This window comes from Lupinus angustifolius, chromosome LG04, assembly GCF_001865875.1.
Source record: "Lupinus angustifolius cultivar Tanjil chromosome LG04, LupAngTanjil_v1.0, whole genome shotgun sequence".
Taxonomy (NCBI): domain Eukaryota; kingdom Viridiplantae; phylum Streptophyta; class Magnoliopsida; order Fabales; family Fabaceae; genus Lupinus; species Lupinus angustifolius.
The window spans coordinates 21950353-22087616 of NC_032012.1; the positions used below are offsets into that span (position 1 = coordinate 21950353).

General features: G+C 33.7%; 13 protein-coding genes, 2 long non-coding RNA genes and 1 other non-coding gene across 28 annotated transcripts; 6 read left to right on the forward strand and 10 right to left on the reverse strand.

Moving 5' to 3' along the window:
- On the reverse strand, positions 7865 to 8271 carry LOC109344721. Its single transcript, XM_019583473.1, has one exon. The coding sequence runs from the start codon at positions 8269 to 8271 to the stop codon at positions 7870 to 7872; it is 402 nt and encodes a 133-aa protein (XP_019439018.1). The 3' UTR covers positions 7865 to 7869.
- On the reverse strand, positions 9079 to 10767 carry LOC109344722 (enolase-like). The gene is made up of 2 exons (XM_019583474.1): positions 10639 to 10767; positions 9079 to 9315 (listed from the first exon to the last, which is right to left on the reverse strand). Exons 1-2 carry the CDS (start codon positions 10765 to 10767, stop codon positions 9079 to 9081), a joined length of 366 nt encoding a protein of 121 aa, XP_019439019.1.
- Positions 11648 to 20341, forward strand: LOC109346225 (probable Xaa-Pro aminopeptidase 3). Of its 4 annotated transcripts, none has more exons than XM_019585659.1 (14): positions 11648 to 11765; positions 12052 to 12141; positions 12730 to 12993; positions 13357 to 13449; positions 13674 to 13880; positions 14043 to 14146; positions 14540 to 14606; positions 14682 to 14789; positions 16290 to 16382; positions 17302 to 17392; positions 17584 to 17654; positions 18391 to 18446; positions 19692 to 19752; positions 20224 to 20341. In XM_019585659.1, exons 1-14 carry the CDS (start codon positions 11706 to 11708, stop codon positions 20314 to 20316), a joined length of 1458 nt encoding a protein of 485 aa, XP_019441204.1. In that variant the 5' UTR covers positions 11648 to 11705; the 3' UTR covers positions 20317 to 20341. The 4 variants fall into 4 exon arrangements, with proteins under 4 accessions (XP_019441204.1, XP_019441206.1, XP_019441205.1 ...); XM_019585661.1 differs by having other exon boundaries at positions 12064 to 12141; XM_019585660.1 differs by having other exon boundaries at positions 11648 to 11759.
- On the reverse strand, positions 34993 to 35640 carry LOC109344723. The gene has a single exon (XM_019583475.1). It carries the CDS (start codon positions 35638 to 35640, stop codon positions 34993 to 34995), a length of 648 nt encoding a protein of 215 aa, XP_019439020.1.
- Positions 45341 to 46135, forward strand: LOC109346229. The gene has a single exon (XM_019585667.1). The coding sequence runs from the start codon at positions 45408 to 45410 to the stop codon at positions 45897 to 45899; it is 492 nt and encodes a 163-aa protein (XP_019441212.1). The 5' UTR covers positions 45341 to 45407; the 3' UTR covers positions 45900 to 46135.
- On the reverse strand, positions 47921 to 53473 carry LOC109346228 (DUF724 domain-containing protein 3-like). Of its 2 annotated transcripts, none has more exons than XM_019585665.1 (3): positions 52796 to 53473; positions 51087 to 51635; positions 47921 to 48263 (listed from the first exon to the last, which is right to left on the reverse strand). In XM_019585665.1, the coding sequence occupies exons 1-3, from the start codon at positions 53285 to 53287 to the stop codon at positions 48249 to 48251; spliced, it is 1056 nt and encodes a 351-aa protein (XP_019441210.1). In that variant the 5' UTR covers positions 53288 to 53473; the 3' UTR covers positions 47921 to 48248. The 2 variants fall into 2 exon arrangements, with proteins under 2 accessions (XP_019441210.1, XP_019441209.1); XM_019585664.1 differs by lacking the exon at positions 47921 to 48263 and adding an exon at positions 50265 to 50607 and having other exon boundaries at positions 52796 to 53472.
- On the reverse strand, positions 56347 to 58930 carry LOC109346227 (putative pentatricopeptide repeat-containing protein At1g56570). The gene is made up of 2 exons (XM_019585663.1): positions 58149 to 58930; positions 56347 to 57778 (listed from the first exon to the last, which is right to left on the reverse strand). Exons 1-2 carry the CDS (start codon positions 58773 to 58775, stop codon positions 56555 to 56557), a joined length of 1851 nt encoding a protein of 616 aa, XP_019441208.1. The 5' UTR covers positions 58776 to 58930; the 3' UTR covers positions 56347 to 56554.
- LOC109346230 (ABC transporter I family member 20) lies at positions 82924 to 86396 on the forward strand. The gene is made up of 7 exons (XM_019585668.1): positions 82924 to 83242; positions 83331 to 83464; positions 84142 to 84261; positions 85367 to 85462; positions 85598 to 85750; positions 85832 to 85909; positions 86107 to 86396. Exons 1-7 carry the CDS (start codon positions 83071 to 83073, stop codon positions 86311 to 86313), a joined length of 960 nt encoding a protein of 319 aa, XP_019441213.1. The 5' UTR covers positions 82924 to 83070; the 3' UTR covers positions 86314 to 86396.
- LOC109346231 (pyrrolidone-carboxylate peptidase-like) lies at positions 89058 to 91912 on the forward strand. Of its 3 annotated transcripts, none has more exons than XM_019585669.1 (5): positions 89058 to 89193; positions 89725 to 90060; positions 90801 to 90905; positions 91019 to 91066; positions 91444 to 91912. In XM_019585669.1, the coding sequence occupies exons 2-5, from the start codon at positions 89785 to 89787 to the stop codon at positions 91681 to 91683; spliced, it is 669 nt and encodes a 222-aa protein (XP_019441214.1). In that variant the 5' UTR covers positions 89058 to 89193; positions 89725 to 89784; the 3' UTR covers positions 91684 to 91912. The 3 variants fall into 3 exon arrangements, with proteins under 3 accessions (XP_019441214.1, XP_019441215.1, XP_019441216.1); XM_019585670.1 differs by having other exon boundaries at positions 89067 to 89197; positions 89729 to 90060; XM_019585671.1 differs by lacking the exon at positions 89058 to 89193 and adding an exon at positions 89281 to 89299.
- On the reverse strand, positions 100787 to 104877 carry LOC109346232 (shaggy-related protein kinase alpha). Its single transcript, XM_019585672.1, has 13 exons — positions 104702 to 104877; positions 104062 to 104246; positions 103847 to 103939; positions 103270 to 103329; positions 102884 to 103156; positions 102735 to 102809; positions 102492 to 102548; positions 102245 to 102385; positions 102122 to 102172; positions 101743 to 101838; positions 101533 to 101616; positions 101295 to 101397; positions 100787 to 101190 (listed from the first exon to the last, which is right to left on the reverse strand). Exons 2-13 carry the CDS (start codon positions 104176 to 104178, stop codon positions 101108 to 101110), a joined length of 1233 nt encoding a protein of 410 aa, XP_019441217.1. The 5' UTR covers positions 104179 to 104246; positions 104702 to 104877; the 3' UTR covers positions 100787 to 101107.
- TRNAI-UAU lies at positions 107719 to 107792 on the reverse strand. The gene has a single exon. It is a non-coding gene; the product is annotated as a tRNA-Ile (tRNA).
- On the reverse strand, positions 109134 to 113013 carry LOC109346233 (probable receptor-like protein kinase At5g18500). Of its 2 annotated transcripts, none has more exons than XM_019585673.1 (8): positions 112856 to 113013; positions 111812 to 112502; positions 111613 to 111717; positions 111303 to 111425; positions 111040 to 111210; positions 110778 to 110907; positions 109996 to 110208; positions 109134 to 109561 (listed from the first exon to the last, which is right to left on the reverse strand). In XM_019585673.1, the coding sequence occupies exons 2-8, from the start codon at positions 112477 to 112479 to the stop codon at positions 109448 to 109450; spliced, it is 1524 nt and encodes a 507-aa protein (XP_019441218.1). In that variant the 5' UTR covers positions 112480 to 112502; positions 112856 to 113013; the 3' UTR covers positions 109134 to 109447. The 2 variants fall into 2 exon arrangements, with proteins under 2 accessions (XP_019441218.1, XP_019441219.1); XM_019585674.1 differs by lacking the exon at positions 112856 to 113013 and having other exon boundaries at positions 109134 to 109428; positions 109464 to 109561; positions 111812 to 112503.
- LOC109346235 lies at positions 112532 to 112990 on the forward strand. Its single transcript, XR_002107495.1, has 2 exons — positions 112532 to 112644; positions 112759 to 112990. It is a non-coding gene; the product is annotated as an uncharacterized LOC109346235 (long non-coding RNA).
- Positions 123457 to 123915, reverse strand: LOC109346237. The gene is made up of 2 exons (XR_002107496.1): positions 123802 to 123915; positions 123457 to 123628 (listed from the first exon to the last, which is right to left on the reverse strand). It is a non-coding gene; the product is annotated as an uncharacterized LOC109346237 (long non-coding RNA).
- On the forward strand, positions 123527 to 126245 carry LOC109346236 (proteoglycan 4-like). 4 transcript variants are annotated; one of them, XM_019585678.1, is made up of 5 exons: positions 123527 to 123637; positions 123811 to 124906; positions 124946 to 125196; positions 125644 to 125866; positions 125956 to 126245. In XM_019585678.1, exons 1-5 carry the CDS (start codon positions 123577 to 123579, stop codon positions 126137 to 126139), a joined length of 1815 nt encoding a protein of 604 aa, XP_019441223.1. In that variant the 5' UTR covers positions 123527 to 123576; the 3' UTR covers positions 126140 to 126245. The 4 variants fall into 4 exon arrangements, with proteins under 4 accessions (XP_019441223.1, XP_019441222.1, XP_019441221.1 ...); XM_019585677.1 differs by having other exon boundaries at positions 123811 to 124663; positions 124700 to 125196; XM_019585676.1 differs by having other exon boundaries at positions 123811 to 124551; positions 124588 to 125196.
- Positions 127381 to 132181, reverse strand: LOC109346238 (myosin-11-like). 3 transcript variants are annotated; one of them, XR_002107497.1, is made up of 7 exons: positions 131954 to 132181; positions 130923 to 131270; positions 130628 to 130735; positions 128648 to 129109; positions 128431 to 128532; positions 127623 to 128008; positions 127381 to 127488 (listed from the first exon to the last, which is right to left on the reverse strand). XR_002107497.1 is itself a non-coding variant. In XM_019585680.1 (6 exons), the coding sequence occupies exons 2-6, from the start codon at positions 131133 to 131135 to the stop codon at positions 127841 to 127843; spliced, it is 1053 nt and encodes a 350-aa protein (XP_019441225.1). In that variant the 5' UTR covers positions 131136 to 131270; positions 131954 to 132181; the 3' UTR covers positions 127615 to 127840. The 3 variants fall into 3 exon arrangements, 2 of the variants coding, with proteins under 2 accessions (XP_019441225.1, XP_019441226.1); XM_019585680.1 differs by lacking the exon at positions 127381 to 127488 and having other exon boundaries at positions 127615 to 128008; XM_019585681.1 differs by lacking the exons at positions 127381 to 127488; positions 131954 to 132181 and adding an exon at positions 131389 to 131505 and having other exon boundaries at positions 127615 to 128008.

The following is a 137264-nucleotide window of genomic DNA, read 5'->3' on the forward strand; positions in this document are numbered from 1 at the left end:
TGTAATATTAAAATTCAGAGCGAAAAATGTCAAAAAACTTTGATGAGGTGAAAAAGTACAATTATTCTTAGATTAATGGTAAACATTAAATTATATAGATAGATTAATGTAAAGAAATAATTTGAATGTGAAAAATGATTTCAATTTTATCTAATGTTCAATGACTATTACTTTTTAACATAACAAAACATAGATGTTGTAAACACTCAATTTTAGTGGGGTAGCGACATGAACCAATCACTAATTAATATTAAATTATCATTAGCATATAATATATATAATATATAAAAAGTAGGAAGAAAAATATGTGAGGAGGAGGTGACATGTGACATGAAGGAAAAAATGTAAGGAGAAAGAGACATGTGGCATGAGGGAAAGAAAAAGTGACATGTGACATGATGAAGTTTTTTTTATTATATTATTAATAGAATACAACACATTATTTGCTTACAGATAGATGAAAACTAAAAAATGGAGAAATGGTTAAAAGACATATTTTATATCTATTAACAATAACATCACCGTAAGTAATTAAAAGAAATTTGCCTAAGATTCCATAATCTTAGTCCAAGACTCCAAGCTACTCATGTAAGATTGAGCCTCACCAAAAAGTTATTTAAAACATTAATGCACCATAATGATGAAAATTTGGTTGATATCATTAGTTGGTAGAATACTGAATAGACAAATACATGGAAAATAACATAAAAATATAAGGATGTGAGTATTTGACATTTTATCTTTTAGATATAATAATATAACATTTTTATTCTTGAATGCAAGTGTAAAAATAACTCATTTCTCTAGTACTCCATAACATCTAATTGGCCCAAACAATTCTTATATGCTTAATAGCCCAAACAATTACAATTGGCCCTTACCCATTATGGCCACTTTGTTGTGTTAGATTCATAACCGTAAGTCACTGACACCACTATAGGGTACAACTTCAATCACCTAATAATAATATCATCAACCTTAACCTACAGATGAATCTAATGCGCGTGGGGATCGATGGCCCATTACCAAAGTTTAGAAATATGCACTTTTGTTGCCATAACAAGGGGTGGCATATCAGTACAATTACTTTAATTACCTTCACCAAACAGATCGACCCAATTGTTGGCGATGGAATCAAAGCAACTGGGGCCTAACTTGAGGTTAACCTCAACCCTTTGTGCTGTGTGTGGGGGCATCAAACTTTGGATAAGTATTCGCTGATTAATAAAAGAATGCTAATTAGTGCTTTTAACTTGTTCTTAAGTCTTCATTTGGTTGGGATAATTTTGAGTAGAAAGAAAATGAGACTACAGAATAAGAATAGAGTTTTCATCTCTCTTGTTTAGTTGAAGAAAATAGGAGATAAGAGAGAGGAAATTATTGTGGATCCCACTGCAATTTTCTTTTTCTCACATTAGGAGAGAGAAAAAAGAGTTTAAATTTAGTAAATGATAATTTTGTGATAATTTTCAAAAAATTATAATACCACATAAAATTGAAAAAATACTTAATTTTACATATGTTTCTAAAAATTGTATTTAATGTATAGCTATTGTTTTAATTTTAAATTTCAAAATGACTTTAAAATGTGTATTTATTAATTTTAGCAATAAAATTATTTTTAAATTATAATTTAGTGCTAAAGTTAATACAACAAGGGTATTATAATCTATATAACAAATATCACTTTTCTTTCTGTTCTCTTTCTCTTCTACCAAACAACTATCAAAATCTATTATCTTTCTCATCATTTTATCTCTTCTCTTACTCTTTTTTCTTATCTTCTCTCTTTCTATTTTCTTCCATCAACCAAATAAAGGTAAGAGTTTTGGAAGAGATACAATAAAATGAAAAATGTCTAGTTTGATTCCATTAGAGGTTTGTAATATAAAACTGAAGTAATTCCCAATTAATGGATTACTAGCGTTTTATACTATCTCCATCATTTCAAACAAACAAAAAATAATTTAAAAAATAGTTTTTGCTAATTTATTTCAATTATAAATATTGAGAAATATTTTACTCAATAAATTGAAAAGTAACGAGTTATGAAACTTAATTTTTGAAGGCCTCAAAATGGTTAGCTGACAACCAATTTTGCTCCTAATTAATGAGCTAGAATACAGTACTAAGAAACCGAACTCAATGGTTGTAATTTGTAAAATTATTCACTTTCTAGCTATTAAAAAACTATCATTTACTTTCTACTTTCTAGCCCATAATCTCCCGGAATTTACGCAAGAAAACTGTAGGGTTGAGACCTGAGAGCAGCTCAAACACCATTTCTTTCTATATTCAAATTAAATCCAAACTGGCAGCGCCAATTATTTGAACCCTGCTTCATTTCAAAGATACTCAAAATTTCCATTACAATATAACAAATGTGTAAGAAACAAAATCCCCAAGGGGGAGAACTACTTACTACATAGATAAAAAAAAATATGGCAGCAAAGTTCACCTGCATAAGTGATAGTACTAGTGATTTGGATTCATTTAAATTGGGTATATGTTTTGCAAATTGAGTTTCAAAAAGTAATAAAAAGAAAAGAAAGACTTTAAAAAATTATAAAATATATTTGTAATATAAAATACATTTGTGACATTGAATATGAAAACTCAGTCACAAACTCCCTTACATTAGATAGTGCAACCACAAAACAAGAAGAAGAAACAGAGCATAGAAACGAGAGCCACAGATTCGAATGCCGTTACGACTCTCCAGACCAACTCATCTACAATAGAGACACTCATGAGGCCAGACCACCTTAACAACCTCCGAGGAGACCACCTCGGCGTTATGTACGATGCCACCATCTCCGGCCACCTCATCACCGATGACCCGCCGGAGAGTTCCAACGTCAACCACCGGAATGTTGATGCCAATAGATTACACTCTCTTTCAACTTTGAGATTAAACAAAGTACCTTTCTCTTGTGCCGTCTAGAAATTGCAAGAGGGTGGAAGTAAGAGTGGGGATATTTATTTCTCTCTTAGATACCCTTTACCCTACTCTATATGTACATAATGCAGTCATAAATTTAATATTTATGTGGCCACTTTACCATGATATTAGGATATAGTTGATTTGTATATTAAGATATGAATTATATAAAGTGTGAATAAAGATATGTTTTCTCAAATTATGTTTTGCATTAATAAAAATATGTTATATAAATTAAAAGATTAAATATTTATTATTTTTATGTTTGAATATTATTGGTGCATGGTTGGACACTATATGTTTGTTGAATCCTAAAATCATGGGCTTATACAACATGTGGACTTCAAATTTTTGGATGAAGTCAAGGTTTTGAGAGCAGAGAGATATGTTAGTTGTGATTAATTAAAAAAATATTTATTATTAAAATTTTAATTTAAATATATTTTTTTAATTAATGAAAAATACTTCAGACTTCGAGTTGTTGGCAGAGACCAACTGTGCTATAGACTACAGACATATACTATAAATAAATCCAAAATGTTTAGGGAAAGAAGTGGTGTCCACTTCCATCGGCGGTAGAGACTATAAGTAAAATTTCAAAATATTTATTTACAGCTGTTAACCATTAATAATCTGGGAGGTTTTATAGTATAGTCTAGGTTACTCTAACTTTTGTGCACACTCAGGGTGTGATATGTTGCCATGTTACGCTTTGTGGAAGGATCAATTGACGCTGTCATTGACGATCCCCTTCCGGTGTATAGTGCTTTTTGTTTCCAAAACATGCCATGTGTTCTGGGACAGTGACTTTGTGGAGACATCCAACCAACCAAATCAAAACATAAAAGAATATGCAGAATCTGCTTTTTGGATTTTATTTGGGAGGGAAAATTTAAATTTTAAACATGTTTGACTGCACAAGAATCAATAATGCTTTCAAATTAATAACAAAAAATAATGCTTTCAAATTACATCATTCTACAACAAGACGTTGATTTAATGATATAAAGTTTTAATGTATCTTCAAAGTCAATGATTCAAATTCTGAAAATGATACTTGTTGGATAGTACACTTACTAATCCTGAATGAGATTATTTCCTTAACCAATGACTAAGAAGATGAAGAATATCCTTGGTATTATCAAAAAAAATTCATTATCCTAATTTTTGTGGATTAATTTAATCACTCCATTCTATATCTCTCAAATTCATCAATACATTTGGAATAATATGAAATAATTAAAATGTATATTTGATATTTGTTGAACATTCATAAATCTAATTGATTAATTTAATCACTCCATTCTATATCTTTCAAATTTATCAAAACATTTGGAATAATATGAAATAATTAAAATGTATATTTGATATTTGTTGAACATTCATAGATCTAATTGATAAATATTTTTCGCTATTTATTTTAAAATAAAAAATTGTTGCCATTAATTAAGTTGAATTTCACGAAATGTGTGAGTGTAATTTCTGAGTCGTTTAAAAAATGAAACTAATTTGACGTTGTTTTTGAGCTAATTAACTTGTAAGTTTTAACTTGGTGTAATTCTCACTTTTTGAAAAAAAAATGTTGTTTTTTCTCATATCAGGATTAGCTGATTGCATAAGCCCTTATCCATTGCTATGGTCATTGAGTCTCAAAATTGGGCTTTAATTATACCTGCATTTGAATATTATTTATAGATGCGCCTTATGAGTTGTTCTTTGTTTATCAAACCCCTATTTTGATGCCCCATGTTGTGCATCTTCTCCATTGTCACCATGTCCTCCTCCACCTTCAAAGAATTGCAAGAAATTTGCATGGTTTATGGCACCCAATTTTGATGGAAGATGCAGTGTTGATTGGAAGGTAACAAATGATCAGTTTGATGCGGTTCAATACTAACACCAAATTGATGGATATGATAATTCAATATCACACTTTATACTGACTTTGTTTTGCTAACAATGGCCTTTTAATGGAATCCATGTTATGTCTGTGAGTTGTTTTTTCTGAAGCGTAAAGGAGGAAAGGGAAAAATGCTAGTGCTGTGAAATATGTAGCATAATTCTAAAGTCTCCCATTTTCTACTATTTCATCCTAAACTCAATGTGCAAGTAATCCCTTTCAGATTTTGCAGGAAGACTTAATCTTGTGTGAAGATTCTGATAGCTTGGGTAACAAGCAAGGAAATTGATAGCTTCAATTACAAGCAAGTACTAGAATTTGAAGTTTTACATTTATTAACTTGTATAGCATAGGCTTGACTGATAGAGTAATAGAGATACTATGTAACTTGGGTATGTAATTACCTTAACGCATTCGGTAGTTAGTTAGCGTTAGTCTTCATTGAAAATATTGTATATTTATAGGACAAGATCCATGTATACCAATCAATAAGATGAATAAATTGATACATATATATATATAAGAGCAGTAAAAAAACTTTGTTTTGTCTTCCATCTTCTTCCTCACTTAAATTCTAAATCTTTGATACTCAATCTTCTTCAATCTCAAACAATTATCATCATTTTCTTAGCCATGGCAAATTAGACCTATGATAATTTCAATAGCAATCCTTCTTATCCCTACTTTTTGCATTGGAGTGAAAATTATATGCTAATTGTTGTCTCACATCTCTTAAATGGCAAGAATTATCATTCTTAGTCAAGAGTTATGAAGCTTGAATTACAATTGAATAACAAGTTAAGATTTATTGATCACATTTTAGCTCAATGGTTCTTTATATAGGTCTCTATATGCACAATGGTTGTAGTAGTTGCGCCAAATATGCTAAGGTAGTTGCAAACCAAATTTATAGAGTGTCTTTGCTACTCTATAACTCAAGCCTATGCTACACAAGCCAAGAGATGCAGAACTTCAAATTCCCTTGCTTGCTACTCAAGTTTTCAATTCCTTTGCTTGCTACTCAAGCTATCAATGACTTCATACAAGATTAACATGGAGCAGCAATGGCTGCCTTAATAACTGCACATGAAGAAAATCTGAGATGTGAAATGGACTTTCAATTTGTAATCTTGTGCTCAGGCTTTGCCCTCCATGTGAAGGAGACGGAATTTTTGGTAATAAGCATGGTAATGACAGTGAGATAGACAACCAAGAAAGCAAGGAACTTGTTTCCGAGTAAGACTTCTCTCCATTACCGGAGAAGACAATTATATTTTATAATGTATTTTTAAGGTCAAAATTATAACTGTAAATTAAAGATCATAAATATTATTATATTTTAGTTTTTAGCACATTTTCTCATAACTATCCTCTAGTGGAGAGGAGTTTGTTCCTTGTTTCCCTATAGGATGGAAGTTGTTCCATGATCAGTTACGGTGCTACATGCACACTCTGAATTTTTTGAAAAAATGTGTACACTCTTAACAACATTACAAATCTAAAATATTTACCTTTTTCTTTGTAAATAACATGACATCTTTTATGGAGTTGTGCTAAATAATTTTATACTATTGTGGATATGTAAGTTATCGTTTCCCTAATTTTAATATGACAAAATTAATTGAATTTGTAAAGTTTTATCCACGTGTTTTTTCTCAATTAATTTGGTGATTCTTGATAACCAACCCGATTGTTACATCATTGGAATGTGTATTAATATTGAATTTGTTTCTTTAAAATGAATCAATAATTTTTTAGATAAGTTGTTTGAAAGTGAAAGACACATTGTATATCCATTAGCTTATTTTTTTTTTGAAGTTAAAAATGATTTTACTTATTATCACAACAACGATAAAAAGAATCATTTTAACTATGAAAGTTATAAAAAATAGGTTGTGTAATCGAATGAGAAATACATGAAGGAAAGATGGTCTAGTCACTTATATTGAGTAAGAAGTGTTCAATAACATTGATAACAAGTTAATAATTTAATGATTGAAAATATGAAGTCACATATAGATCAATTATGAAATACATAACTTATTTGATTGATATATTTAAATTTTGTGATTTTTATATTAATGTTTCATCATTTTATATAATAATATTTATTATTTTAATTTTTAATCTATGGTACACTCTGTATTCAAATCCTAGATATGTAACTGTCCATGATCACCGGACATGATTGTGGTCAAATAAAGTTTCATGTTTTGGATCTTATTTAAAATGAAAATGTTTTTGTAATACTTCATTTGGCACTTGATGAACCACCTATGTCTGTTTTATAGCTATGTTTGCACTCATGATATAATAAGCCCCGATGATAAACACTAATTGATTATTATATGTGATGTTTTACTTCTCCACATGCCTAGCTTGCTATTACCCCACGACATTTTAAAGTAAGTTTCACGAAAGAAATTAGGATTACAAACATTTGTGATTACTTTTTCAAAATATTGCGAAAACATAAAATAAAATGAATATTGTGATAATTTTTTATATTTTGATTAAGATATGAAAAACCTTATTTATAGTACATGAACATGTAACAAACTTACCTAACTAATTAGCTAATAAACTAATAAATACATTTTGTAAAAAAATTTAACATGTGTTAAATGTGTCATGATAGTTTTGTTCTCCAATAGCCCCTCAGCTGAAGGGTAAATGTTAATGACTCCAGCTTGACAATTTGATTTGATAACAATGTGATGAATAAGAATCTCAATCTTGATATGATTGAATTTTCTTAACCATTTATTATTTTCCTTGGTCATAAATTTTGACCATATTCTCATGGTTTTTCTATGGTTTTACATTATCGTAGGATTCTTTGAGTATGCAAAAGAACCCAAGAAAATGCATATCTTCTTATTGTTCTTTGGATAAGATTGATTGTGTGATGATGAGAGTGTGTATGGTTGTTGTTGTTGTTGATGTTGATATTGTTGTTGTTGATCTTCTTGTTGTTGTTATTGTTGATCTTGTTGTTGTTGATGGTGTTTGTGATTTTTTCGATGACTTATCTTCTATCATACATAGGATTCAGAACCCGAGGAATGAGTTGTTCTTGAACATTGGTAGAAGGGGTCACTAAAACCGAATCACCACCAGAAAGATTTGAAATTTGTGGGGAATTAATGAGTTGAATGAAAGGGCGGCTTTCAAAAGATATATTTGAAAACACAGAATCTTCTTCAACTTTCTGCAAGAAATTATTCACTTGACCCCTCAACAACGCTTCACCTGATCCTGGTGTTTTATTCATTCGGCTTCCCCTTTGTTTGGTCACTGAAGACAGTGGTGTCTCCAGATTCCCACCATTGGCAAGATCCACTATTGGTGAATCATTAGTTATATCAATCAATGCACGCCCATTGCTTATTTCCTCTGACATTGAATGAGTCTTTTCAGCTTCAATCATTCTTGAATGGTTGACGATGATTCATTGTTGAATCTTGGAAGAGAAAGATGACAACTTTAGAAAATGCGTAGCAGTGACCAAAGCCTTCAGGATGAAGGCTCTGATACTATATTGTGAAAATATTGTAAAAACATAAAATGAATATTATGATGATTTTTCATACTTTGATCAAAACATGAAAAGCCTTACTTATAGTACATGAATAGGTAACAAACTTATATAACTAACTAGCTAACAAACTAATAAACACATGTTGTAAAATAATTCAACATATGTTGAATGTGTAAAATGTGTCATGATAGTTTTATTCTCAAATATTGGAAAACAGAGCTACCATGAAAACAAGACAACAACAATAATCGTTAATCGATTAACCGTATAGTTAATCAATTAACAAAGTAAGTGTTAATTGATTAATACTATAGTTAATCAATTAACCGGTTAGAAAATCAAGTGAGACATTGGTTGAATAATTATAATAATTGACACGTTTTACGTGTTTTACACATTTAACACATGTTGAAATTGTTTTATAACATATGTTTATTAGTTTGTTACGAGAATTACTTAGAGTTTGCTTTCCATTTAGTTACTTTTCTATTTTTACAAGGCAATATGCTTCAATATATATAGCACTTATAGCCTTCTTTGTAATTTAATTAATTTTGATAAATCAATGTGAATGAGTTGTATTTTCTTTTCGTAATATGGTATAAGAGTCTTCGCCCTAAAGACTTTGGTCACACTATCACACATTCTCTATAATAATTATTATATTTCTTGAATTAAGAATTCACATTTTTGTTCTCACTTTTTGGTAAATGGTTGTTTCTTGTCTATTCTTGGTAGAAGATTGATACCTAAAGATTTTTGCGAAATCAAGTCATATGTTTTGTCCTTGTTATCATAAAATCCAGAAGCAGTAACATCCATTCCGATTACAACTTTTCCAGTATAACCAGCTTTTGCAATTGTGGTCTTCAGAAGCTCAAGGCTCTCTTTGTTTTCCTGGATATTAGGACAAATGCCATCAACAACAATAGTCTATAGAATGCCATGCTAGATTCAAGTCATCATACAGGAAGGAGACTCAATTTCAAATATTGTTAAATGCTACATTGAATATGACGATGGAGAAGAAAGAAGAGATAAATGCAAGAATGTGAAAAGGTATATTCCAAATCCAAGCTATTAGTATCATCCAAGATTGTGATCATGCTTCGAAGATTATTATAACCCATTTTCAAGGCCCTGTTTGTAAATGGATGATTAAAATGCTGTCAAGAAAATGTATAAAATTCAAGCCAAGAAAGTGAATATTATGATCATGAGTAACTGGGAAGCTTCAACAATGTAAAACCATGAGAATATGGTTAAGATTTATGACTAGGAAATAAATCAAGTGATTGGGAAAATTCAATCATATCAAGATGAAGATTCGAATCCATCACATTGTTATCAAATCAAATTATCAAGCTGAAGTCATGAACATTTACCCTCCAGCTTGAGAGAGGCTATTGGAAAATAGAGCTACCATGAAAACAAGACAACAACAATAACTATTAATTAATTAACTATATAATTAATCGATTAACTGATTAGAAAATCAAGTGAGATATTGGTTGAACAATTCTGATAATTGACACGTTTTACACATTTAACACATGTTGAATTTGTTTTACAATATGTATTTATTAGTTTGTTAGAAGAATTACTTAGAGTTTGTTTTCCATTTAGTTACTTTTCTATTTTTACAAGACAATGTGTTTCAATATATATAGCATTTATAACCTTCTTTCTAATTCAATTAATTTTGATAAATCAAATGAGAATTAGTTATATTTTCATTTCGTAACAATTACAAAAATATTTTCAACTCTTTTAAGGGAAATTATAGTTTAAAGGGTTATTTGTTATTTGTCCACATTATTCGATTAGATATATGTTTTTTATAGAAAAATGTTAATATGTTAGTATTATGTGGTGAATGGGATTTGAACTCCTAATTTCCTTATCACTCTACTTATTAGTATATTAATATTTTGTGGCATGTGAGAGATATATGTATTTTGATGAATGATCCTTTATTTTGAAACTTAAATTCAGTAACGCTTACCATCAAGCTAGTGGTGTAAGCTCCACTAGATCTTCAGGGTCAAATGTTTGATTTTTGAGAATAACATTTATTGAGAAAGGCAATCAAAAACCTGGTAAAAGTAACACCTCATCAGTAAAAACAACTCCCACATGCTATCCTATGTTCTGGGAAGGAATTAAAAGAGGTGAGGAATTCAAAACTAAACATAAGAAAAGGTCATGTTGAGAGAAGACATTCATGACCAGTAGTAGTAGCTAGGTGATCATCACCACATCTAATTGCTTCTCTATATGCATACCAAAAGTGATGTAAGTTGCTGCTGAACCAGCCATCAACACAAATTGGAGGGCTATATTGGCCAAGTACATGCCATAGTAGAGGGCCCATGGTTCACCCATCAAAGTAGTGCAGGAGACAAGGTTACAAACAAAAGCCTTCAGGACAGAACCATCCTCAAAATCAAATTATATCAGATACAAAAACGGAATTAAAATATAAAAAGATCTTCATCAAATTCATTCATTATAATTTCCAGTGAATGGAACTGTTATTATATGACACCTAGAAAAACTACACGGCCATTCTAGACAACAATAACAACAATTGAACCTTTTAAGTAGGTGGAGTCTGCTACATGAGCAGATTGACTTCATCCCTGATGCTTGATGGATCTAAGACCTAGGAGATGAGGTGCAAGTTGAATTTAGTGTTCCAAAATACACCATTTTATAATAAATGAATGGTATGGGTGCAAAAGTATTAATTATATGGGAAATATATACAAATTTTCTAATGGTGTGCATGCATAGTGGCTGCCATTAAAATGATTTATTACAAAATCATGTTTTTAGTAACAAAATATCAATGTATAAGTATTTTCTAATTATTTCACAATTATTTTTTCTCTTTATCATTACTTTTATCACACATACCCAAACTAACTAAGTCTATTTTACTATCTTTTCCCCAAAAATATTCTTATAATCCTATCCTTTTTACTATGTGATGAAATTTATTCTTTTGTTTGATATCTTATTTCACAGCATTACAGTGTTGCAACAGTGCCCTTAAACTAATATTGATGTTATATAAGGAAGTACCAAACAGAGGCACGACAAATAATGTGAAGTAATATCTGGTGTCCCATAAAGTGTGTCATTCTATATACTACTGTTTATAATTGGTTGAAAAAATATATTTAAATTAAAATTTTAATAATTAATTATTCCTTACTAGATATTTAAATTAAAAAAATTTACATATGGAGGATACATAAATACGGTAGTTTGAGTATTAAACCCTTAAACCTCTTACGTAGGTTCCCGAGCGCTCAAAAATGCAAGGTGTTGTAAGAAAACTAATGAGGTCAATCTCAATCTCGCGCACACAAACACAAGTATGTCTTCCTTCATCATCCATTTCTTCTACCTTGTACCTCGTACTATTACTCTATTCATACCATTTCAAACTATATATATCTACTAGTGCTACTGCACCCAATTTTACATTCATTTCTTCCAATTTAGTTTCATTCACAAATTTCAACACCTTCTCTTCAATCATTGCAATTTCTGCTTTCACTGTTTCATTTTTTAATGATTTAATATTCTATTAATTTTTTATTTGTTTGCCTAAATAAATTGAATTAGATGATTATTCATTTGGTACCTGGCATTTGCAAGTTTCGGTCGCAGGTTCTAGGTTTTCGTTCTTATTGCACTGACAAGGTTTTTGTTGATATTGGGCAACCAACCCCTGCATCTCATCCTCAGGTTCTATTGCTTAACATTTTCTCATTGGAATCCTACTATTGGTCCATATATGCCATTTTTCAACTCGGTCCTTATAGATCAACAAAATTTAAATTCAGTTGCTATGTGTAAAATTATTTTTAATTTGCTCCTCGGTGTTTATTGTTGTTATAACTTACAACACCGATTGTTAGAGTCACGGTGCAGGGAGGAAATTGAAAATGATTGTCACATATAAGACTAAAGTGAAAAAGATTACGTTGTATTGGGCCGAAAAAAGTATCCATTTGGTCCTTACATGTAACAATCATTTTCAATTTGGTTCCTATACTTTAACTCCAAGAAACTGAGTTATAACAAATTGAAAGCCACCTACTGGGACCAAATTGAAAACATGGGGGTGAATCGAAGTGCACATGGGGGTGAATCGAAGTATTTTTTACCTACTGGGCTACTGGGACCAAGTTGAAAACATGTGCAACATATAAGGACCAAATATATACTTTAACAAAGAAAAATACTTGTCATCCTTGCACTCAATGCTAGAATACTTAGTTGTTAATACTGATAATGAGTATTCTTTTTATGTCATGTTTCATTGCATTGTAGCTACTAAAAGATGGGGAGATTACACCAGGAATATCTAGTGAGGAATACATCTTAAGAAGAAAAAAGTTGTTGGAACTTCTTCCTGACAAGAGTTTGGCCATCATTGCTGCTGCCCCAGTAAAAATGATGACAGATGTTGTGCCTTATACGTTCCGTCAAGATGCTGATTATTCGTATATCACAGGCTGCCAACAAGCCGGTGGTGTAGCCGTTTTAGGACATGACTGTGGTTTATGCATGTTCATGCCGGAAGCTGACCCTTATGTGCGTTTACAGTTATACTTCTTAAGTTCTTATAAATAGATTTATCTTTTTTAGTTTTTGCTGGAATATGTTATGCCATGGCTATCTATGTTTTGAATTTTATTTTTATCATAACATGTAAATTGTTTACCTATGTATTAAAAGATCTTGTTATTTGTTCATTAAGTTGATATGTGATCTTTAATTTGACTACCAATGGGTCACCTTTTGAAATCTATATCATATTTCAATTTTTTATCATGTTAGATTCAAATTCCACAGCCCAAGAATTTTGTTGTCACATGTGATATTTCCTCTGGCTTCTTCTACTGTAATAGGACAAGGAAGCAACTAATTTCAAGCTAACATAATTTTAAAATCTAGGATGTGACTTGGCAAGGGCCCACAGCGGGAGTTGATGCAGCATTAGATGCATTCAAGGCTGACAAGGCATATCCATTGAGTAAATTGCATGAGGTGAATTGCAACGATGTATTATTATTATTTTACTTTTTATAGAAACTATGTAGCCATCGATTTTGTCCTATAAACCTGAAAATTCACCATAGATAAGCTTGCTGGCAGCTAGAAAATGTTGCTGCAGCTTTGAAGTCTATAAAATTTATCTTACTCTCCTTAGTCAAACAGTTCTTTTTCGATATTATAATGTTTTTATTTAACATTTTTAATTACTGATTCAGATCCTTCCAGATATGATAAGTGGCTCTTCAAAGTTGTTCCACAATATTCAGACTGCAACTCCAGCTTATATGAAATTGGAAGCCTTCCAAAAGCAAGCTAGCTGTAACAATGTAAGGGATATATCTGTCTATACCCATCAGCTGCGATGGATAAAGTCACCAGCAGAGCTCAAGCTGATGAAGGAGTCTGCGTCAATTGCTTGTCAGGTACTCGCATCTCTATTGCACAGATAACTATCTGATGACTAGAGTTCCAGAACTCCAAGGGAGGCTGTTATATATGCACAATTGGTAAACTATTAGTTGGTCCTGAATAAAAATTGCAAAACTATAGGCACTCAATAATTTGAACATATCTTGTCTTGATAGGGTCTTTTGTTGACAATGATGCATTCAAAGACTTACCCTTTTGAAGGTATGCTAGCTGCAAAGATTGAATATGAATGCAAAATGAGAGGTGCCCAGCGAATGGGGTAGGCATTTCTTTATTGAATGATTTGTTCTCTTAAAAATATTTTCAGGTGTGACTACTTTGTGTATTTTTAGGACAATTTAAGAAATTTCACAAGATTAATAGTCATTAATAGAAGAAAATAAAGTATCTCCTGGTATAGGAGATAAGTTATCTCCTACAACCACTAAAATCATGACATGTGTCAAATTTAATCATTTTCTATAAAAATATTTCTAAAACTGAACAAAATAGTACACATGTCATACTTTTATTGGCGGGAGGAAATAAGTTATCTCCTAGTAGGAGGAGATACTTTATTCTCTTAATTAATAGAAAGCTAATGTTGTATAGGCATCAATTTTGTCCATTACTACATTATTAATGATATGCTTTCTTTTTCCTCATGTATCAGATTCAATCCCGTGGTTGGTGGTGGGAATAATGCAAGCATTATACATTATTCTAGGAATGATCAGAAAGTAAATTTACTTACCAAATTTCACCATGTAGTGCGTGTAATTTTATATTTTTAATCTTCATCAAATGTTTGGCAGATTAAACATGGAGATCTTGTTCTGATGGACATTGGATGTGAGTTACATGGTTATGTTAGTGATCTTACTCGTACCTGGCCACCTTGTGGTAGCTTTTCTTCTGCCCAGGTTAGCATGGCTGAATTCTTTTTAGCAATTCTATCTTGGTATTGCAGGAGATCTTAATACAGATTTGTTTCCATTTCAAATTAGGCGGTACATTTACATTTCGGTGTGTGTGTGGGGGATTATTGTGCTCATAAAGTTTGTTTGTTTGTAAGGAACAATAATGCAGCAAGAATAGTTTCTTAACAAACTAGAAAAGACAACACTATAAATACTGTCAAGTAATAATTGTTTGATTTAACTGTATGGAATTTCTTACAATGAAGGGAAGATAAACATATGGCAGAAAAGGGAAAAAAGTAGAAGAACTTCTAGAAGAGAGAGCAGAGGTTAGAGAGAGGAGAATGATTCCACAAATTCCACACTCTCTCATACGCACACAACGTGCCTAATATTCCCTTCAGCCACACACGAAATCATTCAGTTGGGAATTGGTTATTTTTTTTCCAATTGCTTCTCCTCAATTTCTGAGTGCCAATGTCATGTGCCATGTGTTCAGTTGTAATGTTGTATTGACTAATTTGTCCCTCTCTTTAATTCCTGTTGGCTTCATTACATTGTTCAATTATATTTCTTGATTTTTCTCGCATATGTTATACAGCTAGTGTTTTTTTGGGTCGACCGCTACATTCTGCCATCCACAATTGACTACATAGATTTGCAAACTTGCCTCTAGACTCTAGTTTTTAAGATTGAGGATAAATGTGTTAACATCCACTGAGGCGTACTTTAGGAAGAAAAGACAGCAAGAATTAGATGCACGTGAGAATGAGGGAAATAGAAGTGGGATCAGTTTGAGCCTTGGGGCAGTGAGAATTAGGAAGGCAAAGAGCAGAGGTCTCGAAGAGTGTGCTTTGTCTCTGTCATTTCCTTTTCAGTTTGAGTGTTTGTCTTTGGTATTTTATGTAAATCCTTATCTAATAAATATAAAAATAACCCTTATCTATTACTTATACCAGCAGCAGAAGAAGGAACTCGGTGAGAATTTTTTAATTAGTGTTCTATTGCCACTTTCCTATCAGTATACTTGTCTGGAACTTGAATAAGCAACAAGAAGGCTGGCCAATTTAGACAGAGCTCCATGATAAAAGGCAGAAGATGACATGCTAAGTGCTGGTCATTATAGTCAAACGGAAGTTTTTTTGTATACACAAATATATTGAAATGGGAAGACATGACTCTCAACAACTTGTTCATTGACTGACATTCTCAATTTGGGATAGATTCTCCCCTTCTCCTGATCCCTTTCTTTAGGGACCCAATGGGCCTAAAACTTGCATCTACTCACCATAGGGGACAGTAATATGAATGGGATCTTTTTTCGCTTATGCTAAACTGTAACATAAAAATGCTTAAGACTACTTTCTGCAATTACTCTATCCTGTGAAATCTGACATAAAAACTGTTCATTTTGCAAATGCCTTTGTTCTTTTTTAGTTACCCTTAAAACAACTTAACTTTTCCTGATAAATATTGATTGTCACTGCTTCTTATATATTTTAGGAAGAGCTTTATGAGCTTATATTGGAAACCAGTAAGCAATGTATAGAGCTTTGTAAGCCTGGTACCAGTATTCGACAAATACACAATCATTCGGTATTTCCTTTTCTTTTCTTTTTCCCCAATTATCAGCCACCGTGTTTGTCTGCTATTATATTGCTCTTTTATTTGCAGTTCATGGATTGAGAGGAAAACATGCCCATATATCTTTGTATTTCGCAATCTCAAAACTTTCTAAATGATCTGCTTAGGAATAAGTAGTAATTTATCAAGCAAGTTTTTAGAAGTGTGAAATAGTTTAGGAAATATTTAACTAGGTGTAGAATGGTATGGGGATTAAGTAAAAATAACTCATCTTATTCTTAGCTGGTAGCAATTTATATCAGCATATCTCTGTAATAATGTAGCATGCACAACTGCATATTAAAAAAAACGTTGGTTAAACATTTTGTTAATTATTTTCCAGTATTAGCAAATAAATGCAACATTAATATTGTGCTTAGCTTCAAATTTGGATGATGGCTATTATGTTATGTGCATACTGAAGAATATAGTTCTCTTCGTATCAATTTCTAAGTGAAGCTAATTCGTAGATTCTCCTAACACTGTCATTTAACTAGTTCTCATTTTATTATATGGCCAGTTGGGGGGATATATAAAAGGGAGAGCAGATGAAATGTAATAATGTCTATTTTCTGTCCTAGACTTGTGGAAAATGTCCACTAACTCAGCTGCATACTTTGGCTTGAATTTATCTATCACTTGACTGTAAATTTTTCTCAAGATTTTTCGTGGAACTGAATCTATACTATTTCTGGTTTCAACAATTACCATATTTGATGCCTGAATCTTTTTTCATCCAGTATTTTGCTGTATTATCTTCATAGATTTGTTTGTGTTGAGTGTAATCTTGCTTTTTCTTGTTTTGGGTGCTATCTTGTTGTTTATTTAACTAGTTGCCTTTAGGTTCTTTAGCTATAAAGTAGTGAACATGTGAAATTGTCTGGTTGCATAGGTTGATATGCTGCAGAAAGGACTCAAGGATATTGGAATTTTAAGAGGTGTTGGAAGCAGTTCCTATCATAAGTTGAACCCAACTTCTATAGGTATCTTTGTGCACCCCTTGACAAACAACATGGCTATTCTCTTTGCTGACAAGAGTTGAAAATATGGCCTTCAAAGATTTTTTTTTGTTACTCTTAAGATAGATATAGACTCATAAGCAAGTTTGAGCCATTTAAGAGAATGATAGCTCATATATACTGGATATACATTTAATAATGTTTTATTGGTTCAGGTCACTATCTAGGAATGGATGTTCATGATTGTTCAACAATCAGCTATGACCGTCCTCTGAAGCCTGGTGTTGTAAGTTCTCTGACTGAGCGACAGTTTCGTTTTATTCCATCTATTTACTATAAATTCCAATAACTTCTGCCAGTTGCAGTTCTTAAACACTTGTTAGACATGCGTAGTGAAGTTATCTATGCCTCATTCCCCCATAAAGTTGTAACACAGTAGTTTGTGTTTTGTATAAATATTTAGAAATGTGAAGCCAATATGAGTATAATAATTATTGAACAACAAATTGTTAAGCAAGGCATTTCCAGTGAACTATCTTTAGGACAGCAACTCCCCACTTTATGTTGCAAATATTGACAGAAATTCTATGTTACAACCCCAGAATACAATTCCTAATCAAATTATGTCTGAAAAAACTGGTATAATAAAAGGTATAGATACACCCAACCAACTTGTATAGAAAAAATTCTGCTGCATACAAAAATCTTAGTTGCGGCTACATGAAGAATGTTTTAAAAGTTACACCCTAGGGGTGATTTGCTGGTGATTATGACCTTATTTTGTGAAATATAAATGCAGTATAATTTCTGTATTAATTGATGAAGTTCATTGAGAATTTTTGGAAGTAGGTGGTGGGTTGATGTGGATGAACATTGCCACCATGTTTTACCCTTCCTGAAATCAGGCAACCTCATTAGTTTTGGTGGCCTTGTGTCAACTTATTCACACATGCTTTAGCACCGTATATGTACATGTGTTCCCATATTAGCTGACAGCCTGTTCATTTTTAATTTATGTGCAGGTGATAACTATTGAACCAGGAGTATACATCCCATCTTCTTTCGGCTGTCCACAGTGGTATTTATTGACGTTCATTAAAAGACAACTTGTTAACTGAAATTGATCGTTACAGATTGATAATTGCCTCCTTGTTCACCATATCTATTCTACAATAGTTATGATTTATGATAGAACATTATGATGTCGTTTGATCCATGTAGTTAACCTCGGCTAGTGGGATTAAGTCTTGGTTGTTGTACCATATCTATTCTAGAAAAGATGCAAACTCGTGGGAGTTTCCTTCTATTGACCAGCTTCAAGAATTTTCCCAGAATCTGGTTGCATTCATATGCTAGAGTCTGTCTTGGATTACCCTATCTGCTTCTAATTTCCAAGGATATTTAGCAATTATATTCCAGCTAGTTCATTATCTTCTTGATTCCCTAAGCTCCTATTTGGTTCAAATGAATGGGGGTGAAATGGGAATGAGCTATTTGTTTGGTAGGATTTTGGAATGAGATTGAGAATGGTCATTCCCTGGGAGTTCTTATTGACATTACGTCATTACCTACAAAATTTGATGGAACTGTATTTCGTTATTGATTTCAGTTTACCTTTATACCCTGTCTTTTCTAAAAATGATTTAAGTATCCTGTTTCACCATTCCACATACCTTCACCAATCCCAACTCCAACTACAAGGAGGTATGTTTTGTTCAGAAAGGTTTTTTCTACTCCTGTTTGATTTGAAAGGCCAAGTATAGGAATAAGAATGGAATAGTCATTTCATCATATTTCATCCTATTCCACCATTTCATCATATGTCATTCCCTAAAACCCGCTATGGGCCATCGAGAGCTGTGTCCAAGTTTGGATCTTGAATTTTTTGCTATGGAGTTTGAAATCTTATTTCTTAAGTTAGTCTGCCAAGGTTGAAATACAAGTTTTACCCTTGCACTAACACATATAGCTTTGTTTCTTTATTGTTGGTATTCTACTTAGGGTCTTACTTACCAGTTTCCTTAAGGATAAATTTTTTATTAGAAAGTGGCGTATTTAGTATATTGGAAATTCAAAGGTTGTAGTTTCGAAAAACTTTCAGTAATTTAATTCCTTATCTAGTGTCCTAGCGTTTGCCTTCTACCTAATATGTCTGTCATTCACTCTCAACTCCTGTTACAACATTAGTTAATCTCATTATACATTATTTGTTCACCGTACAGACCATGTGACCATTGAAGTTTTCTTCTATCAGGGATTAAATGTTTTACTTTCAACTTTCAAGTTTGATAATATAAACAATTTTGGGAGCTGTGCAATGCAGGTACCGAGGCACGGGGATAAGGATTGAGGATGAGGTTCTCATCACTGAAACCGGTTATGAGGTAATTTCTCTCTTCAAAAGTATTGTAATTTAAGCTACTAGTTTATCAATTTGTGACAACTAGAGTAGAATAATGAATGAAAGATGTGTCTACCATTTGCAATTAGTAGAGTCAATCTTTTTAAGGAGAATTCTTAAAAGTAGTCTGATAAAAAGATTGGAGTTCCAAGTAGACGCCTTATCCTTTTTGGTTTCATCTAGACTTTAGCTCAAGACATAAGCCGGAACCCTTAATTGCAATGAGATGACATATGTTGTCTCACTCGCTCTTATTAGTTGAGAAAATAAAATTTCATTTAAGTATGTAATAACTTAATATTTTCTTGACCAATTACCGAAAGTGACATAAGGAGCGTAAGATTATATTACCCTGATTTCAATTATGAGTATAATTTTAACCCATTATTAGTGTATAGTTCTTTATGCTATCAGTCAATAGTCATGTGTGTTGGATCATATTCGTGCTAAACAGGTGCTTACAGCATCAATTCCTAAAGAAGTAAAGCATGTTGAATCATTGTTAAACAACTTCAGCCAAAATAACTTGAGAGCTACAACCAGTTAATATTTTCTACACGCATTCAAGAACCTGGGAAGTGATTATTTTGCATGTGCATGCCAATCTCCAACTTTTAGGAGTGGTAGTTCATTGTTTATATCCTTTGTTTTGCCCTCTTGGATATTTACTACAACTTGGACAAGTGAGAGAAAAAAATATAAGGGGAGTTGGAGAAAGAAGAAAGGAAAAGGAGTGGGAGGTTGGTTCAGTTTATGATTTTTGATTCATTTCTCTTTGACTTTTTTATAGCTATTATTGTTTATTGATATTAAGTAGTGGGTCTTTGTTACATGCTATAGATAGTGCAGAGAAATGTAGCTGTGTTGGGAAACATGTAGAAGATGGCTATCCATTTTCTTCCTCCAACCTTCCCATTTTTATGCATTAATTTTTCGACTGTCATAAACGCAAGGAGTGTTCGAATTTCTACCAAAAATTGGAAAAGTAATGGTACAAATTGTTCCATGAAAAAATAGATCTGGAATTTTTATTATATCTAATTTAATTCAGCTAAAAAATAAATAAACTAGTAATTTTTGAAGATTTTTTTCTCCACATATCTTTGGTTCATTAAGTAAAAAGTCACCATATAATTTTCTTGATTTTTATGTGCATCAAGTTTCCACAATCACTTAAGATTAAGTTATCAATGATAACACACTCATATTAGGAATTCAAACATTATATCGTTCAATACAAATAATCTTTACTTCAATTTCTTAAGTGGCATTTTGTGAATAAATTTTAGTTTGCAAAATCATTTTCTATTTACATTTTTTTAATTTATCCGAATTTCAAAAAATGTTATTTTGTTATCACTTGTTTTACTATTTTCAAGGTTTTTAGCTAAAAACAGTGTAAACAACAATTTATTATTTCCCCCATTTTTTATACAAACATTTGAAAACAAAAACAAAATCAAAATGAAGTGACGTTAAAACTAAATGAGTTTGATTATTACTTTCAATTTACAACTTTGCTATCGGTACTATTGGAGAAGAAGAGAGTTTCAACACTCAAGCTCACATACTCACTCAAGATGTAGAAGGAAAATAAGATCGAGAAGTATGTGTGATAGAATTCTGTTTTTACTCAATGGATTTCATCATCTATCAATACAATGGAATACTTCTATTTATCGTATGTATGTAGTTATACCTAACATAACTACTTTCTGTTTTTAGTCATTCTTGAATTACAAAATATCCAATACTCTATCTTAATTTAAAACTATTATAAACATACAACACTTAACATTCTCCTTAGTTCTCTAAACCTATCTAGCTTTAAAGACTTGGTCATGATGTCTCCAACTTGCAAGTTTGTCCCACAATGCTTCAAGCTTAATCTGCCTTTACCCACTTGATCTCTAAGAAAGTATTACTTTATTTCAATATGCTTATTTCATCCATGGGCTACTGGGTTTTTAGTGAGACTAATAGCAGATTTGTTATCCACGAGTAGTTCCATTGTGCCTCCAAACTCAACCTCCAACTCTTCAAGTACTAAAATCATCCATAAGGCTTGGCACGCAGTGATAGGGCAAATCGCAAGTGCACGATTATGTCGTCAAGTAATAAAATATCGACCCCATGAGGACTGAAAAACTCCTTTAATTATAACAATTAATTTATACTTAACTCAAATAAGAAATAAAATTGAATTTAGAACAATTGCCAGGAATAATTATGAAAATAATCAAAAGGGATTGAAATCTAATTTAGGAAGAGTTCTTAGGATAAGGGTTACCTCCTTTACACTCGCCAATCCTTTTTTTGCTCTTATTCATGAACTATAAGTTGTGAGGGTGAATTGCTCTTTGATATGTGTCATCCTCTCTCGAGCTCCGGCAAGTGTATTCAATTGAAGTTGCACATATTCTCGTGGTACGATTATCAATCAAATCATTTACTTGGATCTTTCTATTCAATCGCTTCGTAGCAACCCAATGTGAACTCCAAAAACCCACGAGAATCCTAATACTACTCTCGTGAATTAGGATTCTAGTTTGAATAACTGAATGGTCGGATAGTTGGGTTCACCTCTCGGTCCTTCCCCAATGTATCTAAGAGGTGTCATTTGTTGGTAAGACAACTCACACAAATAAAACTCAGTTTAATGATTCAAATCATAACACTCAATGAAATAGAAGAACAAATATTTATGAATGTAAAAGGGCATAGCCCTAATCCTAGAAACAAAGAGAATTACTCACTCATGATGTAGAAGAGAATCCCAAATTCTAAATTAGAGAATTTTAATGTAAAAAATGTGAAATCTTTGATGGAGGACCCTTATTTATCCTAATTACAAAATATTGGGTTAAGCCCAACAAAACAAATCTAAAAAATAAGAATATAATATAACATCTATGACTTCTTTTGGCCCTTCAATTGTTCTTCGCATAGCCTCAACACTGAATTCAATCTTCTTGCACCCAATCTCTACTCTTTTTTGCTTTAATCCATCCAAACTGCACAACATAGCTAAAAACACCCGCTGAACCCAAACAAAGAGAAATAAAAGCTTAAAACAATCCTAAAGTCCTAATTATGTCCTTAAATGCAAGTTAAATGCAATGCAAATGTAGTATAATTTCACACATCAAATCCCCTCAAGCTTATCTCTTGCTTGTCCTCAAGCAAGTATTATGTCTAACTTTCACAATCATGTATGAACGATGATATAAAAACTATGACCCAAAATAACAAGCAATCTCATATTTATTTTGAAACAATCCAGACATCAAGACAAAACAATCATAACCAAATTTAATTCAAGCTAAGTCCTTAAGTAATAACAATTGCATGAATTAGAGTCACTCTTCTCTCATCACTCTCATGTGTTTAAGGGTCATAATGTTTTGCTCAAAAAATTTCATGAAAGTAAATTACCATATGCTTGATTATAGACCAAATCGCCACTGACTATGTTTGAATGTATGCAAAAATCAAGAGGTCTTTAAATGATTGTAATGAGGCCAAGTTGAATGATTTAAGGTGAGATAATAAAAAAAGGATAATTCAAAAGACTTACAAATGTTTCCCAGAATACTTAAACCTTTTAGACATATGATTGAAACATTGAGATTATCTTGATAGGCCTTACTTTATCATATGACCATTTTTCAATCAACCTTTATCCTTACAATATTTTTTTCTAGTCCATTCTCTTTTAGTATATTTTGTATTTTTTTTTTCTTTTTTTCTTTTTTTGTTGAGATTTTCTAAAAGAGAAGGGATGACATTTATTTATTTTCTTCTTCACCTTTTTATGGATTCTTTCATCACAATGACATTTTTACCTTTTTCATCGCTTCAACCAAACATCATAAATTACTCCAAACCCCCATTTGAGTAGCTATGAAAAATCATTAAAGTTCATGCTCAAAAGTGAACAACTAATGAGTTTTCGATGTTTATAGTAAGCGGTTGAAGGTCAAAAGAAAACGTCCTAATTGTCTATATCATTTTAATGCATACAAACCGACTTCAATCTTGAAACGGTCACAAATCAAGTTCTAGAATATACAATCATATGAAATTATGCACTCATGAAAGAAAGAAAAAAGAATTTTATGTAATTGTCAATTCAAATTAGAACCCTTATTGTGTTTGGCCCAAGATTCTTGCATTTGGTACATTTAACAAAAGTTATGAAACAAAGACCTTTATTTAACCAAATTTAATTCACAATTGTCAAATATAATGTCTTTCATGTTATTATTCTATCAACAATTTTTTTCTTCAATGATGATCATAGATTAGCAATCATCATTCATGCATACTTTTTCATTTAAAGCAGATAGACAACACATAGAACAAACAAGGAGATAGATGATATATGATATATATGATAATGCATGATAATATGAATATTCAACCTAAAAAATTTAAAATCTATATAGTATACATGAAATGAATGAACTATCTAAATGCAAAAGCACATCAAGCTTAGAAATTTACATTGTCCCCAATGTAAAAATCTAAACAATAAGAGAAGAAAAACAAAACTCACAGATTAGGTATGAAGTGTCCTTAACTCATGTGCCAATTATAAGTGGTTGGCTTCATTCGGTGTAGTGGAAGTACCTGCAAAAGAAGAGAAAAATGTCCCAAATGGCTATATGTCATAGATGGACTAGGTGCAAATATCCTGGACAACAACACCATTTTTATTGTGGCCGACACTATATACACCCCCTACAAAGGCTCCAAACTCAGGGAAACACTAAAGTCGATACTAAAACACTAAAACTAATGAATTTAAAAATGTACCTCTAGTGTGGGTTGCCTCCCACGAAGCGCTCGTTTAATGTCATTAGCTTGATGGTTGAACTTTGTAGCTCATGTAGGATCTAAGAGGGTTATGTTTGTTTGTTTTTGTAGTCGCTCATCTACTAGATAATGCTTCAAACGTTGACCATTCACCTTGAAGTTTCCCCTTTCCTCATTCCATATCTCAATTGTTCCATAAGGGTAAACCTTGGTGACTATGAACGAACTTGACCATCTAGACTTTAGCTTCCCTGGAAAGAGACTCAATCTAGAGTTGAATAAGAGAACTAGTTCCCCTACTTGGAATTCTCTACGAAGTATGTGTTTGTCATGCCATCTTTTTTTTCTTTGTAAGTACGAGCATTCTCATAAACATCCAACCGCAGTTCTTCCAACTCTTGAAGTTGGAATTTCCTCTTTTCTCCAGCAACTTTCAGATCAAAGTTTAGCAATTTGACTGCCCAATATGCCTTATGCTCTTGTTCCACTGGAAGGTGGCAAGGCTTACTATAAATCAACCTGAATGGTGACATACCAATATGTGTTTTATATGCAGTATGATAAGCCCATAAAGTATCATCAAGCTTTGAGGGCCAATCATTCATGTTCCTAGACACTGTCTTCTCCAATAAGTTCTTAATCTCACGATTTGATACTTCCACTTGACCAACTCGATGAGAAATATCATACTTCTTCAAGAGGTTTTCAAAATGTCTTTCAATGAAGTGTGAGCCTCCATCACTAATAATCAGTCTCGGGACCCTAAACCTTGGAAATACGATCTTGGTAAACAATTTGATGATCGTTTTAACATCATTGTGTGGAGATGAAATTGTCTCTACCCACTTAGAAACATAACCGAATGCCACCAAGATATATTTGTTGTTGTTTGAAGTAGGAAAATGTCTCATATAGTCAACTCCCCATACATCAAATATCTCCACCTCAAGGATGAGGTTCATTGGAATTTCATGCCTTTTTTATATGTTCCCCACCCTTTGGTAAGAATCACATGTGAGAACAAAATTCCTCGCATCTCTGAATATGTGTGGTCAAAAGAAACCACATTGGAATATCTTTGTTATTGTTTTTGAAGTACTGCATGGTCTCCATAAGAGGTAGAATGGAAACAACTCAGGATCTTTGACACTTCTTTCTGGAACACATCTTCTATAAATACCATCAGCACAGAGTCGATAGAGGTAAGGATCATCCCATATATACTTCTTCAGATCTGAGAAGAATTTCTTTTTTTATTATGGTGTCATTTCAGGTGGAAGAATTTTGCTGACCAAATAGTTTATAAAGTCAACATACCAAGGTGAATCTACAGTGTCGAGGAGGAGGAGTTGCTCATCAGGAAAGGAATCATCAATATGTATGTCCTCCTCCCCTCCACTTGGATGTTCAAGCCGAGATAAGTGATCTACAACTGGATTATATGTTCCCTTTCTATCAACAACCTCCAAATCAAATTCTTGCAGAAGGAGAATCCATCGGATGAGACGTGGCTTGGCTTCTTTCTTACCCGTAGTATCTCAAGTCTAAGTGATCAATATGGACTATAACTTTACAATCTACTAGGTAGGACCTAAATTTTTCGAAGGCAAACACAACAACTAGTAGCTCCTTCTATGTGGTGGCATAGTTGGATTGAGCTCCATCAAGTGTTTTGCTTATATAGTAGATTACATGCATCTTATTGTCATTCTTTTAGCCTAATATTGCTCTCATAGCATAGTCACTAGCATCAAACATCACTTCAAATGGGAGATTCTAGTCTGGTGATTGCAATATTGGTGCAGTGACCAATGCCTCCTTCAACCTGCAAAATGATTCTAGACAAGCAACCCTAAAATCAAATGCAATATCTTTCATTAAAAGGTTAGAAATGAGTTTCACAATTTTTGAAAAATCTTTTATGAATATGCGGTAAAATCATGTCTGGCCTAAGAAACTCCTAACACCTTTGATGTTAATTGGTGGTGGCATATTTTCTATTACTACAATTTTTGCCATGTCTACCTCTATCCTTTTTCCTGAAATTAAATGCCCCAACACAAGATTCACTTGCTCACATCTTTGCAATGTTTTTGTCAAATTTGTTAAGTAGTCATCAAATGAAAGTCCATAAACAGAAAAATCATCCTTACAAACTTTAATTATGTTTTCTATAAAATCAGAAAATATTGCAGTCATGCATCTTTGAAAAGTGGTTGATGCATTACATAGCCCAAAAGGCATTCTCATATAGGCAAAGGTGCCATAAGGACATGTGAAAGTAGTTTTCTGTTGGTCTTCAGGGTGAATGAGGATTTGATGAAATCTCGAGTACCCATCTAAATAGCATAAATATTCATGTGTAGCAAGCCTTTCAAGCATTTGATCAATGAATGGGAGAGGGAAGTGATCTTTCCTAGTGGTTGTGTTTAATTTTCTATAATCAATGCACATTCTCCAACATATGACTGTTCTAGTTGGTATTAATTCATTTTTCTCATTTTTCACAACAGGCAATCCTCCCTTTTTAGGAACCACATGAACTGAGCTCACTCATTCGCTATCAGATATAAGATATATTACCTCAGCATCTAAAAGTTTCAGCACTTCTTTCCTAATTACTTCTTTCAGATTAGGATTTAGTCTCCTCTAGTTTTCAATTGAAGTTTTATGGTTATGCTCCATGAAAATTCTATGCATGCAACATGAAGGGTTTATACATTTATATCATCCAATGCATATCCTATTACCTTCCTGTACATTCTCAAGAACCTTAGCAATTTTTCATTTTTCAATTTATTTAATTTAGCATTAACAACAACTGGATAAGATGAATTAAGTCCAAGAAATTCATACCTGATGGTGGAGGGGAGTGTTTTTAAATCAATTTTAGGTGCTTTCCCCTCCTCCCAATATTCAGATTTGGACATTACCTTCAAGGTCTCATCTTGCGGGTTGTGAGGAAGTGTTGGGCTTGCATTCAGAAATTCAATAACCTCAGCCACTTCCTCATCAACGTCCGAAGTGTTGCCATCTACTATGCATCTCTCTAAGAGATCCTTAGATTGCACTCTAGTTGCTTCCTATTTCACAACTTGATTCAACATATTAACCCTGAAATATGAATCCTCGAGATAAGGTTGTTTAATAGATTTAGCAATATCAAACTCAACTTTTTCATCCCCTATGCTTAGGGAAAGTTTTCCATTATTTACATCAATTATAGCATCAGCAGTAGCCAAAAAGGGTCTATAGGGACATCCTCCAAGATGCCTATATGGAATTTAACTGACCTATCTGCTAATTAAAGTAATATAGTAGTGGGTTTTAGTTCACCCACTTCCAACTTTTTGCACACAGATAAGGGCATGAGACTCACACTTGCCCCTAAGTCACATAAGGCGTGATCAAAACTAGTATTTCCAATTAAACATGGGATAAAAAAATTACCATGATCTTTTAATTTAGGAGGTAATTTATTTTGAGTTAAAGCACTGCACACTTCAGTTAAAGCGATGATTTCATTATCCTCTAGTCTTATTTTTTAGATAAAATATCCTTAAGAATTTTTGTGTATGCAGGCATCTCGTCCAGTGCCTCAGTGAATGGTAAACTGATATATAATTTCTTAAGAATATCCAAAAATTTCCAAAATTTCTTTTCTAATTTTGCATTTGCTAATCTTTGGGGAAAAGAACTGGTGGTACATATGGTAGTGGAGCTACATACTTAGACATCTTTTCAAAATTTTGCTCCCCTTCAGGGGGTTGTGTCTCAGTATGTTCCTCTTCCACTTGTGCATTTTTCCTAATTTGAGGAATATCACTTAGTTCCTTTCCACTCCTTAATTTGACAGCTTTACAATGTTCATTATTTGGATTTTTTTTCTGGCTCTCCTCGAAACATCCATATTTGTCTATTAGGATTATTAGCTTGTTGGGAAATTTGTGTTTCCAGAATTTTACAATGGATGGTCATGTTTTCTATTTTAGAATTCAAGTCATTGAGCATGTTTGAAAAACTTTTATTAATCATGACTTGACCTTCATAAAATTTATTTTGGTTAGCAAACAATTTTTCCTGACCTTCCATTAATGTTTTAAGAGTAGGATCAATAAGAGAAGTTGTACTTGTGGAAACCTTGTTGGAGGTTTCCTATTCCCTGGTCCATCCTAGTATTGATGATTCAGAGTGTTGTTGCTCCTCCAAGAAAGGTTGGGATTGTTCTGCCTGTATGGTGGGTTGAATTGTTTCCCGCTCCTCTCCTTGTAATCATAGTAGTTACATGATTCAAGTTGTTCATTAGTCAATGCTCCATGTTCAGGTTCAGTGAAGTGTTTGCATTCAGACCACTCATGTCCTTTTACTCCACACCCCTCACATGTTGCAGTAGACCCAATAGCATTAGCATGATACTTTTCTAGCTTTCCAAACCTGTGAGAAATGTTCTCCAACGTGGAAATTATCTTCTCCATCTGATTGCTTGAATATTGTGCACTAGAGACTCTTCTTGGATGGTGTCTCCTCTCATTCGCCCATTGGTGATGATTAGAAACCACATTCTCTATGATCTTTAAAGCAACATCAATTCCTTTGCACATAAAAGCACCACCTGCTGAAGAGTCCAATAGTTGTTGTGATGGAAAGTCTAGCCCACTGTAGAAGTTCTGAACCAGCATCCAAGGTGGAATACCATGATGAGGGCAAGCTTCAGTCAACTCATTTAATCTTTCCCAAGCTTCAGCAATTGACTCCCCATCCTTTTGACTGAAGTTCTGGATGAGGTTTCTATAGTGCACAGTTTTGGAAGGAGGAAAGTATTTGTTGAGAAAAGCCTCCTCCAAAGTTCGTCATGTTGCTTGAATTTCAGCATTTTGATTCCTTAGCCACGTCTCTCTAAGGAAATACGGATACATGTGGAGGGGAATATCATCTTCAGAAGTCCCATAAATTCTCATTGTCTCACAGAATTCCAAGAATTGATCAATATGGGCATTAAGATCTTCATGAGCTCCACCTCCAAATTGGTTTTGCATCACCATTTGGATCAGAGCATATGGCAAAGAAAAGTTCTCTGCCTCAATAACTAGGCGAATTATTCCAGGACGTGAAATATGAACATTAGGGGTTGCGTAGTCACGAAATGATTTTTCATCTCGTTCAGCCATTGTTTGTACACGCCCACGTCTTTCTCTTGGTTTTTCTCTTTGTTGCATTCTTCTTCTACGTAAAGTCATTTCTAGTTCTGAATTGTAATTTGAACTTTGCATAAACCAAATGTGCAACCTGCAGAAGTACCAAGAAAAAGAAAATGCGTAATACACTAGAGTAAAGTAATGAATTAATTGAGAATTAAAGAAATTTTGGCACAGTCTCTGGCAACGACACACAAAAAAACTTGATAGGGAAAATCGCAAGTGCACGATTATTTCAAGTAATAAAATATCGATCACACGAGGACTGGAAAACTCCTTTAATTATAACAATTAATTTATACTTAACTCAAATAAGGAATAAAAATGAATTTAGAACAATTACCAAGAATAATTATGAAAATAATCAAAAGAGATTGAAATCTAATTTAGGAAGAGTTCCCAAGATAAGGATTACCGCCTTTACACTCGCAAATCCGTGTTTTGCTCCTTTTCATGAACTTTAAGTTGTGAGGATGAATTGCTCTTTGATATGTGTCATCTTCTCTCGAGCTCTGGTACGTGTATTCAATTGAAGTCGCACCTACTCTCGTGGTAAGATTATCAATCAAATCTTTTACTTGGATCTTTCTATCCAATTGTTTCGTAGCAACCCAAGGTGGATTCCAGAAACCCCCGAGAATCCTAATACTACTCTCGTGAATTAGGATTCTAGTTTGAATAACTGAATGGTCGGATAGTTGGGTTCACCTCTCGGTCCTTCCCCAATGTATCTAAGAGGTGTAATTTGTTGGCCAGACAACTCACAGGAATAAAACTCAGTTTAATGATTCAAATCATAACACTCAATGAAATAGAAGTAAGACTTTTTATACTTTTATCTCAACCTAAATTTATACTTTTATGAAGACTTTTTAAGTCATACTTCACCATTTCAAGGTAAGTTTCTTAATCAAAGTCCACACTTTTTAAATCAATATCTTCTAAGTTGATCTTACCACTTTAAAGTAAGTCATCTTAAATAGATTCCATATTTTATACAATAGTTTCTCATGGTCGTTTCAACACATTCTTGATAGTGTTGATCTCATACTTAAACAAACTTTTAACTCAAAATTTCCTAAGCTACACTTTTTCACAACAACTCATCCACAAACATTTTGCATTTCAAAGTTAGAAATTAAGCTTTTCCTAAACACATATAGGTCATGATTAAGACCTAATGCTAAGGAAAGTTTTGATCTTTCAACTTATCATTAAACAATTTAAAGATTCATTTGATAACAAAATCACCCCCTTTGAAACACAACCAAACCTCATCATTAAAAATTTACTATTCTAAACTTGTCTAAGGCCGTGGTTTTTCAAGCCAAAAACAAGTGAAAATAATCCAAACTTTGCATGGTTAGAAAACTCCTCAAAGGTTCCTTTGATGTAAATATCATCACCTTTAACCATGTTCCACTACAACATTTATTTCTATCATCAAATTTCGAAAAACAACTATTTTATATTTGTTCAAGGCTATGGTTTCTCAAGCCAAAAACAAATGAAAAGTTTCAAACTTTACATGGTTCAAAACTTTTTAAAGGCTCCTTTCAAAATCATCACCTTTAACTCAAATCAACAAAAATATTTAAACCTTAAAAATAGCCCCATGAACGAACACAAAGAGTTCATGGTTTCAAAATAACTTTCTAAGCTCACGAAAACATCTATTTAGAGATTTGAACATAACAAGAGTTAGGAAGATTTTTAGAACATTTCAAAGGTTGAAAATGTTCATAACATACATATAAACATCATACTAAAATTTCATAAACATCTAATGGTTAGATCTTAAGAAGATGAAGAATCAAAATGAAGAAGAAAATGAAGAACTAAGAAGAACTACTTTAAGAGTTCTTAAAATTCTAAAGTGTATAGAGAAAATGTCAATGGTTTCCTCCTAAGCTAGGTGTTGGCTTTTAAGGACAAGAAATCAGATTTGAGAGTGGGTAAAGACCAATGGTTTCTTCCAAAAAGTATATTTGTAAGAGGTAGATGAGTGATTTAAGTGATTTTGTGTAAGAGGATATGTATTTTTGCTTGTTCCACAAGCAAGCCTCTTACATGAAAGCGATGTGACCTTTTCGGAGAAACATTCACGAATATACCATGCTCGATTATTTTCGGCTAATACTCGGTTGGATATTAAAAATCTCCTGACTTCGGTTTAGAGTAAGAACTTCGAAACACGGAATTCAGAGTGAAAAATATTCAGAAATGCGTTCTCGACAAACTTGATGTCGATCTTTACTCGAAATAATATTTCGAAGCCAATAGCGCAATCGGAATTCGATTCCGAGTTATAGAACTCAAAAACACGTTATTGGGCCGAATTCAGGAGAATTTGGGTCTGACAGCAGCTCAAAAACTTTCCATCACATAAAATTACAACAATTTACCACAAAATAGGAAATCACAAAACAAGACTAACACTCAACTACGGTTTAGTCTAATTCAATACCGATTAATTTCTAAAATTAATCGGTATTAAAATAAATAAATAATAAAACATACACAGAAAATTCATGGTGTTACATCTTGCTTCTTGGAACACCATGAGATGGGTGAACCAGAGAGTAGAAACACATATTCCATAGTGTTTTTCCTCTCTAACAAATCACCACTCCAATCTGAATCAGAGTAGGCTACCAATTGTAATCTGCAATTTTTCTGATTATGGAGTAATATTCCATAGTTAAGTGTGCCATTTAGATATCACAAAATTCTCTTGGCTGCAACAAGGTGAGATTTCTTAGGGTCATTCATAAATCTGCTCACCAAACCTTTCTGGTCTGGTCTGGTATGGTATATGAACATTAGGCATCCAACAATTTGTCTAAACAGGGTGCCATTTGTAGTAGATTCCTTTTCACCTCTGTCCAGCTTTAGGTTGGCATCTGCAGGTGTTTCAGCAGGGTTGTAATTCACCATATTAAACTTCTTTAATACATCTAGTGTGTACTTTCTTTGATGTATAAAGATTCCTTCATCAACTTGCTTGAATTCAATCCCAAGGAAGTAGGATAACTTGCCTAGGTCAGTCATTTCAAACTCAGACTTGAGGCTTTGTTTCACATCTTCAATTATGTCTGAGTTGCTTCTTGTGATTAGAAAATCATCCACATAGAGGCAAATGATTAGGATGTCACATTTGTTCAGGTTATTCACATACACACCATGCTCCACATCACATTTCTTGAATCCTAAACTTAGAAAGAATGCATCTATCCTTTTGTTCCAAGCTCTTGGAGCTTGTCTCAACCCATACAAGGCATTTCTTAGCCTATACACCTTGTGCTCATTGCCTTTAATTTCAAAACCTGGTGGCTGCTTGACATACACCTTCTCCTCATGGGGACCACTGAGAAAAGCTGACTTGACATCTAATTGCCACACACACCAATTATTCCAGCTAGCCAAGGCTACCAACAAGTTAATAGTCTCCAATCTTGCAACTAGAGCAAACACATTAGAGAAATCAATTCCCTCTTTATGCATGAACCCCTTGACAACAAGTCTTGCTTTGTGCTTAACCACATCCCCTTCTGGATTCAGTTTAGTTTTAAATACCCATTTTACAACAATAAGTACTTTGTCTACTAGTGGTTGCACTAGCTCTTCAGTCTTGTTTTTGTTGATGAACTTTAATTCCTCTTGCATAGCCTCTTTCAAGACTTTGTTGTTAACTGTCTCATCAATTGTAATTGGCTCAATGTCTACAAATAAGGCAATATACTGAACTAGTTTCCCATCATTAGTAACAACTTCATCAGGTGAGATTTGGCAATCTCTCAATCTAGCAGGTAGACTTCTTATTCTAGTATATCTTCTTGCATCAACTTCATTGGTTCTGGTCTCTGATTGTGGCTCAACCTCATCCAACTGTTGAGATTCATAATTGAGGTCACAAGGATTCCATTCAAGAGGAACTTGTATGGTAGGTTCTATGACTTGATTTCCTTCCAAGAACTAGATTCGATGAATTGCACATCTCTACTAAACATGACTTGAAGTGTTTTTGGATTGAGAAATTTGTATGATCATGTAGGATGATATCCAACTAGGATCATTGGCTCACTTTTATCATCTAGTTTCTTTCTCCTTTTGCCTGGTATGTGCTTGTAGCAGAGTGATCCAAAAATCCTGAAGTGTTTGATTGATGGCTTCTTACCTGTCCAAACTTCCTCGGGGATCTTTTGTTCTAGTCTTTTGGTAGGACAAACTCTGTGGCAGATCCCTACACTTCAGCATACTCCTCACCATGTTCAAAATTGTTCTATTTCTCCTTTCAACAACACCATTGTGCTGAGGAGTATATGATGTTGTTACTTCATGCAGAATTCTATTCTCATTGTAGAATGCCTCAAATTCTCTAGAGTTGAACTCACCCCCACCATCTGTTCTCATAATTTTGATTGATTTTTCAACCTGCTTTTCAGCCATGCATTTGAAGGATTTGAAGATGGCAAATACATCAATCTTAACCTTGATCAAATAAAGCCAAAGTTTCATGTTGAAGTCATCTACAAAAGTTATGAAGTACTTGTTTCCTCCTAGATAATGTACTTCTAATGGTCCACAAACATCTGAATATACTATATGTAGAAGACTATTAGCCCTAGATGCAGTAAAGTTGTTAAAAGAGATCCTTGATTGCTTGCTAATTAGGCAATTATCACATACCTTTTCTGGTATCTGTATTGATGGTAGTCCAAGAACCATATCTTTTGACTTCATGAGACTAAGGTCCTTAAAGTTAAGGTGACCCAATCTCATGTGCCATAGCCATGTATCGTCATATAATACTTCAAGATTGGGACATTGTGATTCAATTGTGTTGAGACTTACTTGGAAAATTCTGTTTTGTGCAAGGGGAGCCCTCATGATCTTTTTTGCTGCAGAATAAAAAATCTCCAAGTATCCATTCTGTATGTTGACTGAGAATCCTTTCTCAAGTAATTATCCCAAGCTTATGAGGTTGTTCCTTATATTAGGTACAAAGAGCACATATGTGATCATTGCTTCCTTCCATCATTCTTTTCTATCACAACATCTCATGTACCCTCTACCTGAATCATTCTATTATCAGCAAACTTGACCTTACTCCTTTTGCTTGGATCAAAGTTAACAAGCCAATCCATATGGCTTGTCATGTGGTTAGAACAACCAGAATCAATGTACCAAGTTTTCTCACTGATTTTCTTCTAGTTTGTTGTCATCATTAGTAGGACAGAGCTCTCATCATCCTTGTCTACGCTTTCTTTTTTTGCCACGTGTGCCTCATCATGGTTCCTACTGTTAGGATCAATTTGACTTGGAGGAGCTTGACACTCATTTGAGAAGTGTCCAACCTTATTACAGTTAAAACACTTGATTTTCTTTTTGTCTATCCTCTTCTTCCCACCTTTCCAATTGTTGAATCCTCCTCTTCTTGTTGTTGTGCTACTAGGGTGATCATAATCATGCCTTTCTTGATCTTGGAATTGAAAACTTGTGTTCTTGCCTTTGAATTCTTTCCCCCTTCCTCTGCTTCTGCTTCCACCCCTGCTGTAATATCCACCTTTTTTGGACATTTGTGCTTGCAGGGCCTGCTTGATGGTTTTATCAGAGGATCTCTCGATTAGCCTTTGCTCATGAGCCTCAAGAGAACCTTGAACTTCTTCTAACTTCAATTCTTCAAGCCTCTTAGATTCTTCAATTGCCACAACTATGTGGTCAAATTTAGGGGTTATAGTTCTTAGGATCTTTTCAATGATTGTTTGATCATTGATCACCTCACCACACGCCTTCATATGATTTTTGTGGCTCATTATTCTATTGAAGAATTGAGCAACTCTTTCATTCACATCCATTTGCGTCAATTCATATTGGCGCCTCATAGTTTGTAATCTGACCTTTTTTAATTGCTTTGCACCTTTGTTGCACTTCCTAAAATCTGCCATACTTCTTGTGATGACTTTGTAGCTGCTATTTTTTCATAATGTGCCTCATCAACACATTGATGAATGAGACACATGGCTCTACAATCCTTCTTTCTATTCTCCTTTTGCATTAATCTCTGAGAATTTGTTGCTTCTAGATACCCTTCTTCGACGATTTCTTCAAGTTCTTGAAAGCCCCTTATGGCTCTCATTTGGATGTTCCATCTGTTCCAATTCTTACCATCAAGAACCGGAAGTGTTGCAGGGAAGGTGGTGCCTTGATGTCCCATCTTTCGATACTTTCCTTTCAAAACATAACAAATAAGAAGTAGAGGATGCTCGTGCACTTACTCTTGATACCACTTTGTTGGAGAAGAAGAGAATTTCAACACTCAAGCTCACAGATTCACTCAAGAAGATGTAGAAGGAAAATAAGATTGAGAAGTATGTGTGATAGAATTCCATTTTTACTCAATGGATTTCATCATCTATCAATACAATGGATTGATGGAATACTTCTATTTATAGTATGTGGTTATACCTAACATAACTACTTTCTGTTTTTAGTCATTCTTGAATTACAAAATATCCAATAAGTACAACGTTTTTATTCATTAAAACCAGACAACTTCTTTTCTAAAAATAGAAAAGAAATCCCACAATTTCTTTCTTTTTACGTGAAGAATGTTGTGAGTTTTGATGTACAAAATGTTTTGCAAATAACGTTTCCTTGAATTTCTGATGAGTATGTGAATGTTGTGTTAGATTATTACTGTCTTTTGATTCTTTTCAACCAGCAAGTGATAAATATGCAGTATGGGTTTGTGGTGTACAATTGTTACTCATTCCATGCATAGTAAACTCCATTCATGTAAGTTTTAGTTGATGATATCAGGGAATGGTCCAAAGAAATTGTTTACAGTTGTAGTGCAATATTTAATAACATATACAAACATTATTGTTGCAATCACCGAACTGCTCTTGCTACAACACGTTCTTCACTTTATCCACTCTAATGCATCTTGCTGCTACTCAAAAACAGGTGACCACGTCCTCATTATTTGAACCAAAATAACGATATTCAACTCATGGGTTAACTGAGATTGACTCTTTCTATTACAGCTTTCAGGTTTTGAACAAAAAATTATATTTTTATAAAAATGCAAGTTGTCATTTTTTTTGGTTTCCCATAGGCCTCGCACTGGAGGCAATCCTGTCCGAACTGGGCACATCCACAGGTAAGTGGGGCTAACTCTCCCAACAGACATTTTTTCTATCCACAAGACTCGAACCCGGGTTCTTGCTTAAGGGGAATCAAGCATGTACCCGGTTTCCCACATGCAAGTTGTCATTTGATTCTTTAAAAGGCTTGTTTGAAAAGTGTGAGAGCAATAAGCCATTCAAATCCTATGCATGCTTGCTTTATATCATATATAATAGTATCCACATGTACTAAAGGATCCAGCAATAAATTAAAATGATGACATATGTTCTTCAATTTCTTTTTAATAATATAGCTTCATATGTATTGGACTATCCAGTACATAATCTAGACTTGATATAATAAGCTCTTGTTGATGAGCACCCTAAGGTGCTTATTAAGAAAAGAAAAATATTGTATCCAAAAATAAAGTTTTCTAATTCTCGAAAGAGTATAATACTTATGTATTACTAGTGTAAAGATTTATACACATTCAGTACATTATGCATCATTTATTTGTATTATTTTTTTGAAGAGTCAATGATGATTAAACATGAACAGTGAATAATATAATAACAATGTATAAAATACATATACCGTAAGAACTTACATTTATTTATCTTTCTCCTAATATCAAAATTATCATTTCCAAAATGAAGTTACCCCTTTTACTAGCTTCCCTGTATGGTCATATTCTTCGAAAATCCTCCATGAGAAGATTTGATATAGTCAAATACCACATAAATTAAAACATAATATAGTATATGAAATGGGCAAGCCTGTTGAGCCCAACCCATCTGTTGAGCCTAGTCCTGATGCTAAGGCCCATGCTACTATTGATAAACGAAGTATTATTATTTAGTTAAATAAAAGTGGGAATTGGTTTTTGTGGTTGAGCTTCATTATGGTCCTCTGTAATACTAAAATGAATATCTGATGAATTGTTGAATGGTTTTTCTTGCTTGTTGCTCACCTTTTTCTTCATATTTTATCATTTGTCGTATTCACATTTTATTTCATCAAAAATAATCAATTAGGTAATCTATTTCCTAATTTAGAATTGGGCACATGGTCATGGTAGCCTAATTTATTCATTTTAGGGAAACATGCAATAACTTCATATAAAGTAGGGGTCAATAGTATACAAAAAAGTGGGTTTCAATATATTATTCCTCTCTCTAACATACTTTATGGCACGAGGCTAAAATCTCTAAGACTTATCTCTGATTTGGAAATGAGATTTTCGTTCTAAAATTTCAAGAAACAAAATTATTAATGATGATCGAAAGATGTACGCCACTGCAATTATTTGATTCAGATTTTCTTAAGGGAATTCCAAAAATGCAGCCTGATAAAAAAATTACCATGAAAAAATAAAATAGTTTCCAGTAAATGTTCAATCCATTTTTTCTGTCCTAAATGAAAATGACTACTATTTCTAACAACAGTATTAAATCTATGCAATATGTATATACAATTAGTATATTGTTTACTATTTATTTGGATTACATTTTCTGAAAAGTCGGTAATGATTAAAAATAAATAGTTGTTGATGCAGTGGTAGTGTAAAAAACTCTTATGCAATCAATGTATATATATTTTTTCTTCTAACAAATGTTACTTTCAGAATATAAAAAAATCGAGTTTTAATCTTTGAGTTAAGTGTAATTTAAGGAGGCATTATATCACTATATCCAATTCATGATAGTTTCAGTTTCACTGTTGCACACTGAAATTGTGACTCTATTAAAAACATAGGATGATTCTTTAGCCTCTACTCAGTATTAGTAATACTTTTGGTTTCATCTAGATTTTAGCTTGAGACATTGCACAAGCATAAATCCTTATTTTCAATTATGAGTTTAATTTATACATTCCACTACCGCATAGTCGTGTGTTGGGAAATCATTGAAAGATATTTATTTCAACTAAACTGCTTTAATTTTACATGCATGTATCGAAGTAAACCCACCAACTATTAATAAAAATAAGACAATGACTTTTATTGGTGTGTCATAATCATAACCGCTAAGAAAAATATATATGTATTATTAGTGTATAAGTTTTATACATTTTTACTTTATTTATTCACCATTCATTTTGAATTATCGTTAACTCTTCAAAAAAAATATAAATGAATGATGGATGATGAATGTGTATAAATCTTTACTCTAATGATGTATAAATTTTAGACTCTTAAATAAGTAACTAATATTATGCAAATCAGATGGTGAGAGCATCAATTCCTAAAGAAGTAAAGCAAATAGAGTCATTGTTAAACAACATATGCTAAGGAATTAGGGTGGATAGCCAAATTAACATGAGAGGTACATCTAGCTGATATTGCCTACACGCATTGAAGAACCTGGACAATGACTTTTTGACAAGTGCATGTCCTCATTATAAGGAATGGTCCGTGAATTAGGTTTGAGGAAAAAATAATAAATAGAATATATTATTAAGAGCTATAAAATACTTTATAAGATAATTTCATGTATTCCTTTTTAAAACCCTATTCGTAGAAGGTATAACTCAATTGTTTCGTAACCTGTTGATAGAAAAAAAGAGTTGGAGAAGAAGAAGAAAGGGAGAATTTTGCACGGTTGGTTCAGTGTATTATTGTTGATTTCCTTTCTCTGATTGTCTTTAACTTCCGCCACCGGTACGTAATGGGTGTCTGGTATATGTGTGTGTATATATACATATTGTTACTCAAATTATATATTATTTGAATATGGAAATTTAACACCTTTTTAGCTATTAAAATTAGTTGTATATCTGGCCTAGTTGTTATTCTTCATATATGCAAATAAATTTTTTATCTAGTCGCGTCACAACTATTTCAAATAATTTTTTTATAGCATAATGCGGTTAACTTTTCCAATGATGATTTCTTCTTCTATACATAAAATTCAATCTTAAATACATATAAAGAAAAGTATACATAGACACATGAAAGAACATCCTAGCTAACCACCTAAAGTAAAAGGACAATAATTGTATTTAAAGTAATTATATTTTTAAACAAACTCTATGCAAATATAGTAATGATCTTTACAAACCCTCTATCAGAAGATTTAATAAAGTCAAAAAGTACATACATTATAACATTATTACAAAGCAAAATTAATATATAAAATGGCAAGTTAGGTCATTTGTCAATTTTCTAATTTTAAATTGGATATATGATCAATTACACTTTACAAGTCATTAGTAAAAAAGTATGTATTCATTTTTAACGAAGCATATGATGATTTCTTTGGCTTGAAATTGAGCTGTGCTCTTTCTAGTTGCCAAATCACCGCCAAGATTTTTTTCCATTAAGATTTATTTATGAGTTGAGTTTCGAAGGAAATGAAAAACTTTAGAATTCTCTCATAAGCAGTGTTGTTAAAACTGTACCGGAAATTATCAAATCGGTCAGGGTACTGGTATAGTGGTCCAACCGGTAGTTCAGTAATTGAATCACATGTCGATTAAACCGGACATACCAGCTTATATTTATATATATATAAACCTATAACAAAAAAATTCAAATAGGTAGATACTCAAATTTATAATTCATATTCATACTCTACTCAGAATTAACATAAACAAACAATTTTAAGTCTTTAACAAATTCAAAGTCTAAATTGTAAAACAAATATCAATCAAAAGTATCACTTAACAAACGCAAAATATAAATAAATGACACAGGTTCATAACTCATCTTACAAACAAATAAATTTGGAGTTTAACATCAATGAGTCAAAGTTGTCTCATATCGAGGTTCCATTTTTGCACCAAATCTTACTTTCAAATAGTTGATTCCAAGATTACACAGATGTCACCGAGATTACACACCATTGTTAGGAACCAAAAGATGTAATCTACGTATGTCTTGGAAGCATGTGTCTTGAAGTGTTGAAGAGTGGTTGGAAAGAGAGGTCACCGTGTAATGAGTTTTTAAAAAAAATATATTTGTATAAACTGGCTGGTTTAGTCAAATTCCAGTTGGTTCACCAGTTTTAACCGGTTTTGATATTTGGTCGATTCAACATCCATACCGTATCGATTAGGGATCAAATTTACCGGTTTTCTAGTCGAACCGGTCGACACGATACAGTTTTTATATCACAGCTCATAAATATATTTTATGACTTTTAAGTCTTTCATTTCTCTAAACAAATTTATATACATGGTTGATGAGATCTCGTTAAATATGCTCCATCAAATTGGTTACTACCACAAATAGTAATTTATGTAGTTATCTCTATTTAAATTTATGTAGTTATCTCTATTTTTCATAATCTCTTCCTCTTTGGTGTGAGATGCTTAACATTGCGGTTAAATTACTATATCAATTAAATAAACAAGATACACATAAAAAAAGTGAGTTGAATTGTACTTAGCACTTATTATATTTTAATTAAAATCTTTTTCAGTAGTGTCAATATGTATAACACTTTTACAATAGTCAATTGTTTAAAGTTTTTCTCACTTCAATACTAGTTAGTGGAAAGTGAAAAGTAACTAACTAAAACGAATTCTCACAACCAAAGTGGTAATGTTTGGAGTTATGAGAAGTAAGATAATAGTCAAGTTTGAGATAATGAGATTTGTAGTTTGACATATAAGATGAAAGAAAGTAAAATATAAGATTGAGAGAATATGAAGGCAACAAATAATTGAAAATAGGTATTATGAAAATTTTAAAATTATATGGGCCCAAATTAAAAGTTTTAGATCTAAATATAGCATCTCAACAATAAATACATGATGGCATGCACTTATTGAAATTGATTAAGAAAACCTACTCTGCCTCCATTCCTTACCACATTTTTTCCCTTACATTGATGGAATCTTTAAATACTAGAATACCGACAAGATAAACAACTCTAATATTTGCAAAAAAATAAAATAAGAATTTATGATATTGTACTGAAAATTGTGTTTAATTATACTACTCATATATTAATATTAAAAGGATGATTATGACAACAACCCTGAAAAAATAGAGTTTAAAGTTCATACATCATTAGTTTAAAGATTTTCATATGGTTGAAATGTATATTACTTTTTATTTAACTATTAATAATGAACAATACATGAAAATGAATAATAGACAAATAATGTAAAATAATCTTATACAATAAATGTACATACTATTTTTTAAAAATAAAAATATGTATATACTAATAATGTAAGATATTTTTATATTATTATTGTATCATTTATATTTAATCATTTTTTACTTTTAAATAAAAGTAAGACAAATAAATGATGGATGATAAACTGACTATATATAAATTTTACATTATTAATCCGTACATATTACAATATTTTAAAATAATAATAATATTGATTATGGGACAGTACATAATTAAATATTATGTAAGGAGTGTAGGTGGGGAAGCAGGTAGAGGATGGATGCCCATCTATTAATCACAAATGTAACCTTCCCAACTGCATTACACGTAAAGCATTATGATTGGCCTAATTCTCCAACTCAATAATACTTCCATTGTTATGCATTAAATGTTTATCCTATTTTGAAGAACGCGTTTGTAGAAATTTCAACCATTATTGATGTGAATACTGAATACTAGACTACTAGTTGTAGTCAATAATAGCCAGGTAGAGTGGTAGTTTCCCCATAATTTTTATATTTATACTATATATAAACCTAAAACTTAAAATAACTTTTTTCATCGTGTAATTTCATTTCCTATATTACCCTTAACATTATTTAATTTTTACAAAAAAACTATATAATCTTAAGCAACTACCACCAATACATTAATTAACCACATATCTCACATTTAATTAAACATTATCATAATCACACAAAAATATAATATAAAGTACACCGAACACAACAAATACATTTTAATTCACAAAAATGAAATATATAAAAATTGAATATGCAGTATCAAACAATATTCGCCGGCGAACACGAAGTGCCTGTACACACTAGTTATTAATAAAGGCAAAACAAAATTATAATCACATGTAATATTTAAATTCATTTTTATCATTTTTAACGTCTGTCCTTAATAAATGGAACTTTCACATTTTGCTTTCTTTTTTCATTAATACATTATTACTCACATTCTTTTTTATCTTCTCTCTTTCTCAACCCAAAAATAAAACAATATCACATTAAAAAAATATATCCAACAACTCAATAATGATTATTAGATGCGCGAGAAGTTTATAAAATTTTTGTATATATTATATCAATTATTACATCTTATATTCTTAAATTTATATTTTCTATTGAATTTATATGTTTTATTTTTTATACTTAAATACACTTATATAAAAAAAATAAGAATGATGGTCGACCGGCACGAAGTGCTAGTCAACACGCTAGTTATATATAAAGTTAAAACTTGAAATAACTATTACCATAATTTTATTTTCCTATTTTGTCCTTAATATTTTTTATTTATAAAGAAAAATCATATAATCATAGATAATTATAATTAATACATCTCATTTTAAGTTAGATATTTACACCCAATAAAAAGTATTATAATTTTCTAAAATAAAAAATAAAAAATTAATGTTTAGTATTATAATATAAGAATAAAGGTCGGCAGATACGAAGTGTTTGTCGACATGCTAGTTTAAATAAATGGATAAATCTACCTTTTTCAAACAATTTTCTCTAAAATCTTTCATTATTAAATTAGATAGTTTTTAACGTTTTTTCCACTTCAAGACAATGAAATGTTTACTTTTATATTGAATAGTTATTTTAATTAGTATTGAAGTTTTAGGGAATATTTATTAAAAGGATGTAGAATTGCTCAATAAAACTATTATCAAGTCTTTCTACTTTTAGTTTACAGAATCACTTACTCTGTTAAGTTTTAATTTTTTTATTTATATTTTTAATATTTTCATTGATTATTTTGAACATATACTTGATGCATGATATATGAACAAGGCGGTACTCCTATCTGTTTAGAATTTTTATGGGATAAATGTGGCATCTATTCATGTCAACAAATCGATAAAAAAAAATCTAAGTTCATTTAAGAAATCATAAATAAATAAATGTGTTTTATAATATTTCTTTCAAATTAAATTAGGTGCATTTAAATAAACCACCAAAGCAAGGGGTCTACTTTATCACTATTTAATTTGCACCAACTCTTATTATGCCAATCTTTTCATTAGCTAATTAATAATAGAAAAATAATTGAATTTTATATATAAAATGTAAAGTATCTTATAAAATGTACTATTAAAAATTTCAAATAATAACTTGTAATAAGAACAAGAGTGACATAAATTAATAGTGATATAGAACTTTAGGAATTTAAGAATATTTTTATAGAATAATAATAAATATACCATCTCAGAAATTAATGATAGTGTTTGATTTAGACAATATATATTTACTTTCCTTTAAGTAAATACTTGGATTTAAGTTTGATATGAAAAAATTCTCACCATAGTTGAATGTTTTCTAGTCAAATATGATATCATGTCATTCCAATATGAGATTATAATAAGTTTGATAATTCCTATAAAAATATTTAAAAATAATTTAAAATCTATATTATTATTTGAAGGATATATGTCATTATTTTTATTTAATATTGGACTATCTAATATTAGAGATGATATGAATTTGTTAATTCATTTTAGTTTTTTGTACAACTTAGTAACTTAAATAAAAAAATATAATTCACTTCACTTTAATTAGACACAAATTTTATTTAGGGAAAGAAGAGAACCAAGCTGCCAATGATTGACTAGTTTTAGTTCCTCTGTTTTTTTTTTCCTTTCTCCTCTCTCTTATCTTTCTTCAAATGTGGACATCAAAACTCCCTTTCTCCTCTCTTTACTTTCTTTCCATTCCTTTTCCTTTTTCTTTATTTTATTTTCTTTTTTTATTTCCTTTACTTCTCTATTTTTCTATTTTTCTTGGCTGGACACTAAAGATATTTTGTTTAGTTATTTATTTTTTCTACTTTGTCTATTTTCTTTTATAGTCCACCTTTTTTTATTATAGCCTATAAGTGTTAATAATGCTAAATTCTTAATTTTATTTTATCTCCTAACTTTAAATCATAACCATCCGAACATAAAAGTAAAAAAATATATTTTTTTAATATGCGGTTCAATTATAATAGTTCATAAATTTCCAAAATTGAGAACTAACCAAAGTTAAATAGTTTTAATAAAATATTGAACTGCGAACCAAACCAATTATATTTTATGGTTCAGTTTCATTATTTTTACAATTTAAACCGGAATAACTTAAGCTCTTAGTTTAAGATAATATCAATGGGTGCAACAAAAATATTGAGAAAAGAAAATAGAAAATTTACGTTTACAAATAAGAACAGTGGCAACTGATGTAATTAATGAGATAGACAAAGGCAATGTTATAGGCTCACAACTATATCAACCCCACCATAAACCTACAGCTTTCACAATATCATTACTTCATTACTTCACAATATCTGAAAAAGAAAAAAACAACTTCACAGACAAAAACATGGCTCTAGTTTCAGAAGAGATCAAAGCAAGATCAGAAATGTACCATGGAGATGAAATGGGTCAAATAAAATCCAAGGAACTTCTCAAAGAAGTAGGGTTACCCAATGGTCTTTTACCATTGAAAGACATTGAAGAATGTGGCTATGACAGAGAGAGTGGTTTTGTGTGGCTGATTCAGAAGAAGAGTTCAACTCACAAGTTTCATAAAGTTGGAAAGCTTGTGTCTTATGCACCTGAAGTCACTGCCACTGTTGAGTTTGGCAAGATCAAGAAACTCACTGGTGTGAAGGTAAAAGAGCTTATGGTTTGGCTCCAACTTAATGAAATTTGTTTGAATGATCCACCAAGTGGAAAAATCACTTTCAAGGCTCCTTCTGGGCTTTTCAGAACTTTCCCAGTTTCAGCTTTTGAGATTGAAGAGAAAGAAGCTGAGAAGGGAAAGTTGGAAGTGAAAGAAGCTGGTGGAGCTGTTGAAGTTAAAGAAGTTTGATTAATTCTGATTCCTTTGAATTTATGAGGTTGTGACATGTGAGTGTTTTATTTACTTAAATTAGGTTGTTGGTTTTTATGATTAAGTTAATGTTGTTGTAGTATGTTGTCATGGTTTCCATGTTCAGTTCTAGTGCTAGATATTTATGATCATAGATTCAGAATATTGGAGGTGCAGTTATGAGTAAACCAGCTTTCTCATACACTGAAATAAAAGAAATGAAATATAATGTCTAATATTCCTATTTATAGATAATGGACTAAATAATAATTGCTAACACATCTTCAACCTAAATCTTAAAACAATAAATTCATGAGCCCATCTATTTCTAAGGCAGTTAAATTACTCTATTAAGACTTTAACAAATTTACACTTACACTCCAAGAATCTCACCATCAAGTATGAATCTCAAAATTAGGATCCCCTCTCGAATGCTAATCTTCGAGTATTTGATATCGTAAACAAGTTCCTAGCACATCTTTGTTGTTAGAGCAAGCTACAAATGTCATCTAAGATTATATTGATATTATCTCTAATAGAACAGGCCACATTAATATTTGGCTACACTGAAATATCAACTTGATACCATTCATTAGGACAACATCAAATTTACAGATAAGAGGTCAAATAAGAATTAAAAACCTCCCATACTATTATATTTTGATCTAAAACTTTAAGACATTAACGTTTTAATGTGAGCCTTTAACAAATTCACAATCAAACTTCAACAATAAATCATAAAAAAATATAAGATATCAGAGAAAATATGAACTAATGAAGAGAAATGATGAATAATATATATATTCGAAATTATTTCTCCACAATTTTTTTTAAAGTCCACTTAAAATAAATTGCCATATGTTTAAGTAAAGCTTTCAATAATTAAAATATCAAAGTACTCAATATTTGTATTATAATCAAAATTTAACAAATAACTCTGTTTTGACTAGCACAGTTTTTAGATTAATAAATTGAATGTTATAAGTTAATACTTCAATAAATAAAAAATATATAAATAAAAAATTAAATAACTTAAAATAAAGAACAAAAGTTATAAAATTAACTATCTATATTATATATGAAGTCAAAACTAGAAATAACTACTTTGACATAATTCTTATTTTTATCTTTTCTTCTTCAATTCTATATTTAATTAATCTTCTTCCATTTTTTATCTTTATTGAGTTTCTATGTAACATTTTTTATATTAACTTATTTTTTAAAGAATGTAAAACAAAAATAATATATATAAAAAATAAGAATATAGATCCATAGGCACGAAGTGCCGATCGACACACTAGTAAATGATAATGATAAAAAAAATCGAGAATAAATGATGTAAGTTGAAAAATATAAATTATTAATAAGCAGAATAAGGCAAATTTCTGTGTGTGTAATTTCTGATATGGATCAACCTTGCCATGCTTTTGTTTCCCTAAAACCAAGGCGTTTAGTTTTTTTCTTATTTGTAAAAACTTGCCAAAAGTATATCGTCAAAATAGCATTGCTCACGGCATGACAATTATCATCTAACATTTTGGGATGACTCAGTGACTCTACCCCTCACTAATGTTTCCATTACTTCATTCAGAATCCAATTATTTCTAGCCAACCATTCTAATTTTCTGTATGTTCTCTAAGGTATTTTTGGTGGGAACACATCTGCTGTCCCACACAACTTTGTCTCACTCTATGTGTCAAGAGATGTGATTAGTCAGAAAAATATTTAATAATTATAATTTTAACTTAAATAATTTTTTTAACCAATCAGAGTTGATGATACATGGAATAGTAACAAAGTGGGACAGCAGATGTGGTCCCATTTTTACCCCTGTAATTTTGCATTTTTCAATGATCAAACTACACTGCAATAAAAAACAGGAACAGAGAAACCACATATGAAAGCAACAGATTGACTTTTTTATAGGCTGTTGCATGCATTTCATTCTGGAATAACGAAAATTTCTGTTGTATTGAGACACAGCAACCCAGAATGCTGATTAATGGAGAGGCTATTCCCCACACTTAAAACCAAGTTTCAATTCCAGAAGTATCTCATGAAAAACATCAGATGATTTAATATGTCGTCGCGGGCCTAGTAGTTTAGAATGCATTTACAGACTTCAGCCCTGAGAACAAGGTCAACCCCTGATACCAAACTACATAAACATGGAACCAGAATTTGTCATCAGCATATCTGGTAAGATCAGTTCAAGTTTGATTTATATAGCATGTCCTAAAATATACACAAATTTTATTCTTGACCGTAAAGTTACTAGGAAATGTGTAACGTGGTTGGGCTGAAACTGTTTTTAACTCTTCTTCTATATCTTGCACTCTCTGTCGTGTTCAGGACTCCAACACCTGAAAAAAGTGTAACCCAAAAATCATTGCAAGTCAAGATCTTCAAAACAAGAAATAGTTTATATGCTCAACGATAATATGTGATTTCTAAACTTGAGAGGAAAGGTTACTTGCCAATTTCTTACTACCCTTTTAAAATAGAGTTAATGACTTCCTACCAAATTCGCACTTTAGCTTGTTGATTACTATGAACTATCTTTATGAAAAAGGTTAACATATCAACATCAATCAATGTTAATAAGCTATCAGTAACAACACAAGCAAATGCTACAAACCTAACATCAATCAATGGTGATTAGGATCAAAACACCATTTAAGGCACATTTTCACCTAATTAACTGAAGGAGATGCAGGATCCTAAGTCTTCGACTCAGGCTCAGACGAACTGAGGGTCCACATTCACAAATAGTTCCAATCCAAAATTGTATTTTGACAGACGAGTTATTCTCAAACTTCATGGCTGGCTAGAAAAGATATTTGAAATATATGGAAGTTTCAAGTCCACTCAATTCTTCATATGTGATTTCCACTTTATAGTACACATATATGGACATCACTTTTGTATTTTGAACCTATTATCTCAGCTATCTTCCTTATTCTCAAAGAGAAGGACGAACATTAAATCCAAAAGTCATATGAAGGGTAGCTACAAAGTACAATGTAATGGCTACCAGATACAACCAAATGTGGAGATCGAAAATGTAGTGCTCATCGAATTGCAGGCAAAAATGCATAACCCAACCCGAAAAATAAGCACCACAGTCATTCCAGAAACCGCCACCGCTCGGACCAGATTTGTGAACCTCGCCATCACCAATCAACTATCGACCCAGCACCAAAACTGGCATAAAAAAGTTCAAGAAAATAAATTTGATAATTAAAAGTTGGTTTACGAGCTTAGCTCTGGCCGTGACACCCAGTGGTGTCTCTTTGTAGTTCCAGCAATGGTGTCACTTCAGATATATGCTAGGGGTGTTCCAATAGTGCAATTTGGGCTGATTAGAGGCAGTAGATAGTTATGACGACTTCCGGCTCGACAAAGAGAGCGTGGAGGTAGGGTGGAGGGTGAAGATGGGTTATGGCTGGTCGGAGAAGATAATGCCACGGTGGTTAGGGTTTCAGCAGTGGAGTTATGGTAACAATGGAGATTTGGGAATTAGGGATGGAAGGTAGGAGATGAGTGAGGGGTAGGGATGGAAATTCAATTTTTTAATATAAAGCATTAATATTTTTTATCAATCTTGTGAAACAAGTCACACCGAAAAATAGATCCTTCCATATATAATTAATAATTTTTATCAATAAATATATAGTTGTAAAATTTTATATAATTATTAATTATATATAATTATATTGAAATAACATATCTTCAAACTCAAACAAAAAGCAAAGTAATGTTCAAATTTTGCTAGTTTTAAGTAAACAATCCAGTTTACTTCCTAGGTTATTCCGGTTTAACCAAGTTTAATACAGTTAGATTGAAATTTTACTGGTTCAAAGCGGTTCAACTCTCATTCAATTAAGAGAGTAAACTAAAGTCATTTTCAAGTATGGTCAGTAAGTGAACCGGTCGGACAGCCTAGTATGGCCCGGTTCTCATAACTCTGATTTTTATAGCATAACCTAGTGTTTTTAGTTTTGGTTGAGAGCTGGAATGTAACAGGGTTTGTGTTTAGCAAAATTTGGGGTGGTGCATTTTTGGTCAAATCCTGGAAAAGCCTCTATATTTGTGGGGTAAAGTTGCATACATACATCTACTCTCCCCAAACTATACTAAGTAGAAGCCTCTTGCACGGGCCGCCCTTTGTTTAGCTTGGCAAGAGAAATAACTTCAGGGTTTGGGGGACATTTGTAACAATCTCTCTTCTGATGTCAATCTCCACAGAATAGGCTAGACACTTGAGGTCTGCCAGTGGGTCTTTCATTCTATTATTTTAAGTCATTGGCGAACAATGAAGCACAATATAATGGGTAGAGCATAATTTAAAGTAAACTCAGCGAGAATCTAAGCAACATTGATGAAATATGTATTATAGTAATAGAAATGAATCCCATAAACTCTCACAGATGTAAGGGAGAGTTCTCAGTACAGAAAGTCGAGAAGAAATATCAAGTACAAAGGAAGAATTACAGAAGGAAAGAAAGCATCCATAGAGAGGAAGAGCCTTTTCCTAACAATTCCCAGACCCCCACTTATACATGCTCCCCAAAATACTAGTCATTCCATCACAAAATCCTTTAGAATTTGGCTAGCGAACCTTGCTCTTGAGCTTCTCCTCGGCATATTCTCCTGATTATTAACCATTTCTGCTGGCTCGTCATGTGATTGTTCCGCCTTGTCCACCTTGAGTGCAAGATCATCCATTACGCGTAGGTTAACCACTTAAAAAACTTTCATTACTCCAGAGTTTTGGATAGCCAAAGCCAAACATTCAAGTCCAAAAGCAAAATTTATTCATTCACTTATATTCCACAATGCAATTGAAGCCAATACCAAAAAAAAAAGGCAGTTCCAATATGCATACTGAAACACTAAATGCAACTACCCCCTCTCCCAAAAAAATATACATTAAAAACTAATAAGTAAAGTTCTAATAGGGAGGTATTCATTTTTGGAAAAAGAATACTAAAACTACAAACCCTTTGGCTATGCCCAAGCTGCACCAGAGACGGTCCATGAATAGTATTAGATTTATAGCCTTTTGGATAATGCACACATTCACAGACAAGTTATGAGTTTCCAAACAAGGCATCAGAACATCAAAGCAAGAAATTTATGACAACATGAGTTAGCTATCACAAGGTGCAGTCATAGTGCCATACCTTCGAAGGCATGATCCATTTGCCATCAATCCAGTCCTGGTGTTTCCTCAACTTGGAGTGCTGAAACTCTAGTTCTTCACTTCTGTTCCGGAAGTAAATAACATACCTTGAGTTGTCAAGAACTTTAGAAACCGTGCCAATCCACCAGACATTGTTGTGAAAAGCATCAACCTCTTCAAGAAGACTAAAGTGACCATTAACAACAGTTTGTGGCAGATGAGGCCTTATGTGGTGGGTATCAACCTCCTTTCTTAAAAGCTGGGAATCATCATTAGCCAGTAGGCTCTGGTACTCAACAAGGAACTTTCCCTTTCTTATCACTTGAATAACAGTGGCAGAAAACCAAGCTCCCTGGCAACCTTCTTCGTCACTGCTAACCTCAACTGGTGTCCCGACTCTAAACCTCTCCTCCTCATTCACAATTTCATCAGACTTCACATTTAGTGTCACAGTTTGAGCAGACTTCACATCTAGTGTCACAATTTGAGCAGACTTCATATCTGGCATCACAGTTTCAGCAGACTTCACATTTGGTGCCAACAACACTTTCTGCAATTCAATATCTCAAATTCTCAATCACGCAAAAAACAATTAAATTGTAATCAAGCTAACATTATAAATATCCTAACACACAATTCATGATACATTCTCTGTTCAAGTCAAAAAGAAACTTATAGTACCTCTCTTCAACTGAGAGAAAACTACACAAATCATTTTCACATTTATATTACATTATCATTGCCCTACATTTTATAACATCCCAATTAACTAACATATAACAACCTCTAACTGATTACCTCAATCAACTTCATAATTTATAAAGTAAATAAATGTAATCTTTTAAACAAAAAAATGTAATAAATGCAATTAAATTAACTAAAACATGACATATTGTGGAGATAAATCCAAATAATATATAAGTGAATACTTCTTTATTATTTTTGGTTCGTTAGGATAAAGTATAAAAGCGATTTAAACAATATTTCTTTAGAACTGTTGATGCATTTTGTAACAAAAAATAACGAAAATACATTGATTTGTAACAAACAATATTTCAACACTATATCATGTTTTGTTTAACTTAATTGCATTTATCATATTTTTTGTTTAAAAGATTGCACATATTTCTCATGCAGGGGTGGTCAGTGTAATGAGAGTGTAAAAAACTAGGGGTTGTATAAGTGTAAAAAAGTGATGAATGATTTATGTAATTTCACTAAAACTCAAGGGGTGTCGGTGTAATTTACTCTAATTTATACAGCTAGAATTGACACATATACATAAAATAAGTTTACCTCACTTCAAAATGAGACAACCTCAATACCCATGCACACTCGCATCAATATACATATCTATACAGTATTTAACACAATTGTACAAAAAATTTCACTTATCTCAATATCATGATTGCAATAGTGCTTATTTGACATGATATCCAGAGTGAATTATCAATAATTTATTGACCATGATTTCATAATAAAATTTTAAATCTTAGATATAAAAATGAAATGCTTGATGGATAGTGGAGTAAATGAGTAATGCCCCTTCACTATCATTATCATTATCACAAATGGTATAAATTTAGCACTAGATTTCTCTCTAATGCAACAAACATGAATAAACATTAAACAAATAAACACTGCATGATAATTACAAGTTTACAACATTATTTAGATAACATATTCAAAGTAAAAAATGGAAATGCATACCTCTTGTTCTTGCTGCTGATGCTGTTGGTTTTCGAATGGAGGAACCCAATTCTCATCGAACCACTCACGGTGGAGTCTGAGTTCTTCTTTCTGGAACACGATCTGCTCCCTCGAAACTCTGAAATAAACCGCGAACCTTCCATTCCCACACTCTTCAGTAACGTGACCCTCCCACCACCCGTCATTGTGGTACGCATCCACCTCATCGCCGAACTTGAATTCCCGGCCAGCCTCCACCGGCGGAATTGGCCGGAGCTGGTGGAGTTTGAGAATCTCTCTCAACCGCTTCGAACCGCTCTCGTCGGCCATGAGGTTGTCATATTCGACCACGAACCGGTCATTGACGAGGCGGCGAATGATCTTGCCGGTAAACCAAGAACCACGGAAACCGTCGTCGTCGGAGTTGACCTCGACGGCAAAGCCCGCCTTGAAGGGCGCTGTGGCTGGGGAAGAAGTGGAAGAGGTTTTTGCAGCTTTGGATTTGGGAGCCATTGAATGAAGAAGAGGTAGAGATTCTAAAGTGATGAAAGGGTTCAAAGAGAAAAGAGAAGAGAGAATAATGAAATGTGAAAGTGGATGAAAGGTTTATATAGTGTGTGGAAGAAATGTATATTGAGAAGATTCATTTTTGTGACACACATAGTAGTTAGTACTATGTATTGCATTTTTGTTCCTTTCTAACTGTCAGTCTGTCAGGAATAACACTGTAGTGGTCTTGTCTTTTCTTCTTTCTTTCCTTTTTTTATCATTTTGGAATTAAATTATGGCCTGATTATTTAATAACAAAAATTATGACAGTTATATTTGCTCTCTAATATTTCATGATGATGGTTTGACTTTACTGTCTCAATTTTATTTTGATGTTTTTAATCCTTCAAATTCTAAGTCATGGATTTAATTCTTTCTTTATATTACATTAGTTACATCAAATAATTTAATAGTTATTGGTTACTACTATTAAGGATTAAAGATTTATATGTGAATTGATTTTTAGAAAAAAATAATATAAAAATAAGATTTCAAATTCATGTATCTCATAGCTTCAAAATATATTTTTTCCCTTCACAAATATAAAATAATTGTATAGAAACCAAAAAAATATGTTATCCTATTTTTCTTTCTTCATCCTCGTAGCATTGCCACACTTAATCGGCAAAAGGAAGAACAATTTATTATATATCTAAATTAAAATCAAGGCATTTAATATTTCATTTTATTGACTACAGTAATATTAATAAGTGTGATGAAAAATAAGGAATTACATATGTGTTTTGGCAAAATTAGTTTATAGCCTGTAATTATGAACTTGTAATTGTAAGTAGGGGGTAAGTGGTTCCGGTTTAAACCGCAAAACCGATGGAACTGAACCGAACCAAACCGTAAAATATGGTTCGGTTCGGTTTCGTGGTTCGGTTATTATTTTTTTAAGGAACCGTTTATGTTCGGTTCGGTTTATGGTTTTAAAAATTTAGGAACTATTGGAACCGAACCGAACAACATATTAAAGAAATATATACAAGGATTAGGGAATAATGTTTTATTAGTGAATTGTAGTGTTATATATGTTATAAAATTGTTATTAAATTAGTATTATATATGTTATTAGTTACTAAATTGTTTCCTAGTGTCTTATGATTTCGAACATAGTTACAACTTTTGTGATATTGAGTTTGAAACTAACATATATAATATATTATTATACATGTATTGTTACATGTGTTACTAATTATAAAATGTAAGGTTATAAATGTAACTATTATATATTTTACTAATTCTAATCATGAATTTTATTGTTATATATGATTCATAATTTTTTATAATAGTAGTAATGTTTATCATTTTATGGATAAACGATATCTTTTGTAATACATTTTGAATTTTCAATTCATTTTTTATAAAAAAAGTAAATGGAAAAACCGTGGAACCGAACCGAACCATTCAAGAGCGGTTCGGTTCTTATAGTTAAATTTGCGGTTAATTGAGCGGAACCGAACCATATATCTTTGATCGGTTCGGTCACTAAAATGCACCAAAAACCGAACCGAACCGAATTTTTACATCCCTAATTGTAAGTATCTTATTAGGAACTATTGAGTAGTTTTCTAACTAACATAAATTTTAAATATGATAAAAAATACATACAATATTTATTTAGTTATTTTAATTAAACGATTATTAATTGAAATAATTAAATAATTAAATACATCAAAATTTTCAATTTTATTTATAGTTCGATATGCAATATTTTGGAAAAACGTAAGGCACAAATAATAAGTTTTTTTTGTTAACAATTACTTTTGAGTTTCATTTTTGTAAACGTAGTGGTGCATGACTGTAATGAGCTCATGTCGTGTGGTGTTGGGTTACATCTAAATATTTTAAATCTTTGAATGGTAAAATTAGAAAGCAAAATAATTAGAAGTTACTTCCATTTTTTAAATGTTATTTAGCTTTCTAATACTACAAGCTCTTTTTTTAAAAGTTATAAGTTCCATTCATTTTTATTTACCAAACGATTCAATTTTTATTTATCAAATAAAAAATGTTGATTGGCTCAAAAAAATCAAAACTACTAAATCTGGAAGGGTTAAAATTTTCTCATAGAAATGACCTGCAACACATCAGTTCTGACTTGTTTTAGTAATTAACAAGTCTATTATTTAAATATTCAGTAGCCGGTAATCATATGATTTCTTTTCTAAATCTTCATATGATATATCTATTTTAATTTTATTTATGAATTGTTCCTGCCTGGGCTAAGAAGATCAGGTAGCAATGTAGCCCACACATGGATACCCATTGCTAGAGAATTATTTCAAACAACGGTGAATGGGGTTGGTTTCAAACTCGACATTTTTAGCTTTAAATCCCATTTTATGGGCAACCTTACCCATGTTTCAATCCTCAAAATTTTATTATCCTGCTCAGAAAGACAAGATATTGATCTAGTAACGTAAAATTACTAAATATAAAAGAGATCGAAAATTAATGATTCAATTCTCGAGAACAACATTTATTAAAGACATCATACATATCGAAAATGATTAGATTCTTATCCATAGGGTAATGGATACTCTTATAGTAAAAAAAAGGCAATTAAATTGTTGTAATATATAGCATTATCTAATTCTGCTCATATAGAAATTGGAGGATTCTTACCTTAATTCTTATGCTATTCTCACCAGGCAAATCGAAAGTAGAAAAAAATCAAAACCAATCCCTTACATCTTTCTCGATTGGCATCAAATATCACATGATTCTAATTATACAAATTAAGGCCACACTGAGCATTTGTTGTCATATACATTTCAGAATTAATAAAAAATGTAAATATACAAAAATCATTTTGCCATTCTTAGTGTTCCTTTTTTCGTCTATGGCATTGAAGTGCTCAGGGCCTTTGGCCATTTACCCATTTGGCAGTGTAATAAGGACTACAATTAAGCAGCTTCTGTTTTGTTTGCTCTAGGGAAGATCCTTCACCCTGCTTTTTGGTATTATTCTTCTCTTCTAATCATAAAAAATAATTAATATAAAAAACAGATTTTTCTCAAAGATGATGACCTTCCTGCCCTTCTTCCAACTCCTTTCCAATTGATTTCTATTTTCTAACCTAAATTAAGCAAATCTCTTTGCAAGTAGAATGTCAAATTCCCTCATGCATGATCTGATCTCTTTCATGTTGACCAAGTTGATTGTGTTTGCAAGAACCAAACCAAATTATCTGCTAGAAGCACTAGGCATAAACAATATGATTTTTCAGGTTTTAATTAAAGTGTCATCTTCCAGGTCATGCACAAAGCAGTCTAAGTCAGGACCATATCCTACATCTTTCATATGCATAATCAGCAATTCCAAAACTTCAGAAACCAGCTCATTGGAAGATACAGATTTATCTCCAACTACAAAACTGTAAACCTGGTTTTTCAGTTCAATCCAGCTCATCCCTGCCTCTTTCTTATTTCTCATACCTCTCATGAGCTTCCTCAAGCTGGCAAAGTCATCCCAGTTACCTTCAGCAGCATAAATATTTGACAACAGCACGTAAGTTCCTGCCCTATTTGACTTCATTTCTAAAACCCTTGAAGCTACTAATTTGCCCATACTTGGTTCTTTATGTGCTTTACAAGCTCCAAGAAGGGATACCCATATAGACTCATCTGGCTTAAATGGCATGTTCTCTATTAGTTGAAAAGCTTCCTTTAATCTCCCAGCACGACCAAGTAAATCCACTACACATCCATATATATCTCGATCTGGTGCAACATTATAATAGCTTGTCATTAATCTAAAATATCTCAGGCCTTCATCTACTAGGCCAGCATGGCTACAAGCACTCAGTACTGCCATAAACACTATCTTATCTGGTTTAATACCTGATCTGACCATCTCATTGAACAACTCAACCGCCTCTTTTCCATGTCCATGAGCTCCATATCCGATCATCATGGAAGTCCAGGAGACCAAATTTGTGGATGGCATTTCACTAAATATTTTAAGTGAATCAGCCACATTGCCACACTTGGCATACATATCAATGAGGGCATTGGATAATACCAAGTTGTTGTCGAGACCTCTACGAAAAATTTCACCATGAAGCTGTTGCCCACAATGCAGAACTGCTAAGTTAGCACATGCAGCGACTACACTAGTAAAAGTGAAGCAGTTTGGACTAAAACCTTCAGATACCATTTGAGAAAATATGCAGAGGGACTCTTCAGAATCCAATGTTTCAAATCCAGCTATCAAGGTATTCCATGTGATGGTATCTTTCTTAGTCATTTCACAGAACAGTTGCTTTGCCTCAGATGCAAGTCGACACCTGCAATACATGTCCAGTATGGAATTCATGACAGGAAGATTGGGTTCAAATCCATGATTAATCACTGCAGCATGTACCTGCTTGCCCAAAATACCAGAGCCAATTGATGCACAAGCTCTAACCGCAATTGAGAAGCTGAATGGACTCAGCTCTCCTTCCTCCTGTTTGTCACCAATAAATAATTATGAAAACTTGTCATGCAGATTTTGCCTCAGGTCAAATTTTTATTTTTTCCTTCTTGCTATTATACCATTAAGTAAGACAGACAAGGGTTTACATGCATCACTCTAAATTCTATTTCTCATGGACATAAAGTGACTTACCAAGCATTTCATTAGTTGTTGGTTATATTTAATAGTATTTTATACATTGATAATGAAATTATGACATCAGGATTCAACAAATATTTGAATTTACAACAATTCAAATATATCAACTTTTATAGCAATTCAAATATCAAAACTCACTATAATGCCATGGCAATTCCTCGGGTTTACAACAAGATAAAGAGGGAGCAAAAAGGAAGCTTACCAAAAACATTTGGCGGAAAACACGAAGACCACCATAGGCATCTCCTCTATGAGTATACCCAGTGATCAAAGTAGTCCATGAGACAGCATTTTTCATAACAATATCCTCAAAAACAGTTCTTGCATCGTGCATGCTATCGCAGCAAGTAGCATACATATCCATAAGAGCATTATCAACATATATAGATGACCCTCGGGTACCAATCTTAATTGCCAATCCATGAACTAACTTACCACATGAAAGAGCAACCAAGTTCAAACCCTTACATGCTTTCAAAACAGCAGACACGGTAAAAGCATTAGGACGCACCCCATGTCTGAGCATTTCATAGAACATAGTCCAAGCGTGGCTATGGCGATTACAAGAGATATTGCCAGTGATCATAGCAGTCCAAGTGACAACATCTCTGTGAGACATTTCGTCGAACAGTGTGTGCGCCTCTTGGATAGAGTCCTTATCAAAATATGATTTGATGAGATCAGTGGTTAAAGCAGATAAAGTCTTAGGGGGGAAGGGTTCGTTGTTCAAATGGGTGTGGCTAACTTTAGCGAAAAGAAGTGAATTTTGGACAGAGAATGGGATTGGTCTGAAATGAATTGGGGATAGTAACTTGTTAGCACAAGCCATTAACCATGAACAGAGATTTTGGAGATGCAATGAAAGGAACTATGAATGAGGGAAGTAGTAATTTAGAGAGCAGTGGTTCTGTAATGGGTGACTATGATGTGCTTTGCTAGTTGGAAATATGAAACAGTCTTCTTCCAGTTTCACACCAAACTTAAGTCTCATTTTACTATTATTTCCAATTTTATACAATTTCATTATATTATTCCCATTTTATTATTAATAACACAAAACATAATAGAAATAAATCATGGATGATATATATTGATAATATATAGATATTACACCTTATTTCTTAAGGCTTTTAATTATAAAATAGTGTGAGATTATTAATAGTTTTATAGATGTAAACTTATCAAATTGTAAGGATATGCAAACTTATAAGAATTGAAGAATATGAGACTATACTTATAAAATTTTAAACTTTATTGTTTTTTTTGGGTACATGGAAGGTAAAAAAAATAAAGAAATCAGGATAAAGATCTACCTTTAAAATACTATATGCTCTAGTGGAAGGGGTAGCCCAAAGTTGGAGACCCGAGCCAGAAAAAAATGTTAGTATTTACCATAAAGTCCGCCAAAGAATTAGCTTCCATATGAATAAAATTGATCTAATACACTCAACTATGAGAGAGTACCTTACAAATCTATTTCATCACTTATGCAATATAATAACAAGATCCTTTGTGATGATTTGTGTAAACATCCAATTTTGACCAGGGTAAAAATTTCAAAATAAAAAGAGTGAGAAATCAAAATTTCAAATGTTTGTGGCGACTGAGCTTTTTTTCCCTAGCCCAACCAGAAACCCTAATCCCCACCCCTTATTTAAGCCTAACTTAGGAACTAACCTTAATCAGAAAATTGAAAAGGAGGCAGTAGTAAGGATTTTTTTTAAAAAGGGGAGGCAAACTTCATATTGGGTAAGAGAGAAATGAATTGGAAAATAGGAAGCAAGACAACATACTATCACCTTGTATCGTCATCCTCATTCACTCTAAATCACTAACAGGTTCACCACTTCTCCTTCATTTTATTTTTCCTCTTTATCATATGTAATCCTTGCTTTTTTTAGTTATTTCTTTGTGTTTGTTGTGCTGTTTTTTATTTCTTGTTCCGAGAAATAGGGGTCACAACCGGAAACGGTTTGAGACCCACCGGAGACACCCGTAGAAATGGGCAGCCCCACCACCGTGGTTGGTTCTGACCACCGTGTGAGGTGGTGGCTGGGCGGTGGTGGCATTTGGACGCCGTCCATGGGTATGGCGGCCCCACCACCGTGACTGGTGGTTTTCTAGCCACCGGCGGTGGCCATGGCAGCCCAACAAAAAAAAAAGGTTGTCTCACATGGCAACCCTAAATCCCCAATTCAATTCAACCCTAACCCCAAATTGATTTAATTTCAACATAATCCTAATTTAATTTCAAAACCTAATTACCAAATGAATTTAACCATAAACCCCCAAATTAATTTAACCTTAAGTTCCCAAATCAATTTCAAAGCCCTAGCCCCAAATTCCCCTTATTCTTGTTTTTTTAGTTACTATTTTCGATATTCGATTTTTTATTTATTTATTTTTTATTTTTTATTCTGTTTTGTATTAATTTAGTATTTTTCTATTAATTTATTATGCATTATATTTGTTTTACTATTATTATCTTATATAAATCAATAACGTGTTAAATATACGTAAATGCAATATAATTTTTTTTAATTAAATCAATAAGAGGTAGTGCACTATGTGACTTGTGCCCTGTCGCATTACCTTAAATTGAGACATTTTCAAAATTAAATCAATAAGGGGTGCTGCACTATGGGACTTGTGCCCTGTCACGTTACCATGAATTAACATTTATAAAATAACTTAATTAAATCAATAAGAGGTAGTGCACTATGGGACTTGTGCCCTGTCGCGTTACCTTAAATTGACATTTTCAAAATTAAATCAATAAGGGGTAGTGCACTGTGGGACTTGTGCCCTGTCGCATTACCCTAAATTGACATTTATAAAATAACCTAATTAAATCAATGAGATGTAGTGCACTATGGACTTGTGCCCTGTCGCGTTACCTTAAATTGACATTTTAAAATTAAATCAATAAGGGTAGTGTACTATGGGACTTGTGCCTTGTCGCGTCACCCTAAATTGACATTTATAAAATAACTTAATTAAATCATTGAGAGGTAGTGCACTATGGAACTTGTGCCCTGTCGCATTACTTTAAGTTGACATTTTCAAAATTAAATCAATGAGAGGTAGTCCACTATGGGACCAGTGTCATGTCGCGTTATCTTATCCTATTATTTAAAAACAAAAAAATAAATAAAATATATCAATCAATCAACCTTTTTTTTAAAGAACTACGTAGCATTGATTTCTCTATTGTAGTTAGAGATACGTAGGAACAGTTATTTCCCTGTCAGACACAAAGAAATAAAAAAATGTTTTTGTCTTTCCTTATTTTGTTTAATAAATGTGATGGTAAAATTAATATTTTGAATAAATATCCTCAATTTCTATTTTTGAGTAAATCAACCATATTTTCAAAAATTGGTTTGTCATGTTTTCCCTATAAAAGTATCGATGGCGACTCCATTGCATTTAATTGCATATTTCTCGTTGCACCCACGAAGTGGGGTAGCGACAGCATGGTGACTTCAGTGGGGAATGTTGAGAGTCATGTCTTATAAGATTAATTATGTGGATATTTAGTTCATTAGTTTAATTTTTATCGTTCCATTTTTTTGTTGTTATTTATTATTTTATTTTTTACTACTTATTTATAAATAATTCTTGTATATAAAATTTGTGTTTTGCTGCCGTGTACAGTTTCTGGGGTTATTATGAGGTTTTATGCATTATTATATTGAGGTTTGTACACTCCCTCACCCATTTCACTGTTCATGCATTGTTACTTCGACCATCTACCGGGCCTATTCACCTATTGTTAGTGATACATTGGCTTATCGTCATTGGCCCTTCGTGCACATTTTGATATTGCGCTGATGTATCACTCAGATTGTTACTGGTATTATGGATATGTCCCCCATGGTGTCTCGTACATCTTCGTGCTATATTCGTAATATCTGGGTCGTCAACTTTCACTAGTGACGACAGTCCGGGGACCTAGAGGAAGTCTATTACCACCAAATTTTGCATATATGGACATTAGAATTTCACCCTAAGGTTGGATTTTAGACCCGAATGAACCTTATAAGATAAACCACATTTATACAGGACACATGAATATATATTTTTTATTGTTATTTATTAGTCGGCATAAAGTCGGGAAAACCTCTATCCTGCAATCATAAAGTGACTCACCGTCACATGAGCCTAAGTGAATTAAGGTACCATTGTACTTTGATATCCTTATGTCACGATGGAAGGCTCACAAAAAAAACATTTGATAATTCCATCCACATGCATATCATGCACCCATGAACAAAAATCATAATAACATCTATATAAATGTAAAAAAAATCATATCATTCACATGCATATTATGCACTAAATAAAAGCAACAAAAAAAAACATTATAACATTCATGTGCATGTCATGCATTTAAAAAGAAAATCATTTCATAATAGCATCTATAACCATATCGTGTGTAAAAAAATAAATAAAAATAATAATAAATAACAAAAATGTGTTACTTGCATTCATGCACTCAATCATTCATTTTCATGCATGTCACGTCCCTAAAAAAATTGAAAGAAAAAGAAAACAAAACAGAGGATTCACGCGACATTCATTCACCGCAACATTCATTATATCACTTATGTGAAGTGCATTCATAGTCATACATATATTACTTACACATATGTGAAATGACTAACATTATCATAGGTTTTTTAGATCTTTTATTGAACGATGTCTCATTCTATATATCACAAGACCATAAATTATCAACAGAACAGATGCAATCATATTATGGGGTCTGTGTGCTCTCTCTATGATTGTCGTCAACCACCACACGATCTAGAGGGGTTATAACCCTAGAAAACGGTTGTGGGGTGGTCAACATGTTATGTGGAAAGTTATTCGTTCGATAATGGAAATAGTTTCAATAATTCAAAAATAAATTTTTTAAACCAAACTCCTTGCGAGTCACAAATTTAAAATTGGAATCATTACACAACCTTGGAAAAAAATGCTAATCAAAGTCATATTTTCAACACCAAAGTTCGAATAACAATGAAGGCTAACGATTCATAAAATGAAGGAATCTAGGTGTCAACATAGATGACGGGACAAAGAGAAGGATTCTGTCATTGATCCTTATTTCCAACTCTACATCAGTGCCTCGGAAGAAAGACAAACCGTTCGTAAATAATGTCATCCTTCATGACGAAGACAAGGATCTGAGCCAATAATTGACATAGTTGCATAGTAATTACTTGATTATGTTGTAATTCATACGCTTTGAATTTTCTTTGGACTTATATTTATGTTACTTGAGACAATATCTTAGTGAATTTGCATGACTATCTAATGATTCTTCTCCATTCATCCATTTTTATCATATTCATTCTCACATACTTACCTTTCTTCCATACCATTGTGAACATCCATATTTATGTCCCATTTCTATCCACAATGTTACACAAATCAACACATGTATCACCATTTTGTAGAGATTTTGTCCAATTATAGGGTACTTGAACATCTATCAATTGATTCTTTTGCGGTACCTGATAATCATCACATTGAGTTTGATGATGGAGAATATGGTCGATGAGTAAAGGAAAAGATAATGAAGTAATGGTAGTCAGATTTCATAGAAATGTCTCGACATACAGAAATGAGTGGCTAATGTTGTATTGAAACCCAAAAAAGGAGATAAACTGAGAATGTGGGTGGACTACCAAAATTTGAACAAAGCAAGTTTGAAAGATGATTTCCTTATCCTCGCGTTGATGTTTTCGTCAATGGTGCAGTCATGAGTCATAAGTTATCCCTAATGGAAGAATATGTGGGACATCATATGCAATAATGGTGTACAAGATGGAAGTTGTTTCACCATATAAGTAGAGATTCTCTTGTTAAGAGTCTTGATGGAGTAGAGCAAGAAGAGTTGGTATGGGTTAACCTCAAGTATAAGCAATTGCTCATGATTGAAGAGAAAAAGGTTGGTTGCCATTTGCCACCGTGGTCAATTATACCAACGTAGAGTGATGAAAGCTTTTGATAAGAAGATTAGTCCCAGAGAATTCAAAGTTGGGAACTTAGTGCTTAAAAAGATCCTCCAAAATCAAGAAAATGTTCGTGGAAAATATACCCAAAGCCATGAAGGTCCCCAGATTGTCAAAAATGCATTTTCAAGGATGACTCTGATCCTGCAAGACATGCATGATAACGTTTTACTCAGACTTGTGAACATAGACGCGATTAAGAGATTATATGCCTAAAAAAAGAGAAATAAAAGAAAAAGAAAAAAAAAGAAGAAAAAAAATATGTTAGGTTGAAAACTCGAAAGAGCAACCTAAGCAAGAATTAGGGTATCAATAAAAGCATGGTAGGTTGAAAACCCGGAAGGGCGACCTAGGCAAAAGATAACGCAATAAAAAGACATTTTTTACGGGTCTATCATGCTATGGGCGAATCAAGATCACCCTCACGTTTGTGCATCAAGTGGGAATCATAAAATTTTGAGCAATGTTAAAATGAGTAAGAAGTTCTGGGAAGATGTGAGATATTTCTGGGACGGCAAACGCATCGTATCGTACAAGTAATAAAATCTGGTAAAGTACCGGGATATCGTCCTCAGGGAGCATAGTGTATTTACACCAGTTCTAGCAAGAATATATTGAGTAACTATTTACACTGAATTGATGTAGTGATATGATGTTGGGTTGTGAAAATACTAAATTTTAGTAAAAGTTTAATAACAAATTTAAGTAGTTGAGATCGAAATTCATCATTCCTTCCAGTTTGACATCCATGGAATTAATTACACGCAATTTATAAAATTATTGATTTTGATGCACATTTTTCAGCAAATCATTTACATCAATCCTTTGATTGTAAAATCCTTAGATAACCACTCAAATACTGATTCCTCAAATATTTGACCGATTATATAGTATTAAGTGAATGTAAAATCACTTCATATATTATTATCCATTCCTAAAATAATGATACATGAAGGAAAATGATCCATATCCGGTGTCAAGTTTAATTTCCCAATTAAGTAGCTAGTTAAACTCAAGTAATAAAACGGGATAAACTTCCCAAAATCAAATAAAACATGCGTTATAATTTAATCAGGAGTACAAAAGGTTAGAAGATTACATTTTTGATCCCAACTATGAACGATCAATCACTCATCCTCTCTATACAATATTCCACTCATGAAAGTATACAAGAAAATATAACATGGAGTCGTTTCCACAACTCCGATTGCCTTTCTTCTCTCCTCTTCCTTGAATTTCTTGTCTAAGCTTTTGTTTTTGGGTCTGAATGCATGCCTCCCGTATTCTGAAACCGCCCCTTTAATTTCAAACTGCCATGCTCTCGCCCAAGCTACATATTCGCGCTTAGGCGAGAAGCCAAACATTTCCAGGCACAAACACCTCGCTTGGGCGAGGATCCTTCGCCTGGGCGAGGATCAGACAGAAGCATCATGGTTTTGTCGCCCAGGCCTCGCTTGGGCGAGGATCAACAAGTATTTCTTGAGTTTTTCTTTCCATTTGTGGCCTGGGCGAGACTTCCCTCGCTTGGGCAAGACATCTAAAGCTCAAAAGCTCCAATCTTCTCATTTCTCTCCTCTTTTTCGCCATTTAAAGTCCTGAAACACATACAATGTAATAAGCTCTTAGACAAAGCAAATTTAACTAGATTATCATGAATTGTACACAAATATGATATAAATGCATACTAAGTGCCCCAAAAAGTCATATATATTCGATTGCAATTAGGCACTTAACAAACTCCCTCAAACCTAGAATCTTGCTTGTCCTCAAGCAAAGTAACAAAGTGAAAATCAGGCCAACTGTCTAGTTTTTTTTTTATTTTTTTATTTTAACACTAATCAAGAATCCAATTATAACATGCTAGAATCAGTTATCCATTCACAAACACTTGTTCATGATCATTCATAGAGAACAACATTTCAACTGAAGCAGAGTACACATACAATTCAAGTTCAAACCGAATAGGAAGAATAACTACTCAGTTAAACCAAAGAAAATCTCTCATACTCACAGGTCAAGTGTTTCACTCCTTCCTTTGCTGAATACATACAATTTTACTTTGCCTTTCATTTCAATCAAGTCATCTTCATAGGTTCAAACCATGAATCTTAAGGACTTAATACAGGGTTATAATGAGGCCAGACTACAAGGAACTTGGTTTTTCTTGGATGCAAATAAGGAGGTAGATCATTAGTGCATAATAATACTTCATTTATTGTCCTTTTTGATTTCATTTTCCAAATTCAAGTACCACCCCATTCATGCCACCAACCATTGTGATCATCCTCCTTCAATTGACTTTTTTATTTTTTTTTATTTTTTTTTTCATTTTTTTTTCCTTTTTTTTTTCTTTGTGCTTGGCAAGGTTCACATTTTTGTTGCCACACATTCATCATTACTCAATATTGAAGGAGGAGTCACGATCCAACCAAGACAAAACCACATTTTTATCCCCACATCATACTTCAAAACCATATGCACTAATGACCTCTCTCCCAAGGTATGGGATTAATGTATTCCACTTGGGTTCGGGTGCATGATTTCCAAAAAAAAATAATTTTCATTCAAGCTCAAGGTGCTACAAAAAAAAATTGGTTTCATAATTCATACGGGTCGGCTTTTTGGCTGTAGCTTGACTAACCTAAACTAGGCCTTAGTCATTTCCATGGTATTCCCTACTTAGTAACAGCAAAAATCAGGCAAAGCAAATTGATGCCATCCAGCAAGGGCACTCAGTTGTGTTTAGATGCACTCGCTCACTAGCTTTAAGGTCACATTCCTTTGATTAACTGCTCATTATTCAACCTATTCGGTCTGTGTCTGAATAGACATCCACATTCTGAAACAGTTGAACTCAGAACCCTAATCAATCACAATCACAGGGTTGAAAATTTTCATGAACATTTTTCTAGCAAACATACTTGGATCGCACAAGTCGCTTAAACAAACATTGTTTTCATTCATTTCACTTGTTACTTAACTAGAAACACAAACACAACATATTACAGTCTAACATTGCATCTATGCAACTACCTACATCCTAAACAACATCCTACACATACATCCTAAACATGCATCCTACGCATTACATAAACAAAAAAGAGATAGAAAAACCAGGTTTTTGAGTTTATTTTCATTTATAGCTCGCTGCTCTTCAAAGTGTGAACTCAACATCATCCATGTTGTCTTCATCTTCATCACCAACATTCTCTTATGCATCGCCATCAACATTAGTATCGGTTCCAGCTCCTGAAGGTCCTGCCCCATCCGAAAAAATAGGCATGACCCCAGGCCAAGGGAACTGTTGAGTAAAAGTGTCCGTGGGACCCCAGAATTGGTTCCCCAGACTCAAGAACTGAAAAGCAGAGAACAGTCCTTGTTGCTGGAACACTTGACCTTGTCGTAGCATCTCATTCTGAAGAGCCAGATGCTCATTCTGCAGGTCAAACGACGAAGGTGTTCCTCAATGGAGAGCACAACAGGTGGTACTGAAGAAGGTATGGCAGGTGATGGAGGACGGAGTAGTGCAGTTGGAGGTGGTGGTACTGGTGGATGAGATCCTGGGCTCTGATGCTGGGTAGGTTCCTCCTTGCAGTTCTGAGCAATGTAATGCAAAGTGACAGGAGGCTTGATTTTCTCAGTTCTGTTCACTTCGACCCCCCGTTGAGCACAGAGCTTCGTGATCAAAGACGGGAAACCCATGGTGCCCTTTTTGCCTGCTCGCACAACAGTTTTGAAATTTTCGCGAGCAATAATGGCGGCCACATCAACCTTCTTGCCTGTCATGAGTGCATAGACAAGATAGCAGTCGTGCAACGACAGAGAGGAGACATCACCGTTGGGGATGACATTGTGCACTAAGAACATCATCCACAACTGGGCCAACGAAGTCATATGTTTCCTATAAATTTTGAGGGGCTGGCCATCATGGTTAGTGCTGAAAGAGCAGCCTGGGACACATAAGAGATGCACCATTTGGTCCAGGGTGAATGTTGTATCCCTGAAACGATTGGAAGCCTCATCCAACCAGTCATAAGTTGACGGGCCTCTTGGTGCATCCAACAAGGCATTGATGGTGTCCCTGTCGAATAATATAGTTTTTCCGCGCACCCAGGATTGGTAAGCAAACGCCTCCCCCCCTCCTCCAATGGATAAGCATTTGCATAAAACTCCCGGACGACATTTGGATCAAACATGTCATATGTGGTGGCTAGTGTCGACCATCGCAATTCATCCAAAATGTCCATGAACAGAGGGAGTTCCTCATCTTCCAATAGAACTTGCCTTTCTGGTACGAATACCCAATTGAGGAGGACGATGTATCGATCCTCCTTACCCTTTTTCTTGAATTTTGTTTTGTCGAACGATTGTGGTGCCTGGGAGCTGGAGGCTCCTTTAACTTTCTTTGGGGGAGGGGGGTCCTTCTTGGCCAAAGTTTTCCTCCTCCTGTAACATATCAAACCACAAAATGAGAGACAAAAACATTAACAACAACACATATGGAAGTCCATTGAACCATAACCCACACATTCAGTTGGTGCCATGCCACCACATTTACATTACTCAGCTCAATCAACACATGAGTGTACCAATTTGCATTGCATGTTAACATTTGAACTTAGAACCCTGGGTTCCAGTTTGTTACAATCATGGCATTGTAAACCTTACACTACGCATATATGTTATGATAACCAAATATTCAAACACCCTGATGTACCAAAATGATGGAGTGCAACATAGAAGCAATGGGGAACTACATGTATTGTGAGTGAAGTGAAATGTGAGTGAGGTGAGGTGAAATGAGTAAAAATGCACTTACATTGATGATGATGATGATGATTGAGTAGGAAGGTGAAAGCCGTGTGTGCACAAGGAAGCTGATTTGGAAGCTTGTGGGGGAGATTTTTGTCTCCTATACTCTGAAATTTCAAAGGGGGACTGAAGGGTTTGAACCCTAACCCCCTTATTTGTAAAACTGAACTCGTGCACTCTCGCCTAGGCGAAGAACTCTCGCTTGGGCGATCCAATGAAAATCTGGATTGTTGGGTTGCCGCCTGGGCGAGCCAGAAGCAGTAGCCCCTGGAACTCTCTCGCCTGGGCTAGCCTGGCTCGCTTGGGCGAGATCCCCAGGCCTTAAAATGCATGTTTTTCCCGCCTAGGCGAGCTCCACCTCGTCTGGGCGAGAATACATGTTTTCTGACTCTTTTTTTCTTTTTTTTTTATAGACACACCTAAATATGCAAACTACAATGAAGGTTAAAATGAAAAGTGAATTGGATTTCCTTCCAGGTAGCTCTTCTTTAACGTCATTAGCTTGACGTCTGTTTCATTATGCTTCAGATAAGTTGATGACTGTGGTGAGCCGCTCGACGTCACCACCCAAGTAATGTTTCAGCCGTTGACCATTAACTGTCCAACTTCGCTTAGAAGCTGGATCTTGGAGCTCAATTGCACCATGTGATTTGATTTTCTTGATTAGGAAAGGTCCGGACCATTTGGATTTCAACTTTCCCGGAAAGAGTTTCATCCGGGAATTGAACAGCAAGACAGTTTGACCCACTCGGAAGTCTTTTTTTCTGATCTTCCGGTCATGATATAGCTTGATCTTTTCCTTATACAACTTGGAAGACTCATAAGCACCGAGTCTCATTTCTTCCAACTGTTGTAGTTGCAACTTTCTCTGATCACTCGCTGCTTTTGCATCCACATTGAAGAACTTTAGGGCCCAAAATGCCTTGTGTTCAAGCTCAACAGGCAAATGACAAGCCTTCCCATACACCAGCTGAAACGGGGATAGTCCAGTGGGGGCTTTAAAAGCGGTGCGGTAAGCCCATAGTGCATCATCCAACTTGAGAGACCAATCCTTTCTTGTGGTTGAACATTTTTCTCGAGTATTCTCTTGAGCTCTCTATTAGATACCTCTACTTGCCCATTGGTCTGCGGATGGTAAGGAGATGCCACCTTGTGCCGGACGCCATAATGTTGAAGGACCTTCTCTAGTTGAGAGTTGCAGAAATGGGATCCTCCGTCACTAATTAGAACCCGAGGTGTGCCAAACCGATTGAATATATTTTTTTTCAGGAACTTCACAACGGTTTTGGCATCATCCTTCTGTGCAGCTACAGCTTCTACCCATTTAGACACATAATCCATCGCCACCAAAATATAGACATGTGAGCATGACGGTGGAAATGGTCCCATGAAATCGATTCCCTAGTAGTCAAACACCTCAATTTCCTGAATATTAGTTAACGACATTTCATTCCTCTTGGAGATTCTGCCCGTTCGTTGACATTTGTCACATTGTTGGGCATATTGATGTGAATCCTTAAAAACAGCAGGCTAGTAGAAACCAGATTGGAGGACTTTAGCAGCTATTCTCTCTCCGTTGAAGTGCCCTCCGTATGGCGAACTGTGACAATGCCATAGGATACTCTTAGATTCTTCTGCAGATACACATTTTCTCAATAATCCGTCCGACCCCATCTTAAAAAGATGAGGGTCATCCCAAACAAACTGACGGGAATCTCTCAGGAATTTCTTCTTTTGATGCCAGGTCAACTCTTCGGGAATGACTCCATCAGCTTTAAAGTTGGCCATGTCAGCAAACCATGGCCTTTCTTGAATCGAGAGAAGCTTCTCATCCGGAAACTCCTCCACCACCTCTGATTCTCTCACTGTTACCTCTTGATTTACCAACCGTGAGAGGTGATTCGCGACACAATTCTCACTGCCTTTTTTGTCCTTGATCACCAAATCGAACTCCTGCAACAGTAACACCCAACGTAACAATCTCGGCTTGGAATCCGATTTGGTTAGCAAATATTTAATAGCAACATGGTCAGTAAAAATGATCACTTTCGACCCAATCAGATATTATCTAAATTTTTCCAAAGCATACACTATGGCTAGTAATTCCTTTTCAGTAGTGGCATAATTGATATGTGCCTCATTCAGCACCTTACTAGCATAATGCATGGCATGAAAAACTTTAGATTTTCGCTATCCTAGTACCGTCCCGACTGCGTAATCGCTAGCATCGCACATGAGTTCAAAATCAAGATGTCAGTCGGGTGCTACTATAACAGGAGCAGAAATCAGTTTTAGTTTTAAGGTTTCAAAAGCATTTGCACACTCAGCATCAAAATGAAAAGCAGTATCTTTGTTAAGAAGATTACTGAGTGGCTTTGCAATTTTAGAAAAATCTTTGATGAACCTTCTATAAAAACTGCATGTCCAAGGAAAATCCGAATTCCCTTGACATTGAGTGGTGGTGGGAGGTCCTTGATGACCTCAATCTTTGCCTTATCAACTTCGATGCCTCAGGAAGAGATTTTGTGTCCCAGAACTACTCCTTCAGTCACCATGAAGTGACACTTCTCTCAATTCAGCACTAAGTTTGTCTCCACACATCGTTGCAGAACGATGTCCAAGTTTGCTAAACAAGTCTCAAATGACGACCCGAATATCGAGAAGTCATCCATGAACACCTCAATACACTGCTCCACCAAGTCGGAAAAGATAGCTAACATGCACCTTTGAAATGTTGCTGGTGCATTGCACAGTCCAAATGGCATCTTCCTGTATGCGAAGATACCAAAAGGACATGCGAAAGCTGTCTTTTCTTGGTCTTGGGGGTCTACAGTGATTTGATTGTAGCCTGAGTAACCATCCAAGAAGCAGTAAAATGCTTGTCCAGCTAGTCGCTCTATCATCTGATCCATAAATGGCAGAGGGAAGTGATCTTTCCGAGTGGCTTGGTTCAGTTTCCGATAGTCGATGCACATGCGCCATCTAGTGACTGTTCTGATAGGAATTAGTTCATCCTTTTCATTCCTAATGACAGTCATACCCCCTTTTTTTGGGACCACCTGAACCGGACTCACCCACTTGCTATCAGATATGGGATAAATCATCCTAGCATCCAATAGTTTGATTACTTCCATTTTTACCACTTCCTTCATGGTTGGGTTAAGATGTCTCTGAGGTTGTGCTACCGGCTTGAAATCATCTTCCATGTGAATCTTATGCATGCAATAGGACGGACTGATTGCATGTAAATCAACCAGTGTCCACCCTATCGCATTAGCATTTTTCTTCAGCACCTCAATGACTTGTTGTTCCTCGACAGATGACAAGGTGCTGCTAATAATCACCGGTTTATGACCTCCTTCTTCCAAAAACACATACTTCAAGTGCACAAGGAGTTGTTTCAACTCCACCTTCGGAACCTCAGGACTATGATCTTTACCCAACTTCTCCACATGATTCTGATCGGATATAACCTTGCGGGGTACATCTAGCTCTGCCAAATATGATTTCATTAATTTATCCTCACTTGGACTGCTTCCATCCAGCTCTCCCATCAAAACCTTTTCCAAGGGATTAGTGCACTTCATATGAATGTCATCAAGCAAGAATAAGTCCTCAATGATATCCACATGAAAGCAACGTTGCTTGTCCCTTGGATGCTGCATAGCTTCAAACACATTAAAATTGACCTCTTGCTCCTCCACTCTAACCTTCAGTTTACCATCATCAATATCAATTATGACCCTTGCAGTTTTCATAAAGGGTCTACCCAGAATTAGAGGAACTTCCTTGTCTTCTTCAATATCCATAATGACAAAATCCACGGGAAAGACTAACCCATCCACCTTCACCAATACATCCTCTGCAACTCCATATGGGTATTTCACAGATCGATCCGCAAGTTGCAAGGTCATTCTGGTAGGCTTGATCTCTAAATTCCCAATTCTTTTCAGCATCGAAAGGGGCATCAAATTAATGCTGGCACCCAGATCAAAGAGTGCATTTCCTACAGATAACTCTCCAATAGTGACCGGAATAATGAAGCTGCCCCAGGATCCTTAGTCTTCTCAGGTAAAGACTTCTGAATAATTGCACTACACCCAACTTCTAAGGTCACAGTCTCTTCTGACATTTTTCTTTTCTTTGTCAACAAATCCTTCATGAACTTGGCATAAACAAGCATTTGTTCCATTGCCTCCATCAAAGAAATGTTGATCTGGAGATTCTTGAATAAATCTAAGAATCTAGCATACTGACGCTCTTTATATTTCTTGGAAGGACGTTTTTGATGAGGGAGATCCTTCAACTGAGGTAATTCAGTCTTCCTCTCATCATTATTCTCCCTTGTAACAGTATCAGTAATATCACCTTCCTCATGTTCTACCTCCTTACCCTTGTGTATATCTCTGATTACTTTTTCTGATGTTCCAGCTTCAGTTTCACGCAACACCTCTTGCTCAACAGCTAGATTCTCTCCAATGCCTTTACCAATAACCTTACCACTTCTGGTAGTGATAGATTTGCAGTGTTCTTTCGGATTGGTCCGAGTGTTAGCAGAGAATTGTTGTCTATCTACATTCTGATCTGCCATTTGCTTGGCCAACTGACCCACTTGAGTCTCTAGATTCCTGATGGATGCATCAGTATTTTTTTGGTTGGAAATAGAAACTTGCATGAACTTCTCTAATGTTTCCTCCAATTTTGTTTGTCGCTCATGCAATGGTGGATGTGTACCCTGCTGATATGATGGTTGGAATGGTGGTTGCCTATTTGATGGCCCTGTTTCCTGCCTCCACCCATAATTCTGATTCTGATTTGGATTTCCCCTCCAACCTAGTGAAAATTGATTGTTGTATGGAGGGTTGTTGGGGAAATTTCCTTGTCGAGGTTGATTAGTAACATATTGAACCTCTTCCTCTAGTGTGGTTGTAGGTATTGAGCAGTGACCAGTGGGATGTTCCCCTCCACAAAACTCACACCGCAAAACATGTTGATGAATCGGAGGAGTCTGTATTGCATTAAGTTGTTGAGGCAGCTTAGACATCTGCTTGGTTAGTGCTTCTATTTGTTGAGTCAAGTTCTTGTTCTATGCCAAGATAGCATCTGACGTCTGCAGGTCAAGTACCCCTTTCTTCTGTACTGTTCTCCGATTATGTTGTGCCTGCCTATCTGTTGATGATAAAGCAGTTATGATTCTTGTGGCTTGTTCTACGTCCACCGCCATCATTGTTCCACCCGCTACTGCATCTAGAATCATCTTAGTCTCAGGCTTTAATCCATTACAGAAAATGTTCAACTGATCCACATCCTCAAAACCATGATTCGGGCATTTTCTGAGTAATGTCTGAAAACGTTCCCAGGCTTCATAGAATGCTTCATCAGCCCCTTGCCTGAAGGTTGATAACTCAAACTTCGCATGCACGTACCGAGCTGGTGGAAAGAATCTTGTTAAGAACTTTGACTCTAAGTCACTCCAACTCGTCAAGCTCTGAGTTGGATGAAATTTTAACCACTCTCTAGCTTCACCCAACAAAGAGAATGAGAATAGCATCATATAAGCAGCTTCTCGTTGAACATCATTATAACCCATTGTGGCCACCAATTCATAGAAATTGTCGAGATGTGCATAAAGGTCTTCATAGTCTTTCCCCATAAACTGGTGAGCGCTAACAAAATTCAGATAAGCGGGTTTAATCTCCACAGTCCTATCCGTGTGTGGGATCACGATGCTTGAGTAGTGTCTTGGGCCCTGGTACATGGCATAATCACCTAAAGTCCTCCTTGGAGGATTAGGCCTTGGGTTATTCCCAATGGCATTTTGCATATTATCCATTTGGATTGATTGAGGCTCTGAATCTCCAGACTGTCTAGAGCTACACTGTGCTTCCGCAATGCCTTGCTTCTTCTTTTCTTTCGCTTTCTTACAATTACTCTTTGCTGACTTCTCAATCTTAGGATTATACTCTAATTGCTCGTCAGTAGCTTTACCTCGCAAAAGCATAAATAAGAGAACTATGGCAAAAGTTAGCACAAGTACAAAAATATACAATTAAAGTATAACTATGTACAACTCTCAATTGAACTTATAAAGAACTAATATAAATCGCTCGATGCTCCCAGACAGCGGTGCCAAAAACTTGTTAGATATTTCTGGGACGACAAGTGCACCGTATCGTACAAGTAATAAAATCCGATAAAGTACCGGGATATCATCCTCAGGGAGCAGAGTGGATTTACACTAGTTCTAGCAAGAATATATTGAGTAACTATTTACACTGAATTAATGTAGTGATATGATGTTGGGTTGTGAAAATACTAAATGTTAGTAAAAGTTTAATAACAAATTTAAGTAGCTGAGATCGAAATTCATCATTCCCTCCAGTTTGACATCCATGGATTTAATTACACGCAATTTATAAAATTATTGATTTTGATGCACATTTTTCAGCAAATCATTTACATCAATCCTTTGATTGTAAAATCCTTAGATAACCACTCAAATACCGATTCCTCAAATATTTGACCGATTATATAGTATTAAGTGAATGTAAAATCACTTCATATATTATTATCCATTCCTGAAATAATGATACATGAAGGAAAATGATCCATATCCGGTGTCAAGTTTAATTTCCCAATTAAGTAGCTAGTTAAACTCAAGTAATAAAACGGGATAAACTTCCCAAAATCAAATAAAACATGCGTTATAATTTAATCAGGAGTACAAAAGGTTAGAAGATTACATTTCTGATCCCAACTATGAACGATCAATCACTCATCCTCTCTATATAATATTCCACTCATGAAAGTATACAAGAAAATATAACATGGAGTCGTTTCCACAACTCCGATTGCCTCTCTTCTCTCATCTTCCTTGAATTTCGTGTCTAAGCTTTTGTTTTTGGGTCTAAATGCATGCCTCCCGTATTCTGAAACTGCCCCTTTAATTTCAAACTGTCATGCTCTCGCCCAAGCTACATATTCGCGCTTGGGCGAGAAGCCAAACATTTCCAGGCACAAACACCTCGCTTGGGCGAGGTGTCCCTCGCTTGGGCGAGGATCAGACAGAAGCATCATGGTTTTGTCGCCCAGGCCTCGCTTGGGCGAGGATCAACAGGTATTTCTTGGGTTTTTCTTCCCATTTGTGGCCCAGGCAAGACTTCCCTCGCTTGGGCGAGACATCTAAAGCTCAAAAGCTCCAATCTTCTCCTTTCTCTCATATTTTTCGCCATTTAAAGTCCTGAAACACATACAATGTAATAAGCTCTTAGACAAAGCAAATTTAACTAGATTATTAGGAATTGTACACAAATATGATATAAATGCATACTAAGTGCCCCAAAAAGTCATATATATTCCATTGCAATTAGGCACTTAACAGAAGAATCAAACAATGTTAGCATATGGTCCAGTTATTCGGCTATCTTAGAAGAATAATTGATAGGTGAACAATTACCTTATACTAGGAAAAAGTTTTGCAAAATTTTGTAACTTGTTCTAATCTTACAAGACATGTATGGAAATGTTTTACCCAAACCTATGAATATTGATGCAATCAAGAGTGTCTATGCCTAAAAATAGAAACTTGAAATAAAAGAAAAGCCCGTTAGGTTGAAAACCAAAATGGTCAGCATAAGCAGAAATTAGGGTATGAATGAGAAACCTGTTAGGTTGAAAACTCGAAAGGGCAACCTAAGCAAAAGTTAGGGTAAGAATGAAAAGTTCGTTAGGTTGAAAACCTGAAAGGGCAACCTAAGCAAAAGTTAGGACAATGAAAATACGACTCTCTTGAAAGTCTACTACTATTCGGGTAAGCCAGAATCCTCCATATGTCAACACATCAAATTGAAATTGTAGAAGTTTCTGGCATTATGGGATGAAATATGAAGTTCTTGGGAGTACCAAACAATGCTAGCACGATGGTCCAATTATCCGGTCATCTCGGGAGGTCAACTGATAAATGAGCATATGCTAACACATATACCTTATACTGGGGCAAAAATTTTGCAAAATTTTGCAACTTGTAATACCTCTCTTAACACATATATCCTTAGATCTTCCTATTAAAATTCCTTGAACAAAAGAAAATTTATTTATCTCCCTACTATACATTAATGTGTGCATGTTCACTTAGATAAGTCTCAAGTTATATAAATATGATGTTCGAATTGCATAATCAGGTAACTTTTATGTTATTGTCTTTCACTAGCGGCTCAAGCAAACAAAACTCATCTGAACTAAGTCTCGAGGTGTATATCGACGAGGAACAGATGATGTATTTTTTTGTAAGGAAAGAAGGCAGCACCCAAAGGAGATTAAAAACAAAGATGATGTGATCAATATCGGCGTGATTAGTTGTTGTCTATCAAGGAAACATTATGGTTTCATATCAATCAAACTTCATAACGATAATCAAGTTAATCACATATATGTAACCCATCATACATGCATCACCACAGAAATCTTTGCATTACTCATGCAACATCTGCATTCGAATCATCATATACACGCATAGCCGAAAATCTTGACCCCAAGTGGTCTCATCCTATTTTCGACCCATAGTTCCTCATTATCCGTGCATTCCCATGGTCTCTATTCACACTTGACCCCCAGTGGTCTCGTGATTGTGTCTTAACCCCAAGTGGTCTGGTGATCGTGTCTTGACCCCAAGTGGTCTCGTCCTATTTTTGACCCAGAGTTCCTCATTATCTGTGTGTTCTCGTGGTCCCTCTTCACACTTGACCCCCCAGTGGACTCGTGATTGTGTCTTGACCCCAAGTGGTCTCGTGATTGTGTCTTGACCCTAAGTGGTCTCATCCTATTTATGACCCACAGTACCTCATTATTTGTGCGTTCCCGTGGTCTCTCTTCACACTTGACCCCCAAGTGGTCTCGTGATTGTGTCTTGACCCCAAGTGGTCTCGTGATCGTGTCTTGACCCCAAGTGGTCTCATCCTATTTTTGACCTAGAGTTCCTCATTATCCGTGCATTCCCGAGGTCTCTCTTCACACTTGGCCCCCTAGTGGTCTCATGATTGTGTCTTGACCCCAAGTGGTATCGTCCTATTTTTGACCTAGAGTTCCTCATTATCCGTGCGTTCCCGTGGTCTCTCTTCACACTTGACCCCCCAGTGGTCTCGTGATTGTGTCTTGATCCCAAGTGGTCTCGTGATTGTGTCTTGACCCTAAGTGGTCTCATCCTATTTATGACCCAGAGTACCTCATTATCTGTGCGTTCCCATGGTCTCTCTTCACACTTGACCCCCAAGTGGTCTCGTGATTGTGTCTTGACCCCAAGTGGTCTCGTCCTATTTTTGGCCCAGAGTTCCTCATTATCCGTGCATTCTCGTGGTCTCTCTTCACACTTGGACCCCTAGTGGTCTAGTGATTGTGTCTTGACCCCAAGTGGTCTCGTGATTGTGTTTTGACCCCAAGTGGTCTCATCCTACTTTTGACCCAGGGTTCCTCATTATCCGTGCGTTCCCGTGGTCTCTCTTCACACTTGACCCCCTAGTGGTCTCGTGATTGTGTCTTGACCCCAAGTGGTCTCGTGATTGTGTTTTGACCCCAAGTGGTCTCATCCTACTTTTGACCCAGGGTTCCTCATTATCCGTGCGTTCCCGTGGTCTCTCTTCACACTTGACCCCCTAGTGGTCTCGTGATTGTGTCTTGACCCCAAGTGGTCTCGTGATTGTGTCTTAACCCCAAGTGGTCTCATCCTATTTTTGACCTAGAGTTCCTCATTATCTGTGCGTTCTCATGGTCTCCCTTTTGCACCCCGACCCCTCAACGATCACGTGATTGTACTTTGACCCCTCAATGGTCTCTTTTATCCTTTTGCACCCCGACCCCTCAGCGGTCACGTGCGTGCTTTAACCCTTTAGTGGTCTCTTTCACCTTTTTGCACCCCAACCCTTTAGTGGTCGTGTGATTGTGTTTTGACCCCTTAAGGGTCTCTTTTATCCCCTTTGCACGCCGACCCCTCAGCGGTCACGTGATTGTACTTTGACCCCTAAGCAATCTCTTTATTCCTTTTGCACCCCGACCCCTAAGCGGTCACGTGCGTGCTTTAACCCCTTAGTGGTCTCTTTCATCCTTTTGCAGCCCGACCCCTCAGTGGTCGTGTGATTGTGCTTTGACCCCTCACTAGTCTCTTTTATCCTTTTGCACATCGACCCCTCAGCGGTCGCGTGATTGTGCTTCGACCCCTCAATGGTCTCTTTTATCATTTTGCACTCCGACCCCTCAACGGTTGTGTGATTGTGCTTTGACCCCTTAGTGGTCACTTTTGGTCAACCTTTGGACTCATGAGCTCTTTACCCACTAGCCTTGAGCTCACGTTGTGTGATTGAGCTTGAGGCTTTTTCCTCATGTGTTATTCCCCAATCAAAATTTGGTCTTTTTATATCTTTACTTCCTTCTCCACATGATAACTTTAGCAACATTCATCGCTCCTATTATCTAATGAAAAGCAAGTAAAGAGGGGCAACTGTAAACACCCAATTTTGACCGGGGTAAAAATTTCAAAATAAAAAGATGGGGAAATCAAAATTTCAAATGTTTGTGGCGACTCGACTTTTTTTCTCTAGCCCAACCAGAAACCCTAATCCTCACCTCCTTATTTAAGCCTAACTTAGGAACTAACCTTAATCATAAAATGGAAAATGAGGCAGCAGTAAGGAATTTAAAAAAAAAAAAGAGGCAAACTTCATATTTGGTAAGAGAGAAATGGATTGGAAAATAGGAAGCAAGACAACATACTATCACCTTTTATCATCATCCTCATTCACTCTAAATCACTAACAGGTTCACACTTCTCCTTCATTTTATTTTTCCTCTTTATCATATGTAATCCTTTCTCTTTTTAGTTCTTTCTTTGTGTTTGTTGTGCTATTTTTTATTTCTTGTTCCCAGAAATAAGGGTCACAACCGAAAATGGTTTGAGACCCACCAGAGAGACTCGCAGAAATGGGCAGTCCCACCACCGTGGTTGGTTCTGACCATCGTGTGAGGTGGCGGCTGGGCGGTGGTGGCTTTTGGATGTCGTCCATGGGTATGGCGGCCCCACCACCGTGGCTGGTGGTTTTCCAGCCGGCGGCGGCGGCCATGGCAGCCCAACAAAAAAAGGGGTTGCCTCACATGGCCATTCCAAAACCCTAAATCCCCAATTCAATTCAACCCTAATCCCAAATTGATTTAATTTCAACCTAATCTCAATTTAATTTCAAAACCTAATTACCAAATGAATTTAACTTTAAACCCCCAAATCAATTTAACCATAAGTTCCCAAATCAATTTAACCCTAAGTTCCCAAATCAATTTTAAAGCCCTAGCCCCAAATTCCCCTTACTCATGTTTTTTTAGTTATTTTTTTCGTTTTTTATTTTTATTTTTTTATTCTGTTTTGTATTAGTTTAGTATTTTTCTATTTATTTATTATTTATTATATTTGTTTTTATTATTATTCTCTTATATAAATCAATAACGTGTTAAATATACGTAAATGCAATATAAAATTTCTTAATTAAATCAATGAAAGGTAATGCACTATGAGACTTGTGCCCTGTCGCGTTACCTTAAATTGACATTTTCAAAATTAAATTAAATCAATAAGAGGTAGTGCACTATGGGACTTGTGCTTTGTCACGTTACCCTAAATTGACATTTATAAAATAACTTAATTAAATCAATGAGAGGTAGTTCACTATGTAACTTGTGCCTTGTCGCATTACCTTAAATTGACATTTTCAAAATTAAATTAATAAGGGGTAATGCACTATGAGACTTATGCCCTGACGCGTTACCCTAAATTGTCATTTATAAATAACCTAATTAAATCAATGAGAGGTAGTGCACTATAAGACTTGTGCCCTGTCGCGTCACCCTAAATTGACATTTATAAAATAACTTAATTAAATCAATGAGAGGTAGTGCACTATAAGACTTGTGCCCTGTCGCGTCACCCTAAATTGACATTTATAAAATAACTTAATTAAATCAATGAGAGATAATGCACTATGGAACTTGGGCCCTATCGCATTACCTTAAGTTGCCATTTTCAAAATTAAATCAAGCAAAGGTAGTCCACTATGGGACCAGTGCCCTGTTGCATTATCTTATCCTATTATTTAAAAACAAAAAAAATAAATAAAATATATCAATCAATCAACATTTTTTTGAAAGAACTACATAGCCTTGATTTCTCTATTGCAGCTAGAGATACGTAGGAGCAGTTATTTCCATGTCAGACACAAAAAAATAAAAAATAAAAATTTGTCTTTCCTTATTTTGTTTAATAAATGTGATGGTAAAATTAATGTTTTGAATAAATATCCACAAAACTAATTGAGGTACTGTTTTTAAAACGAGCGGTATGAAGTGCCTAATACCTTCCTCATCCGTAACCGATTTCCGAACTCAATTTCTATTTTTGAGCAAATCAACCATATTTTCAAATTTTGGTTTTTCATGTTTTCCCTATAAAAAACATCGTTGGCGACTCTATTGCATTTAATTGCATATTTCTCGTCGCACCCACGAAAGTGGGTTAGCGACAATTGGTATGGCCTCCACACAATCACTTTCAAGAACAATATAACATAAACCCTTATCCCAAGCTAAAAGAAGGCCTTGCTCCATCGCCATTAGCTCAGCTTCTATAGTAGTGCTAACGCTGAGGCTTAAACAAAAACTCAATAGCCAAATCCCTTCATGATTATGAATGGCGCCACTGCTGCCCATAGAATTGGTCTTCATAGAACAACTGTCATTGACATTCAACTTCACTTGTCCATCCACAGGTACCGACCACTTGAAAGCAGAAGTGCTAGGATCTGAAGTACTTGAGTCATCCATAGTTAACCAGTCTCTAAAATCCTAATGAGCTCGAACAATAACAAAATTGATATCCCAAGACAAAGAGTCAAAAATAGTATTATGTCTTCATTATCAAGCCCACCAAAAACCCGACAAGAACAACTTACTATTAGGAAGATTCAAATGAACCATCATCCAACTTATGAAAGATCGATTACTCTAGAAGGTAGGATCACAAAACCCAAGATGACACCACAAAGGGCCAAGGTATTGCTATATGTGAAAGTGTGTAGGAGATTGTCAACATGACCACAACAACAAGAACAATTAGGACTAAAGACAACTTTCGCTTAAAATGAAGCTCATTTGTAGGAAGCGAATCATGGATAGCAAGCCAACACAAAATTCTAACTTTCTCCGGGACAACTAAACACCACACCCACCTCCACTCCAAGTGTTACAAATCAACGTCATCATATTTTTAAAGCCAATTGTAACTAGATTTCTCGGTAAAACTTCCTGAAGAATGATGATCCCAAACTCAGCTTTATGGCTTTGAATTAACGTGTTATTTGATGAAAATTTTAAGGAATTATGCAAAATGAGCGATGTCCGCAAGCTGGCCGACATAGTCCATAATTTTTTTGGGAAGGCATGTAAAATTATTCTAATTATCCATTTTGCTCGGCCTGTTTGCTCGGCCTGTTTGCTCGCCAAGTCTGCTAACATTTCCATTGGACTATATGGGTGGCCCACAAACATAATGTTTTAAAAAATAATTAAAATTGAAAATAATTATTATGTAATGTGATTTAATAACTCAAAAAAATTTGTGATATAATGTGATTTGTTCAAATTTATATAACATATTAATATTTTTTTAAATCTCTTATCTTTAACTTCTTATTTATTTTCTCTTTATTTTGTTTATCGATTACTTTTCTTTAATTATTTATCAATGTTGTGGCAGCCTGTAAACTCATTAGTTTATTTTAAAACGAGCATGACATATGAATTTTCTTAAGAATAATAAGCGAGTTTGCTTCCACCGACTTATGATGTTTTATTTATGGGCTAACCAATGTGAATAAGGAATCATTAAATAGTATGGATAAACTAGACAAGCTCTTTCTAACATTTTAAACATATCACTTCCACTTGATATAATTTTAGGTAACATATTGATCGTGATCTATGAGACAAACCTCCACCCATATCCACCAGTAAGTAATAGCAATATTTATTATAAAGTTGTTTTGGGCTTTAGGCCCGTTTAACCACATACAAAAACAGAAAAGGAAAACTCGTGGGTTATGCTTCTGCTACGAGTTATGTTATGATTTTCGAGTGTATGAGAAATAGCCACGCTTCCAAAACAGTTGAGCGGTCCTCAAATTCTAACGTATATATATGTGTATGTCTGTGTACATCATAGATAGAGGTTGAAGTTGAAGTTATTAGTTAACAGAAAAAATGGGCATTAATGGGAAGAATTCAGATGTAACGGTTGAGATTAAAGATCTGAAATTCACGTACCCAGGTATCGACGGCCATCCTCCTCCGGGTTCAACTCCTCTCATTCAAGATTTCTCCCTAACCCTTCATTCTTCTGATCGTTGCCTTCTCGTTGGATCCAATGGCGCTGGTTCGTTCAAATATCCCTTTTTCATTTCTCTAAATTTTGATTAATTGTGATTAGAAATTTAATTAATTGTTATTGATTGGTTTCATAGGGAAGACAACGATTCTGAAGATATTAGGAGGGAAACACATGGTTGATCCAGATATGGTTCGTGTGCTTGGTAGATCAGCTTTTCATGACACCAATTTAATTTCTTCTGGTGATCTTTGTTATCTCGGTGGCGAGGTTTGTATTAATAACTAAACATTTACCATATACATTATTAATTATTAATCAGTTACACTTATTTAAATCATTCCGGAGACAACAATGACAATGTTGCAGACGATATGAGAGTTACTTCCGGATAATACTTGCTTTAATATGGAAAAATTATGTCTCTTATTCATAGAACAGAACTATTGCAATTTATGAGTTTTCTCTCACTAATTCTACAACCACACCTACACTATAAAGAGAGTCAATGAGGTTGCTACTTGCCAGAATGGGGTGGAATAAAACATGTGCATGAGTTCTGTTTTATGTTTGACGTATTATTTTTTATATAACCAAGGGTATCTCCTCATACTATGGTAAGGAACTAATCATTTTCGGGTGAGTGACTGCCTTCGCTCCCAGGAATCGTAGAGAATAAGACAAATATGTTTTATGTTTGACGTATTTGTATAAATATACGGGATAGGAGAGTTAAAAAGTATGATGAAACCAAAGAGAAGAGGACATTCTGCTCTATTATGTTCTGTTCTGTTTCCAAATCTTACTATACCTAAGGGAGGAGTGTGATTGCTTTAATAGATAATAAATTTTATATTGAGATTTGGGGCTATCCACTTTTAGTTATATGTGAAAGTGTTAAGTTCTAGTAATTGATTCCATCTTTTTTTGGGGGGTTTGTGGCACAGTGGAGGCGAGATGTTGCTTTCGCAGGATTCGAGGTTCCAATACAAATGGATGTTTCTGCAGAAAAAATGATATTTGGAGTAGCTGGGATTGATCCTGAAAGAAGAGCAGAGCTTATCAAGGTTGGATGGATCTTTTCATAAACCTTTAGATCTGTAACTTATGTTTAGCACTTCTGCATAGATTTATATTTGAACATGCTATTCATGGACATTTTTCATATCAGATGAGTTTTTGGGTCATACGATACTTGTTTTACCAAGTTTTAAAACAAATCAGAACAGAACAATGTATAATTACTTTTAGCGTTTGTACAATTATCTAGTCGAATTGACTACAGTTCCTTGATGACTTGTTTCCTTTTTGTGTTCATATATGTGGCTGTAGAAGGGGGTAGTGGCCACAAAAGTGACTTTATGTTTTTTGAGTAACAATTAACAGTGATGCTATAAACAAATTCGAATGAATTTAACTGATAACTAATAAGAGGGAAAGATAATGGCGATCAGGATGAATTTTTTTTTGAAAAAAAGTAAAGATAAGGCAATCACCCAAAAAAAGGCTTTTGGTGAAATGAATATTCATACCAATTATCATAAATTCATAATCATTATTCTGAGTAAATATCAGTTTATGTGCAATTTTTACTTTTATTCATTTCCTAAAATTTCCTTGTTTTTGCATTGTTATTTTGGTATAATTTTTACTTTTTTCATTCATTTTTGCATATGGGCTGTACATAGATAAGGTTTCTCTCGATAACTCAATGGAATTTATGTTAATAAATATAAGGAAACTGATTAAGGTTGGAAAAGAGGAACCGGAATGCATTTAACATGGTACTTGCTTCTATATCAAATATCAATGACTTTGATGTTGGTTGATGTCACAAAAACTAAACTATCAATGCCAGCTTTTATGTCAATGTCTTTGATATTAATAGATGACATAAAGACTAAGCTCACCATTGTCAATTTCCTCAAACACTAAATCACTGTGTTCTCTTCATATTCATGTTCTCAATGCGTGTCTAGTTTGTTATTGATAGTTGACATAAAGACTAAGCTCACATTGCCAGTTTCCACAAAAAACTAAATCACTGTGTTCTCTTGATATTCATGTTCTCAATGCATGTCTAATTCCCTGGAAGGTTTCTCTGGCTATACGTATTTAGTTGTATATGGAAAATCATTGCTTAAATTCTGTTTTGATTTTCAAATTGGGCAGGTATTAGATATCAATCTTTCCTGGAGATTGCATAAAGTGTCTGATGGTCAGAGAAGAAGAGTGCAAATCTGTATGGGTCTCCTCAAACCATTCAAGGTATGTTAATCTTTTATTTAATGTATGGAAAAGTCATTATAGCGTCATCCTTCTTATGGCATGCTTGTTAAGTTTGGAGTAGTTTAATATTTGTGGCTTCATCAAATACATGTATAAGGTTTCTCCTTCATCTAGGTTCTTCTTCTCGACGAGATAACAGTTGATCTCGATGTTCTAGCAAGAGCTGACCTTCTGAGGTTTCTGAAAAAGGAATGTGAAGAGAGGGGTGCCACTATTATCTATGCAACTCATATATTTGACGGTCTGGAGGATTGGCCAACAAACATAGTATGTCCAAGTTCCACTCTGAAATGTTCTATTACAATATTTTAGCATAATCCTTCACCAGTCTTAATGTTCTTTTATCAGGTTTATGTAGCCCATGGAAAGCTGCAACTAGCATTGCCTATGGACAAAGTAAAAGAAACTAGCAAATTGTCACTAATGGTTAGTTGTGTTCCTTATCTTGACTTAAAAAGTTTTTACCAGTTATTTGTATGTTTCACTCACTGCATCTTACTTATAGCAAATATGAGTCATGGTAGCTGATGGCCTTAAATACCACCTATTGATTGTGGACCAAAACAGTTCAATTTCAATAATTTGAAAAAACAAGTGTGCCTAATATAATTTTTAACATACAGAGAACAGTTGAAAGTTGGCTGAGGAAAGAACGAGACGAAGATAGAAGGAAAAGGAAAGAGAGGAAGGCAGCCGGTGTTCCTGAATTTGTGAAACCAGTAGACGGAAGCCGAGTAATTAATAATGGCTGGGCAGCTGGACGGCTAAATTCCACCATTGCCGGTGAGGAAAACTTTGTTCTAAGCTCAAACAGAGTATTGAGGCAGTAGAGATATATTTCAATTTGTGTGAGTGCTTTTGTTTTATAATTTTTTTAACTTCAAAATAAATTTGTTGCCAATGCTTTCTGGCTCATATATTTTTTGTTATATAGAAATCATCACAGTCTTCTCAGATATATAAAACTTGTATCCGACATGTGATATTTGTATCAAGTTTATGATTAGTATTGGAGTATAATGATGTTCATAACAGCTTTCTGGCATATTAATATTATCGTTATGATTATAAATAAATTGGCCTGGTATTCCCACCACTAATCTTTTTTTTGTTGCTTAAGTCCCACCACTAATCTAAAGTAGGAGGAGTTTCAATAACAAACGGAATTATTGGAATTCATTGATTGGCGAACTTTATGCCCAAACAATGCGTATTATATAATTAAGTGAAATTTGTAAATCATCGACCTTGAACAACTAATAAATCAAAGCTTAAAATGGCAATTGTTTTGAAATTATTCATCAATGATGAGACATACAAGATCAGCATTTATAATAATTTATTAATTGTTTAGAAAATCTACAGACAAATACACTTTGATGTACTGGCATCATTTGTCTTCTCGGTAGTTGGTGTGTGTCTACTGAAAATGATTTCGCTTCAAATGTGTATTGCAATCAAAACACTCAATTGCTATCATATACAGTAACAGTTAACTAAAGAGTCTCAACAATGGTGCAACACGGTTTTTGTTGTTAAATGAGTTTCATTAATTATTTTATATTTGCTTACATTTTCTATTAATTTAAGCTAAAATTACTTCCAATAGTGCAATTATATTTTCATTCTTAAATGAATCCCACAAATCTACTCACATTTATATTTCTTTTTTGTAACAATGTTTTTGCATTTTTTAATGCTGACTCATAACTTTAAAAGCAGTATTTATTTAGCTTAACGTTACAAAATAAGAATAAAAATAGCTTCTCCCGTTGGTAAACTTAAAAAGAGAAAGTGTTTATTTCGTCATGAAATGTTTTTTTTTTTTTTACCAACATTGGTGCTCTAAATATAGAGCACTAAAAACAAGACTTTAGTGTACTTGAGAGTGCTAATATTCTGATCCCCATATTAAAAAAATATGACTTAAGTATTTGAGAGTGACCGACATAAATTTTTATTTTAAACAGTGTCTTATTTTCTATCCTAAATTAATTAGAATGTTATATGAATAGAGAATAAGACAACATCGTGGAGAAATGATCCTTTCCCAATATTCTTACCCGCATATCAAAAGTAACACCCATCACCTTTTATGTTGTTGGCTTGTTGCATAGCCATTGGGATTTGGGATTTACCTAATAGACGTTGCGTGTACACTATAACACTAACAAAGGTATAAAAGCTATAGCAGCACAGCAAAATAATTGCAAATTAAACAGGGGCGGAGAATTTTTTTAGCTAGCCCATGAACTACTCCAGAAATGGTATTGATAAAATCATATGTCAGCATACATATTTGGAAGTTAGAATATTATATGCAAAGATGTTAGCATGTGAAGATAAAAACAGGAGCATACCAAATGTTTTTCAAACGAACTTTTTACTATAAGAGACTATCCGATAGCTTATCTGATAGAATGATCAGAAGGGTATCAAATGCACGCAGACTCAATTGACAACGAGTAACTATGTTCACACCTTTTGTTCAATTGAACATAATTCCTTTCCAGTATTTGATTCTCCTGTGATGGAATGAACAAAAATGTATTATTTTTAATTTACTTGATTCAAAAAATAATAAATTTGGACCCATGTTATAATCTGGGTCTAGTATTGGATTCTCTGGTAATTGAGAGGATCCCACATACATACATACATGTTCTCCTTTGTTTCCAAGACTTTTCAATTTCGATCCAAACTTCCCTCAACCACTAAGGTTCCATATCATGATTTTAATTTTCATGCAATTCTTCATATCAATCTTGCACTCCATAGATTCATAGGATTATCTTTCTTCTGTCTCAGAAATTCTTGCCAAGATAGGCCATTTTGGTGCATTCTAGCTCAGCATATATGCCCCAGTGTTTAGATCAGCATTGATGAAACCATCCACTTCTGGCTCTAAATACAATACTTATTCTTATTATAGTTTATGCAATACTCACTTAAAAAATGATGGAGCCATATAATTTTTAAAATGCCATCAAAATCAAATTTTCATGTAACCAAAATGTATTTTAGAATAATATATGTCATTATCGCCTGTATGATAAATAAGAGACTCCAATCCCACGTCATATTCATTCTAAATACTGTACTTTCATTCTCCTCGCTTTTGCTAGCTTGGTAGAAAAAGGTTAAAGTACTCTCTAATACTGGAATATGATGAGTAATTTTTTTTATGGGACAACATATATTATTTTATATGTATGAGGCAACACAATTTAAGAATTTCTCGATCACTTGTTATTAATTATTAAATTTTAAATTTAAATTAATTTTTTCAACTAATCCTAAATGATGATGTTAGTGAAAATAGATTTGATTTTCTACCATAAAAAATGTTGATCTAATAGATCATCCAATACACCAAAGAATTGAAAATTTAATTCATGTAATCATTCATTAACCTCTTAATCATAAGGTATGAGACATGATTGTTTATTTATACAAACAAAAAAACATTAAATATTAATCTCATAAAGTACCAAACATTATACAGCAATATGACTTTTTTGTTTTTTGAAAGTGACCCCACACAGTCCCCTCTTCTATTATTTATTATTTTGTATTTCTTATACTCTTTGCCTTCTTCTTCTTCTCTCTCTTCTCTTCAATCTAATCCAATTAATCAACTTTGAGTAGATAAGATTGATGGTCTGTCTTCTCTTCTATTCAAAGCTTGAAGATTCTCATTATTCCTCCTGGTAACGAAAACTATCTCTCCCTTATTTCACTTCCTTTCTTTATACCTTAATTCTCAGAACATATGTTTAATCACTTCATCTTAATTGTGTAGTTTTCTATTTCAAGGTAATATTTTTGTGTCTTTGATCATTTTAGCTCTGTGATCATCAGGATTTCACGTTTGGGTTTAAGATTTCTTTTTTTATTTTGGGGTATACTATACTTCATCCACAACTAACCCATGTTCTATGCTACCCCAGAGACTATGATTTCTCTTGAAAAACCATTAGATGTGTGTATCCTTTGTTTTTTACATCCGATCATCGTTTTGTGTCACTTTTGAAATCATAAAATTTTCATTTTCATGTAAAGCTTTGAAATTTGATGCAGTATTCTACCCTTTGGGTTGAGTTATAAAGTTTTAGTTATGGTTTATTCAGTAGAGATGATTTAGGACTGTGATGTAATTTCTTTGGATATGATCTGCCATGTAGAAAAATAGTTCAGTTTTTCTATACCCTTATCTCTAATTTTATCATAATATAATGCAGATATTTCGAAGGTAATATATCGTCGAAGCCTAAAAGTTACGGCTTTACAATCATAGCCTAATGGGGTCTGAATGTCCTCCTGCAGCAGCAGTAACAACAGTTCATGTAACAGGGTTCAAGAAATTCCACGGAGTTTCAGAGAATCCGACGGAGACGATTGTCAATAACTTGATGGAGTATGTGAATAAGAAAGGCTTACCAAAGGGTTTAGTTATTGGAAGCTGCCACATTCTTGAGACTGCTGGTCAGGGAGCACTTGTTCCTCTGTACCAGATATTGCAATCTGCCATTACTGCCAAGGAATCTGAATCTTCAAGCTCCAACAAAACTATCTGGGTGAGTAGAACATATATTTGATATGCTGCTTCACAGTTTATGTTCTTTTTATTGATCTCTCTAAAGTTGTCATTACTGTAAGCAGATCCAGATATATACCTATATTTATTTCGTGGGGAGTGGGCAACAGTTAAAGTTAGAAATAAAAATGTTCTATAATTTAACATGGTAGGCCGCTCAATCGAACACTATTCATTCATTTTCCTTGTGCGCCTGCTTATACTAATTACAGTTTGCAGTAAATGCAGACTAACCTAATATTCTCTAAGTAAGGAACAATGTATACTTTATATCACTAGCAGCCTAGTACTCTATCAAAGTCATCGTATTAAAAGCATATACAGTAGTGCCTTGATAATAAATCAGCTGGATTTATGTTCAGGTATGATCATATAATTGATGAGTTAACTGTGATTAAAGATCATTGAACTCTGAACTGTAATTTCTTTGAAAGAAATTGTATAGAACTAAAACAAAACTTCTATTCGACTTTCTTTCTTAGTACCTTAGAAATAATGTTAAGTCTGAAGTGCTGACCTAAAAGGATAACAGTGATTCAGTGAAAGGTCAAGGGTCTTAAAGATCATATCTTAGGCATAATAAATCATGTAAGAATGTGCCTAGTTGTTTGGGACTTTTTACTTTGCTGGATTCAGCAATATTGAATCTGTAATCATTTGATTATTTTTTCTACATCCGTGCATCTTACGTTACGGTTGTTTCTGATTGTGTTTACTCAGCTGCATTTTGGGGTTAACAGTGGTGCAACAAGGTTTGCTATAGAGCATCAAGCTGTCAACGAGGCTACTTTCCGCTGCCCTGATGAAATGGGATGGAAGCCCCAGGTTAGATTGGAAAACTGAACGCATTATAAACTTTCTTTCATCAAACCTTTTATCTAGACATGATTTCTGAGGACCTTGTTCTCACTCACTGAAGTTCAATTTTTATGTTGCAGAAAGTCCCAATTGTTCCTTCAGATGGTCCAATTTCAGGAATACGGGAGGTAATTAGACCACTGATATTTAAGTCGCTTAAATTCCTAAAATAGTGTCCACTCTTGGGCTTTGTGTTTAGTCCTAATACAGTAATGTTTTACTTTCCTACAGACAATCATTTATTTTGTATCCTTGCAATTATCTTAAGGTGCTCTTCATTTTTTAATACTTAGAAGTAGGGAGGCATAGAGGAATTGTTAGTTTCACAGGTTGTTGCCTCTTCATAGAAGCATAAATAGGTACGAAGTTATTGGTATGCATAGAGAACATGATTTATGATTAAACATTATGGTGTCGTTCGATCCATGTAGCCAACCACACCTAGTGCGATATGGTTGTTGTTGTTGTTGTATAATTTTGTGTCTTATGTCCTAACTTTGTGCAGACTACCCTTCCTGTGGAGGAGATAACCAAGGCCTTGGCAAATAAAGGTTATAATGTAATGACATCTGATGATGCTGGCAGATTTGTGTGCAATTATGTTTACTATCATTCCCTTCGATTTTCCGAGCAGAACGGGACCAAATCCCTCTTTGTGCATGTGCCGCTCTTCTCTACAATTGATGAAGAGACTCAAATGGAATTCGCTGCTTCCTTGTTAGAGATCCTTGCTTCTGTATCTTAGCTCCATCCAGCTCTTATACTTGTTCTGGTGTTGACATATGCTTATGAAAGTGGATGAATGTACCTTGACTGAAATTGTCATAATAATAAGTTATTGGTTTGAAATGGAAATGTTTTAATGAAAATGACATGTATCAGAGGCTTTTGCTTACAGAAGTAAATGTTTCTGATTAAATGTTGACATCTTTGGTGTTACCTTGTGAATAAATGTTCATTTCCTTGTCACTTTTTATTGTAATTTGCATCTGCATGAAGCCAATCCTACCTAGTGGGGTTTAAGGCTTGATTGTTGGTTGTTTTTCTGGATGAAGTGTATCCGATATGCGTGACCGAGTAAAACCATTTACACTTCAGTGTTATTACTCATATCACTAACTACTTCATTCCCCTTTGGAAGTTCTTGTGTAGTTTGACAGTGATTATAAGTTGAGTTTCTGTGAAATAATTAAGGAGAAAATCACTGTTTTATAATAGAAATAGAAATTTTGTATCGGAAAATGGTATTAAAAACTTTGATTTCCAACGCAGAGGGATAGAAAAAACCATTTACAAGACTTTTTAACCATATTCACCCTTAACAAAAAAAGAGGGATATTAAAACAGAATGTTGAGTATGCCATACAAGTGAGTTTGATTATGTGGAATTTTGATTATATACACGATTCGGTCACGTGGATGATACAAGTGACTTAAGATTTTCACAACAAACTTGGCAATGATTTTAATCCTTTTTAAGAAAAGAATGTATTAAAAACCAATGGCAAATAGTTTTTTTTTAATTTTTTGGTACACCATTTTTTTGGGTACACTGTTCTTTTGGATTTAACATAAAGCAACAATAGCACAAAGTTTGTGTCTTAAAATGAGGTATCCAACTACCCAATTTATTTAACCATTTGCAAAGATGGTAAGAGTAGTTGATCAATCATTTATCAAACACATTTAGACAATTTATAGTACTGCCATAAATGTTATTCAATGGGAAGTTGGGAACTGTGTTTGTACAAAAGTTAAGAGTCAAGTTTCTAACCCATTGGTAGATTTTATGACCATGCATAAAGGGCAAAAAAGGGTTTCAAACTTTCCAAAATGGAACTTCGCATGATTTTCATGCAACTATATTCAAACTTTTTGACAATTTTCTTATACTTGCATATAATTGATAGAGTGAGGTGTGTGCATGGGGGGCTTCTCACATCATAAGTTCCTTTTGTGTTTGAGTATGAAACATGGGAAACTGAAACTGCAGTGCTTTGGTTGATGCAGTTCTTGGAGAGACAGTAGTATTGGTCTTTTTTCGGTACTACTAAGGGTACCCTGTATCCTCTCACCCTATGGATAAAGAACTAATCTTTTTTGGGTGTATAGTTGCCCATCTCAACAAGTGTAACTCATGAGAATCGAATCTTTGATCTTTTGGTCTTCCTGTGGATCTAGTGGGCCTTATAAGGCTAAACCAACGCCTTCTTGGTCAGTAGCATTGGTCTATGATGATCGGATTATGGACAGTGTCCATATGAATGTTATTGAAGGTTATCTTGGAAACTTATCTTTCTCCACCCTGCCATGTTTTAATCCAGACTCCATTATCTGATTGCTTGATAACTGAGTCATTCACAGTTATGTTTGAAAGTTGAAACACAAGCTCGCGAATTCTGATTCCCAAGGCTACATGTGCTAAAAAAATGGACAACTTCCATTAATACTGGCATGGATTCAGAATACATCAAGAGGGGCACAAATACGTAGAATATACATATACTAAATATATTTGGTAATGAATTATTTATGAAAATATTACATGTGCATAACTAATTTTAGAAACTATGTTGAGGTACCAAAGGGTGTTGGTTCAAGTGATACATGTTTGATTCTCCTTAAGCAAGGTCTCGGGTTCGAGTACTGTGGATGGAAAAAATACATGCCGCGAGACTTGGACCGCAAGTTATGTTCCTTATGTTTACTTTGTAACAACAGACTCCAATGACACACAGTCATCGCCTGCAAAAAAAAGGCTAGGAAGTAGGAAGGATGACATTGGTATATGGAGAGCATAATAATGCTTGTTGGTTGCATTTATAAGAAATGGAGTATGTTAAAAGAGAAATCATAGAATTACCATTGGAAATAATTGAATTGTAAATATTGACATTGTTTGTGTTTTCAATGTGAATTCCATCAGTGTTGGGATTCTGAGCTGGTGACTTTATAATAAGCTTATCGGAAAATTTAAGTAGGTAGTGTAGTTTGACTATACTATCCTACGTTTGGGGTAGTTTTTAAATTAATTACGGGAATGAAGTATTTTTTGTGGATCTCGTGGATGGGGTCCACGATTTCAACAAAGTCGTGGATGGGAAATGCGATTACCCACCAATGTCGTGGACCAGACCCACGATTTTCTTACACTGTGTCAGCCTTCCTATAAGTCATGCACTAGGGACACGAATTTCATGGCAATGTGATGGACCCAGTACACGAGTTTCATGCAATTCTCGTGGAACTAGGACACAAGATCCAAGTCGTGTCTTGGAACCACGATATCCAAACAGTATATATACATCTCCGTCCCGACTCAAACCACACCGAAGGAAGAAAACATATGAGAAATATTTATGGTAATTCGTAAATGAAGAAGTGTGATTATTGAAAGTAACTAAAAATTCTTTATATTTTTCAGATCATTTACTTGTGTTAATTTTATTTAATGTTACTGTATGTTTAAATGTAAATATGGTAAGTTTATATTTTACTGTATGTTTATACGTAGATGGCAATTATTAGAGATATTGTTAGTGATTTTAGTGATGAGAAGGACATTGAGCTATGTGATGATGATGTTCAGATTACCACTAGTGAACCGATTAGCATAACATATGATACTCCTTCATCTTTTTTCGTATGCATTGATTATTAGTTTGGACAAGATTTTCCATATAGAAATACTCACATAAGTACTGATGTGGATAATGATCTCTTTGTTGGTATGCAATTTGAATCAAATGAAGCAACAATAAATTGTATAAAACAATTTCATATTAGAAATTTTGTTGATTACCACGTGGATGAGTCTAAGCCAGATAGATATGTTGTAAAATGTAAATATTATGATAATGAGTGTGAATGGAGAATTCAAACATCGAAAAGTGTAAAACGTGATATTTGGGAGATTAGAAAAAATAGTGGAAGACACACTTGTATATCCACTAATATTCTTCCACTACTTTTTCTCAAGATCACACGAAATTGAACTCATCTTTCATCGCAAACTGCATTGTTCAACTAGTATTTGAAAATCCTGGTATATCAATTAAAGCATTAGTTAAAGAAGTAGTCACTCATTTTAGTTATACAGTGTCATATAGGAAGGCTTGGACTGCTAAACGAATAGCAATGTCCCAAATTTATGGTGATTGGGAGGGATCGTAGAAGGAGTTACCTCGTTGGTTGAATGTTGTCCAATATTATGCACCAGGTACAATTGTAAGATATTCAACATCTAACCATGAAGAACATGATACTTTAATTCTTGATAAGGTATTTTGGGCTTTCAACCCATGCATTGAAAGATTTGCTTTTTGCAAACCAATCTTTCAAGTGAATGGCACATTTTTTACTAGAAAATATAGCAGAACATTGCTAATAGCTAGTTCGCAAGATGGTAATAGACGTATATTTCCAGTAGCATTTGCCATTGTGGAATGAGTGACCAAAGAAACATGAGAATGATTTTTCTACAATCTTCGGACATATGTTACCCCACAATCGAATATTTGTATAATATCATATAGGGGTACAGGTTTGTTGGGTGCACTTCGTACTGAGCTCCTACAATGGTGTGATGCTCAATCTGTATATTGCATTCGTCATGTTGCTAGCAATTTCAACAAGGAGTTCTAAGATAATGACATGAAAGAAAAAGTCATTGAAATGGATATGTATTGAAATTTATGTGATTTATGTTAAATTCTTTGTTTATGTGATTTATGTTAATATTAATAAACTTGTTGTAGGGTATGAATTGATGCGGCCTCGATTCGAGCGAATATTTGCTCTATTGCGTTAAAAGATTTCGAGGGTAGCAACTTGGTTAGATAAGATCTCAAAAGAAAAATGGACGCAATCATATGATGATGGGAGACGGTATGACCATATGACGATGAACTTGGCAGAATGTGTTAATGTCGTTCTGAAAGGAGCAAGAACCTTGCCAATTACTACACTCGTTAGAGCAACATATCATAGACTGAACTCATGATTTGTACATCATAGAAATGAATCAACTAACCTGATAAGGACATGTCATATTTATTGCGAAGAATTGACTAAGGTGATTAATGAAAATAACCGAAAAGCTACATGTCAAATAGTACGAAGTTTTATACGGGAATGAGGAATCTCGGAGGTTAAAGTTGCTGGTACCGGTGGTAGTCAACACTCAAGAGTATACACAATGAGACTAGTCGAAAATTGGTGTGATTGTGGGAAATTTCAATCACTTAAATTGTCATTTTCTCGTGTTGTTGCTACTTGTGTATCATTGAACTTAGATTATAGGCAGTTTATCTCACCAATTTATAGGTTAGAGAAGTTGCAAAAGGTTTATGGACTTGAGTTTCAACCTATTGGAAATGAAGAATATCGGCCTCCTTATTTAGGTCCAACCTTCATTCTCAATCCCCTTGTGCGTAGGAATCGTATCGGAAGACCAAAAACTACACACATAGAAAATGTAATGGATGATTCTCAATCCCAACAAATTAAGCAATGTGGGTGGTATAGGAGTGAAGGATACAATAAGAAGAAATGTTCATTTAGAAGTATCGAAGTCGGTCAAAGTTCAAGGCAAAACTAACTTATGTAATGTCACAATTTGTGTAATATATTAAAATTCTAATTTGTGTAACATTAACTTGTATAATATATTCAAATTTTAAAACCTAAATAATTAGACCTATTGAAACCAAAATAATTACAGTCATTAAAACCTAAATAATTACACTAATTAATTACGTTTAAAATTTTTGGTTACCAAAATAATTACACTCATTAAAACCAAAATAAATACACATCTTAATTACATTTTAAAAATTTCATTTACCAAAAAACTTCAATGAAACTCGTCGACTACACCCACGAGATTCACCATAATTTAAAGAAACTCGTGAACAACACCCACGTCATTGGTGCATAATTGGGGTTTTAATGAATCTCGTAGACATGACCCACAAGATTTGTGTAGGGTTTTAAGTGCAAATCGTGGACTGAGTCCACGACTTTAATGAAACTCGTAGATGTCAGCCACAACATTGGTCCAGGCTAGGGTTAGGGCTAGAAATCCATGCATGACTAGGGCACAAATTCCACGACTAGGTAGGAAGTTATGGACCCTATACACGACTTCCCCGAAGTCGTAGCCCCCATCCACGACTTCCAAACTCTATAAATTGGGAACAATCTCCCCTTCATTCTCACACCAAATCAAAATTCTTCTTCCCTTCCGAATTACTTTCAAATATTTCTCGATTCCCCGATATCTTTAGTCCAAAAAATGGAACATATTGGTTCAGGTCCTATTAACCCTTCCCTTCTCAACCTTCAAAAAGACCGTGTCTCCACCAACATATGGAATGGTGGAGATGTTACGTTTCGAGCAAGATACAATTTTTGGCAACGATTATCATATGCACAGGTGTTATAAGTTATTTGTAACAACGCATTTGGGCACATTCTGGATATTGGACCGAGTATAGGAACATTACCTATGTTGGCCCCATACCTGATATAGCTCGAGCATGTGTGCCACTCATCTGCTTTGCACTTGTTGAGTTACATGCTGCTGATCGGGTGATGAGACAGTTTAGTCTACAACAACCCATTCCAGAAGATCTAATTAATTTCGAGAAACAACACAAGATGGATCTACATGAAAAAATGACTACAACTGGCCACAAAAACATAACCACTATATTCAAATTTGGAATAACCGGGAAAGCTATGTGGTAAATGGTTTTCCTGATGATCACCCTTTATATTAGTACTTGCACTATATGCAGGGGTACTTACAAAGGACAAGGAAATACATCTCTCCAGACGGAGCATATTTGGCCGGATCGGTAAGAATAAGAAATTTTCTATTTCAATTGGATTGACATATTCTAACATTCTAGTTTTTTTTCATTTTGTTCAGTACAATTTTATTAAAATGATTCGGGATAGATGTGCTCCTACAAATGTGTTTTCAAATCTGTTGCAGTCACTGAATGACGTCTACCTAAACTGCAATGAGATGATGGAAGCGTTTGCTTAACTACTTACAACCGTCTTCTCCTCAAGTACTTCTCAAGCTCCTCCTACACAACAGTTTCAAATGCCTATTGCACCTGACTTTCAGAAACATTATGAGAGTCAAACTCAGACGGATACTTATCCGCAAACATACATTCAAACTCCTGCTCCTCAACAACAACAACATCCATTTAGGTTTGAAGGTTTTGGAGCAATGGGTGACTACTCATTTTCTCACTTAACATCTTCTTCGCAACTTCAAGGAATGCCATCAATTTTTGACACTACTTCAAATACTCCATTATCGGGATCCAACTCTCAACAATATTACCAATCGACACTGCCATCACAACCTAACAAAGATGATGAAGATGATGAAGACGAAGATGAGGAGCAGCCACAACTAGTTAGAGGTGGAAGACAACATCAATCACAACAACAACTAAGAGTCCAACCACCTCGGAGGAGGAAGGCACCTAAATGTGGAACATCATCTCATTGACGCCATTAAAAATTTCTATGCTTGTTCTGTTTTTTTTTTTAATGTAATCATTTTCGAATTCCTAATACAATTATCAACCTCATTTCTATGAAATTGTCTTATTATTTCAATTTATGCATTTACAATAAATATTACAAAATATCAAAAACTTTAACCAAATTCAATAAAACTAACACTTTAGTAAAATTATCATATTGAGTTAAATTTTACAATTTTAATTTAAACATATTATTTTTATACACTAAAAATCATAAATCTTAACTTTTTTTAAAGACTCACACTATAATCAATTAAACAAACTCCTAAAACAATAAATAACAATATCATATTTGTGTAAAGGGAAAATTCAAAAATCACCATATTTCATCCAATCTCGTGCATGTTGTACATGATTGAAGTCGTACATGTTATACACGACTTCTCTTGAGGAGAGAGCGTGTAAGAAAATTGTGGGTCTCGTCCACGACTTTGTTGAAATCGTGGACCCCATCCACAAGATCGACAAAAAATATCTCATTCTCATAATTAATTCAAAAGCTACTCCAAACGTGGGATAGTATAGTCAATCTACACTACCCACGTAAATTTTTGTAAGCTTATCTATAAGGACATTCTGAAAAGGTTGGTGTTGGGACAGCTGGTGATTTTACAGGGCTGTTCTTGACTTTTAGTCCTTGGATTATCAAATTGGAGCTCATAAAGAACCTGATGGCCTGCACCATAGGAGATTCAGTGACATAATTTCATGTTACTTGCACTTGTATGATTTTCCATACACAATAGTTAACATTCAATTATTACAGCAACTCACCACTGGGTTATCACATGGACCAGCCAGTGTTGTTCCATTTGTTCCCTGTTAAATCTAAGAATTAGTATTAAACCAGCAGAGTGGTGTCAAATAGGTATAAAACATAAGAAAAAATGTTTACTTTGTGAGGTTTACAACAGATATTCCACAATTTTGGATACATAAATTTAAATTTTCCTATTGGTATGATTACTCCTCCTTTTTATTGCAAGCCACTTTTTCAATTTGCTCCTGGTGAAAAAAAAACTATTAAGTATTAAGTGTGATATAGAAGATTAAAAAGCACTGATGAGGACCTATTTTATTTTCAATCGTTTCACTTCACCTTAATTTAGACAGGCAACAAAAAGAGCATATAAATGCTCCAAGTTTTGTTGCCTATGAAATTCAAGGTTATATGACCTTGTTATTAAAAGAAAAGCTTAAAATGTTATATGATATGATTATGAATCTTTATGTACTAGAGCCTTCCCCTAAATATGATAATCGATACTTTAACATAAGATTCTCTCCTTAACCGGAAGATAGTGAATGTTGAATTTTGTTTTACGTTAATGTTTTACCTGTTTTCTTGCAGTGAAAAATGTGTTACACAGCTTCCATAGTTAAGAACCAGAAACAAACGATTTCCATGCTAAGATATCAATCTCTATATCTAATTTATTTAGGGAAGTCAACTAACAAGATAGCTCAATTATGAAATTCTTATACCTTAAACTTCCTATATTGGTGATGGGTCACCATATCATGAACCAATTGTTTAATGTAACAAGAAAACTCACTCTTCAGACCAAGACCAAACTAGCAATAACCACTTTGTTAAGGTCCTCGTTCATGGCTGCTTGTGCTGACAACATTTGGTGCCTACAATAGTTTATCTGTCTAAATTAGCTGACAATGTTGTGGAGTTAAACATGGTAGGTAATGCTTATACACAAAGTGGAGATGCCTTTAACTTGAAGTGGTGTACCAAAGCAAACTCAGCAGTAGTCAATTATGATCAGTATCACAGATCCAGAACCTTTATTAGAAGATGGGCATGGGCAAACTTGGAACATTGATAACCTTGGATTTTTTTTCTTATCTACTGTTTTTTATTTGTGGAAAAGATAAAGAAATGTGTTTGTGAGATGCTTTATATATCTTTAAATTAACTTTGGACGTTACTGAAACATCATATTCAGACTTTATAAGAAGATGGGCAAACTCTATTTTGTAAACAATACTTCAAAATGCGCCTACAAATTACTTGATAAGATTATTTAGTCCAAGTTGATGTAAATAATATCATTCCTCTCAATAAAGTAAGAGTTATTCCTTTCAGGAATATTGGTACTAATCATCTTAGACCCACCTTCACAGAAGAATGCCAAAGTCATCAAGATTGCTGGATTAAACTAAGAACTATCACTTTCATTTATGGAGTTAAATATTTTTCAATACAGCAATCTTAATCATGACAATCAATCAGCATGACTTAATCAGCATGGGAACAATAAACAAATGCAGATAAGGCCATTGCAGCATCCAACCAAATAAGCCAACAACCCATCATTGTCTCAACAAATACAAATACTGATACACCATTTAGATAATTGCAGACATTTGTCTTCTATTTGATGTTACAGTCTGCTATGATGCAGAAAACATGGGTATTCTGAATACCCATTGAGGTTTGGGTAAATATTAAGTACCATATATCTCTTAATCTGATTTTACAAGGCAGCCAAATACAACAAAGATAAGAACAACAAATATCATGACCATAAATAGACGAAACCGGTAGCACTCATATGGAGACAACACTTGTAGTTTTGTTACATTTCACAAGCCAAGAAATGGGCATTGCTTCCTTGCATGCTCTGGAACCAATTTCACCAAAATCTCGACTGGGACTCCCTTCAGTTCTGGTATACAGACAGCAAAAACATCCAGAAAGTAAGCGAGAGTCATTGATGACAAGAAAGACCAGAGTCACGTAAACAGATAACTTATAACAAAATTAACATACCATGAGATTTGAAATTAAATAAAGGTGGAAGGAATCGACCATTTGGCAAGCGAGAATTTGGGTCACGAAGCTCATCAAAGAAGGGATGGGTCAAGGCATCTAACTGCATTAAATAAAAAATACAAATTATATAAAACCTCGGAGGATGAGAAACAACAAACTTGCAGAACCATTACATGCCAGAGGGGGCATTATTCTAAAAAAATGTAAAAGGTCTTCTAAGAAGTCATATACTCACAGCTGAGCATCGCAGGTTAGGGGAGTACTGTAGTAGTCTTGATACCAAATCAACAGCTTCAGGCGGCATGCGCTTATGGAAGATCTAGAGGAAGAAAGTCAAGAAATGTATATTAGCCTACTGTGCAGCATGCTCAATACGGAGTTAATAAATATGCCAGTTACTGAGCTTTTGAATAAAACATGAAACACCATTAGATTTCTGTGATACCTTGTGCCATGGATGTGCTTTAATCTGAGGGAATTTGAATTCTGTATAGTTAGGGTTCATGCATTTAATCTCTTCCCTCGTTGGAGTGCCCAAAACCTATTAAGAAGAAGAAGAAAATTGGATCTTTTACATGTTAAAGATAATGACACTTGAAAAGTGTGAGGTCACCCATCCCAAACGATTAAGTCACAATGTAATCCAATTCAGTGTTAAAACTTTCAAGGCTAAAGCAAACAACAATATCACAATTTAACATGCATTAAATAACATTGTTACAAATGAGTTGATTGCATATCCAGGTATATCAATCTCCAGTAAAAATGGTACAATAGAAAAGATGCAATACTAATGAAAGATGTTAAAAATTCACAAAGATTACCTTGATGATCTCAACAAGCTGATCAACTCCACTCTCGCCAGGGAACAATGGCTGGATAATGCACTAATTTCAGTTAAATATACTAAATCATGATTAGAAAATATCACATCAACAGCCACCAACCTGTCCAAGTAGCAGTTCAGCTAAAACACAACCAACAGACCATACGTCAATAGCCGTAGTATATTCAGTTGCTCCAAATATAAGCTCAGGTGCTCTGTAGTATCTAGAACATATGTATGATATATTCGGCTCGCCTTTTACCTGTCAGGTCAGACCAATTGAGCAATATTAAACTCATATCTAATCCAGGATGGTTGAAGAGCAATGATTAAAGGGGGGACGAGAGAAATGCACACATATAACATACCAAGACTTTTGCACTTCCAAAGTCACATAATTTAACTTGGTGGGTATGTGGATTGACCTGCATGGAAAGGCGTTCAGTTAGTATTTTTCAACCATACAGTCTGGACACCACAGTTTGAATCGGTGTTTCCTATCTTTCAGTCATTCACTCCAAAGACAACCATAATTTGAAGCATGAGAACCAAAGAAAAAAAGAAAAAAATTATTGATGAGAAGGTATAAGCAAATAAAATAAAGAACACACCAATAGATTTTGAGGCTTGATATCTCGATGGCAGACTCCAATACAGCAATGGATGTAAGATAATGCTCTAAATATCTGCAATATATCAATGAAATTGTTACAACCTCAACAAGATGAAAGCTAAATACAAGAAGGACAACATGACATACCTGGTATGTATAGAGTTTCACATATATCAGTGGCATTCTTTGGTTCAACTTGTTGTAATGTTTGATGACACGATGAACTGTTTCAGGAACATACTCAAGTACCAGATTAAGGTATAGTTCATCCTTTTCAGTGGTTGAAAAGAAACAATGCTTCAAAGAGACAACATTTGGGTGGTCAAGAAGACGCATTGTTTGCAGCTCCCGGTTCTTGTATCTTTTGTCTTGAAGAACCTTTTTTATAGCTACCGTTTCACCAGTTTCCAAGCATTTAGCCTACAATCACCATAAACTATCAAAAGTCAGAATTAAATGCATCATAAGGACTCACTGTGTTGAAAAGACTGGAGTAGCATATCTCTTCGAATTGTCTGGATACAAATTCTCACCTGGAAGACAACTCCAAATGATCCATGTCCTACAACACGCTCCGCCATATAGCTTATAGTCTGAAATATTATTGAAGATATTAAATTATTTAAAAGTAATAAAAATATCAAAAACTTGAGAAAAAACCACCATATGTCCATATGGTATCATCCTATCCTATAATATTTCGTAGAGCTTCACCGATGAGTAACCAATTGGTGAGGATACTTGCCAACCACAAGACAAAACACAAACACAACGAACATGGCACATATTTATGTTATGCTACTCACTTTAAAAAATTCAAGTCAACAGGTAGTTGCCCAAATCTTGAAATCAGGAAGGGAGGGGATTCGACTTCAGGGACAAATACAATTATTATTATTTCAAATTTCAACATTCAAAATCACAGCAGTTATTCAAGTGGAGGGGGGAAACATTTACACACAAATAATAATATCAAACAGGAGCATTAATTGTTTATCTCTTCCAAGCTGACCAAGCACCGTGATACGGATGTGGCAAGCGAGTAATTACTTCAAAGTTCAAACTGCAAATATGATATAGTAGAAAAATAAAGGGAGGGAGAAGGTATACCTGTTTCGGCTGACCATTTCTACCCCCAATGGTAGTCACAATGATATGCCCTGCCTCAGTTCCATTACCATCAACAACTGTAGCTTCCATTTCCTACAAGATGGGGCAAAGTATGAGTAACTTGGCCTCAAAATTAAAACAAAAAACACACAAAAAACAACAAAAAACAAAACTGTAATTGTGAAAAATCAAGATAAGTGGATAGGGTAACATACTCTATCATCCCTAATTTTCATGTCATTCATCTCTTCTGGTAATCTATCAACACCTGCTGCAGCATGGCCACTTGCTTCTCTCAAACCTGATGTTGGTGCTACACCAACAGATGCCATCTTTTCCACAAGAATTAACTCAGTGAAAATTACTTACTCTTTTAACTGCTCAAAAATTATTCATTTACCTGCCAGATTCAACAATTCAAAACCATAATCAAAAAAGGAAAAAAATAAATTTTTTAAATTAGCATTTAATCAGAAGCAAATTTGGAATTAATAGATGAAAACTCAACCCCAGAAGGAAAGTTGTAACCTTTACTCACAGAGAACAACAAAAAAACAAAAGCAACAAGTAAACACAAAAATCATAAATACTCATTTTGGAAAAATTATTTAAAAATGGAGCCCCAGAGAGAAAAAAACAAAAGGGAAACAAATCCCTAAATACTTAACAAGACCTAACCAAAGATCCACAAATCGAACGCAAAAGAGCCCGATCCAAACGCACGAAACAAAACCAACGAACAAAACCGAGTTACAGACATATATAGACAAAGAAAACATCAATTACATAAAGGGAAAAAACTTTACGAGGTAAAAAACAAACAAACGAAGCAAAAAAAATAGATAGAAAATCTACTATGGGTGTGGAAAATGAACGAGGAGAAAGTGGGAAAACGGTGATTAGAAGGATGAGAGGATTAGATCCATAGGTTATGGCTTTGATGTTTGATTTGTGTGATGTGAGGAACAGTTTCTGCTTTTTTGTGTGGTGTGCTATAATGCGCTGGTGACAGTCAAAGAAGAAGAAAACACCCTTGTTATTTAATATTTTTTATTTTAGAAATGTTATGCTTTTTAGTAAATAAAAAATGGGAAACGAAAATCTCTTTACTTTTGACCGTTCAAACTTCAAAGTCACTGTTTTAAAATGTGCTAGTACTGTATTTATTAAGCAAGTCACAACTTGGTTTTTTGGCGCCATCAATTCATGGTCACTCTTTTTCCTTTCTACTAAATCTGTGTGAATTTGGATCTTTTATCACATTCTTCTCTACCCAATCCAATACAATTTTAAGAGCATGACATATATATTAAATAAAAATTAATTAATTTTTTAAATTTAACATTATAATTTGTTTGAGATAAGGAGATAGAATAATTTTGACATAAATGATTTATGTGAATATGGTGTATGCGTATATTTGGATATGTTTTTTTTGTATGAGGTATTTTATATTTTTTTATACTTGATCGTGTATTTGAAATCAGGTTTTTTATCAAGTTTTTTTATGGCCTTTGTAATGCACTATCATGTCTCTAGTTTCCTTCTTAAATGTGGGTATGGTGACAACATATGGCTAGTCAAATGAGAGGATATAAGAAACTTAGTATGTTTTTATCTTTTGCCTCTTGAATGAGAAGTAACATAATAGTTGAAACTGTAGGTTCTATAAAAGTTGGTAGTTCAGTTAAGAATTTATTTGTAACAAAAGTCGAAGTATTGGAGTAGAGATCTTCTGTCTTAAAGAGTATATACTATTTTATATATCATTGTTTATGATTGGTTAAAAATACTTAATTATTAACATTTTAATTTAAATATAATTTTTTAATAATTTTGCACATGAAGTAATACACATTTATGAGACATCAAATATTCTTTCAATATTTATCCCTGGTTGGTAAATAAGGCATTGTTTGCGATTTCACAGTTTTGGAGTTTTGTTAGATTGTTTTATGCTTTTATTTTATTTGTGTATTGTAATACTGGAATTGCTATTAAATCAAACAACAACAAAATAATAAAAAGGACATATCAATTATCACAACCTTGGAATACAATTAGCTACAAATAAAATTATCTGTATTTATTATTTAAGAAAATAAAGTAAAATAGGCCAGTAGAGCTGGTCAGCTGGGTCCTAATTCGTAATTATATGGGCCACGTTATAGTCAAATAATTAATTGATCATATTATATTCATAGCTAAAGGTCAATATTTCAACAATCAACAACTAATTTTCTCCCCATCATTTTTATAGTCATAGTCATACACTCAACTAATAGACTTAGCTAAGCTTTTCATAATATTTAATAAATGTATGGACAGATACTATACGTACTATACATTTCTGTTCAATTCAAAATCAACTATCAAGCACCATTATATAAAAGTTAATTTTAGAAATTTCGATCAAATAGCTAAACTTGAAGCTACTTTGACTTGGTCCATAAAACCTATTTTATTATAATTAATTATAACAAGAATAAATATTGAAAATAATATATTTTCCATAGCTCATTCAAATGGAGATGATGCAAATGTGTACATACTACATAATGTGTAATTAACATTTTTCTAATAAGTCGGACGAATGCTATAATGTAGGTAAAATTACGTTTAGAGCTGGGTCCATTGTGGCTAATATATTTTCAGATTGGGTTGACTAAATTGAGCTACGAGTTTATAATTTGTTAGCTTAGCAGAGAGGGTTTTACCAGCTGATTTTTGAGAGGTAATAGAAACAAGGGAAGGGATTCAGCTTGAAACTGTAGATTACTTTTTTTTATTTAATTTAAAAACGAAAAGGTAAGAGGAGAAAATCAATAAAAAATGTAATAATTTTTTTAGTTATTTAGTATGGTTGAAAACTGAAAGAAAGTAAGAGAAAAAATATAATAATAATTATTAATGATATTGATATGTATTTGTTGATTTGTTTTTTGAATTTAATATATGCACCGTTAGTATAAAGATATATACACAATTAGTATAACATTCATTTGTGTTACTTTTTTTAAAAGTAAATGATGATAAAACATGAATAATGCTATAATGTATAAAATTCATACATCGCATACATTTTTTCTCTTGTTTTTTAATATTTTTAGCAAATTGTCCACATGACTAACACGAAATATGATTTTTCTTAAATGTGTAATATAATATTTAATTATCTATGCAATGTTATTGTAAAATTTAAACATAATTAAGACATCATCCACGATTATATTAATTTACTTAAAAAAAATCAATAATAGTGCATAAAAATTATATACAATACTATGAGTGCATAAATTTCTTGGCAAACCAAATAATGGGAAACATTTTTTCCCTACCTTTTTTACATTCATTCAGTTTTCAACCCAAAGATAACTTTAATGCCTGTGTTAAATTTATTTGTAATGCATAAAGAAATTGTCCACGCAACCAGCATGAATGTTATTTAAAAAATGTGGGAGGGTGATGCTTTGGTCACTTTCAAATAACACTTTTGATATCTCATTGAAATAAAAGATATCTTTGGCTGTGACTAAGGTTGTTAAACTGATGGGCTCCGAAAGGGATGAATAACCACGTGGTGGTTCAGGTGTTTACACGGTGAATGGAAATTGCAGCGGCAATGGAAAATGATGGAGAGGTCCACCACTGGTTGGTGGAAAAGGCGTGGAGGTGAGGGGCGGAAAGGGGCGGTTTCAGTTTAAGAAGGTTGTGTAGATGTGTGGAGGAGGATGAGTAAAAGGTGAAGGTTGGACATTCAGGTTGATACAATTTGAGTTGTTGGATCAGACGCCCAAGTTGGATTAGGGCCAGAACTAATTACAAGCTGTTTTCAACAGACAAAAATTGTTTTTAATAAAATACTTTAAAATTGGTCCCGGCGGGGCTCGAACCCGCGACCTTCGGCTCATAAGACCAACGCTCTAACCAACTGAGCTACGGGACCTTGACATTTATTATCCGAAGTATTAGATTATTGTACGTTCCTCGATTATACACTATATTTACATCTCATTCTGGTTTTTGTTATACAAGTAAAAGAAAAAATATATACACGGACTCCGTATAAATCTTTATACTATGAGTACATAGATATTATACTCTACAAATAAACTTATTGTTAGTGTAAAAAAAATTAAACTTCAATACGTCACATTAATAGTAAATGGTTCTTGATATATAAATGGTGGATACAATATACAAATTTTCCCATTATATATATATATATATATATTTTCATAAGTTCATGGTTTAATATTTGATGTTTATGCTGTAATGCATTGTCTTCCTTTAACCTACAAAAATGTTTCAGGAAAGGAATATTTAGAAAGCAACCCAAACTTTTGAGGCTTTAAAGTAATGGTTGAAGCAAAAAAAATATAATAGAAGCAAATGTCATAGACTCCTAGTGTAATAGATAATAATATTCACCATTCCATTGTTTTTTTAATTCATCCCGTTGTTTTCTCTACCCTCTAATTGTTTTATATGGTATTTAAATTATAAATTGATTCGTTTTAACCAAAAAAAAATGTATACACCTAATTTTATACTCAATCAATCATCTACAATTCATTTTTAATATTTACTGATTATTAAAAAAAATAATACAATTGAATAGTTGGTAATATAATGATTATATATAAATTTTTAAGTGCGTATATATTATATTCTTGTCTTAATATGTGAAATTGAGTTTTCACGTATACTGTTACCATACCTTTTTTTTTTCCGAAAGTAGAAAGAGAATTTTACTGAGAAGACAAAATATTGAAAATAGACCTCTCAAGCAATAACATAATAAGGTTGCTAAGATCCAAACTCCCCCCAAGCATCCCAAATAGGCCTAATTAGACAAGTCCAAGAGGAATGACCAGGAAAGTGATTATAATCCACCAATCTCTGCTAATTGGGTACTTCAAATAATAGAATAGTATAGAAATATAAAAAATGTAAGTGAATTTTTCATAAAAAAAATTTGGTTCCATGAGTATTCTCACACTGAAGGTAATCATGTTCGAGCTGAGAACATCTACAAGTACGTGAGGCTAATTCTCCTAACAGACAATTTTTCCATCTACAAGACTCGAACCTGAAACTTTGCTTAAAGGAAATCAAACATGTACCACTTGAACCAACGCCGTTGATAGTGTATTTCATAAATTGATAAGGTAATAGATACTTGATATCAGTGCTAAAGGATATTACTTTGGCCTAAAACAGAATGATATAGCATATAAAAAGTGTCGATAGGTAAAACCACCATAAAGTGATTATTTTACTTCCATCAATGACAAAGGTCATCATATTTATCAAACAAATCTTGAAAAGCAATCAGATTATGTACACACCCCAATACTTTAGGTTCTTAGAAAGACCACCACCTTCATACCCAAACAATATCCATCCTTCTACATTAAAAGAAAATAGACCACTATTATTTAAAATCACCATTCCCTCCTAAGCCAACTACTATGTCATGTCCATATTGGATCCAAGAATCTAATAAGTTAAAAAAATGGGAAAAAAAAAATTACCCTAACTTTATACATCCCACTGATCCTCAAAATAAATCTCATTCTTTTGGTCATGTTTTCTACTTTACCCTTCAGTCTCTGATTTAGAACACTGAATCTCACTCTTGTCTGTGTCAGAATAAGCCTTCTGGGATTCAGTTTCTGTACTACCTCCAGGATTTCTCCACTGCCTTCGGTCCTGAACATCCATAGAATGAAGCAAATCAAGTTAGTCTAAACCATCTAATAATGTCACTCATTCTTTAATTGACATTCATATATCTTCATACATAGAAGAAAAGTAACATGTGTCACGAAGGGGTACTTTGTTTTTTAATAATTGATTTACAAGTGATATATATCACTTACTTGTGGTGAATATAATTTTGTAAGATGATATATCATTATTCAATAAGCTGTACGATCAACATTCTGAATGACAATGCAACTATCTTATTGATCTAGCGTAACAAAATTTAAGATGGATAAACAATTGAATCCTCTGGTCCTAGTTCAAAATTATGTTACACTTCCATCAATTTCATGCCTCTACTATTTACAATTACAACCAAACACAATAAAAAAAATGAAGCATGGGTATATTGATGAAAGTAAACAAAAGAAAAAACAAACCTCTCTTGGTAAAGGGTATTCCTCTGATTCAAGCATACGTACAACTTGGCCCATCTTGGGTCTTTTCTCAGAATCTGGATCTAAACATCTTAAAGCAGTTAAGAGAACTCGTTTTAAAGCTCTGGTTGATGGTTTCACCTCAATGTTTGGATCCACCACTTCTTCTGATCTTCTGTTTCCAACCATCATCTTCAGCCAATCAACCAGATTAACCTGAGGGCATTGCATGTCATGGCAAATGCTAGTCAAAACTCTTGATCACAAGTTATCACAACAAGTTGTGATATAGAAATAACTATGAATACACACAACAACGTGGGGCAAAGGTAAGGACCATCAGGTCGGGTTCAAATCATGAAAACAGATCCTCCATTTGTGGGCTAAGAGTGCATACATTTATGTTCCCAGACCTAACCTCGTGTATTGGACACCCTTTTTTACACCAAACAAATATAGAATTCCTTTATTGTCAGTTTTTTTAAAAATCAAGCATAAAGGAAAGTCATCCACATTCTGCATCAAGTTGTAATCTTTATAGCAACTGCAACATATAAGGTATGTTGCATTTATCTAGAAACATATGTTGAGGTTGTAGACCAAAAAAATAAAATAAAAGATTTTGTGATTAACACCAGATATGCTAGAAACTTGTTCATTTGGCTGAATAGATTATACTTTAAGCTAATGCTTTAGATTATTTGGCAAATTAACTGAATTGTTGTAAATAAGCACACATACTTCAAGATGAACTTTCTTCCCTAGATAAAAGTGATTGTACTCACTTCCTGTATTGGACGGCCATGATCAACTGGATCTCTTCCACTAATTGCTTCCAATAGCACAACACCAAAGCTATATACATCACTCTTTTCATTTAAAAGGCCACTATTTGCATATTCAGGAGCCACATATCTGGCAATTTTTGAAGCAACCAGCAAGAAATAAATAAATATAAGAATCAAGGTTCCTCTTACTGAAAATGTAAAAATATTTGTCATGGAAAAAGGGCATTGCTCTAAAGGGAAGGTGCACAAAAATACTGACCCAAAGGTCCCCATTACTCGGGTGGTAACATGACTCTTCCCAGCACCAAGTAACTTGGCCAGGCCAAAATCAGAAACTTTGGCGTTGAATTCATCATCAATTAATATGTTGCTTGACTTGATATCTCGGTGTATCACCTTTGGCTCAATTGCCTCATGCAAATACGCGAGCCTGCAACGAGTATATTGCTTCGAATTAGAACTGAGAAAACTGGAAGAATGGGGACTAAGATAGCCGGAAGAAACATGGATGCAGAGACTCACGCTTTGGCCGTGCCAAGGAGGATCTTGATACGCGCTTCCCAGGTAAGATAACCATGATGGCGCATAGCTCCATGAAGCCATTGCTCTAAGTTTCCATTATTGACAAACTCATAGACTAACATCCTGAAAATATAGGTCATTTAAGAGAAATATAATTAAGAAAACATACTTCAACTGTTTCCTGTTTAACACATTTGACATGCAAGTTATGAGATATTTCTATGATTTCAATCATTCTGAAAATTATTTGATTCCTCTAACTAGGTTGTTGTTGTTCTTGAGATTTTAATGTAATTGACAAGTAGGATACCTGTGAGTACCCTCAATGCAGTATCCCAAAAGGCGAACCAAATTTTTATGCCGGACATGGCCAATAGCTTCAACTTCCACTCCAAATTCTTTCTCTGCTTGGCCACTGCCGAAAAACAAAACATACTTTAAGGAATAAAAATAAAACAAGTAAAGTATCTTTGAAGCCTTGGACATTGTAGTATTGTACTTGAACTCACATGTTGTTGAGTATCTTTTTAACTGCCACCTGATTCCCATTGATCAACTGTCCCTTATAAACAACTCCATATCCACCCTCACCGATGACATTGTCTTTCGAAAAACGGTTTGTAGCAAGTTCAAGATCCCTTAATGTAAACCAGTGACCCCAACCCAAGTGAGAGAATTCTGGAAGGCCACAAAGAGGTGAAGGAGCTGTTAAAGGGTATGAAGAAGAGGGCTTGTACACTTTAACACTGCCATAGCTACCTTCTTCCCCTGACTGTGATCCGCCTCCATTTTTCTCCGATTGATGAAACGAATCCGAATGATTGCCACTATCTCCATGCCTTCTCTTCCCTACACCTAAATGAACCATAACTTTCTCTGATTCTCTGCCACTGGACTTATCATGAATTGTAAGAAGTATTCCATTACCAGGAACAAATCCATTTGATGATACTGGCTCAACCTGCACTTCCTTGATTTCCTTTGAGATTGTCGGTATTCGAGTAACTGGAACCTTGTTCCTAGTCTTTCTAGATTTCTTCCTTGAAGTAAGGCAAAGTGAGATGACACAGAGGATCACTATAATAGAAAAGCTAACTGCAATTCCAATTATTTCCCAAACCTTAATCCCAAAAATTGAAGTTTTCTGAGATAACTCAGTTTTAAGATCACCACCCATTTTTTACTAGCCTTGGTTGATGCCTACAATATGTAATAAAAAGGAAAAAAAAGTTAACCACATTAGCATCTAAATTGTCAATTAATGGTTAATTACTTGAACATATTTATCACATTAACATTACACCATTGACTCTTCATTGGTTCACAAACATGACCGTTTCATGTAACGTGAACAAGCATTATAAGACAGAATATTCAGCGCATATAAACCAACCTTGATTAGTTGACCTTATTACATATACATTATTAGTAACATAACTGACATAGGCATTTTGAGAACACAAGTATTCACTTACAAAAACGCAGAAACGAGACAAGAACTTAAAAGGAACAAAAAACACATAACATACTTTATTCATAGTCTTAACTCTTACCTATCTGTACGGAATGAGATTCACAAGGACAAAACATAAATCCTAGATCTCTGAAATCGCTTTAGTATGAGATATTCAGCTCAAACAGAGTATCAAACCCAAAAAGGCCAGATCTTTGACTAAAGGCAAGAAAAAGCATACAAAATAATAAGAACCCAAATTACCCAATTCTCAAAAGAAGAAACTTTATGGATGAAAAATGAAAATGCTTTCCGGGTTTTCTGGATATGCCAAATGTATGTGTAAATCTAAGCTGACATGGAATTCTAAGTGGTGGAAGTGATGATAATAATAAGATAGAGTGAAGTTATCAAGTGGTTGGTAAAAGATTAGATGAGGCATGCAAATTATGTAATGATATTATGTAACGAGCCTAAGGTAGGTCCGAAATAGTTTCGACAACTCACAAAACCTTAAGAATATCAGGCATAATAGGGAGTAGTTATCCACAATTAAATTTCAGAGTTTTAATTTTCCATTTTTCGTTTTGGCAGTTTGTTTATGATTTGGTGGTTAGCTGTTTATTTTTCTCTCCATCTGCACTCCATAACATAACAGATAATCCATTACTCTACTGTTACAACTTAAAGTCTATAGTTATTGTCAAAATGTATTGCATTATTTTACAATCGCAAAGGTAATAGTTAATACTCCCTCTCTGAATTATGAGATCTTCATTAATACAGGCACAATTCTATTAATGGCTTCTTATGGCCTATAAAGCACGGATGAGACAAATACATCCATCCTCCCCGCCATTATAACCTCTTGTGATATAATCATCATCATTATTTCATGTTTAATTATATATCATATATACTAATAATAATTAAAGTGAATTACACTCACATTCTCACAGTTAGTGAAATCACAAGGATCACCCTCCATTTGTTCAAATTTTTTACATAAACTTCCTAATTTATATACCTATATTATACCCACTACCTCATCTAAAAGAAAAATAATTGTAATCTTTTAAACAAAAAAAAGTGATAAATGTAATTAAGTTAAACAAAATATGATGTATTATAGACATAAATCTAAATAATATACAAGTCAATATCTCTTCATTATTTTTGGTTCGTTACATTTAATATAAAAATTATTTAAACAATATCTCCTTAGAATTATTAATGCATTTCATAACAAACCGAAAATAATGAAAATATATCGACTCATATAATATTTAAAATTTTCGCTACAATATACCATATTTTATTTAACTTAATTACATTCATCACTCATTTTTGTTTAAAAAATCACACTTATTTCCATTAAAAATGATATGAGTGATTTGTGTATGTACAAAAAAAATAAAAGGAATAATATGTTTAATTTCATTAAAACTCAGAAATAATATAATTTATTCTAATAATTATTATATATTTATTATTATAAAATATATACTTAAATTTGAAAATTGTTTAGTCATCCACCAAGAATCATTATCCATATGATTATCCAAATAAGTATAAGTATAGGTACGACTCCACATATAGATATATGACAAAATAGGTAATGTCTGGGCATGCTCATATAACCTGTATTTTTTGCGGATATGATATACAAATTTTGCTCATTAGCTCGTTTCACCCACCAAGTTCGCATACATTTCCATTAGGCAATGCAAATTTAAGGAAAAAACAAGAAATTTTTAAATAAATTATGATGCAATGTGCTTTTTAATCCCAAAAAATTATAATTTAATGTAATTTGTTTAATTTCATATAAAATGTAAAAGTTTTTGTTAATTTTTTTATCTTCAACTACTTTATTTACTTTATTTTTACTTATTATATGATATATATTTTTAATTATACAACAATATCGCGACTCGCCCATATGTTCGTTGGCTCGTTTTAAAATGGATAGGAAGTTGAATTTTATAAGTTAAAACAATCAAGACATACCCATATCTACTTAAATTTTTGATGGCAAAACAGGCCTGGGACATCTCTAGCTCCACACCTAACCTCACCGGACAAAATACACTTTATTTTAATTGTGAAAAAACCAAAAATACTTTTCCCACTACTCTAACACTCTCACTTCCATTTTTTATTTTCATAACTAAAAAGAAGAATGAATTTTGTTGAGTTTGGGGTTAAAGCTATATTGATATATCTGCTGTTAGTTCAGATTTAGTTGCTGTGCATGTGAGACAGAAAGTGAAACACTAAGAAGGTTTTTTCTTTAGAATAATTGTGCCTTCCTTTATTGGGTTGTGTGAGAAGCTGCATAAGAGTTTAGCATCGCTGCATGAGTTTAGGCTGAAAAGAATTTGTTGCTTTGAGGAAGAAAATCATCATTGGTGTTTTGTGAGATGGAGAAAAATATGTGAGGGTTAATATTTTCTTTCAGTAACCTATTTGAGAGAAAATTTGTGCTTTCTTACATGAAAATTTTGGATTTGATGGCAAATCTTAGACATTGCTTGATGATTGGATAGCTTAGTTTTTGATTCTAAATACCAGGATCAAAACTAATGGAATGAAATTACCCATATTCTAATAGTAAACTCATAAGTAATATGAAATTAAACTTAGAATTAATACTTACGGTTCCTATAATTTCTACTATTCTATATTTCTATGTATAATCTATCACCCATCGTGATATGAAGAAATAATGATGTAAAAAGGAGTTTACAATGTAGGGCAAGCATTAACAACTTATATGATTAGCACGGTAGGCTTTCTCATTTATATCTTTTAAGAGTTAGATCATCAAATAATGTCTAACAACATCAACAAAACGATGACAAGTTTCAACTAGATTCTTTATTAGTCGGCCACTGAAAATTATTCCTCAACTACAAAGAAAATCTTATAGGCCCCATTTGTGTGTTTAAACTTCACTGTGGTGGGGTTTGTTGGGATCATCAATTCTAAAAAAAACATATATTCCTCTATCCCTAGTTAATAACATTACACCTAATCTAATAGTATAAAATTGTTAATTTTTATTTTATTGAAGTATCACTTTTCAATTACCTGAAACATAAAATGTGAAGAGAGTTGGGTCAACTAATTTCTATCCTTAATTTAGTAATCGTGATATAGCATACAAAATGTTTTATTGCCTTATCTACATAAATTTAGGAGGATATTTTGTGTCTAAGCACATCCCAAATATATATTGTGTGAAAAATGATACTCCATGGTATAGAAGATGTATTGAAACGGAAGCTAATTGAATGCCAAAAGCGATGAACAAAAGATGAACAATGAAGCTTCGAATGTGTATCGGCAACAAGAATTTGTAAGCTCGTCCAAAACTTTGATGATGCTTCGGAGAGAAAGATATATCAATGAATAACATCAATGATTTTATTATTTCAAGTGAATAAAAGAGTGCAAAAGACTCACTAGTTATAGAACCAGAGAAACTGAAAACTTTCCAAAAAAGGAAAACAAAATTATAACAGAAAAAACGGATTTATGAAGCAATGCTAAGAATGGAAAGATTGAAATTAACGAAACTAAGAAGGGAAAGTCAATGGGCTTTAGCTTTGGGCTTCAGTGAATCATCAATATCTTCAATAGACCCCCTCAAACTTGGCGTATGAATGTCAATGATGCCGAGTTTGGAGATGATGTTGTGAAATGGTGAAGGAGAAAGGGATTTAGTGAAGATATACGCCAATTGATGTGTTGTAGAGATAGGGAGATGGTGAATGGTGTTGTTCAATACTCTTTCACGAACCATGTGACAATCTATGTCGATATGCTTCGTTCTTTAGTGAAAATTGGGTTGGCGGCAATGTGCATTGTCGAGTTGTTGTCACAGAATATGCTGACATATTTATTATGAGGAATTCCTAGGTCTCTAAACAAATAACAACCATTGTACTTCACAGGATGCCATAGCTAGGGCCCTATATTCAGCCTCGAAAGAAGATCTAGAAACTATGTTTTGTTTCTTGCTTTTCCAAGATATGAGGGCATTTCCCAAGAAGAAACACCAACATGTTATGGATTTGCGAGCATCCAAACAAGTTGCCCAATCTGAGTCTGAGCAACCTTGAATGACAATGTTCTTTTCTCTTGGAAAAAATATGCCTTGCCCAGGTGAATTCTTGAGATATCTTAGTATTCTAGTGGCTGCTTTGAAATGCACATCAGTAGGGTTGGCTAAGTATTGACTCAGGGATCCAAAGGAGATGTCTGGCCTGGTGTGTGTGAGGTACAATAATCTTCCCACCAGTCTTCTATAGGAGGTTATATCTTGAAGAGGTTCTCCTGATTGAGAATGAATTTTGGAGTTGTAATCTATAGGAGTTGATGCAGGTTTGGATACTAGGAATCCAATGTCTTGAAGTAGGTCCAAGGTGTATTTTCTCTGGTACAAGCATATCCATTCTCTTGTTCTAGCCACTTCCATGCCTAGGAAGAATTTAAGTTTGCCAAGGTCCTTGATGATGAACTTATTGTTGAGTACATATTTAGTGTATAGGATCTGCTCCAAATCATTACTTGCCAATATTAAATCATCCACATAAACTAAAATGATCGTGAAGCCACTGTTAGTGTTCTTAGTAAATAGAGAATAATCAGAAGGGGATTTAGAGTAACCTGTTTGGATTAAGGTGTTTGTGAGTTTGTCATGCCATTGTCTACTAGCTTGCTTCAAGCCATATATTGATTTTTGTAGTTTGCAAACCAGATTAGGAACTGAGTTTTTGAGTCCTAATGGTTGCTTCATGTAAACAAGTTCCTTGAGATCTCCATGAAGGAATGTTGTATTGATGTCTAATTGATGTAGGTGCCAGTTGTTATGAGCAGCAAGACAGAGTAGTACTCTTATTGTGGTCATTTTCACTATAGGGCTGAAAGTGTCCATGTAATAAACACCCCCAGTTTGATTAAAACTCTTTGCTAGCAACCTTGTTTTATACCTTTCTATGGAACCATCTGCATTGTGCTTAACCTTGAAAACCCATTTACAACCTATGACCCTTTTGTTTTTGGGTAGAGGAGTTAAGGTCCATGTGTTGTTTTTTGCCAAAGCATTTAATTTTGTTCGTATAGCATCTTTCCAGCAGTCTAATTTGATAGCTTCATAATAGTCTTTGAGTGTCTGATCAATTGTTATGGATAAAGAAAAGTGTCTATGCTTAGCTGATAGATGGTTATAGCTAAGGTTGTGACTTACGGGAAATTTAACTTTAGGTTCAAGTGGATTAGTGTTATGGTTGAGTGTGCAATGGTAATCTGCTAGGTAGGTTGGGGATTTTCTTACTCTTTTGGATTGCCTAGTTTGATCAGGGTGGGGTAAGTTTTGTTAGTTGACAGTTTGGGAATTAGTGTCTCGGCTAGTAGGTAGATCAATTGTCTGAGTAGTAGTTGGTATCCAAGGCTCAGTCATAGAGTAGGAAAAAATATCTTTCTGTTTGACAGAAAGAATAGGTATATATTCTTGGTTGTACTTAGTTTCACAAGGAGTTTAGGTAGAGAAGGGAAATTTATGTTCAAAAAAATACAACATTCCTAGATATTGATATTTCATTGGTTCTTAAGTCCAAAAGAATAAACCCTTTTGTTCCTTGTTTAAAGCCTAAAAACACACACTTTCTAGATCTAGGATCCAACTTCTTTCTATGAGAAACTAAGGTTGAAGCATAACAGAGACTCCCAACGATTTTGAGGTTGCTAATATCAGGTAAAATTCCATACAATTTTTCAAAAGGTGATTTGTTAGACAGAAAAATAGTAGGTTGTCTATTAATCAAATGAATAGCATAAGAAACAACATAATTCTAGAAAGATGCACGAATATTAGATTGAAAAATTAAAGCTCTAGTTACACCAAGGATGTTTTGGTGTTTTCTTTCCACAACACCATTTTGTTGTGGTGTTTCTACACATGAGGTTTGGTGTTCTATACCCTTCTCAAGATAGAAATCCTTCATAAGGAATTCTTGTCCATTGTCACTCCTAATAGCTTTGATTTTAAGATTGAATTGAGTTAGGATGTAATTAACAAAACCTTTAACAAGTTGAGTAGTGTCACTCTTTTGTTTCATAAAGAAGATCCAGGTGAACCTGGTTTTGTCATCAACAACAATGAGAAAGTACTTATGCCCAAATGTGGATGGAGTAGAGATAGGTCCCCATATATCCATGTGAATTAGATCAAACGAAGCAATGGATTCAATAATACTAGTAGAGTAAGGAAGCCTTTTCTGTTTGGCCAAGTAACAGATCTCACAAGGATCTTGGCTCTTATTACATTTTATAATGGGAAAGGTGTTCTGCATAAGAAGTAATGTTTCATGAGACAAGTGTCCTAATTTAGAGTATCAAAGGTTACAATCATCATAACTGTTGTAGGTATTTACATTGTGAGGCTTAGTTTAATTTTTTCTGAAATCAGTTAGTACATATAATCCTCTTTTCAGCTTAGCTACACCAATCATCCTCAAGGAGTGTGGGTCCTAAATTTGACAATGATTGGTGGAAAAAATTAATGTGCAGCCCAAGGAGGTGGTGAGTTTTGAAATTGATATGAGATTGAAGTTAAAAATTGGCACATAAAGAATATTGTACAGGTACAATTCATCAGTGAACATAACAGTTCTTGAATAGTTGGAAATAACATGATTGCCATTAGGTAGATTGATGGATAAAGGTTTGATTCTCTTATAATTTCTAAATAAAGATAAGGAATGACAGACATGGTCTGTTGCTCCTGTATCAAGCTCCCAATTATTGGATTTAGATAAGCTAGTAAGGATGAGAAAGGGCTTACCCGAATTGTTCTGATCTAGAACAGATGTAGAGTTGGACATAGAAGTCACTTGATTAGTGATGTGATTGTTTTGGTTCATTGATTTTTGAATGAGGCTCCTTAGAGCATTGTGTTGTGCTGTTGTGAAAAGGCTATCAGCAGGTACTTCTTGCTTGAATGTAACCTTGATATGATCTTCAATTCCCTTTTGTTCTGAATTTGTTTCTTGTCCTTAATAGCAATTGATGTTGCTAGAGTTGGTTGAGTAGCTTGGTGGAAATCCGTGCTTCTTGTAGCATGTGTCCACTATATGGCAAGTTCTTTGACAAAAGGTGCAGATTTTTTGTCCTCTACCTCTGCTTAAAACACCAGCTTTCCCTTGCATATTGGATCTGCCCACACCTCTATACCCTCTCTCTACCACTTGACCTTGTCTCAAATGTGTTGTTGGCCAGGTTTATGGAAAATCTAGGTTCCTCAAATTGCATATGTCCCTCTTATTGGACAAGGATTGAGAAAACTTTGTTTATAGGTGGAAGGGGTTCCATGATCATAATATATGACCTTACTGAAGAGTATTGGCTATTCAACCCTGGGAGAAAGCAATTTACATATTCATTCTCCCTGTAGTTCCTATTAGTGGGTATGGTTGAGCAGTGACACTTGATCTTACAATAGCAAAGGGGAATAAGTTTATATGTGTCAAGTTGTTGCCATAACCCCTTTATTTGGGTGAAAAACTTATCAATCGAAACATTCCCTTGTTTTATCGAATGAAGTTGGCCTATGAGTTCTAAAATTCTAAACATGTCTCCCTGATGATATATTTCTTCTAAGTCATTTCATATTTCCTGTGCATTTTCCATCCACAATACACTCTGCATTATGGATGGTTTAATTGCTTGACTCGGCCAAGACACTACCAGGTTGTTGCATCTTTTCCAGGAAGGGTGCATCTGGTGATGACGAGGTGGCTTAGGAAGGGTTCCATCCACAAATTCCATTTTGTTCTTGGTTTCAAGAGCCATGCTCATGGCTCTTGACCATGGATGGTAGTTTTTGCCATTCAACAAAGAAGATACCAGAACAGCCCCCGGGTTTTCATTAGGGTGAATATGATAGGCGAGATGCTCGGGGTCTGAAATCCTCTTATTTACTCGCCCAAGCGAGAATCTCTAGCTTGGGTAAGGGCTTGGAAGTTGGAATTGATATTGACGGTTTTCAGAAGTCAGAGGGGACTCATTTTCACTTTCAGAACATATTCTGCACGAAAAAGGAGAGGGAAAAAGAAGGGGATTAGGATAGAAATCGTGGAAACGATTCTACTTCACATATTTCCTTGTATAATTTCATGATTCGAGTGTTGTAATAGCAAGAAGGAGTGATTAGATCTTGCTGAGGGATTCAAAATGTAATCTTCTAACCTTTGTACTCCTTGATTCGATTCCATTGTAATTGTTATTTGATTTTGGGAAGTTAATCCCGTTCTTAATGCATGAATTTAATTTGCTATTAATTTCTTGTTCTTGGGTTCACGTTTAATTGGGAAGTTAAACTTGACACCGAACCTGGATCATCTTCCTTCATACATCATTACTCTAGGAATGGAGAATAATGCATCAATTGCTTTTACATGGAACGTAATGCTAGTTAATTGGTCAAATATCCAAGGAATTGGTATTTGAGCAATTATCTAAGGAATTTACACTCAATGGATTGATGTGAATGATTTGTATGATATGTGCATCTGAATCAGTAACTTCATAATTCACTTGGAATTGAATTCATGGATGTCATTGGGAAAGAACGATGCATTTCGTTCACAATTTATTTTACTTGCTTTTTGTTCAATTTATGAGTTGTTACAATTAAACATGAAATTTTATACAAACACCATTGCAAATATATACTCAATTCATTCTTGTAGGAATTATTGTAAATTCACTCTACTCCCTGAGGACGATATCTTAGTATTTTACCGAATTTTATTACTTGTACGATACGATGCACTTGTCGTTCCATAAAATATCTAACTATGAACAAAGTCAGTAAAAGAGAGGATGAAGACAAGAAAAAGAAAAACAAGAAAGACTGAGTAAAATGTAGAAAATGGCGCAGTAGAGTCACCCTAAAAGGGTGCTCTGATACCATGTGAAAAATGATACTCCATGGTATAGAAGATGTATTGAAACGGAAGCTAATTGAATGCCAAAAGCGATGAACAAAAGATGAACAATGATGCTTCGAATGTGTATCAGCAACAAGAATTTTTAAGCTCATCCAAAACTTTGATGATGTTTCGAAGAGAAAAATATATCAAATAATAACATCAATGATTTTATTATTTCAAGTGAATAAAAGAGTGCAAAAGACTCACTATTTATAGAACTAGAGAAACTGAAAACTTTCCAAAAAAGGAAAACAAAACTATAACAGAAAAAACTGATTTATGAAATAATGCTAAAAATGGAAAGATTGAAATCAACGAAACTAAGAAGGGAAAATCAGAAATATATTATGTCAGTTTAAAAAATTAAATATTCATGACTTTTATTTTTTATTTTTACTTTATTTTGATAATTTAATATATGGTTAGGAATGTGCTTGAGGACCACAACTCATCCATACCTACCTAAATTTTGTTTTATTATTTACATGCCAAACATTGAAATTATCCAATAACCCATCGAAATCTGATTTAATCTTTTCTACTATACGTAATAATCTTAAATATGTATTGCCAAATAAATGCCAAAAAGCCCCAAACACTATATTGGAACTTGGAAATTTTTTAGCTTTTACATACATACAATGTATCAGCCTTATCAACGGTGACTGTGCAACCACTCTATATATTTTATCTCTCTCTAAATTGGTTTGCTTTCCGCTAGGCAGTGCTTTTGATCAAGTTGAATTTGAATGGGGAGAGAGCAGAATAAGATTATTACACATGGGTTGTCCCACCCATGTTGTCGTTTATATCTTCAACGAAATAGTGGTTTGAATATGACCAGTATCCGCGGAAAAGAAACAGCCAAGAACCAAAAAAGATGTTTTGATCCTACTGACCTTAATAACTTCTTTGAATTTTATATTATATACTTTAGTTAGATATCAATCAATTAGTAATGGCTTCTGCTGAGTAAATGCTAGTTTGATTTCTAGATCATAATAGAGTAAATTTTATACCTGATTTTTAGATTAATTTGGCCCATAATAAATTAAAATTTGGCCCATATATTTCCTTTATGTACCAAATTGTTTAACAATATATAAAGTCATAGATCAAATTAATGTTTCTATAATATCAATACATTCACTAATGGTAACAATCGGAAGAGTCATACTGAAATTTTATTCACTTTATCACCAAATAAATTATTATATGACGGTCCAATTAAATTGTCATTATTAATTTTATATTAATGATTTAAAATTAAATAAATTTATTTCAAATTGAGATAAATATAAAGTATAATAATATTTATATACCAAATGTGTAAAGATTCATAGACAGTTATTTCATCATCTATCATTTATTTATATTACTTTTATTTAAAGTATAAATGATTATTAAATATAAATGATATAGCGAAAGTGTAAAAATACATATATTTATTTCTCATAAATATATTGGATAATTGTTACTCAAACATTTAATTATTCTTCCTATCCACGAAGGGCATGTGTGTTGCAGTATTTGTCATGCACATGAATTCAAGTACTTTGGTAATAAAAAGCTTGTTTGATTCTCTATACAGTTTATCAGACCAAAAACATCTTCATCCAACCAAATCCATCGTGTTAAAGTAACATCTACCATCTTTTTCTTATCATTCCAACTTCATCATCTTTCTTTTTGACACTTTTTTCCCTCACCCTTCACCTTTATCTTCAACACTTGTTCCATAACATGTCTTAAAACTTAAAGCACTACCCACTGCATGAATCACACTGAAAATACAAACTAGTCATTTTCATTCAAGTAACAAATGGCCAAGGAAGCTTCTTTGTGCTTCTTGTTTCTCTCTTTTCTCATCACCTCTAGTGCTGGTAAGTATCTAACACTGATATAATATGATATCACTATGTAATGTAATCATCTTTGTTCTAGTGAATATTCTAGGCTAAAACTGCAACAATGATGTTCAATTTGTTGTCTTTAGTTATTTAGAGGAAGAAGCTTAAATTTTTAGATTATAATCTTGTTCTTTCACTCTTTGCAGGAACTTTGGTGGGATTTTCCTCAAAATCTGCTGAAACAATATCATTTCTTCAGCAAAGCAAGGTTTCTCCATCTCAGATTAGAGTTTTAGTCACAGATTATAGGATTTTGAACACTTTTACCAACTACAACAAGGTCTCAGTTGATTTATACTTGAACAAAACCTTAGTTGAAAATTTCATTACTTCAAAACCATATGCAGTTTCATGGCTAAAAACTCATGTAGTGAACTTTATTTCAAAAGTAAACATCAAAAGCATCATTATTAAGTGTGGTAGTGAGTACTTGGCACAAAATGAGATAGAACCTTCACTTTTATCTGCTCTTAAATCAGTTCATTCAGTTCTCAACAAGCTTCATGTAGGCAAGGAAGTAAAAGTCTCAGTAGCATTTCCACTGTTATACTTAGAGAAGTTAAATACATCACATGAAAAGGAACATCTTGTTAAGATTCTTTCATTTATAAAGGAAACAAAATCCTCTGTCTTCATAGAAGACAGCATTGAAGGAGAACTAAGCATTGGGGAACATTTTGTTCAGTCTATTATCGAAAGAGCCGCTCTCGCTGCTTCTGTTCTTCCTTGCAAGGATGTTCCTATGGTTCTCACAATCAAGAGCACAGTTATCCCAAGTTCAAAAGAAGTATCTCAATTTAGTGAAAGGATATCCAAATATCTAGAACCAAGAACTCAGATCATAAAGAGAATAGTTGCACTATATGCAGAAGTACACACAATAGAAGATTTTGCACAGAAACAGCTCCAAAGGGAAGAGGAAGAATTATTTCCTCACATGAGAAGAACTTTAGATGACACCACAACAAACCCACCAAACACAATTTTCCCTAAAAATCCTACACCAGCTGCTACACCAACAATCACACCACCAGATACACCAGCAATAATCACAGTTCCTTCTACTACCAGTCCTGTTTCAATTTCCCCAACCAATCCAGCTGCAATACCAGTAACAGTTCCTAACACCACACCTGTGCCCTTAACTCCAACAAATCCTGCTGCTTCTGCAACTCCAATACCAGTGCAACCAGTCATAAACCCTGTGGCATCTTATCCTCCTCCACCAACAAGTGTTCCTGTCATAAACCCTCTGCCACCTCCTGCAAACACAAATGCTCCTTCTGTCATTCAGGGACAGAGTTGGTGTGTGGCAAAGAATGGAGCACCACAAAGTTCTCTTCAATCAGCACTGGACTATGCTTGTGGAAATGGTGCTGATTGTTCACAGTTACAGCAGGGTGGGAGTTGTTATAGTCCAGTTACTTTGCAGAACCATGCTTCTTATGCTTTCAATAGCTACTATCAAAAGAATCCAGCACCAACTAGCTGTGACTTTGGAGGGAGTGCCTCCTTAGTTAACACCAACCCAAGTAAGATCTTAAGAGTTTAATAACATTTCATTTTATTTTACACTATGCTAATCAAAATTGATGACCATTTTTATGGTCTTAGGTAGTGTTCGGTTCACATAATGTTTTTACATTCTTAGGCATATCATTTGGGAATGCCATTACACTTGTTTGGTAGAACATTAGAAAAAATAATGCCTAGGAAATAGAGAAAGTAAAAGCATTCTCCAGCATCTCAGTTGTAAAGTAAAACAAAAAATTTGGATTCGTAACTTTTTGAGGTGGGAATGCTTTTATATTTCTGGTCATCATATTTTTAAGAATACACTCAAAATAATGCTGACAACCTAACAATACCTTAGGTGTGAATCTTTCACATTCTTATGTTAGGCATCAAAATCATACCAACAATAACAAAGTTATATTATACCTTAATCCAACTTTTATTTGCATGTGAATTTTGAATAGGTTCGGGTTCTTGCATTTTCCCATCATCATCTTCATCAACAACAACAACGCCAATTTCGTCACCCCCAACAACAACTACACCATCAAATACTACACCACCACCAAGTCCTATAACTCCTCCATCATCAATTCCAACAACACCTACAACACCACCAGCAACACCTACATCATCAATTCCTACAGCACCAACGACACCCTCATCTTCAGGAACTGGCACTTTCGGGTAAGTTATATACTTATATAACAAGTTTCTCAATGATTCTATGTCACAAAATGAGTCTTGAAGATACTAATCATGGCCCTGTATTGCAGCTATGGTACACCACCTTCAGTGTTAAATCCAAGCATCCCAACATCAGGCATAATGCCAGGTTTTCCCCCTGCTGAAAATTCCACATCGTTAACCTCACATTCAGTTAGTCTTCTGATACCTTCTTTTGGCTGCATGACTCTGATTATATCATTTGTCACTGCAAGACTCATTATGCAGCCATAGAGAAAAAAGTTTCCCATGTGGATCATAGTATTAGTTTTGTTCTAGCATTACAAGCAGAAGCAGTGTACATATCTATAAACGAAGGAAAACAGTTGAGATAGAATTGCGGCCAAGTACACGACACTCCGATCTGGTGTGGTTTAGGAAGGGTAGATTTACACGGACTTGTCCATGACCGAGTTAGAAGGGAAGAAAAGAAAGTGCATGGTGCTAACTTAAGCTTAGGTGATGATCAGGGAATTTCTACTGTGGAAGTAATTGCTGCTTCTGGTTATAGGCTGTGCAACATAGTATGGTCATGTACATAAATATTCCTTTTTCCTTTGATGTTGTGTACTTCGAGAGATTGAATTAGTAGTTACTATATTTTATGAAGTTGTTTTAGCGATTGATTTGCATAAATGGGGAATGTTATTCATCAAAATAGTCCATTACATGTTTTAAGAGCCAATTATGAGACTTTGAGTCTTTGATGAGATTTAGATGGATAATAATATGTCACGGATAACAATCATGGTAAATCAGGAAGGATTATTAAGGTAAGAAACAGTGAGAGCACCTCTTCTCATTATTATTTCTCAGATCTTGAACTTGAATGCTTAAACCATGATCTTGTGAACTTCAAAGGAACTTGTGAACAAAAAAATTAACAGTTTTTCATATATAAAAAACAAGAAATTTAAGTCATCAGAAATTGTGATTTTTAAGAGCAGCATTATATATGCTTTGATTCTTTAACCAATGCACTGCTGGACCCTTTTTAAATAATAAAAAAAGTTTTTCATTTTCATGTTTAAAAACATTAGCTTTTTCATATGGTGAATCACAAAATTGTTAGGTAGTTTTCTCTTGTTATAAAAAACATGCACAATCACAATTTGGTTAAATAACAAACACCTTTCCCTTTTTCTGATTGAGAAAGTTAAAGGCACCTAGTATGAGAATAAAAAAAAGTGATGTGATGAAATATGAAACACCCCAAAAAAAGGGTCTACATCTTAATCTTAAAGCATTGGATTCCAATTATAACATTATAGTACTCAATCGTCAAAGAAAATAATGACAAAGCACTAAAATAACCAAACACCTCTACTTTTTAAGCTGACACATGTGACGAGTGATATGCTTTTCTAAGATCCGAATCATAGTCACATTATGAAGTAGCTGACGACATTTCATGATTTTGTAAATAATTTATTGAAAAGGGTCTAGGTCTACCACAAAATTGTAGCCAACATCTATATAATAATTTGAATGGCCACTTAACCATAAATAAAATAAAGAACCTTAAGAGCGGTCATTATATCATAGAAACTAATGAAAGAACTTAACTGCAGCTATTGTAATGAGACATAAATCACATGTCTATCCTGTCACAAGCCAATAAGAATGTTACTTTTTGTTTTAAAAAGTAACATTTTTATTGTAATGGGAATATATGATTGCTCAGGGTAGTAACATAGATCCAAGTCCATTGTAATGCAGTTTCATGCAACACAACAAAAATTCCATGTAATCTTGATGTTGCACTTGCACATGCTAAAAGCTACTAGATTATCTCTAAAACTGCATTTCTACAGTGCAAAATGGTTCCTAAAACAGCGTCTAGAGTCTCTACACTAGTTGAATGAAGTTAAAGAATGAATTATATTACTCTATAATCTATAGTATAGAAGAACCATTTTGGATACAGGAATGGTTTCACCGCTTTGAAAATACCACCATGACCATCATGGACACTGAGATCACAATTTTGAATGCAGAGGTGTCCCAGAAATTCTGATTTTGGTTTTCTGCTGACACAATTCCTTGTTTTGCTGCTAATTGATCTCTCAGTTCCTTAATATCATTGTCCCTTCGCTCTCCCATCTGTTCACAAACACATACAATTAAACATGTTATTTGACTAAATTATCATTGGACTAGAAACATTAATAGGATAATTCACCAAAAAAATTAAAAGGATTTGATTCGGGCATTGACAAACAAATGACATAAAATTCACTAAGTATGCAAGTAAAGACATGATGTTCCATGATATAATGCAAAATCTGACCCAAAAACTATCACAGCAATTGATCAAACAATTCAAAAGGCAGCAGTGAAGAGCTCAATTCACTGTAAACATTAGAGTATCTTATAAATGCCAAAAAATGTAACTCCATTTGTACAACTAAAATAGACACAGACGATACATCAGTATTCATTCACACTCACATTAGTCTACCATGTCTATAAAAGTGTCTTATTTAAAAAAAATATATAAAAAATTGAGGAAGAGCTAGGTTTACCCTCTGGAGTTTTCGTGTCTGGGAACGAGCTTCCTGCAGACAGAATTCCAGCTTCAACACCCTCTTCTTAAGCTCCTGATCAGTGTGCCGCCGCTTCTCCAACTGTGTTATAAAACAGATCAATGACATTAAACAACACTAGCCAAGGGCCTAAGAAAATGGTAAGAAATCACAAACTAAATGAATGAGTAGTTTCGTCAAATCAGGATGGCTTTACCTGTGACTCTAATTCCTTAGTCTTGAGCTTCCAATGAGCAGACATAATATTGATTTCATCCTTAAGTTTTAAAATCTGCTCATCCTTAACAACTAGAAGCTTATTCATCTTCTCGAAATTCCTAAGAGAAACCTCATCTAATATTTTCCGAAGTTCACAATCCTTGCTTTCTCCTGCTTTTGCAAGAGCCTCCATAATATCATGCTCAATTCTCAGAACTTCATCTTTCAATTGCTTTTGTGAAGATTCCCTTGCCTTAAGATCATTCTGTAGATTATCTAGTTTCTCGCCCAGCCTATTAATGCAATCCTCATGCTTTCTCAGTGAACTATTTTTCTCATCTAATTCTTTAATAAGATCTAAACATTGGAGTTGTGCTGATTTTGCTGATGCAGCACTTGCATCTGCAGTTGCTATAGTTGCTACATACTGTATTCTAAGATCATCCAATTCCTTCAGATACTGTATCAAGATTACAAAGAATGTTAGGACTAAATGATACTCAGATTAATGCTTGGGCTAAACAAACATGGTTAAAGGATATCTTTAACTTGGAATGTTGAACTTGCTAGATATATCAAGTCATAGAATATGAAAACTGTCTCTCAGAATCCAATGGATTTCAAAGGAGTCTACTTATAGGGAAAGCAACATGGAAATGGTACAACCAGTCAACCACAAAGGTTATGGTTACAATTTTGAAGTTACTTTGCACCATAATATCATGTTATTGTTAAAGTTGACCCAGACATACTTGGAATATGAGGATATAGTCTTTAGAAGAAAATAAATTGTAATTTTTCCTTCAGTAATGATACCCTTACTATTCAGATCTTCACCTGGATCATCAATGTGTTCTTTCCGATAATACAATCTATTTATTAGGTAGTATGGACTTGTGTGGAGGGATTGTTAGAAGTCAGATTAAATAAAATATATCAAATGAAAATTAGTCCAATTTCTAAAGGTGGATGCCAAGAAAAACCATAAGCGAAATGCTTAGGAAAGATTTTTTTAGAGAATAGTGTTTTGTCAATGGACTAATTTATAATAGAGTATTATGACATAGTTCGTTAAAACATTATGAGGTCGTTCGATCCATGTAGCAGACCTCATCTATTAAGATTTGGTTGTTGTATCCATTAAATTAAAGTCTATTTGTTACCATCATAATATATGTGCCTACTGCCTAGTATATCATATACCATTGATGGAATAACAACAAATGAAACTGCATTCGATTATGTGGCAGCATCTTGGGAAGTTTGGAGCATATACAGACAAATCCTACATAGAACCACAACAGCTACTCCTTGGAATTATTTAGCTATTAATAGATGTCAAATTACAAGAGGCATTCAATATTAAACTGCTCCATCACCGGAAGAGATTTGAATTTGAATTTGAATTTGAATTTATTAGTTATTAATTCCTTATGTCTGTGAATAGTTACAAACTTTCAATCTACCGGTTGACCATAAAAGACAAGTGATATACAAACATTATTGCATATATCAAGAAAATTATTTATATCAGCGACTTTCCAACTTAGCAAAAAATGATGGACTATTCCCAACGGCTACATTATAATTAATTTTGGTGTTAATGCTTGTTACAAAGTTAACAAGCTAATAATTAGTGCAAAAAAAATGACATGGGCAAAATTGAAAAACAATCCATGACAGAAGGGGGCCAGAATAATAATACATTAAAGCACCTAGCAATCTAATCACCCTTTTCTTCAAAGTCAAATAGGATCCATTAAAATGAAACATGAAAACAAATGGAAAGTATCCATAAAGAAGCCTAGCACAAAATATATAAGATCATCCACACCAATTCAGTTGAACAGAAAAAGAGTGTACTAATTTAAAATTGAAAATAACCAAATGTTAAAAACACTTCTAAATTCTAATCAAACAGTAATATAAAATCAAGAGATATGTTCTACAAACAAAAAATAGTAAACATGAATAAAACCTTTTCAGCAGAAGAAGCTGAAGCCTGAAGCTTCTCGTTTCTTTCTTCCAAATTCTTTTGCAGTCTCCCAATTTCCAATTCCATGCTCTTGGCTTTTGTTTCTGCTTCCTGTGAAAAAAATATCCATAAAAATTTGATTTTTATCTGACCCCACAATCACATAGTAGAAATGATTGATACCAAAGTTGTAAACTTTATTAGCATGTTGGAAAAGAGAAAACTATAAACATTGTTGTATTGCTACAAAAAGAGACAGAATCAATCCAAAAACACATGAAATGAATCTACTATGTACCTGTCTCGTTAATGTTTCTTTAGAATAAGATTGCTCCTGTGTGGCAAGGCGAGTTCGAAGCTCCTTCAACTCTGCAGCTAATGAAACCACATTGCGCCGAAAACTCTGCTTTTTTTCATTCAAATCCTTTAACAATGGATCAACATCTCTAACAGCTGAAGTTGATGTCAATGGCAGAGAACTGGGTGAAGATGTTTTCTCAAAATTTGACATGGGAAATTGAGATTTTTCCAATGGTGTATGGTAATGAATATGAAGTATGCAATACACCAAATCAGATCCTATGGAGCAGAGAAACCAGGTTCAGCAGTTCACGGTTGTTGAAATGAAAGCAATTATGCTTCATCCCTGTATGTGAATTGTGAACATGATAGTTGTGCATTTAATATAATAAGAATTAGGATTCTACCCAAGCAAGACAAAAATAGTGAATTGGTTAGTAAAAATAGAATAGCTAAGAAAGTACTGAAACTTTTTCTTTGCAGGGAAAGGGAATAAAATGAAGTCAAATATTTTGAATGATAAATTACTGAGCTGACAAATTTTGTGCTGTTGGTGTAACTAAATGGGTTAGTCGGATTCAAAAGGACTTATGGTTATTTTTATTGAAATCGAATTAAGCAGTAGAAATTAGTAAATTACAGTCTGACACCAAAAAATTATTTTCCTAAGAAGATAAATATTTATTTGCATAAAAATTACAATGAAATTTGGCCTATTTTTTCTCTGGCACAAAATGCAGCAGACATCAATTTCCAACATAATTGAGAAGAGAGAGAAGTAACGGTGACCCGTTGTGGGTTTATAATTTATCTATCATTGTCAAATAAAAAAAGTAGTACAAAAAATAAAATAAAGAGAGACGTGTCGAAATTAATATGGTTGTAGGAAGAAGATTCAAAATAATTTGAACCAAAAATTCAAACTTTAAGCATATCCCCAGATACCCATCTCATTACAAAACCCAACTTCAAAGTTCAAACAATAATAAATTTCAATATGAAACATGGAAGAATAATAAGCATACATACCAATATCTTCTTTGGATCTTCGGATTCATTGAAGTGTACCGTGTTTTAGTGTGTATGATGATGAAGGTAGAGTTGAATGAGAAGGTGATGCGACGAAAGTGGTAATAGAATAATATATGGAAATGAAAGAAAATGTGTAATGAGAAATTACAAGCTTATGCCGCAATTCCAGCTATTTTATTTGTGTTCTTGTCTTATGTGTGAGTGATTGAGTTAGCTTGTTCTACGCGACCTGTCTTACGTTCGGGAATTGTTAGGTTCGGATTTTGTATATTTTGTCCTTCTCTGGCTCCGCCTACAAATAATTATTTTAATAAACTAATCTATTTTAAAATGACCGTATCATACAAATTTCAGTATGTTAAGAATTGTATAATCAATTTTTCCGTTTATAAGGAATTTAGCCGTTCTTATAAAGTTATACCATTAAATTAACGTCTCCTATAGCATGGATATCAAACAATTTGCCTGTGACCTGTAGAGGAAGCTCTTATTTTTTACTATTTTTGTTTGGAATAAACTGCATGGTCTTTACAAAATGTTAGTGAGATTTCTTTTTTAAATAAAAGTTGTTCTTACCAAATACCAATATTAAAATATCTAATTGCTTTTATTAGAATTGAAAGTTTAATTAATATATGCGTTAACATAATTTTTTTGCATCAATCGTATTATTTTTATCGTTGACTCTATCCATTTTTTTAGAAATGAAAAACATGCATGTTAATATATTAATAATATTAGTGTAAAATGATAAATTCTTGCATATAATATTATATATTATATCCTTTTAATTGTTAGTAGACAAAGTATATAATCTTTATATTTAGAAATGTTTTTATCTAAAAACAACTTTACCAATTTTACAATCTAATTTTGTTATCAATGTGATACTTTTACTAAAATAATTATAAAATATTAAATGTTATTAAATATAAGAAAATTATTTTATATTTTTACAATTTAATATAAATATGTACTGTTCCAAAACAATTTTCAGATGTATTATTTTATTGTGGTCAATTATAACAGAGTATTATTATACATGAGCCAAATATTGAAATAGTTTTTTTTTTTGTAATAAATGAAAAATTATTTATTTTATAAGAAAACGAAAAAAATATATTAAATATAGTTGAAAAATCTAAGAGGTTAGGTTCGGAGTTTCCGAAGCTACAGCTAGGTTTGATTGGGCATCGACACCAAAAAGTTGAGCGCGGCAAATACAAATTTTGGTCTTAGCGTATCGTTTTGTAACACTTGTAATGCGTGGATGTCAGAGGCCAATATGAATATATCAAGGTCACTATCGTGTGCAGTATATGATTTTGAATTTTGAATTTTGATGTTACTATCAATTCTCAAAACTAAAAATATTTATTTTTGTTGTTGTTTTTATAAAATTCATTTTCACTCCCATTACCAAAAAATCATTGTTCACTTCAATGTTTATTTTCTCAAGTGAGAAGTTTACCTTTATTTGTATGCAAAACCCTGATATCCAGTAAAAAAATTCCTATATAGTGTGTACTTTTGCAAGAGAAATGAATAAAATTTGAACAAAAAATATATACACTGTTAATTCCTCACCTACCATTCATCTACAATTATTATTGATGATTCAAAAATATAAATAAATAGTAGATAATATACTGACTGTTATAAATATTTACACTAATAGTACATAAATATTACATTTATAAGATATTTCTTGTATAACAACTTCAATTTCATTATCATTTTTCCCTTCTTCTTTAAAATAATATGTCATGTCTCTTATTGGGCTTAAAATTAGTTGAATTATTTTTTTAAATTCAAATTCAACTTTAGACTTATAGCTTCGTGGATGTTGTTTGGACCAACTTTTGAACTTGAATTTGGTCATACATGTGATTAAATATAATGTATTTTCTTTTTAGTTAAGTTTCTCAAAATTGTTTAATATTATGGATATCTAATTTGATATATTAAATTATATATATATTTAAATAATTTATATATATATATATAATGAAAAATTAGAGAATTAATAATATGTAAAATTATATAAGTATCGTAGCAATAAATTAGTTGTGCAAGAATGTTATAAATAATTAGCAAAATGAAACAAATTAAAAATATGAAATTATATAAATAACTAAATCGTTACAACAAATGTATTATCGAGTTTAGACCAAATAGATATTATTATTTTATACACAAATGAATAAAGATGTACAAATACGAGCCACGGGTAATCACAAGAGAAGTCAAGTTGGGTCATGTTGTCTTATTCAATCAATTCTAAATATCGATTGCGTCTAGTTTTTTAGCCTAGAGTGACTCTAGATCCGATGAAATTCGAACATATTCGAATCCAATCATGATCACACTATATCGAATAACCAGATAGGATCCAAAACATCCCAATGTCAAACACATCAACCCTATTCTCCTACTTCAAACTTTCTTCTTATTGAACACATTATGAAGTTATCTCATTGTCTAAGTGACATTAGATGAAGTGAATTATGTAGAAAATATATCAAAAGCAACTGCAAATGAATCTTTAGACAACGTTTAGTACTTTTGAATTTTGATCTTGAAGCAGAGTGAGATATCTCCGTGATACTCCCTTATATATCATTAGCATGACACCTTAATACAAAAACATATATACTAATAATGTGTTACTTTGCCCATTTCCTTATTGACAAAATGCCAGTTAGTTTTATTAATACATTGTACTCATGAATGTTTCCAAAATTGCGTAATCACATGATTCATGCCATTGAAACATTCACATTTATCAAAATCCATTTTATCCTAGTCGAAACTTTCATTTATAAGATTGGTAATTTTGTAGTGCAATATTATATATGCATCCAATAATTAACATGTCATTCTTTCATTAATCTTGAAATTAGTGCCATTTGAGATGAACATAATCTAAATACTTGTATATAATATAAAAGGCATTAATATTATATATGCATCGAATAATAAACATGCCATTCTTTCATTAATCTTGAAATTAGTGCCATTTAAGATGAACACAGTCTAAATACTTGTGTATAATATATAAAGGGCAAAAGAAACAATGGACCAAATAACATATTGAACTATATCTAGTCAACTAATATATGAGAAAAAGATGTATGAGTTGATTATATAGTGTAAGATTTTTTTATACTGTTATTGTATTATCCTTTGTTCATTTTTAATTATTATTATCTATTCGATAAAAGTAATACAAATGAATAATGGATGATATAAACTTTTATACTGTCAGTATATAAATATTACACGCATAATATATATCTATGACAATAAATAACTAGATATGTCTATCTATACTATATATAAAGCCAAAACTTGAAATAACTTTTCTCATAGTGTTCGATATCTAATATGTAGAATATAAATAACTAGTTTGATGATGTTCGATATCTTTGGTTGAAATAAGTTCCAAAATCATATGAAAAACTATCATTCAATCTATATTTAGGAACTTATCTTTTGGTGGTTACTGTTGTATTGTATGCATTGTAACAGTATGCACTACTATATAGTTTGTGTCATGGTTGTTATGGTAGATGAGTTTGTGGTTTGTATTTTACCTTTTTACCTTTACTTGATTGGTTGGTTAAGTAACTACCAATCTTTATTAGATGTGTATATTCTACACTTTCATTATGCAGAATCAATTCAAGATCAATAACAAAATCTAGATGTCTTATTTATTTTTGTCTCTCCCAAATTCTTTTTTTGTTGGATTCTTAAGATGGTATCAGAACAACTCAAATTGAGAGCACTGCTACACATTCATCTTCCTCTGTTTATCCGACTAGATGGACTTGAAGTCCTCTCATGTTTCTTCTGTTCTTGCTGACCTTGTAATACCTAACAAGTCAAGACTAAAAATGCAATCTAGTTTACTTACTTATTCCCAGCAAGATTACCAGTTTCCTGCAAGCTTGCAGCATATTTCTCTGCCAAATTTTGAACCTCTAACGATGCACATAGCCAAGCGATTCAAGATCATCTTTTATGGTCTGTTCAACTCAAAGATTGTCAAGCTTTATATCACAATATAGAAAATCCTGAGAGTGCATATACTCAACTTTGTTTATCAGCTGAACTGCAAGCATCAGAACTGTCTTCAGAGATAATTTTTGGTTGCAATAGTTAAATAAGTCTTCAAGACTTGGTCCAAGAAGGTGCATCAGTTTGTACATGAAGATCTTGATTTTAACACTGAAGGTTCAATAAACCATTCTGTATTTCTCTCATAATTCTTTTCTTGTTATTATTGAGCAAAAATTGCTCATATTTCATAAAATTCTTCTTGATAGTCTTAGGGTAAATATTGTCCAAATTTCATCTCACTCTTTAGCCAAGAAATGAAGATGGTATTCTTGAACAAGTATTGTTCATATTTGATTACATTCTAGTTTTTTCTCATTCTTTGGCCAAAAAATAACCAAGATAGTATTGGAGCAATCATATCATTTGATCTTCTTTCTATTATGTTGATTCTTGATGAACAACATTATCTTTTCCAATTTTACGAGATTTATTCTATTCAATAGTATTATTTGGTTGTCATTCTATTCAATTCATCTTATATGATCTCAGCTTGTTTCTGAGTCACTTGATAATTTTAGTTAGACTTGGAATTGGCTCTATGATAGATAAGCAAGTAGATAAGTCTCATGTAGTTTGGTCAATTGAGTTGCGTAGAAAATTTGTTGCTACTGTTAATCAATTTGGCCTTGAGAAGGTTGTTCCAAAGAAAATACTTGACCTTATGAATGTGTAAGGGCTTACTAAGGAAATTTGTCAAGGCATCTGCAGAAACATATATTCTATGTGAAAAAGGCAACCCAACAAACTAGTATGGTTGTTGTCATTGATGGTAGTAATTCTTACATGAGGATGTGTTCAATAGATGGATATGGTGATTTTTGTTCCTACTCTGGACGAGGAAGGATTTCAACCATTACATTACCATCATATGCCACCCCTCAAAATACCCCTAGCTATGATTTTTCATCACATAATGGTTTATTTCCAAAATTCACAAGTGATCTAAAGTGCATGGGGTACTATGATATATGTGTCGCGCCCCGATTTTCGGCTACGCGACCTCTCGAGTCGCCACTACATTTTTTACTGTCAAAAATGTAGAAAAATCTTTTTTAGCCCAATTATCTTGGACTTTTTGGATTTTTGATATCCAGGTTCGGAAGTCGGTTACGGGGTAGGGAAGGTATTAGCACCCCACCCGCCCGCCTTAGGCGGTACCCTATACTAAACTACATGGATTATT

What these genes read in the sequence shown, in the direction of transcription:
- LOC109344721 (XM_019583473.1), bottom strand. Translation starts at nt 8,271, where the DNA reads ATGATTGAAGCTGAAAAGACTCATTCAATGTCAGAGGAAATAAGCAAT.
- LOC109344722 (XM_019583474.1), bottom strand. Translation starts at nt 10,767, where the DNA reads ATGGGTGAACCATGGGCCCTCTACTATGGCATGTACTTGGCCAATATA. An exon ending in TAGAGAAGCAATTAGATGTG is followed by an intron (nt 9,316 to 10,638) that starts GTGATGATCACC and finishes GGCATTCTATAG; the next exon opens with ACTATTGTTGTTGATGGCAT.
- LOC109346225 (XM_019585659.1), top strand. Translation starts at nt 11,706, where the DNA reads ATGCAAGGTGTTGTAAGAAAACTAATGAGGTCAATCTCAATCTCGCGC. An exon ending in TGCCGGAAGCTGACCCTTAT is followed by an intron (nt 12,994 to 13,356) that starts GTGCGTTTACAG and finishes TTTAAAATCTAG; the next exon opens with GATGTGACTTGGCAAGGGCC. An exon ending in GTCCTCTGAAGCCTGGTGTT is followed by an intron (nt 17,655 to 18,390) that starts GTAAGTTCTCTG and finishes ATTTATGTGCAG; the next exon opens with GTGATAACTATTGAACCAGG.
- LOC109344723 (XM_019583475.1), bottom strand. Translation starts at nt 35,640, where the DNA reads ATGGATGTGAATGAAAGAGTTGCTCAATTCTTCAATAGAATAATGAGC.
- LOC109346229 (XM_019585667.1), top strand. Translation starts at nt 45,408, where the DNA reads ATGGCTCTAGTTTCAGAAGAGATCAAAGCAAGATCAGAAATGTACCAT.
- LOC109346228 (XM_019585664.1), bottom strand. Translation starts at nt 53,287, where the DNA reads ATGGCTCCCAAATCCAAAGCTGCAAAAACCTCTTCCACTTCTTCCCCA. An exon ending in ATCAGCAGCAAGAACAAGAG is followed by an intron (nt 51,636 to 52,795) that starts GTATGCATTTCC and finishes ATTGAATTGCAG; the next exon opens with AAAGTGTTGTTGGCACCAAA. An exon ending in AATGGATCATGCCTTCGAAG is followed by an intron (nt 50,608 to 51,086) that starts GTATGGCACTAT and finishes CTTGCACTCAAG; the next exon opens with GTGGACAAGGCGGAACAATC.
- LOC109346227 (XM_019585663.1), bottom strand. Translation starts at nt 58,775, where the DNA reads ATGGCTTGTGCTAACAAGTTACTATCCCCAATTCATTTCAGACCAATC. An exon ending in TTTTCCGCCAAATGTTTTTG is followed by an intron (nt 57,779 to 58,148) that starts GTAAGCTTCCTT and finishes GGTGACAAACAG; the next exon opens with GAGGAAGGAGAGCTGAGTCC.
- LOC109346230 (XM_019585668.1), top strand. Translation starts at nt 83,071, where the DNA reads ATGGGCATTAATGGGAAGAATTCAGATGTAACGGTTGAGATTAAAGAT. An exon ending in GTCTCCTCAAACCATTCAAG is followed by an intron (nt 85,463 to 85,597) that starts GTATGTTAATCT and finishes TCCTTCATCTAG; the next exon opens with GTTCTTCTTCTCGACGAGAT. An exon ending in CTAGCAAATTGTCACTAATG is followed by an intron (nt 85,910 to 86,106) that starts GTTAGTTGTGTT and finishes TTTAACATACAG; the next exon opens with AGAACAGTTGAAAGTTGGCT.
- LOC109346231 (XM_019585669.1), top strand. Translation starts at nt 89,785, where the DNA reads ATGGGGTCTGAATGTCCTCCTGCAGCAGCAGTAACAACAGTTCATGTA. An exon ending in AAATGGGATGGAAGCCCCAG is followed by an intron (nt 90,906 to 91,018) that starts GTTAGATTGGAA and finishes TTTATGTTGCAG; the next exon opens with AAAGTCCCAATTGTTCCTTC. An exon ending in CAATTTCAGGAATACGGGAG is followed by an intron (nt 91,067 to 91,443) that starts GTAATTAGACCA and finishes AACTTTGTGCAG; the next exon opens with ACTACCCTTCCTGTGGAGGA.
- LOC109346232 (XM_019585672.1), bottom strand. Translation starts at nt 104,178, where the DNA reads ATGGCATCTGTTGGTGTAGCACCAACATCAGGTTTGAGAGAAGCAAGT. An exon ending in CATTTGGAGTTGTCTTCCAG is followed by an intron (nt 103,157 to 103,269) that starts GTGAGAATTTGT and finishes TGGTGATTGTAG; the next exon opens with GCTAAATGCTTGGAAACTGG. An exon ending in TCAAGCCTCAAAATCTATTG is followed by an intron (nt 102,549 to 102,734) that starts GTGTGTTCTTTA and finishes CTTTCCATGCAG; the next exon opens with GTCAATCCACATACCCACCA.
- LOC109346233 (XM_019585673.1), bottom strand. Translation starts at nt 112,479, where the DNA reads ATGGGTGGTGATCTTAAAACTGAGTTATCTCAGAAAACTTCAATTTTT. An exon ending in TGCATTGAGGGTACTCACAG is followed by an intron (nt 111,426 to 111,612) that starts GTATCCTACTTG and finishes CTATATTTTCAG; the next exon opens with GATGTTAGTCTATGAGTTTG. An exon ending in CGAGTAATGGGGACCTTTGG is followed by an intron (nt 110,908 to 111,039) that starts GTCAGTATTTTT and finishes AAAAATTGCCAG; the next exon opens with ATATGTGGCTCCTGAATATG.
- LOC109346236 (XM_019585675.1), top strand. Translation starts at nt 123,577, where the DNA reads ATGGCCAAGGAAGCTTCTTTGTGCTTCTTGTTTCTCTCTTTTCTCATC. An exon ending in TCTCATCACCTCTAGTGCTG is followed by an intron (nt 123,638 to 123,810) that starts GTAAGTATCTAA and finishes CACTCTTTGCAG; the next exon opens with GAACTTTGGTGGGATTTTCC. An exon ending in CTTAGTTAACACCAACCCAA is followed by an intron (nt 125,197 to 125,643) that starts GTAAGATCTTAA and finishes AATTTTGAATAG; the next exon opens with GTTCGGGTTCTTGCATTTTC.
- LOC109346238 (XM_019585680.1), bottom strand. Translation starts at nt 131,135, where the DNA reads ATGTCAAATTTTGAGAAAACATCTTCACCCAGTTCTCTGCCATTGACA. An exon ending in CTAAGGAATTAGAGTCACAG is followed by an intron (nt 128,533 to 128,647) that starts GTAAAGCCATCC and finishes TTTATAACACAG; the next exon opens with TTGGAGAAGCGGCGGCACAC. An exon ending in AGACACGAAAACTCCAGAGG is followed by an intron (nt 128,009 to 128,430) that starts GTAAACCTAGCT and finishes GTTTGTGAACAG; the next exon opens with ATGGGAGAGCGAAGGGACAA.